Raw genomic sequence first — 144,179 nt, forward strand, 5'->3', positions numbered from 1 at the left:
ACTGAAAAGATTTGGCATGGGTCCCCAGATCCTCAAAAGGTTCTACAGCTTTACCATCGAGAGCATTCTGACCGGTTGCATCTCCGCCTGGTATGGCAACTGCTCGGCCTCTGACCATAAGGCGCTACAGAGGGTACTGCGAACGGCCCAGTACATCACTGGGGCCAAGCTTCCTGCCATCCAGGACCTAGGCGGTGTCAGAGGAAAGCCCATAAAATTGTCAGAGACTCCAGTCCCCCAAGTTATAGACCGTTTTCTCTGCTACCGCACGGCAAGCGGTACTGGAGCACCAAGTCTAGGACAAAAAGGCTCAACAGCTTCTACCCCCAAGCCATTAGACTGCTGAACAATTAATTAAATCGCCACTGAACTATTTACATTGACCCCCCCTCCCTTTTGTACACTGCTGCTACTCGCTGTTTATTATCTATGCATAGTCACTTCACCCCCACCTACATGTACAAATTACCTCAACTAACCTGTACCAGTGCCCCCTGTATATAGCCCCGTTATTGTTATTCCTATTGTGTTACTTTTTATATATTTAATTAACTCTTCTTGAACTGCACTGTTGGTTAAGGTCTTGTAAGTAAGCATTTCACGGTAAAGTCTACACTTGTTGTATTCAGCACGTGACAAATAAAGTTTGATTTGAAGTAAATTGAAGAGTTACCAGTACCACCTATGACTGTGTTTTCTAGTGACAGAGACATGGTTGTTGCATTCAATGGCTTTTAGTCCAGTAGCCTTCACCAAGTGAGTGCCTATTTTATCATTGAAATTAAAAAGTCTTTATGACAATACATTAAATATATCATAAGGCTATACTTTGACAGCCTAGTTTTACCCTAATACAATGGTCTGAAACTCCAGTTTGCAGGCCACATCTGGCAGGTCACATTATACTGGCATGCAAAGTTCTATGTAAATCCTATTTGAATCCAGGCAGAGTTAAGATATCTAAAAATCTGAACTTTTAAATCACCCGCAACCTGCATTTACTATGACTGCCAAGGTAGGAAAAATTGAGACTACCTAAACCATCTAAACGGGAACAAACATCTCCGTAACGAGTCCAATAAGTCCATCTACTAACAGATTGGATTAGTTTAGGAAAATGTATTATTTATCATTGTGTAGCATAAGATCAATCAATGTGCATGTTAAAACACACTGCAACAAAGTAAAATAAATAAATAAAAATCGCCCTGCCATAGGGCATCCTCGAAAATACCATAATGATGGGCATGGTGTGTGATGATTGTACCTTTTTGTATTCAAAATATTGGGTACTAAAATGTACAATTTATACTAGATTATCCACACACTAGATTATACAACAGTACCATGTGCACACCTCTGAACTGAAGGTACATTGGGTATTTTCATATTTTTGTACCCCTTGGGAACAATACTGCACCCTAACCATACTATTTCTTAGTGTAGCCTGGCACACATTTATTCCTCTATGCTTAGATAGGTAGAAAATATTAACCTCAAACAAAAAGTTTAAATATATATGTATATATTTGTTCTGGAAGGGGTACAGACGCTTGTCACTGTACTAATACCCTATAAGGTATCTTATACTGAACAAAAATATAAACGCAACAGGCAACAATTTCAAAGATTTTACTGAGTTACATTTAATGTAAGGAAATCAGTCAATTGAAATAAATTCACAAGGCCCTAAGCTATGGATTTCGCATGACTGGGAATACAGACATGCATCTGTTGGTCACAGATACCAAATGGCATCACCAACATTTGCCTCTCCTTTGCATATAGTTGATCAGGCTGTTGATTGTGGCCTGTGGAATGTTGTCCCACTCTTCAATGGCTGTGCGAAGTTGCTGGTATTGGCAAGTACTGGAACACGCTGTCGTACCCGTCGACCCAGAGCATCCCAAACATGCTCAATGGGTGGCATTTCTGATGAGAATGCAGGCCATGGAAGAACTGGGACATTTTCAGCTTCCAGCAATTGTGTAAAGATCCTTGCGATATGAGGTGATGGCTGTGGAAGAATGGCAGAACAATGGGCATCAGGATCTCGTCACGGTATCGCTGTGCATTCAAATTGCCATCAATAAAATGCAATTGTGTTTGTTGTCCGTAGCTTATATCTGCCCATACCATAACTCTACCACCACCATGGGGCACTCTGTTCACAACGTTGAAATAAGCAAACCACTCGCCCACACGACACAATACATGCTGTCTGCCATCTGCCCGGTACAGTTGAAACCGGGATTCATCCGTGAAGAGCAAACATCTCCAGTTTGTCAGTGGCCATCAAAGGTGAGCATTTGCCCACTAAAGTTGGTTACGATGCCTAACTGCAGTCAGGTCAACACCCTGGTGAGGACGACAAGCACGCAGATGAGACGGTATCTGACAGTTTGTGCAGAAATTCTAAATGGGAAACCCACAGTTTCATCAGCTGTCCAGGTGGCTAGTCTCAGACGATCCCGCAGGTGAAGAAGCCGGATGTGGTGGTCCAAGGCTGGCATGGTAACACGTGGTCTGCGATTGTGGGCCAGTTGGACGTACTGCAAATTCTTTAAAATGACGTAGGCGGCTTATGGTGGAGAAATTCAAATGAAATGATCTGGCAACAGCGCTGGGGCACATTCTTGCAGTCAGCATGCCAATTGCACGCTCACTCAACTTGATGTGGCATTGTGTGACAAAACTGCACATTTTAGAGTGGCCTTTTGTTGTCCTGTGTGATGATCATTCTGTTTAATCAGCTTCTTGATATGCCACACCTGTCAGGTGGATGGATTATCTTGGCAAAGGAGAAATGCTCACTAACAGGGATGTAAACAAATGGTGCACACAATTTTAGAGAAATAAGCTTTCAGTGAATTCGTTTTTTTTTCAGCTCATGAAATGAAACACTTTACATGTTGCTTTAAAATTTTTGTTCTGTGTATATACACACATTCAGTGGCCAGCTTACTAGGTACACCACCCTGTTCACGAAAATGGTTTGCTTCTACAGACAGTGAGTCACATGGCCGTGGCTTGCTATATAAAGCAGGCAGCGTCCAAGAAGTTGACTCAAGTTTCCCAAAAAGCACCTGGATGATCATCAAAACTCTTGGAAGAATGTTCTATGGATAGATGAGTCAAAAGTATAACTTTTTGGATGACATGGGTCCCATTATGCCTGGCGAATTCCAAACACTGCATTTAACAGTAAGAACCTTGGTGGTGGTAGTGGGATGGATTGGGGATGCTTTTCTGCATCAGGACCTGGACGACTTTCCTTAATAAAAGGATCCATGAATTGTGCTCTGTATCAGAGAATTCTACAGGAGAATGGCAAGCCATCCCTCTGTGAGCTGAAGCTGAAGCGCAGCTGGATCATGCAGCAAGACAATGATCCAAAAGACACGATCAAGTCTACATGAATATGGTTAAATTTCCACATATTTAAAGTTTTGGATTGGCCAGACATAATCACAATTGAGATGTTGTGGCAGGACCTGAAGCGAGCAGTTCACAAAGCCCTGACCTCAAGCCTATAGAAAATMTGTGGGCAGAACTGAAAAAGCGTGTGCGAGCAAGGAGGTCTACAAACCTGACTCAGTTACACCAGCTCTGTCAGGAGGAATGGGCCAATATTCACCCAACTTATTGTGGGAAGCTTGTGGAAGGCTACCCGAAACGTTTGAACCAACTTAAACAATTTAAAGGCAATGCTACCAAATACTAATTGAGTGTATGTAAACTTCTGACCCACGGGGAATGTGATGAAAGCTGAAATAAATCATTCTCTCTATTATTCTGACATTTCACATTCTTAAAATAAGGTGGTGTTCCTAACTGACCTAAGACAGGGGATTTTTACTAGGATTAAATGTCAGGAATTGTGAAAAACTGAGTTTAAACGTATTTGACTAAGGTGTATGTAAACTTCCGACTTCAACTGTACACACATACATTGCATTCAGAAAGTATTCAGACCCCTTCCCTTTTTCCACATTTTATGTTACAGCCTTATTCTAAAATGTATTAAATATTTTTTTTCTCATCAATCTACACACAATACCCCATAATAACAAAGCGAAAACAGGTTTTTAGAATTTTTTGATAATTTATTAGAAATAAAAAACATACCTTATTTATATTAGTATTCATACCCTTTGCAATGAGTCTCGAAATTGAGCTCAGGTGCATTCTGTTTCCATTGATCATCCTTGATTTGTTTCTACAACTTGATTTCAATTGATTGGACATTATTTGGAAAGGCACACACCTGTCTATATAATGTCCCCCAGTTGACAGTGCATGTCAGAGCAAAAACCAAGCCATGAGGTCAAAGGAAATGTCCGTAGAGCTCCGAGACAGGATTGTGTCGAGGCACAGGTCTGGGGAAGGGTACTTAAAAATGTCTGCAGCATTGAAGGTTCCCAAGAACCCAGTGGCCTCCATCATTCTTAAATGGAAGGAGTTTGGAACCACCAAGACTCCTAGACCTAGCCGCCCGGCCAAACTGAGCAATCGGGGGAGAAGAGCCTTGGTCAGGGAGGTGACCAAGAACCCAATGGTCACTCTGACAGAGCTCCATAATTCCTCTGTGGAGATGGAAGAACCTTCCAGAAGGACAACCATCTCTGCAGCACTCCACCAATCAGGCCTTTATGGTAGAGTGGCCAGACGGAAGCCGCCACTCAGCAAAGGTACATGACAGCCCACTTGGCATTTGCCAAAAGGCACCTAAAGTACTCTCAGACCATGAGAAACAAGATTCTCTGGTCTGATGAAACCAAGATTGAACTCTTTTAGCCTGAATGCCAAGTGTCGCTTCTGGAGGAAACCTGGCACCATCCCTACGGTGAAGCATGGTCGTGGCAGCATCATGCTGTGGGGATGTTATTCAGCGGCAGGGACTGGGAGACTAAAGATGAACAGAGTAAAGTACAGAGAGATCCTTGATGAAAACCTTCTCCAGAGCGCTCAGAACCTCAGACTGGGGTGGAGGTTCACCTTCCAACGGGACAACAACACTAGGCACACAGCCAAGACAATGCAGGAGTGGCTTCGGGGCAGGTCTGAATGTCCTAGAGTGGCCCAGCCTGAGCCCGGACTTGATCGAACATCTCTGGAGAGACCTGAAAATAGCTGTGTCCCCATCCAACCTAATAGTGCTTGAGAGGATCTGCAGAGAAGAATGGGAGAAGCTCCCCAAATACAGGTGTGCCAAGCTTGTAGTGTCAGACCCCAAAAGACTCGAGGCTGTAGTCGCTTCCAAAGGTGCATCAACAAATTTAATCTATTTTAGAATAAGGCTGTAACCTAACAAAATGTGGAAAAAGTCAAGGGGTCTGAATACTTTCCGAAGGAACTGTATATACTGTGTCTATATCACCGACTTCTATCCTCTGCTCTCCTCGCAGTCTACTATATTGATGACAGACATTATGACCAACATTTCCTTTGGTGATGTTTGGTGGTTGGCAACTGTATTGGAATACTTGTTAAAAACAGAAGAATGTGCTTTAATTTGTCAAGTGGATCTAGGCTGACAATTTTCGTAAAGTCCACTATAACAACCTTCAAAGGCCCCTGACCCAGGGAGGCGGCAACCCTTGACCTTATTTGTGCCCCTTTTAGGACTTTTTTCTGGTTCCGGCCAGATGGTTAAATTATCAGAGTTTTTATGAGAAAAATATGCAGGCAAGAGTAGAGGAGTATATTTTTCTCATTGTGTGGATGCTGACTGGAAGGAGTCACGGAGCCTGCGTAACATCCGACTCGCAGTGGGGAAATGGAATTGAAAACATGGGATGAGTTTGTGTCCACACGTGGACACTACCAAACAGTGATCTATGGCAAATGATTTTCCTCTTTCATAAACCATAATGAATATGGGGGGGGCGGTTGTTCTTACATTGGTTACTTGTTATTATAAATATCGACTTACATACAATGTTATGAGTCTTCAGAACTTTGGCATCATAGTGGCTTACTAAATTCTAAACACAATCACATTTTCTCATCTTTCTCCAGTGGATATTACTTGAGGTAGCCTGTGGAGTATTATGACTCCCTCTGTCCCACGAACACAAGCTGGCGTGTTTTTTATGGGCGGTGGCAGTGCCAGCCAGCAACTGATGTGACAGTGAGTCTTCTGAGATCTGGGGTAGAMTTGTGTGTCCCAAGGTCACAATAACTTGCTCTGCTCACATCACTCACGTGGCATCTTTATGAACAACGGGCCATTAGGCTGGATTAGTTTTGTGTGTGCAACCGCTCATTCCTCGCACAATCTATAAACCTCTCAAAACAGGAATATGTGAAGAAGAAAAGTGTTGTGTGTGCGCGTGCGTCGGCACGCGTGTTGGTGTCTGTGTGCGTTTTATGTTGTAATGACAACTCATCCAGAACGCCGCAGCCCGTCTGGTGTTCAACCTTCCCAAGTTCTCTCACGTCACCCCGCTCCTCCGCTCTCTCCACTGGCTTCCAGTTGAAGGTCGCATCCGCTACAAGACCATGGTGCTTGCCTACGGAGCTGTGAGGGGAACGGCACCTCCGTACCTTCAGGCTCTGATCAGGCCCTACACCCAAACAAGGGCACTGCGTTCATCCACCTCTGGCCTGCTCGCCTCCCTACCTCTGAGGAAGTACAGTTCCCGCTCAGCCCAGTCAAAACTGTTCGCTGCTCTGGCACCCCAATGGTGGAACAAACTCCCTCACGACGCCAGGWCAGCGGAGTCAATCACCACCTTCCGGAGACACCTGAAACCCCACCTCTTTAAGGAATACCTAGGATAGGATAAAGTAATCCTCCTAACCCCCCCCTCCCCCTTAAAAGAGTTAGATGCACTATTGTAAAGTGGTTGTTCCACTGGATATCATAAGGTGAATGCACCAATTTGTAAGTCGCTCTGGATAAGAGCGTCTGCTAAATGACTTAAATGTAAATGTAATGACAATTGAGCTGCTCCCTGTGTTGTGGAGCCATGGTAATGGTCTACTCCCCTCTCAGGAGGAAGTGCATGGCTCTCTCTGTGGTAATGATAGCTGCTGTAAACATTACTAGMTGGCTATCCTTCACCACCCCAATTTCAGCTGCTTCCGCTGAGCATAATCATAATCTTCTTCTTCATAGAACTGAAAAATCAACATGACCATACACTACATGACCAAAAGTATGTGAACACCTGCTTGTCGAACGTCTCATTCCAAAATCATGGGAATTAATATGGAGTTGGTCCCCCCTTTGCTGCTATAACAACCTGCACTAATCTGGGAAACCTTTCCACTAGTTGTTGGAGCATTGCTGCGGTGACTTGCTTCCATTCAGCCATGAGCATTAGTGAGGTCGGGCACAAAGGTGTTCGATGGGGTTGAGGTCAGGGCTCTGTGCAGGCTAGTCAAGTTCTTCCACACCGATCTTGACAAACCATTTCTGTATGGACCTCGCTTTGTGCATGGGGGCATTGCCATGCTAAAACAGGAAAGGGCCTTCCCCAAACTGTTGCCACAAAGTTGGAAGCACAGAATCATCTAGAATGTCATTGTATGCTGAAGCGTTAAGACCAAACAATGAAAACCAGCCCAGACCATTATTCCTCCACCAAACTTTACAATTGGCACTATGCATTCGGGCAGGTAGCGTTCTCCTGGCATCCACCAAACCTAGATTTGTCTGTCGGGCTGCCAGATGGTGAAGCGTGATTCATCACTCCAGAGAATGCGTTTTTACCATCTCAAAGTCCAATGGTGGTGAGCTTTACACGACTCCAGCCGACGGTTGGCATTGCACATGGTGATCCTAGGCTTGTGCGGCTGCTCGGCCACAGAAATCCATTTCATGAAGCGCCCGACGAACAGTTATTGTGCTGACATTGCTTCCAGAGGCATTTTGGAACTCGGTAGTGAGTGTTGCAACCGAGGACAGACTATTTTTATGCGCTACAGCACTCGTCGGTCCCGTTCTGTGAGCTTGTGTGGCCTACCACTTTGCGGCTGAGCCATTGTTGCTCCTAGACGTTTCCACTTCACAATAACAGCACTTACAGTTGACCGGGGCAGCTCTAGCATGGCAGAAATTTGATGAACTGACTTGTTGGAAAGGTGACATCCTATGATGGTGCCACGCTGAAAGTCACTGAGCTCTTCAGTAAGGCCATTCTACTGCCAATGTTTGTCTATGTAGATTGCATGGCTGTGTTCTCGATTTTATACTCCTGTCAGCAACAGGTGTGGCTGAAATAGCTGAATCCATTAATTTGAAGGGGTGTCCACATACTTTTGTATATATAGTGTATTTGTGTGGATGTCAAACAGAAGTAGAAAACGGAATTTGGAATTTGCCCCAATCCCTCTCTTGCAAGTTCTGGGCATACCTAACTATGATATTGATATTTGTTTGTGAAAGTGTTGTGGTGTTTTCAATTAGTTTTAACCCCCTATATCGAATCGATAGACGACCTRGAAGATGAGAGAAGGATTGATTGTGAGGCACATTGCTCAGGCACTTTAGATGGTTATTGCCACCATTTTACCTTGTTTTTTTCCCCTCCAGTCTTCATAACTATGGTAACCTAAGCTGTCCCCAGCCTGAACGTTTAATGTGGCCATTCCTGTTCCTGATTGCACTCTGAGGTTGAGCAGGATCTCAAGCCACTGGAAGCAGTTAAAATAATAGGAGCTGACCACATGTTTGAGGTTATGAGAAGGGGAAGGATGCCCGGGCCCCCAACATGGAAGGACCAAACAAGTGCTATGGTAAATTTTACAGAAGCTCCCAATTTATGAGAATCAAGACAATATTAAAAACCATTCATTATGACAGAGTTTTGTTAATGAAACAGTTGTTATATCAATTGATCTGGTTTGTGATCACTCCTGTCAGAATTAAAAGAGATTGGGTGTGTATTTTTAAATCCCCAGCAAAAAGGTWWAAAAAAAAAAAAGAGGTTACAGGACAGGTAATTTTAGTAGGCCACCTCTGTCCATCAAGGTACAGTTAGATTTTGAGATATCTGCAAACTTGGCTTATGTTAACCCTATAGTCATTACTGATAGAGATTGTAGGTTATCTGCCACATCTACTCACCAGTAGTGACAAGGCAGGCATTGTGTGTGTGCATAGTTAGGTCAGTCTGTTACATCTGGTACTTCCTGTTTACCTTCCCCTGTGGGGCTACCCCTCAGATCCAGCACATAATAAAAATACATTTAATTTGTATAGCACTTTTCATTACAGTGTTATCTTTAAGGTCCACTGCTCTCGTTTATATGTCCAGGACACTAATTAATGTTTAATATTAGATGTTGATGTGTACTCTGTGTATTAGCTGAGCAGTGGAGAACACCTGTTTTCAGTATTTATGTTTTTGTACTCATAATTGCCTATACGTAACATCAATAAATATCCCTTGAAATATTTATACTACACATTCTGTGCCCTCTGAATTAATGTTTTTTCTCTATGTTTGCTCCKTTCCTCCCTGATGATGGCCAATGTTATTTTTTTGTCACTGTTAAATCTCAAGGTTTGGGGACACAAAGACCCCATGGCAGTGCACTGGGCTGGCTGACCCTCCCTGCAGATGGCCAGAGGATCAGAGGCTGTCTGTCTGTCAGCATGCTTAAACGAGCGAAGAGTCAGGGTTCCTTCCCTGCGGGGGAGGAGGGCGTCTGAATAGGGGCATTTCCACCAGCTTCTATAGCCTCCCACAGAGCATTTGTAAAATGATTTGCGGCAAATTTGTTTAATCAATATGGATGCGGGGGTTGGATTCCTCTTTTCCCCTCTTTTAAAAAAAATCTCCCTCTGAGTCATCGGTCACTGGTGTGTGTTTGCATAAGGAGAATACATAGGCTAAGCTAAGGTGAGGAGTCATTGACCACACATAGAAGTGAGAAACAAGCTTGGCAATTATTACAACAAGTCACACCAGTTTGAAGTACTCAATTAAGATGAGGAGCAGAATAATCTTTTTTTTCTCAGGCATTGTGAACTTATTGTCAACTGGAAAGAAGTTTAGCCTACTGTACAAATCCTTCACTGTGATGTCATGTAAAACACTACATCAGCCAGTGTGAGTGCTTTACAGGGTGCGTCCCCTCTCCAAAAGCTTCAGTCCTTGCTCTGTCATGTAGGACAGCAACAGGAGTCCCTCTGTCATTGAATGTGTGATGTCTTGGTGTAGGCTACAGGCAGGTGGTTTCACTCCCATTCTATCTTTCGCCAAGGACAATTGACATCTGTGGTTTCTTTCTCAACTTGTACTTTCTTTCAAGCTCTACAACCCCCCCCCCCCCGAGCTAAGGCTGAGGGACAAAGCTCGGACACTGGCTGATTTAACCATGGCATTATGTTAACTGTTCTTCTCTTTCTTAGAGATTAATGATAATTTCATACAACCTGCGTGTTGATTTACAGGTTAATAGCCACAGGTYGATCACTTGTTTTCTACCTTGTTGTTCAACAGGGAAACAATTCAAACTGATTTATACATATCCAGATGTATTTTAGCACGTGACAGGTTTTGAGTGAATTCCAGGTCACTTTGAATGCCCGTAAAACATGATATGATATGGAAAGGCTATGATAACATGATATGATACAGCATCCTTACCCAGTTACATGGACTTTACAGTTGTAGACCTCTGAGGTAAAACCTCTAGAATACAATAAGAAGTTAACTCTTCACACTCTGCAGGCCTATTCTCTGAATGGAAGCGAACAGCTAACCAGGGGGTGGCTGCTAACACAATTGCTTAGCGCCATAAATGTTTTACACAGAGTCATTTGGAGTGAGGATCATTTAGGCCAAGGTGACGGTAGCGATAATCTACTGCTGCATGTCTCATGGTTGCTAAGCTCTGGTGTCATCTATATACCTTATATGGTAAGGGATGGTCTAGGTTGGGGAACCTTGTCTAGGAAATAACACCACCAAATATCAACACTGTATGTAATTTGCCATGTATAATTTTTATTTTTGAGCAAAAATTATCAAAAATCTAACTGCTAACCTATTTGCACTTCTTCACACAGATGGTGACAGAATTCCTAATTTCATTCAAATTTCTTCAGCCTGTAATTTTTCAAATGGGAAGCAGGATATAAAATAATCAGCAGAACATCCCATAGCTTTGAATGGAGAGCAGCAGATGTGGATGTGAATAACAAGAAAAGGACTATTAGACCTCCCCACGTCTAACCATTGTTCACCTCCGCCAAGGAGGCCATTTATAGGGTTGCTATGACAACAATAAGACACTTTTATCCATTTCCCCATGCAGTGCGCATGCAAATGTCAGATCAGAACATAGCTGGTATTGTTGACAGAGGACGGAAACCAAACACAAACAATGCCAATGTAAGCCTAGTAAAGACGTTTGCATATATCCTACTATGCAATGGCAGAATGGCTAGATATTTATAGATATTAACAATTTATCATAACTATTCTAACATTTCAGAGAATGTAGCCTTTGTACTATTGGATAAAGATTCCATGAAATATTAAACCTAAAAAATAATAATAATAATAAAATGGTTTACTAGCTTCAAAAGAGTGTGCTTTTATAAAATGACACCATGATAAAACAAAGGTTAAATGAATATGCCACACAATACATTTTTTTTTATTGTGTGGCAGTTGCCCACATTTGATTTCTATTGAATCCTTTCAGGAAGTTGTAGCCCTAAATTGTAGCCCTGGTTCGAATCCAGGCTGTATCACATCCGACTGTGATTGGGAGTCCCATAGAACGGCGCACAATTGGCCCAGCGTCGTCTAGGTTTGGCCGGGGTAGGCGTTATTGTAAATAAGAATTTGATCTTAACTTACTTGCCTAGTTAAATAAAGGTTAAATAAATAAAAAGGTTGAGGGGTGTCTGTCTGCTTTTAGGACTGTTCTAAATACTCAGTGAATAGCCCAGAAAAACCCACAGCTCTACTACCAGCTCCTCCCACTCGAGCCCATCCACCAGGGATAGTTCCCCACCAGCTGTCCTGTCCAGACCACCCTACCCTTGCCAGCTCACCATCCCATCCTCTCTCCTGCTAGCCCATCCAGGTCTCTCCGTCACCAGTTTGCTACCACCACTAGTGTCTGAGGCTTTTGAACACAAGGATAATGGACACACATTGTCAAGTGCCTTATGTTGTGCTTTTTGATTCAAGTCGCTTAAACTGCAAAGGCCACCTTGGAGTTTGTAGTCTTACGTCTGTGTGTAAGCTAATTTAAGTGTATTGGAATAAGTAACCGTTAGTTATGACTGAAATTTCATAATTTGTTTGTGTTTATATATGTGTTGATCTTCCATGAATTGTAATTTGTGTTATTCTGGTTTGGCCAGTAACCGAAAGGTTCCTGGTTCAAATACCGGAGCCGACAAGGTGGCAAAATGTTGCTGTCGCTTAACTCTAATTGCTCCAGGGGCGCTGGACAATGGCGACCCTGGCCGTGAGACCACTCCCTGCGGGTGTCTCAGGGGGAGTTGGGATATGCACCAAAAAAGAAAATCTATAATAAGTTTAACAGGACAAATATAAACACCCTCCAAATTATTATTAGAAGTGAGAGGATGGAAACATCACTAAATACAACTACAGTGCCCTCTACTAATATTGGCACCCTTGGTAAATATGAGCAAAACGGGCTGTGAAAAAAAGTCTTTGCTGTTTATCCTCTTGGTCTTTCATTCAAAAGATTCACAAAAATCGAGCCTTTAAGTAAAATGATTGTGAAATGTAAACTCAGCAAAAAAAGATATGTCCTCTCACTGTCAACTGTGTTTATTTTCAGCAAACTTAACATGTGTAAACAACAACTCAACAACTGAGACAAACTGAAGAAGTTCCACAGACATGTGACTAACAGAAATGGAATAATGTGTCCCTGAACAAAGGGAGGGTCAAAATCAAAAGTAACAGTCAGTATCTGGTGTGTCCACCAGCTGCATTAAGTTTCTGCAATGCATCTCCTCCTCATGGACTGCACCAGATTTGCCAGTTCTTGCTGTGAGATGTTACCCCGCTCTTCCACCAAGGCACCTGCAAGTTCCCGGACATTTCTGGGGGGAATGGCCCTAGCCCTCACCCTCCGATCCAACAGGTCCCAGACATGCTCAATGGGATTGAGATCAGGGCTCTTCGCTGGCCATGGCAGAACACTGACATTCCTGTCTTGCAGGAAATCACGCACAGAGCAAGCAGTATGTCTGGTGGCATTGTCATGCTGGAAGGTCATGTCAGGATGAGCCTGCAGGAAGGGTACCACATGAGGGAGGAGGATGTATTCCCTGTAACACACAGCGTTGAGATTGCCTGCAATGACAACAAGCTCAGTCCGATGATGCTGTGACACACCGCCACAGACCATGACGGACCCTCCACCTCCAAATCGATCCCGCTCCAGAGTACAGGCCTTGGTGTAACGCTCATTCCTTCGACGATAAACGCGAATCRGACCATCACCCCTGGTGAGACAAAACCGCGACTCGTCAGTGAAGAGCACTTTTTGCCAGTCCTTTCTGGTCCAGCGACAGTGGGTTTGTGCCCATAGGCGACGTTGTTGCCAGTGATGTCTGGTGGGGACCTGCCTTACAACAGGCCTACAAACCCTCTGTCCGCAATAGGCTGAGAGAGGCTGGACTGTCTGAGCACTGATGGAGGGATTGTGCGTTCCCAGTGTAACTCGGGCAGTTGTTGTTGCCATCCTGTGCCTGTCCCGCAGGTGTGATGTTTGGATGTACCGAGCCTGTGCAGGTGTTGTTACACGTGGTCTGCCACTGCGAGGACGATCAGCTGTCCGTCCTGTCTCCCTGTAGCGTTGTCTTAGGCGTCTCACAGTACGGACATGTCAATTTATTGCCCTGGCCACATCTGCAGTCCTCATGCCTCCTTCACGTTCACGCAGATGAGCAGGGACCCTGAGCTTCTTTCTTTTGGTGTTTTTCAGAGTCAGTAGAGAGGCCTCTTTAGTGTCCTAAGTTTTCATAACTGTGACCTTAATTGCCTACCGTCTATAAGCTGTTAGTGTCTTAACGACCGTTCCACAGGTGCATGTTCATTAATTGTTTATGGTTCATTGAACAAGCATGGGAAACAGTGTTTAAACCCTTTACAATGAAGATCTGTGAAGTTATTTGGATATTTACGAATTATCTTTGAAAGACAGGGTCCTGAAAAAGGGACGTTTGTGAAATAAATATTTTTCTCTGAAACGTGTGCCACAATTATTGGCACCCCTAGAAATTATGAGTAAATTCTAACTGAAGTATATTCCCATCATATTTTACGTTAAGTTCACCTGAGTGATTAAGTGGTAAGCCATGACTTCTTGTTTGACTGGGGTATAAATAAGAGGTGACATACAGGCCAAGTTCCCATAGTCATCCATCACTATGGGAAAGACCTGATAATACAGTAATGATGTGCGACAAAAGGTTGTTGAGCTGCACAAATCAGGAAATATCTATAAGAAAATAGCTCAATAGTTGAAAATGCCCATTTCCACTATCAGGGCAATAATTAAGAAGTTTCAAGCAACTGGAGATGTTAACAATTGGCCTAAAAGAGGACGTGTGTCTATATTGACCCTATGCACAGTGGCCAAAATATCTCCACGGTTCACAGCTGAAGAATTACAGACGATAGTTCGATCTTGGGGTCAGAAAGTCTCCAGCTATGACCAGACGCCACATACATAACCACAAGTTGTTTGGGAGGGTTGCCATAAAAAGCCTTCGCTGTCATCATACAACAAACTCAAGCGCCTACAGTTTGTCAAACATTACTGGAACGGGTTCTATGGTCGGATGAGACCAAAATAGATCAAATTAATAAAGTACAGTATTTCTCACATGTTGGTATTTTGAGTTTGGCTATAATTATATTGTTTATATTTTTTTAAGTATTGTTTGTGCATTGCCAGTCAGGGGTGCCAGTAATTTTGAAGCCCACTGTATGAGAGAAGCACAAGTGGATTTGGGGTTAGTCCCAATCAATTTGGGCAATGGACCATTCCTTTTCACAATGGAATTTGGTGCCTTTTGGTGCTGTAGCATAATGCTGTTAGAATGATTAGTTAGGAATTATAAATGATTATTGTTATAAAGGCCTATCAGTCTGATTCTGAAATTCGCTGGGATACAGTGCCTTCGGAAAAGTATTCAGACCCCTTGAATTTTACAACATTTTGTTATGTTGCAGCATAATTCTAAAATGCAATCTACACACAATGTCCCATAATGAAAAAGTGAAAACAGGTTTAGAAATGTGCTAATTTATTTACATAAGTATTCAGACCCTTTGCTATGAGACTCGAAATTGAGCTCCGGTGCATCCTGTTTCCATTGATCATCCTTGAGATGTTTCTACAACTTGATTGGAGTTCACCGGTGGTAAATTCAATTGATTGGACATGATTTGAAAAGGCACACACCTGTCTATATAAGGTCCCACAGTTGATAGTGCATGTCAGAGCAAAAACCAACCATGAGGTCGAAGGAATTGTCCGCAGAGCTCCGTGACAGGCACAGATCTTGGGACGGGTACCAAAAAAATTCTATAGCATTGAAGATTCCCAAGAAACCAGTGGCCTCCATCATTCTTAAATTAAAAATGTTTGGAACCACCAAGACTCTTCCTAGAGCTGGCCGCCCAGCCAAACTGAGCAAATCAGGGGAGAAGGGCCATGGTCAGGGAGGTGACCAAGAACCTGATGGTCACTCTGACAGAGCTCTAGAGTTTCTCTGTGGAGATGGGAGAACCTTCCAGAATGACAACCATCTCTGCAGCACTCCACCAATCAGGCCTTTATGGTAGAGCGGCCAGACGGAAGCCACTCCTCAGTAAAATGCACATGACAGCCCGCTTGAAGTGTGCCAAAAGGCACTTAAATTCTCAGACCATGAGCATCAAGATTCTCTGGTCTGATGAAACCAAGATTGAACTCCTTAGCCTGAATGCCAAGCGTCATATCTAGAGGAATCCTGGCACAATCCCTACGGTGAAGCATGGTGGTGGCAGCATCATGCTGTGGGGATGTTTTTCAGCGGCAGGGACCGGGAGACTAGTCAGGATCGAGGCAAAGATGAACGGTGCAAAGTACAGAGAGATCCTTGATGAAAACCTTCTCCAGAGTGCTCAGGACCTCAGACTGGGGTGGAGGTTCACCTTTCAACAGGACAATGACCCTAAGCACACAGCCAAAACAACGCAGGAGTGACTTCAGGACAAGTCTCTGAATGTCTTTGAGTGGCCCAGCCAGAGCCCGGACTTGAACCCGATCGAACATCTCTGGAGAGACCTGAAAATAGCTGTGCAGCAACGCTCCCCATCTAACCTGACAGAGCTTGAGAGGATCTGCAGAGACGAATGGGGGAAACTCCACAAATACAGCTGTACCAAGCTTGTAGCATCATACCCAAGAAGACTCGAGGCTGTAATCACTGCCAAACGTGCTTCAACAACGTACTGCGCAAAGGGTCTGAATACTTATTTAAATGTGATATTTCAATTTTGGTTTATAAATTAGCAAACATTTAGGCTTTGTCATTATGGGGTGTTGTGAGTTGATTGAGGGAAAAAAATAAATGTAATACATTTTGGAATAAGGCTGTCAAGGTGTCTGAATACCTTCCAAAGGCACTATGTCTACTAACCTACTAAAATGGTAATTTCAAACCAAACAAGCATGATATTTCCCCTCTATCAGTAACCTTGCAACTGAAAGACACAAACGGAGTCACCGCATGTTGCGTGCTCAAAAGTGAAGTAAAATACATGGAGGTATAATGTAATAACCATATTTATTTACATACTCTATTTTAAAAATGAGAAATGTGCTGCATGGCTGGAAAACAGATGAGAGACGATAGTTTTGTAACTTGTAGCCTGTTTACCTCATAATAATTTTTTGCCACTAAAAAGGAATATTCCCAATTTGTTTGGAAGGACTCTACTGAATAATGTTGACAGGTTGATTGTATTTTTCGGGGATTGTGCATGTAAATCATTGAATCCTGCTATGAATGTGGTCCACAAGTAATGTAGTTCTTCTATGAACAGCTGACATTTAAATAACACTTTAAAAGTCCTATTTTTTATTTGCCTGATGTTAGGAAACCACCAAAGTTGACAGACACCATGTAAATAAGTATGTAAATTTCAGGGGTTGGTTCTGTAGCAACAGATGAAGGAGAGGTTTGCCTGTGCTGTAAACAATATCTGTGGTACCAAACAGTGCATCCATATTTCATCACCACACTTTCCAAAACATTGTGTGTGCGRGCCTTACAATCATTCAATGTTTAGTCAGCATAACACTTTACCATCTGGCTGCAATTTCTACATATTAGCTAATCAATCAATGTGAGTGCATATACCATGTGGGAGCACTTGTGCTCATATGATTCACCTCTTATGCACCTACCAGGAAAGGCATACAAATCCATCCTCTCTAAGAACTAACTAGGAGATGCTTGATATGCTACTTTACTGATAGACTATCATGGCCATCAGACCTGGGTTCAAGTAGTATTTGTTTTCTCTCAAATGCATTGAGCGTTAGATTGAGCCTACCTGGGAGTTACATATGGACGCGGTTTGCACGTTTGGGACTATTCCATTGTGGCAGGCAATCTCAATCTAGCACAGCTCAAGTATTTGAAAGAAAACCAATACTATTTGAACACCATAGGCTAACTAAAGAAGGGACTCATCTCCTGCAGCCCCTCTCCCTACCCAGCAGCACCTCCCACCCAGTAAACGTTTATAGCTCTCAGGCCCCAGATTGCATCTCAGATTTGAAGGATTGGCCCCCTGTTGACTCACAGCTTGATGGTGACTGCCTGGCCCTGTGTGTTTGCTGTGTCTCAATTTCTCTAGCACTTTTTTTTCTCTCAGTATCTGACACCACATCAACCAATGCCAAGGTAGCTACTTAGTGACACAGCAAAGGACACTGGCTGCATTTCAGTGATCACTATATCAGTGATACATTTCCAAGAGCAATTAATATGTACTCTATTCTGTTTTCAAGCCGAATTAAATCAGTATGCTGTTTTCAATTTCTGAATGGAAAAATGGAAAATGGATCCCATGCAGCCAGTCCATTCATGTTTTACTATTGGCTTGCAAATATAGACTCATAAATAATCTCTGTTCAATGATCGACTGGTGGTGAGAAGTGGGCACAGCAGGGTCCCTCCATACATACAGTGACTCCTTGTTCCTTCAACACTTTATTGTTTGTTGATAGAAGCAGTTGTCATAGTCGTGCAATAACAAAAGCCTGACTATTAGTGTGTTTACCTCTGGACAGGAACCCGGTGGGCAATTCTCCATTAAATTACAGCCATGTGTGGGATCCTGAGCTGATCAACCACTAAGAGAATGAATATGTATTGGGTCGTTCCACTAAAAGAGTGCCTTTTGTTCATTCAAATTTTAAAAGCCTGTTTTATTAAAAGAATTGCCTTTTAATATAGACCACATGGAGAATTAAATAAATCTGATTTAAAAAAAATATAAATAAAGACTTTATAATGTTCCTCCGTGCATTCCTTGTGGCTTCAAGGAATATTTTACCCCACTTAACCCAAAATTAAGTTAAGTTTTCACCATCATTGTAAAGCCCTAGTTATTTTGTTGCTTTGACAAAGTCATTTCTGAATATTATTATTTATTTCATGTGATTAGTGATTAAATTTACGTCTGTCCCTCATTTTAAGGTCAACTCTGTTACATGAACTGAACTCTCGTTTTAATATGGTGAAACTAATTCCTTAAAAAAATACAAATCTAAAAAGGAACATTGAACATCTATTAGTGAAAACAGTGTAAAAGCAGGTGAGCTGGTTCTACTCTTTAGCCACTTTCTGGTGTTGTGTGGTGGAAAACTGAGCAGGTCAAGCCTAACACGTCAACCCTGTTAACCCTAGATAGACAGGCTAGAAATATTTCAACAAATGTTTTTGTGAAGCTGGCATTCAACTGCCACTCCCTATTGCACACAACAAGCTTCCATTCCCCATGTCACAAGGGGATTCATGGCTAATTTTAAATGAAATCATCAACCCTGTTATGGTCAACCCTGTTACTTTATTTGGCACTTAATAGGTACTTACTATATTCCTCTTTTTATTTAACCTCTTGAGATGGAAAAACGTGTTTTTATGAAGTGGCAGGCCCTTTGAAGTTGAACATGTGCTCTTTATGAAAGAATGTAAAAAATAGGTGAAATCGAAGTTACACTTCACAAAAGGCACTGAATTGGTGGAGTGACCCTACAGTCAATTATGTCATAAAATGTGTAGTTTTGCACTGTCCACACCTACTTACAATACTCAGACAGACGACTGAAAAGACAGAAGCCCAAGAGGTTACTGCTGAGTTGTTTGTGGAATTCCGTGGCACATAATTTCCTCCTGCAGCCCAACCCCCACCTCCCATTCAGTGGTGTGAGACAAATAAGAAGTAATCTTGTTATCTTTGAAGACTCACATCTCTATCTGAAGGCTTGTGTAAATTCCACTTCCTGTGTGGGACTCAGTTCACGTCATGTTTCACCCAGGTGTTACAACCATTTCTGCATCTATTAAGCACTTAGCTCTCTGAAACTATCCTTCCTGAGAGATGGAATGCACTTCATGTAAATGTAGAACTTATAGAGATTAGTCATCGATAGTTTGAAGAAAAATACTCTTCCACTGAGAAATATTGTGGTTCTATACAACAAATTCAAACTTGAAACAATTTGGAAATAATTGATGGTCACCATTGTGACAAAGCACTGGTTGTTCAAACAATACATCAACTCTGAGCTTCAACTTGTGAAACCCTCTCAAACGCCTTTACGCCTCAATGCTCTCAATCTCTATTCTAGTCCAACAAAAGAAGTTAATACATGTGTTCATGAAAAGGGAAATATTTCAAATGGTGTTTTCCGATCGATATTGAAAACCACCTAACACTATAGATCGGTCGATGAAAGCCTTTGGATTGGCTGGTTGGCACTGCGTGTATAGATGGTTGCACAATCATAGAGAACAAAAGCAAATAACCAAACGGAAATTAAAGCTATGGTGCTTTAGAAAATAACAACGTTGATGTTATAGCCTCCACTACTCAAAGTTCCACACTTCCTGTCATGGTAAAACCTTCATCTGACCACTGTATATAAAATAAAACATAATTTAGAAGACTATCATAAAAGAAGTGCCACCAAACTGTTTTCTTTTTTGCTCTCATTCATTCTTCAACATTGCTCATTTATTTATATTTTTATTTAACCTTTATTTAACTAGGCAAGTCAGTTAAGAACAAATTCTTATTTAAAATGACGGCCAAGGAACAGTGGGTTAACTGCCTTGTTCAGGGGCAGAAAGACCGATTTTTACCTTGTCAGCTCGGGGATTTGATCTAGCAACTTTTCAGTTACTGGCCCAATGCTCTAACCACTAGGCTACCTCATCAGTTTTATTGGAAATCAATTATTGCATGTAAACTGTTGCTCTCCTTTGTGTGGACTTAATGGTGTTATTTATGGTTTCTAGTGGGGATGAAGCATTTCAGAGACAGCCAAAGAAAAGACAAAAAGAGAGGAGAAAATAATACAAATTAGATCTGGGGACACACAGAAAATCTGAAGTCGGTGATTGAGTACCTGAGTAACCGTTAAAAGCTCCCAAGGAAGACTGCCTGTGTAGTTTCCGGCTCAGCTCAAGGAATAAAATAACTCTTGTGAAATGGTCAGAGGACCCTGGTAACTATGGATGTCTTAGTATTTCACACAAGGTCAGTCCTCAAGAGGATGCCCTTTTCTTCATGTTTCTGCACAATAATATGTTGCCATTTGGCTGGTGACTTTCTGCAATCAATCACTCATCAAAGTATGTGATTGGAGTGCAGGAACTATGGACACAAAGAGACAACTCATTTAAAGCAACTCATAAAGCAGGCTCCTAGATGGACATTTTGATTATAAAGTGGGATTTCTGAAATACCACAGATACCACCATTCTTGTTAGAATTCCATGACGTTTAAAAAGTATGGGCATAAGTATTGRGCTTCAAGTAAACACGTTTCATTGCAAAACAAAATGAAGATAAATTCCAAGCCATGCATTGTTTCTTAACATAAGGGAACTTAAGAGGACACATTATTTGCTTGGTTCACTTCTTAATGAAACAGTCATCCTCAATCATCTAGATATGATTCCTCTAGATCAAATATTGAGCTAAAGAGATCATTACTTTTCTCTTATGCTGTTGATTCTTCTGGTGCCTACAGTTGATTGATAAACAATTCAACACTATCATTAGAGAGAAATGTAAATGTCATTCCTCAGTGATGCATTGATATTGACAAGCTCATGCTGGCACAGATAAAATGTTAGATTTCTTTTTTCCCTGCAGCATATGTATTCTTTCCGCTTGGCACATTAACCAGGGTTCAACAAAGCTTTTTACACCTACAGTATGATTACCACTAGGCTTTGAATAAAAAAATRCACCATAACAAAAATATATACATTAAAATGTAAAGTTATGCATCCTGTCTTTCCTTACTTTTCCTATAGGTCTACCCATATGGGAAGCTTGCATTCAATTGCTAACCATCTACCATCTGTTTTAACCAGAACAGCTTTCATCTGTTTTCCTCTTCATGTCTCTTCATCAGTCTATATGAGAGTTTAAGGTTGCCTTCATTAAAATGAAAGCCTACCCATCATCCTGGTTGTGGGAGTATCATGCTGATGTGAAATATCTCAACCGTTCCAGACTGCTCCACCGCCTTTCTTGTTTTACTGAGTCCTAAAAAAGTAATGTTCAATTTACAATTCCTTTCCAAGTGTTAGACTGTTATTGTTTGTCCACTATGAGCCAGTATAGCTGTTGCCATTGTCAATGGTTGCTTAGTTGCTGAATGCCTGGTTGAAAGTACAAGGATATTTTAGAAACCTCACAAATATCTCTCCATCGCTCACATGTAAGCAGAGTAGCATTCAAAGCTTTTGACTAATGTATGATAAAAATAAAAAAACATTTAGATAATGCTACCTGAAGTCAGTGTTATATGTTTTATATGACCCTTAGCAACATGTTTAAATATTAAAATGATCAGGATTTAGAAATGTGATGGAATGGCTACTTTTGCCACTTCACAGATGTTATACAGTGCCAACTCTTGACACTGTCTTTCAGAGTTGCCCTATGTCCAAACATGTACAATTGATAGATATTTGACCAGGTTAAGGTTTTCTATGCCACTGTCATCATGCTACCTTCTACACATTCTTTTAAGAAATAACACTGCTGACATTGGACAATTCAAATTTAACAATACAACAGCAAGCAACAATCTTCTTCTCGCAAAATGCAGGAAACGGCCAAGGGCTAATTTGTTCATGCAATACTGCCTTTTTAACACATGCCAAACCTAGATGTACTTTCTTTTCATTAACATATTGTGTGATAGCTCTTCATAAGGGATACGTTTTGCATTCAGTTAAAAGCTTGTGCGAATAGGCGTATATTGTAATATTCTAACGTAATTATTATATTCAGTTTCCTACTGTTCAGTCGTGTGGTCAGGTGCCACAAAGAGGGACTTGGGAAAATTGCAGTTGGCTCAGAACAGGGCAGCATGTCTGGCCCTTAAAAGTACACGGAGAGCTAACGTTAATGACATGCATGTCAATCTCTCATGGCTCAAAGTGGAAGAGAGATTTACAAAAACAAGTCATGAGGAAGTCAGAGGTGTTGATAAGCTGAAGGTACCGAGCTGTTTGTTTAAAATAGTAGCACACAGCTCAGACACCCATGTATACCCCACAAGACATGCCACCAGAGATCTCTTCACAGTCCCCAAGTCCAGAACAGACTATTCCACATCAGGTAACTGATGCAAGCAGTAGAATCAGATTTAAAAAGCAGGTAAGAAAACACCTTATGGGACAGCGGGGACTGTGAAGTAACACAAACGTAGACACGTGCATACACACACACACGATAACATTCACACTATACACACACATACACATGGATTTTGCGTTGTAGATATGTGGCAGTGGAGTATGGGCCTGAGGGCACACAGTGTGTTGTGAATTCTGTAATTAACGTATTGTAATGCTTTTAAAAGGTATAACCACCTTAATTTTGCCAGACCCCAGGAAGAGTAGCCGCTGCCATGGCAGCAGGTAATGGGGATCCTTAATATATACAAATACAACATTTAATGGTGGAAATTGATAATTACGCTTGAAACGTTTGTCCCAGTTTCATGTACTTTCTAGGGTGTACAGTAGACTATAAAGCGATTTCAATGCTACCATTTGAGTCACCTCATACTAGTCATGACATCTGTCCATTTTCCAAAAGAAGGGACATCCTTTTGGTTCCCACCATTTCAGATTTATGACACACCAGCCTGCAGTTCGAATTGTTAGTTTGAACACAGCAGAAACACTGTGTTCAATTATAGTTTCTTATTGGGGCTATAAAGCGTCTAGACAACCCTCCCCTCTTTTTCACCTTCAGTCAGTCTCTAAGTAAAAAGCATTTGCTTTTCTGGATATATGGACTTTTCTTTGTCTCACAGCTATCAACCATTTTTTTCAACTCCCGTCTATTAGACAGTTGCTGTTAGAGCTGCAACAACACATAATCATATACTGGACGTACTGAATTTCGATGTCCCTCAAATTCCATCTGATTTACACTTTATTTACTGTAATTAAACATTACTATCTTTCAAGGGGAAATGCAGCTTTGAATGTGAAATTAACCTTTTTCTATCTCCTGTGACTTAAGCTTACCTTGGCTAAAATGTGTGTAGCCTTTCAGCTGCTTGATGTGATTGTCATCTCTATACAGAATGGAATGAATTCCACGTCCTCACTGCATGGAAAACTTGAACAGCTTCCACCACGTGCACAGAACAACAGAGAGGCCAATGGGGTGGTCTGTAATCTGGAGTTAGCCATGTCCTTACTTAGTTTTCCATTTTTGTTTTGAATGCCTACCCCCCCCATCCCTTTTTGTGAAGATGGCGGACAGTGGGTTGAGTAGGCAAAATAGATTGGCCTATCTTCTTCTTAGTGCAGTGGGAAATAAATTCTTCCTCACCTAACACATTTACCTAAACTCACATGGTCTAATGACAAATATGGGAGAAGCTTCAAACATATTGCTCTGACAATGTGTTTGAGTTCTTGAGAGAGAATTCTAGATCAAATGTAATCGTTCTTGAATGATTATTTTTTTACAATCTGGATGTCCTCTCATTGTATAGCGGATCTGTATGTTATACATAAAGTATATACAGCTTAAAGACATCCCCCACAAATACAGTATATTATAGCATTTAAATGATTATTACAGTATGGTTCACCACAAAGTTTCTACAGTTTCGGGACAGTAGGGCTCTTGACCCTGACTATTTTGCTGGTAAGTCAGAGTGATTGCACTTATAGGCCAAAGTTGTCTCTCTTGAGGAAGAGTCTTGTCTGTCTGTACTTCTCTTGCATGTGATTTAAACCAACCTTGAAATATACATGTGATATGTATTTTTTTTTAAACAATTTTAATAAGAATAATTATATTTTCAGTTAACAGAAACACCTTRACAGAAGTTATTGGTAACTAAATCAATGACAAAATGGATCATGTACAGTGCCTTCAGAAAGTATTCATACCCCTTGACTTATTCCACATTTTGTTGTGTTACAGCTTGAATTCAATATGGATTAAGATTTTTTTTTTTTATCTACACACAATACCCAATCATGACAAAGTGGAAACATATCTAATTTACAAAAGTATTCACACCCGTAAGTCAATACATGTTAGAATCACCTTTGGTAGCGATTACAGCTGTGAGTCTGTCTGGGTAAGTCTCTAAGAGCTTTGCACACCTGGATTGTACAATATTTGCCCATTATTCTTTAAATTCTTCATGCTCTGTCAAGTTGGTTGTTGATCCTTGCTAGATAGCTATTTTCAGGTTTTGACATAGATGTTCAAGACAATTTAAGTCAAAACTGTGACTAAGCAACATTCAATGTCGTCTTGGTAAGAAATGTCAGTGTATATTTGGCCTTGTGTTTTAGGTTATTGTCCTGCTGAAAGGTGAATTTGTCTCCCAGTGTCTGTTGGAAAGGAGATCGAAACAGGTTTTCTTCTAGGATTTTGCCTGTGATTAGCTCCATTCCATTTCTAGTTATCCTGAAAAACTCCCCAGTCCTTAAGGATTACAAGCATAACCATAACATGATGCAGCTATGCTTGAAAAGCAGTATTACTGTACAGGCTTCCTTTTCTCTCTGTCAATATGTTAGTATTGTGGAGTAACTACAATGTTGTTGATCCATCCTCAGTTTTATCCTCATCACAGCCATTAGACTTACTGTTTTAAAGTTACCATTGGTCTCATGGTGAAATCCCTGAGCGGTTTCCTTCCTCTCCGGCAATTGAGTTAGGAAGGACGCCTGTATCTTTGTAGTGACTGGGTGTATTGATGCAGCCTCCAAAGTGTAATTGATAATGTCACCATGCTCAAAGGGATATTCAATGTCTGCTTTTTAAATTTTTACTCATCTACCAATAGACGGGTTAGTTGTTTAGCAACTATGGTGCAAAACAGACAGGGTTGGCTTAAATTGTTGACAACATGTTAACTATTTAGTCTCCAATGATTATTGAAAACATAAATACATTTGCACAATGAACACGTCTCTCAAATACATTTTTTGCCATATTAGCAATGGCATGAAATCAGTCAAAACACCTCAAAGCAAGACATGGTATCAAGAACAAGATTAAATTAGCTGAAGTGAGTCACATACGATTCCCCATATGGCAGTTTCTTGTCATTGTTGGTAGCTATCTGGCCATCCAGAATCACAACTTTTTCGTGACATTGTCATCTAACCCATCTATTGGTGCCCTTCTTTGCGAGGCATTGAAAATCCTCCCTGGTCTTTGTGGTTGAATCTGTGTTTGAAATTCACTGCTCGACTGAGGGATTTTACAGATAATTGTATGTGTGGGGTACAGAGACGGTAGTCATTCAAAAATCATGTTAAACACTATTATTGCACACAGGCTTGCCATAACAAAGGGGTTGAATACTTATTGACTCGAGACATTTCAGCTTTGAATTTTTAATTAATTAGTAAAAATGTCTAAAAACATACTTCCACATGATGTGGTATTTTGTGTAGGCCAGTGACTCAATTTAATCAATTTTAAATTCAGGCTGTAACACAACAAAATGTGGAAAAAGTCAATGGGTGTGAATACTTTCTGAAGGCACTGTAAATCATTTGATGAATGATCTTAATGATTTTTTTTTTTTACAATTTTACAATACTTTTTCATTCAGCTCACCTAGATCACAATGCAAATGATAGAGTGCAGGGTTTATTGATCATAAACAACATATTTGACTGGACATTGGAAGAAAATGACAGATTAATATGAACTAAAATGTCTGCAAGGGATTATTAATTTCCCAAAGGTATTTCAAAATGTTCTACATGATGAAATACACTTTAATGTGTACCCTCAACAAACTAAGTTGAATGAAATGATTATCGAAGTTACAATATTTCCATATATACAGTATAGCAGATTTTGAAGTTCTGTAACTCCTTCACCTCCCTCCCCATCGTTGCCTATCCACTAGTATCGCATCTCCCGCCCCCTTCGCATTCTGCTTTTCTCATCAATGGGCCCTATTTGAATAAAGTGTAAGCACTTGGAGTGGAGCCAATCAGCTGTCAGAGGACCATGATACATCGCAATGCATTATTGATAATAATAATTCCTTTGACATGCGCATTTCTACTTCAGGGGCTAATTTTACAACCCGAAGAATTTGTAAAGAAGGGACGAAAATTGCGTTACTATTTGCTCCCGATGGTTGCACCATGTCGAGGCGCAAGCAAGCTAAGCCACAGCAAATCAATTCCGATGAGCCCGGTTCGTCAGAAAATGGTGAGTTTTTGGACTGTTAAACTACTTTTGGAAAGAGTCGCGCAGGGTTACAGTTATACAATGTTGCAAGGTAGCATTTGGAAAGTTATACATTGTTTCTCCTCGCACTTTGACCTGGCTGGATCGTGACCCTTGGAACTGACCATGCCTTTTTTTATAAACCTGTGAGTTAGGTTTTACCAAAATACAGTTGACTTTTTGAAATTGTGTAAGCGAGTTTCTTATTTGAAAGCCTTTTGCGTTTATTCGTGAATATTCGTATGAATAAAATACGGTTTAATCTGTTTGAACATCAATTGATCAATCGATTGCGGTTTGTTTGATAGAGCCAGAAAGCCCAAGTTTTTCGAAAATGTTACAACTGGAATATCTGGGTGACTACTAACGTTATTGATGTAGGCTATTTTAGAATGTTAATGATTGGCTGTGTTTTAGAAGATGATTTGTAATTGTAGACAAATCAGTTGGACGTCTTTTGATATTTTCACATAGGCCTAATTGAAGAACTATCCATGTTGCGCATCAGAATTTGATTGCATGTGGTGTTTCTCCTGCTTTGGACTGAATTTTATGTGCTCAAATACATGGCATAACGTTACATTTTTGTCCGTGTTTGATGTAGTGTATTTTGGGGGCAATTTTTATAAAATGTTTCAAACAGTGTGGTATGAAATGTGACTCAGAAGTAAGCTGATTTAAAGGGGGAAGAGGGGGGGTCGGTAGTTGTAGGTTTGTAGGCAAGCAAGGATTGGCGGTGCGGCTTGTTGCCATGCCATAGTAATTCACTTTATGAATGATTCTACTTACATGTAGGCTACGCTGCTTGATTGGGAGCGTGCATATGTTCGATAACTTCTTGTCGGTGTTTCTTTGATCTGAGAATAGTTACGTTCCATTTAGCACAGGCTATCAATGTATTCTCATTAAGTGGCATCCTTGTTTAGTTTCACCTCGTGCCATATTGAATTTTAGGTGATCTGATACAATTTATGCGCCACCAAGTGGTCATATGATTTATTTATTTTACTTGACACAAGTGGGAAAGTCAGTCTTGTTATTTAGAAATGATTTATTTTCTACTTGCTTTCCCTTAATTTTGCGGGTTCTTGATTAGTTTCGTCTCTGAAAATCGCCCACTTTTTTTTGCATAGTGAGTCATAAGGTAACATTCTCCTCCCTCTGCGTTATGCACTGCAACAGCATTGCCAATTTGTTTGACAATGAACGGATTCGGAATACAATGCCATTTGCCATTTTTCCCCCCCGATTCCATTTGCCTGGTGAGCGATTAACAAGGGCAGCAACAGTTTCGTTGGAAGAATGCAGACAGGTGGTCTACCCCACAGAGAGAGTACATTAGCTTTTGACAATGCGACTGGTTGTGAAATGGCCTCGGTCGGCAGACAAATAAAAATCATCGCTTATTTATTCCAGTTCCATTTTGCTAGAATTTACTTTTCACGTAAATGAGAAGTTGATATGCGAGACAATTGCCCCTGATCTTTTCTGGGTTTTAAAGGCAAATCGATGGATATCTTTTATATAAAGCCACTGTTCTGACTGATTATTGTGAGCATAGGCACACAGTCGTTTTGTATTGAAATTGGTGTTATGTTAAATTCAAGTACAGGTCATATAGATCTTTGTTTATAGTTCACACCATAATTCGCAGACTTGAATTATTGTGGCAAATTCAGGCATATTACAGGCCCACGCGATGAATATTGGTTTACATGTGTCCTGATAATAAAGTATGCTTGTTGTCGGGAGTCATTTACGTTTCTAAAATGAAATGAGTGTCAGGAAAGACAGGCAGGTCTTATTTTCTTATCCTACATGAGACAGGAGCGGCAGGTAGCCTAGTGGTTAGAGCGTTGGGCTAGTAACAGAAGTTGCTGTTAATCCCCGAGCTGACAAGGTACAAATGTCGTTCTGCCCCTGAACAAGGCAGTTAACCCACTGTTCCCAGGGCGTCATTGTAAATAAGAATTTGTTCTTAACTGACTTGCCTTTTTAAAGTAAAGGTTAAATGACTAAAATAAATAAATAGTTGCTTGCCCCTGATGTTTTTGTCAGATGTTGCCCTCTGCTGGCAGTTGTGCACTGAGCCCAAATTGCACGAAACCAATGCATTGACTGGAAATGTGATTGAGAAAAGTTTTTCATGAATGTAAATGACTCATTCAAGTTTTGCCCACCAAGCAATATTAATTTCTAATATAGATTAACCTCATTATTTATTGAAGTATTTGAATACCACCTTGAGTGTGTGTATATAGTACCAGTCAAAAGTTTGGACACCACCTCAATCCAGGGTTTTTCTTTATTTTTACTATTTTCTACATTGTCGAATAATAGTGAAGACATCAAAACTATGAAAGAACACATATGGAATCATGTGGTAACCAAAAGTGTTATTTGAGATTCTTCAAAGAAGCCACACTTTGCCTTGATGACAGCTTGGAATTCTCTCAGCCAGCTTCATGAGGTAGTCACCTGGAATGCATTTCAAAAGGTGTGCCTTGTTAATTTTTAATTTGTGGCATTTCTTTCCTTAATGCATTTGAGCCAATCAGTTGTGTTGTGACAAGGTAGTGGTGGTATACAGAAAATAGCACTATTTGGTAAAAGAACAAGTCCATATTATGTCAAGAACAGCTCAAGTAAGCAAAGAGAAAAGACAGTCCATCATTACTTTAAGACATGAAGGTCAGTCAATCTGATATATTTCAAGAACTTTGAGAGGTTCTTCAAGTGCAGTTGCAAAAACCATCAAACACTAAGATCAAACTGGCTCTCATGAGGACCGCCGCAGGAAAGGAAGACCCAGAGTTACCTCTGCTGCAGAGGATAAGTTCATTAGTTACCAGACTCAGAAATTGCAGCCCAAATAAATGCTTCACAGAATTCAAGTAACAGACACATCTCAACATCAACTGTTCAGAGGAGACTGCGTGAATCAGGCCTTCATGGTCGAATTGCTGTAAATAAACCACTACTAAAGGACACCAATAAGAAGACTTGCTTGGGCCAAGAACCACGAGCAATGGGCATTAGACTGGTGGAAATCTGTCCTTTGATCTGAGTCAAAATTTTAGATTTTTGGTTCTAACTACCGTGTATTTGTGAGACGCAGAGTAGGTGAATGGATGATCTCTGCATGTGTGGTTCCCACCGTGAAGCATGGAGGTATGGGGGTGCTTTGCTGGTGACAATGTCAGGGATTTTATTTAGAATTCAAGGCACACTTAACCAGCATTCTGCAGTGATACGCCATCCCATCTGGTTTGCGCTTAGTCCCAATATCATTTGTTTTTCAACAGGACAATGACCCAACACGCATCCAGGCTGTGTAAGGGCTATTTGACCAAGAAGGAGAGTGACGGAGTGCTGCATCAGATGACCTGGCCTTCACAATCACCTGACCGCAACCCAATTTAGATGGTTTGGGATGAGTTGGACCGCAAAGTGAAGGAAAAGCAGCCAACAAGTACTCAGCATATATGGGAACTGCTTCAAGACTGTTGGAGAAGCATTCCAGGTGAAGCTGGTTGAGAGAATGCCAAGTGTGCAAAGCTGTCAAGGCAAAGGGTGGAGAATTTGGAGAATCTCAAATATAAAATATATTAACTTCTACGGGATCAGTATCCCCCACGGGACGTTTAACGTAGGCTAATGTGATTAGCATGAGGTTGTAAGTAACAAGAGAATTTCTCAGGACATAGACATGTTTTATATGGGCAGAAAGCTTAAATTATTGTTAATCTAACTGCACTGTCCAATTTACAGTGAAAGAATACCATGCTATTGTTTGAGTGTGCACAATTGTGAACTTGAAAGTATTAAACCTATTAGGCACATTTGGGCAGTCTTAATACACCATTTTGAACAGATACGCATTGGATCAGTCTAAAACTTTGCACATACACTGCTGCCATTTAGTGGCCAAAATCTAAATTGTGCCTGGGCTGGAATAATACATTATAGCCTTTCTCTTATATTTCAAAGCTGATGGTACAAAAAAACACATGTTTTTTCCCCCTTTGTATTATCTTTTACGAGATATATGTTATATTCTCCTACATTCATTTTACATTTCCACAAACTCCAGAGTGTTTCCTTTCAAATGGTATCAAGAATATGCATATCCTTGCTTCAGGTCCTGAGCTACAAGCAGTTAGATTTGGGTATGTCATTTTAGGCGAAAATTGGGGGGGGGGGGGGGGGTACATGATTCCATATGTGTTATTTCATAGTTTTGATGTCTTCGCTATTTTTCTACAATGTAGAAAATAGTAAAATAAAGAAAAACCCTTGTAGGTGTTTCCAAACTTTTGTGTGTGTAAAAAAAAATATATACACACACACTTCCAATATATTGTTTGATTGAAAAAATAACTCTAAATGATTGAATTTAAATTCAACAGAGATGTACTTATACTGGCTATTTTAATTATATCCAGGCTGTAATTAATTTATGCTTGTTGGTTTATTGTTTTTAACCTGAGATTTCCCTATTATCATTACAGGCGTTCTACAAGACGGTCAAACTGAAGAGAATGGGAATGAGGTGAAGAAGTTTAGAATGGACGAGACGAAGGTCTGCAACAAACGCTGTGCTGAATTCAACGATGAGGCTGAGTTTTTCAAACATCAGAATAATTGCACTAAAAGTCATGAGATGGTAATCATGAAAGATGGAGAGGGGAGAGAAGTACCAGATGACTTCTCACAGAGTGACTTTCAGAAAGACCACAGTGACTGCCAGTCCAGCAGTAATACTCTATCAAAGTCCAATGCAGTGTCTATGGAAAGGATGGAGGAAAAATCAAACAGTGAGGAACAACCATCCAAACAAGACCAGGTGGAGATGTCTGACAGTCCCAGGCCTGAGGTGAGTTGCCATCAGCACCAAGCCTCATCCAAACCCCAAGATTCAAATGTCACCTTGGAGTCCATGCCTGGCACCAAAGTGGCTGTCACTCAGCACTCATCGAACAGTGGTTTGAACAACTGCAAGTCTCCACAGGCCTCCCAGGAGGCCTTGCAAGCCATCCCTGTGATCCTGGAACAGCTAGTGGCCCTCCAGCAGCAGCAGCTCCAGCAGATTCAACTGACTGAGCAGATCCGTATCCAAGTGTCAATGATGGCTCCACAGAGCCTCCACTCGGCCCTAGGGGCAGCAGTCGACCCCCTCAAAGCCCTAGGAGTTCATCTCTCCCAGCAGCTCTCTGCTGCAGCAGCCCTGATCGGCAAGAGGACTGGCAACCAGAGCCTCTCGCTAGAGTCCCTCAAACAGGGTAAACTACCTCTGTCCAATGGCATTCCCACCTCACTGGCTCGAGGCATGGGGCCGATGCCCTCCAAAGCCGATATGTTGAAGGGGCTCCCCGACATGGCCAAACACCTACCAGCGATACTGCCTCATTCACCAGGCTCCATGGTCTACCAAAGTCCCTTCACTAGCCTCTCATCAGGGATAGATCCCTCTAAGAAAGTAAAGAGCAAGATCCCAAATATGCCTGAGTCTAAAAATGGGTCTGGTGGCGACAGCATGTACAAGCACAAGTGTAAGTACTGTGGGAAAACGTTTGGGAATGACAGCGCTCTCCAGATCCATTTGCGCTCGCACACTGGAGAAAGACCATTTAAATGTAACATATGTGGAAACCGTTTCACAACCAAAGGAAACCTCAAAGTGCATTTCCAAAGACACAAGGAGAAGTACCCTTACATCAGGATGAACCCACATCCTGTGCCGGAACACCTTGACAACATTCCCACCAGCAGCGGCATCCCCTACGGCATGTCAATGCCCATTGAAGAATCCAACATGGTGGACATGAAGCCAATGCTCGGCCTCCCATCTCCAGGTTTCCACCCATCAGCACTGCAGGGGTTCAAGCCTTCGTTTGATTGTTTCAGGAGTGACCCGTTCTCCCAAAGAGCATCATCAGGAGGTGACTGCGTGTCAATTTCCTCAAACATGTTCAATCACGAAATGGGCTCTGATCAGGACCACCAGGTATCTAAAGAGCTAATGGGAGCACTGCATCACATGAATGGCAAAGGCCTTCCTGGTGACCACAACAGCTCTGAAACTGCCAAACTACAGCAGATGGTGGATGGACTGGAAAAGAGGACCAATGACCCAAACGAGTGCTACATCTGCCACCGGGTGCTCAGCTGCCAGAGCTCCTTGAAGATGCATTACCGTACGCATACGGGCGAGCGGCCCTACAAGTGTAAGATCTGCGGCCGTGCCTTCTCCACCAATGGCAACCTCAAAGCTCATTACGGTGTTCATCGGGCCAACACGCCCCTCAAGATGCAGCACTCTTGCCCCATCTGCCAGAAGAAGTTCACCAATGCGGTGGTTCTTCAGCAGCACATCCGCATGCACATGGGAGGCCAGATCCCTAACACCCCCATGCCAGAGACCCAGCTCGAGGCCTTGGAAGCAATTGACTCCTCTCTGCCTGACGAGAAGTCCATGGACACCAATGGCTTTGAGTGCATGGTAGACCAAGACGCAGAACTTGACTCTCAAGAAAAGCCAAGCAACACCTCAGATTCTCTTGCACCATATTCCTCTGAGGAACCGCACCAACCTAATCAGGCCCCTCCATCCTCTATGTTCTCCAGCATAGCTGCTCAGGAGAACCACATGAAGAACCTCACCTTGGCTCTCAACCTGCAACGCCAAAGCGGCACTGCCTCGGAGTGTGATGGAGTGCCCCCCAAAGAGTCCCCATCAGCCGCCGAGTGCATCCGGGAGCATGAGTACCGGAACGGCCGCAGCCCTGACATCTCAGACTCTGTCTCCTTCCACTCCTCATCACCAGTCAACGGACTGGCTGCTGCCTACTTGGCTAAGTCCCCCGAGTCAGCCATCCCTGAGGATTACACCCGGAATGGGCCTAGAACAGACTCTGACAGCAGCTCTCAGGATGCCGATGGAGCTCTGGACCTAACGGCACCCAGCTTTACCCCAAAAAACATAAAAGAAGAGCCTGGACTACCCTTCACTAATAGAGAGTATGGTAAGTGTATAAGCCCCTTTGATTAGAATGTGCTTTATTGTAAATCAATCACATTCCCTGTAGGGTTTTAAAAATAGGTTGACGAGGAGTAATCTTGATTATTGTTTATTAACTGGATTTATTTTTCTTCTCTCAACAGCTCCCAGCCATTTGCCTCCTTTTATGAGGGTGCCTCCCAGTCTGGTCAAACTGGAGAGGCAGATTCCCCCAGAGAGCTCCATGGGCATGGGCTCTCTATTTGTCTCCCAGATGCCTCAGGGAGTGGGAGGGCAGCCACGGGATGGCTCCAGTGCTCACCGTAGATCCAGCAAGCAGCATCTGTGTAACTCCTGTGGCAAAAACTTCTCCTCTGCCAGCGCCCTGCAGATCCATGAGAGGACCCACACTGGCGAGAAGCCCTTTGGCTGCACCATCTGTGGCAGGGCCTTCACCACTAAAGGCAACCTCAAGGTAAAGCTTTTTTATAGAAATGAAATGTTATTAAAGCCTTTGTCTTTCATGGACTTTGTGGCCTGGTATGAAACAGCTAACGTTCTGCAATTCTAAACATTTTGCCATGGGGCAAAGAGTAAAATGTGCAGTTTTATAGCTAATCTCATGCTATTTTGCCATGAGGCTGAGATTTTGTTGCTGTGTTGACTGTAACAATTGCACTGGATTATGAGCTGGAGGCCTGATGAGCTGTCTTTGCTAAATAAACAAATTAAGTAGGTGTTGGCATGGTTCATATAGCCGTAGAAGCACAGTGACATATGCCTCAATGCAGTCATATTCATGGATTATTGGGGGTGTGGCTTTCAGTTATTTTTGTCCACCATCCCATCAGAGTGAATGTCATTCCAGTGCACTGCTTGGTATGAATTCTATCTGATGTTGTTTGCATGTTTAGGTAAAAAGACAAATGTCCGGTTTGGAACATGAGTGGAAAGCATCATTTTTGTTGTTGCTTTATCTGATTTGGTTGGCCTGGCTCGCCAGTGGCTGGGTCTTGGCCCACACGTGCCTACGTGGCTGGATTGTCCCAAGTAGATGTTAAGTAATTGTCAACATTTTGATTAACTAGCCCTAACCCTAAACTTAACCCTTACCTCAATCCTGGCCCTAACCTAAAACATTACCCTAACCTTAGCAAGTATTTGTTTATCAACAGATAGTCTAATAGTATGATATAATATATGGGACTATCCAAATAAGTGTGACCTCATTTTCTGTAGTAATATCTATTCCATGCTTGTTTTAGGTGCACGTTGGAACTCACATGTGGAACAGCTCTGCGAGGCGCGGCCAGCGCCTCTCTCTGGACAACCCCATGGCCCTGATGGCGATGAGCTCAGAGTCTGGCAACATGATGCCAGAGATGATGCCACCTCCCAAGGAACTAGGTCCTCCTCCGCCGATGAACTTCGACCAGTCTCTGTGGAACCAGTACACTGCTGCTTTCACCAATGGCTTGTCCATGAAGACTAACGAGATCTCTGTGATCCAAAATGGTGGAATGCCTGGTAGCCTAGCCGGTAGTCCTATGGTCTGCTCTACTGGAGGCCTGATGGAAATGGATGGGTCCCACTCTGGCCTGCCTGCCACCATGGCAGAGATGGAAAGGAATGGCTCAGAGTGTGTGGCTAGATCTCAGTTCCAACATTTCATGGAGGAAGGGAAAATTGCAGTGAACTAGTTGTAAAATGGAAGAACAAGGCAGTTTTATCTGTTTCTGTTTTGCTTATAGTTTTTGTCGATTGTGTATGGATTTTGAATGTTCATAGTAGCAATGTTAGCTAACATTGCCACTTGACTGGTACAATCAACACGTGCTATTCCAAAACTTTCGAGAGATAGTCCATAACCCTTGCTGAACATATTGCTGGTTGGAACTCTCAGTGACTTAAATGATGCAGCTCTTCCCTTTTCATTTGAACAATTCACCCCTTAAGTGTTATTTTTAGTTGAAGTTGCTAAAACTACTGTAGGTGTATTTACGGTTATATTTTTCTCCATAATATATGCGGGTATTTCTGTGACACTTTTTAGTCTTGTATCCTGAAGTTGAATGTATGGCTTACTTGAAACCGCTTTGATTCAGAATGTCTCTCTCTTTGACGGAAGAACCTGTAGGATTTTGTCTAGCATTATGAAAGCTTCAGTGTATGACTGATTGTGGACACCATTGTTTTAGTGCTGATAAACAAGTGGCTGTCCTGATTCCTCTACAGTACATAACTACTTGGCTCTCGACCTATTGTGTGCCATACATTTTATGAAATTTGTCTAGTTTCAAAATGGCCAACCGTCTTGCAACGATATTTCATAGGAAAGTGTTTGATATTTCAAGTTGTCTGGAGATGCTCTGAGGTGGTCTGCTGAGAGTTATCCGTCAGGTGTCATACTTTTGTTTGATCCAGGCAGGCCTACTGATTTGCTCAGTCGTCTGTTTTGGATGTAATTATGTTTCCAGGTAGTTTACACATGCTGAGACAATAGTTTCTTTGCCTTTCTCTCTAAAACTGAAAAACCTCATGCCAAGTGCCTAGCTTGAATTTGAATTGTTGCTATATTGTCTTTTTTTTTTTTTAAGCACCACAAGATTGTAATGACAGTTATATTTGTCTGTGTGTTTTGACTGGTACTATATTTTTCCATATTGCATTGTTTCCGGAAATGTTTTCTTTTCACTAATTTACAAAGATGACTGTTTCCATATTTTTGCTCTCAATATTCCTTTTTGTTGAGCTTCTGCGTCTTTTGGTGGGTTGTGTTCTGAAGGCTATGGTTTGCGTCCCAAATGGTACCATATTCTCTACATACACGGGCCTTGGTCAAAAGTAGTGCACCGTACAGGGAAAATGGTACCATTTGGGACACAACCCATAAAATGCTGAATGCTCTCAATCATGCCTGCACTTTATATTTCTTCAAACTTTTTTGTTAAGCTTGTCATTTTAATGGTTACGTGTCAAAACCCTCATTTACATTTACCTTGATCTTCATATAAGAGTGCACATCAGCGATTGTCATCTTTTCTTAGTTTGTTTGAGGACTTGGAAACATTGACTTCAGAATTTTACTCTATTTAACTCAATTTCCAGCCCTATTAAGTTTGATATACTTCAATAATTCTCTCCATTGACTGGGACTCTACATTATTTTATCAATTATGGAATCTTAAACTTTTTTGTTATTTATATTGTGTACGATGCCAGAGCTTTGGGGGCTACACTCTACCTCATTTAGATATTAGTTTATCCTCCACCTACCCTCAAAGTTAACGCAATGGGTACATTCACTCTCTGATACATTCTGAGTAAGCGATGATATGCAAGAATGAAAGCACAACCTACTGAGTTGTGTAAGTAATGAATGTATCACTGGACTCTTTGCTCAACTCAGAATGCACAGATTAACTCTATAATCCTGCTGTACACCCCCCCCCCCCCCATTGAAATGCATTTACCAAATTGTGCCTTGTTTTAAAAGTAAAACCATGCATCAGAACTGCTTTGAGGTTGTCTATACAATTTAAAGAAATTGAGCCTGTGTAGGCTTGTTTACAATGTAAATGTCCTTTTCCTTATCCTTTTCCTTATCACCTAAATGTAACTTTCTGGTCTTTCTGAAAATAGAAATCAGGGTGACCTTTCCTACTTTGGTTTGCATTCCTTTGTCAGTTCCCAGCATGTCATGAATTACTCTAAAAATTGTGTTTTATTTAATTGTTTGTATGAATTTGATTTATTTAGTTCAGTCTATGGAAGAGTTAGCATTTCAGTTACAGGATTAACTCTGCTCTGTCTCCTCAGAGCATGGACTTTGGATTAATTACCTCATGGGTTTCTTCTTGCTACTTTTCTTTAATTTGCATTGTGCACATCCCTGATTTCCATCTTGTCTCCTTCAGATGACTTTCTTGGAGTTGTTGGTTTGGTTGTTGATCTCACATGTGTCCCAGAAATAAATTTTTCGTCCCAGATTTTGCATCAACTAAATTAATTTGCATCTCCAACTAGCCGTATGTTGTCTGTTCTCATTTTCTTCCCACAATCAAAGCTAACTATCTGTTTTGTAACCTCTAATCAAGGCCGAGAGCAGTCTTCAAATGGATAAGTAGCCTAATTAGTTTATCCAACCATAAAAATAAATCCCCATGGCCATCTGTAGGTGTAGACCTATTCCAATTTGGGTCTCTTGACATGTGCAGGGTCAAAACTCAAGCATTGGGTTCAAGTTATCTGATTCAGTGCAGTTTCTCGACAAGCCTAGGACAATATTTGTGGACCTTGGAATGACAGTCACTTCCGTCCATAGCTGTACTCCATCTAGTCACAACCCGCAGAGACTGCTAGGTGGAGTTTGCCTGGCGTCACCGTCAACTGGGGCTGCAGGAATGACGGACAATATTCCTTTACAACCAGTAAGACACAAAAAAAGACACGACAATAAAAACAGGAATGGGTAAGAACAAAAAAAGACATTTACACTGTAAGTAGAAATGAGAACAACGATATTAGGAGGATGTTAGGCTGTTATTTAGCTCGTTGGCTAATAACAATGAATTGTTTACAAAACCGCGGACGAATATATTCGCTACATTGTAACCGTTCTAAACGTTCAAGATAAATGTCCTTTTTCATAAAAAAATAACACAATGACGGGATTTGCCTTGGTTGGGGAAATGTGTAATCGAAATGAGTCTTTCATTGTAGCGAAAGGGATGACACAACCTTGTTCCGGTTGCTGTATGTTCTGTCGGTGCTAGTAGGCCTACACTATTAATCGTCTATTGTTTGTTTATCTTGACTAGATAGGCCTATAGGACGGCAAAACAACACCCTTATCATTATGCCTAAAACACAAGGTGGGGTAAGGTAGCGTGGCTGACTGGCATTCTTTGTGTCATTGCGTTGAACCAGCCCCAGACAGGGCAGGCCTTATGAGAATTGGGAGACAGCCAGTGATTGACTTGGGCAGGAGCTCACCGGAGTGGATTACCGGAACCTAAGAATATTAGTTAAGTATTGTGGAGCTCCACCTAAATATAAACAGTGTACCTGCACATATTTCAGTCCAAGTAAAGCACCGGGCACAGCAAACCACCATGATTGACTATGGACACAATACGGATGATGATGATGCGACTTCTATGAAGTTTATGATATTTCCTGATATATGCAATGATAATATTGCGTCATAGAGTTGCACCAATTGTAAAGTAAAGCCTAACGTCTCATGTCCACCAGTTGCATCAAACTCTTTGTGTTCCGGCATAAGTTATTCATTGTCAATGGAGCATTCTGCAATGCTACGTTGGGGGTGCCGCACTAGGCTGTGGTGCGTTCTCTATTTTTGTGATGCGGTTCAATATTTTCAACTCGTGCGTTGCTTTACCGTGCGATGGTACAAACGGAAGTACACACAGAATCCAACTAGGTTGCTTTTAGCTACTTGAAAAGCGAAGCACATGTGCTGCAAGTACTGAAAATGCGGGGTAGACACCCGGCAAAATAAAACGCGTATGCATCTGGTGGACATCTGGCAAAATACAGGCCACACAAGACTAGCCTGCACACCTGTCCGTGCATCCCCTTTGCACCTCATGTTCCCATCATCCGATCAGACAGGAAATAAATTGCAAACGAGTAGGTTTAAGATGTTCAACAAAATATATACAGCCAGGTCCCAAATTATTGGCACCCTTAAAAATGAGCAAAAAATACTGTATAAAATAATAAAAATACTGAGCTGTATATTGTATGTTCCAAAAAATGGGAAAATTCTATTTTATACTAATATAATTGCTCAGAGAAAGAGAATTTGTTAAACAAACATTTTTTCTCAAGATAGGGGTCAAAATGATTGGCACCCCTGTTTTCAATACCTAACCTTGCGAGGATAACGGCACTGAGCCTTTGTCTGAAATGTTTTATGAGATTGGAGAACACATTGTGAGGGATCTTAGACCGTTCCTCCATACAAATGCTTGATATCCTTCGTCTGCACTTATAGACTGGCCTCTTCAATTCAAACCACCGGTTTTCAACGGGGTTCAAGTCCGGAGATTGAGATGGCCATTGCAAAATGTTGATTTTGTGGTCAATTAAGCATTTTGATGTGTGCATGGGGTTATTGTCTCGCTGGAAGAAGTTTCAGCATCCTAGCAGAGGCATCCAGGTTTTTGGCTAAAATGTCGTTATACTGGTAAAGTTCCTTGTGACGTTGACTTTAACAACCACCCCAGGACCTGTGGAAGCAAAATAGCCCCATATCTTCAAAGATCCACCACCATATTTTACAGTAGGTATGGGGTTATTTTCTGCTCATGCATCCTTATACCGAAAAACCGGAATAAAACAAATATATTAATATTTTATTTTTTTGCAAAATATTTGTTGTGCACTGGGCCTTTACTAGTCCTCTATTAGTGGACCAATATAGCCATCTGTAGCGCGGGCCAAAAAAAATCATCATTACTCAAACTACTTCCCGCAGCTATGTCCACAGTCAAGGATTCATTATCCAGGTATTCAGTCCCTATGATATGTGTAGAATATGTGATCTGTAAAAATCATAGAACATTATGACACATGGCAGCCATAAGATTAGGTCACGTGCTGACTGCTTGCCTAGATGAAGTGGAATGCTTTGTTTGAGAAAGGTGTATGAAACTAAGACCTTGCTGCCTAACACATGAAGCCAATATTTACTGAGTCGGGGCCCACCTCTGTGGTCCTATTGACTGACTGAAGCCTTGCTCACCACCATAGAAAAGAAAGATATTATTTGCATGTTTTTGTAGTGGCCTTTCAGTGAGAGGGAAACTCTAAAAGGGCCAGTTTCCCAGACACAGATTAGGCCTAGTTCTGGACTAAAAAAATACTGTTATGGCATTTCTTCATTGAGCATGCTTTTTAGTCCAGGGTCTGTGTTCAAAAGCGTCTCTGAGTATGATGGTGATTCAGGATCAGATCCCTCCCCAGTCCATATAATCATTATGATTTTAAATGCAAAACTGATCCTATATCAGCGCTGTTCTGAGACTTTTTGTGAATAGAGGTCCAGGAGCAGGCTTAAAGCTGATATAGGGGGCTGGAATAGGGTGCCATTAGACACACACCAGCTATTTAAATGTTCATGTTGAAAGACAATATCCCCATTACGGMACCAAAAAAGTGCATGTGCATTTAACTTTTTGGGCAACCTGACCAAATTCACATGGAAATGTCAGTTATATAGATCTGTCATTCTCATTGAAAGCCAGTCTAAGAAGCGGTAGATGTGTTCTATGTGCACTATTTCTATGCTTTCCATTCATATGTTTCGTTTTTGCATTTTTTACTTTCGGGTTTGTACACCAGCTGAAAAAATATATATGGTTATGGAAAATATATTTCACAGCGGTTTAGATTGTACAATGATTCTCTACACTACACTATACTTGCTTGTTTTGTCACATAAACAGAAATTAGGGGACTATTAGAATTTGAGCAACCAGGAAATGGTGGAGCGATTTCTGCATAGTGTATCTTTTAAGGGATAATTCGGGATTTTGACAATGAAGCCCTTTATCTGCTTCGCAAAAGTCAGATGAACTCATGGAAACAATTTGTATATCTCTGCATCCGGTATGAAGGAAGTTAGAGGTACTTTTGTGAGCCGATGCTAACTATCGTTAGTGCAATTAGTGGAAGTCTATGGTAACTACTTGCATGTTGAGAGTTACCAAAGACTTCCAATCATTGTGCTAACGCTAGTTAGCAATTGAGCTAACGCTAGTTAACTTCTTTCTAACTGCATGCAGAGACCTATAAATGGTATCCACGAGTTTGTCTGACTCTGGGGAAGTAGATGAAGGGCTTTATTGGGTAAATCCTGATGTATCCCTTTAACCTGGGTCAAGGAAACCAGCACTAATGATGTACTGCACTGGTGTTCCTCAGGTGCTGCCCGTGGTCGAGGTGCTGCGGGATGGGGGACTTCCGGCCGCGGACAGTGTGGCTGGGCCACCCAGAGAAGAGGGAGCAGAGGTACCCCCGGAACGTCATTAACAACCAGAAGTACAACTTCTTCACCTTCCTCCCAGGGGTGAGTGTCAGGGACTCAGGGTCAACCAAGCAACTGTAATTTGCTCCTCATTCACAACACAACAAGCCTAAAAGAGTTTAGTGCAAAGTGGAGTAAGTATTTAGTGAGCAGTAGGGCTGACCCCATAGATTCAGATATAACAAATATTCAAATCAAATGAGCAGTCTTGTTAGCCTGTGTTGTTTAGCCTATGTGCCTCTAGTTCACAGGAGGTTGGTGGTACCTTAATTGGGGAGGACGGGCTCGTGGTAATGGCTGGAGCGGAATAAATGTAATGGTATCGAGCACTTGGTTTCTATGTGTTTGATGCCTTTCCATTCACTTAGTTCCAGCCATTATTATGAGCCGTCCTCCCCTCAGCAGCCTCCACTGCTCTAGTTGCTTAGTCTTTTTTATTGTTTTGTCATTACAAGTGAAGCGAAACCACGGCAAAAATACTAAGGAGTGTTTTTGTTTCCCTTTCAGATTTTTCAAGCCTAATTTTACTATGAATTAGGTTTTCAGACATTTGCTAGTCTTAAAACATAGCCTTTTTTGGATATGAGGTCAGACATTAAAAGTAGTCCAGATTTGTTTGTAAAAACAAAAGCAAAGACCAGTCCTTTTTTGCATTGCAAATTATGATGATTTTTATTTACTTTAGATAATGTCAAGGAATTATTTTCGGGTCAAAGTCTCAAACACATTATTGTTGTTGTATGCTGTCACAGTAGCAATGAGAGAACACAAGATTTCCCTTTGTACTAATCTTGCACATTGGTGGTAATAAAATTCAGACAAGGTGTAGTGTGACTGTTAAATCTATACTTGACTGTGGGTGGCACTGGAATGAGGCTTACACTATTGTTGAGACATACACTATATATACAAAAGTACGTGGACACCCCTTCAAATTTGTGGATTCGGTTATTTCAGCCATAAAATCGAGCACACAGCTATGCAATCTCCATAGACAAACATTGGTAGTAGAATGGCCCGTACTGAAGAGCTCAGTGACATAGGAGGCCACTTTTCCAACAAGTTCATTTTGTCAAATTTCTGCCCTGCTAGAGCTTCCCCGGTCAACTGTAAGTGCTGTTATTGTGAAGTGGAAACATCTAGGAGCAACAACGGCTCAGCCACGAAGTGGTGGGCCACACAAGCTCACAGAATGGGACCACTGAGTGCTGAAGCGTGAAGCGCAGGAAAATCGTCTGTCCTTGGTTGCAACACTCACTACTGAGTTCCAAACGGCCTCTGGAAGCAACGTCAGCACAATAACTGTTTGTCGGGAGCTTCATGAAATGGATTTCCATGACCAAGCAGCCGCGCACAAGCCTAAGATCACCATGCGCAATGACAAGTGTCGGCTGGAGTGGTGTAAAGCTCGCCACCATTGGCCCAATCAGTGGAAACTCGTTCTCTGGAGTGCTGAATCACGCTTCACCATCTGGCAGTCTGACGGACCAATCAGAGTTTGGCGGATGCCAGGAGAACGCTACCTGCCCGAATGTAAAGTTTGGTGGAGGAGGAATAATGGTCTGGGGCTGTTTTTTATGGGTTTTTTTATGGTTTGGCTAGGCCCCTTAGTTCCAGTGAAGGGAAATCTTAATGCTACAGCATACAATGACATTCTAGACGATTCTGTGCTTCCAACTTTGTGGCAACAGTTTGGGGAAGGCACTTTCCTGTTTCAGTATGACAATGCCCCGTGCACAAAGCGAGGTCCATACAGAAATGGTTTGTTGAGATCAGTGTGGAAGAACTTGACTGGCCTGCACAGAGCCCTGACCTCAACCCCATCAAACACCATTGGGATGAATTGGAACACCGACTGCGAGCCAGGCCTAATCACCCAACATCAGTACCCGACCTCACTAATGCTCTTGTGGCTGAATGGAAGCAAGTCCCCACAGCAATGTTCCAACATCTAGTGGAAAGCCTTCACAGAAGAGTGGAGGCTGTTATAGCAGCAAAGGGGGGGACCAACTCCATATTAATGCCCATTATTTTGGCATGAGATGTTCGACAAGCATGTGTCCACATACTGTGGTCATGTAGTGTATCATATAGAATGTATTTGTGTGTGGATTTCTGTGGAACCATATGGCAAGCAACAAAATAACAATTGCAATCTATAAGCTTATTTTCGTCTTCGGGTTTCAGGATGTTTTCTGTTTTTGTGCCTACTGAACATGACCCTGATTAACATCACAGGCATATATTACTATACCCCTATAGTGTAAAGACACATCGATGATTGGTTCATGTGAAATCATATTGTTCTGTTGTGTGTTTTCAGGTGCTGTTTAATCAGTTCAAGTACTTCTTCAACTTGTACTTTCTGCTCCTGGCATGCTCTCAGTTTGTCAATGAGCTCAGGCTAGGTGCTCTGTACACCTACTGGGTTCCTTTGGTAAGCAGCATTTTTTTTAAAGTAATGTAGCATTAAGTGTATACGTGATCCACTACTCACTTGCTAAGAATACAATAATGTTTAACTGTGTTTGTCTTATTTTTGATTTTCAGGGATTTGTTTTGATCATAACCATCGTGAGAGAAGCAGTTGAGGAGATCCGATGTTATTGTCGAGACAAAGAAGTGAATTCACAGATATACAGCAAGCTCTCAACAAGAGGTAAGGATTTATTTTCAGTCATTGCACACAATATGCCGACTGAACAATAACATAAATACCATCAAGAAAACATAACCACTCATACAAATCAAAAACCACCACATTTCCTGATGCAACCATTCAGATGAATATAAATGCCTAGTTGAATTTGAATAGTGGGTGTCTCCAGTTAACTGTATGAAGGTTGGTCGTGTCCTGTTTAAACTGGGAGGGGAGTGATGCCTAATTCAAAGCAGAGATGTAAAAGTGTACACATAAGAGGGCTTGGAATAAAATGCTACCAGCAATAAAATCCTAGAGACCTCTTGTGGTTTCCATCACTTTTCCCCTTTGATCTGGCAGCTTGTTTTACTCATAAACAAAATGAATGGTTGCTTCCATGATAGTGCCCCCAGTGACTTGCTGCATGGGGACTGGGGTATGAGAGCCAATTGCATGAGATCCCTGTAGATTGTTGTTCTGCTCTAACTGAGCAAGTACTTTGTCAAAGGCAAAAACAAACAGTTGTTTACCCAGGATTTTTGTCTAATCCTGTATACTTCGTTTAAAGTAGACCATTCTTAATTTATGTTTATTTCCTTGAAGGATTTTGATTTCAGACTGATTATTACTGAAATGTATTAGGAAGTTTTTTGTTTATTGATAAGCTCCCCTCCATCAGATGTTTGTAAAAAGCAAGCTAGACTACATTTTAATTATCTTTGTGAAACAGATCAGTTTTTAGAGTCCGATAAACCTAAATGCATAGCAATATTAATGTTCTTTAATGTCTTACATATGCAAAAGCCTGAGGTCACAGCAAAGGCCATGGGTCAGTGACCTCCTCTAACAATTTTGGCCTGTTCATTCCAAATGGAATGGAAGAAAAGGCTCAACTCCCCCCGCCCTTCCAACATTCTTTCAGGTTTAGGCCTACATGGAAAATTACTTTCCCCAAATTTAGTGAGAGGAAATCTATAACAACAGTTGTCCACATTTGCTAGGCAACCGGGAGGAGACAGTTGGACATAAACAGTCAAATGTAAAAGTGTTTCTGTATATAGGGCCATGGGAAGAGAAGTATGAAGAGCAGGGTTTTAACTGTGTCTTTGAATGACGTTAATGATACCAGGATGTCTCACTACCATAAATCCTGTTTGAGCTATGTGAATGTTTACATGGTCGTTTTAGATTGTTACTTGTTTGGGTCACTTTTCTCTAGTCTTCCCCTCCTAAGAGGAATGTAATGTACATAAAACAACATACGCTCATATCTGTTCATCCTTTGTTTGGTCTAACCACAATATGATTATGATTATCAAAATGAATTTGGTCACCTCAACTCAACATTCTGCAATCTAAAAATGCTTATTGAATATTAATTTGACATGTGGTTTTGTTTCAGGCACTGTGAAGGTGAAAAGCAGTGGCATTCAAGTTGGAGACCTTATAATTGTGGAAAAGGTTTGTATCACTTCATAGATTTCACCTCAACTGCACCAAAAAATTGGAGGCTAAACTTGTAGGATATGGTCTTACCAGATAGTTGCACTTAAAAATACTTTAAGTTAATGTGTCATATCCATGTAGGAAAGTTAAAACAAGGCAATCAATTGGGGTTAGTATTGTTGTCATTTGTGAGGCTAATTTGAATGTCACAACACTGGTAGCATGCTGTTGCTGTTAAAAGTGTCTTAAGTAATTCTAACAGACTTTCCAATCTGTTTGGCCAGTTGCCTCTTGTCATCTTTTTTGCTAGCTATTGTAGAAAGAGTAGATTCTGGGAGTCTTTGTATGTGAAATATGAGAAGGGAGTCCTCAGTTACCAAATGGCCACTTCTTTCAGAAAGGTTCAGTTAAACACTGCTGAAGGATAGGTCACACATGTTGTTCTCTCTATACATTTGATCTATTTTATCCATGACTGAGAGACATTCAAAGTAAATCAAACTCTGAATTGTTACGATCTTCAGATATGAAATCTGTTAAAATATCTAAATATACAACATTCCAAATTTGTACTGCCACATGGATCTGAAGTGCCACAGTAAATCTTTATTTAAACCATCGACCACTTAAAATAGTCCATGCCCAGCTCAATGTTTTGAAGTCTGTCAACTTAAATAGCGTTGAGAATTAATCTTCCAATAACTCTGACCAGGACTCAGTCACAGTGAAGTCTGGGTCAAACAGAGTGTAAAGCCCAGTCAGGCTCCCAGTTAGGGTAAGTAAGGCTGGATGATTTGCTGCAGGGCTTATTATTATGACTAGCTGAATGCAGGTAATGTACATTAAAGGCAGAAGTCTGAACGTCTACAGTTAGAGGGAGGGGGGTTGTAACAGGATGCAAGTTGAAGTCATGTTTTTCTTCTCTGTCTTTGTAGAACCAGCGAGTTCCTGCTGACATGATCTTCTTAAGGACCTCTGAAAGAAACGGTAAACATCTGCTGGTCATTCATCCAAATCTCCAAAACAAGATAGTTGGGGAAATGGCATGTTTAAAAAGGGTGTTGAGGTGAAGGGATTACTCTAGATCCAGGACAGGAAGTGTAACAATGTCTAAAATTGTAATTCGGTCCATTTAAGTTGAATGTTGATGATGGGTTGTGGTAGAAGAAACATGGGCCATTTATTTTCCCTAAGATCTCGATTGACCATTTTTGTCTTTCAAATTACAAGTTGCATCCTAAGGAAAATCACCAAGATATGCAAAGTGTAGAATAGAAAGAACATATCAAATGCAAAGAGAAGATGGGGGAACCAAGGTACAAAGATGGAGCCTAATCTGAATAAACAAATGTGGAATTGGATGAGATTTGGAAGAGTGATGACAGAAACACAATGAATTACTCCCATGCAAAACAATGCTGTCTCCGACAGGCTTATTGTCTTGTACACAACAAAAACACCATCGCCCCCTCGATAACTAGCAGCGGTTGGGATCCATTGAAAATGTGCAATAAAACACCATAACCTTACACATTTATCATCTTGATTTGGAGTAACACAAACTATATGAAGCATGCTTGGTTGCGGTTGTGCTTTTCTATAGGGGGATGAAAAAAACATGTTTCTTTTACTGGAAAGAGTGTTTGGTTGGTTATCTCTAACACATGGAGGCCATTAACTCAATAATGAAGAGCCTAACTATGCTCAGTGTTCTCTGCTACAGGCAGGCATGGATGCTTCTCCACTTGTTGATCCCCAGATTAATGTGCAGTTGGGCACAATTCATATTTGAACACTATTTTGTAATAAGATGACCTTTGTCATTCGGTAAGATATGTTTATGTTGAAAGATAGAGGGTACAAAGGATGCACCAAATAAAATAACGCCAGAAGTTGAAGCAAGTGACAAAATTAATAGGGTAAGACATATTTTAGTTTTTTAGATATACAGAAATAAGTTATTGGTACCACAGAGACCCTAAACCCTTATACCGTAGAGCCCCCTAGAGGTGTTTGTGACTCCATTCTAAATCATCAGTTCTCCTCCCTTATCCCAGGCTCCTGCTTCTTGCGTACTGACCAGCTGGATGGAGAGACGGACTGGAAACTACGCCTCCCAGTGGCCTGTACTCAGAGACTGCCCACTGCTGCTGTGAGTCACCACACCAAATGGCTGCTCCACTATATCTATAGTAGAGTGCAATGTTGGCACATCACTGACTGCAGACATCTTTAGTAAAGTAATGCCACATGTTTTTTGGGGATGTCCTTAGAATTGTTGTCGGTTATCAAGTGACCATGTTGTGATTGCTCCTCCAGGACCTTCTCCAGATCAGATCCTATGTGTATGCGGAGGAACCAAACATTGACATCCACAACTTTATTGGCACTTTCACCAGGGTGAGTGTTTACCTGGACAATTCTATTTGACTTTTCTTGAATAAGACCTGCTAAAGACTCACAAAGATAATTGCCACCATATCTAGTCTACTTGGAAGAAAGGCTGCCTTCTGTTTTCGTAGAGTAATGCCCCTCACTCTGTGTTTTGTGTCCTATGTGCTGTGCTTTAGGAGGATGGAGACCCTCCAGTCAATGAGAGTCTCAGTATTGAGAATACCCTGTGGGCCAGCACTGTCATCGCCTCTGGTAAATACCAACTCCTCCAGTGGTGTGCTCTCTCTCTCTCTCTCCACTGAAGCAGCCAATAGCACAGAAGTAACTAGTGCCAGCCCGCCCGCCCTCCCGCCCGCCCTACATCTCTCTGTCCCTCCATCCCTAGAGCTGTGATGAGGCGTTACATCCTCCACGATTGATGTGCTGATGATTTGTCCTCCTACACACACACACACACACACACACACACACACACACACACCGGCGCAATCAGACATTTGGTCACTTAGAAACAGTTCAGGGGTAGTTAACTATGAGACAACATTTTCCTAAAAGGGAGAAAACCCTACATAAAGATTCCAGAGTCTAACCTATATAACATATGGTAGTCATTTGGCAAATTGGCAAACTATCATGTACTACTGTCGTTATATATTTCAAAACATGCATTCACATCAAGGGAAGTCTTCTACATGCTTTATTATATTGTATGGTTTATGATTCGAGACTTGTCATTTTCAAAGTTTCAGTCCATTACTTGAATGTTCTGTCTCTGTAGGCACTGTGGTAGGAGTAGTTACTTACACAGGCAAGGAACTCCGGAGTGTGATGAACACCTCAAACCCAAGGCACAAGGTATATTAATGTTAAACACCTTGCACATGACGCTTTCCTTTAGTACATAAAGTCATGCAAATATTCTGGTAGAACTTTATTTTACGGTACTGTTTCCATGGTAATTCATAGTTTATTACTGTGTTGTTACCTTTTTTCAAGGTCTTAAAAAAAGAAAATACCCTGGTCAATTTATGTACTGTAAAATAAACCGCTACCAATACTCAAATAATCATAACATTTCAACAGTTGTTCCATAATATTGTGTTTAGAGTGTTTTGACGTGTACTGCCTGATGTCATTCTCATTTATCATCTCTTGTAGGTTGGCCTATTTGACCTGGAAGTGAACTGTTTGACCAAGATTCTGTTTGGGGCTCTGGTGGTGGTGTCTCTGGTCATGGTGGCCCTCCAACACTTTGCCGGCCGTTGGTATCTGCAGATCTTCCGCTTCCTGCTGCTTTTCTCCAACATCGTCCCCATCAGGTAGAAGTTTTAACACACTTTCTATCTCCATTTCAATTAGATACTTTTAAAGCAATTAAAAGTAATATGTAACAATGTAGTTACACTTGTAATAACTGTGTTATTACACAGGTTTGAGAGCAAAGTAAGTGTTACCAAAAGGTGTTATTTTCAATTGGATCTTCATGTACATCAACATCTATCCTTGCTTATTTGTTTCTACATATGCTTATAAACATGTTTGATGGACAATCTAAAACCATTGATATCCAAAATGTGTATCTGGGAGTCTTGTTTTTAAATAAATAACATGTGAACCTTCTGTCCAGCTTGCGTGTGAACCTGGACATGGGCAAGATGGTGTTCAGCTGGATGATCAGAAGAGACTCTAAGATCCCAGGCACTGTGGTCCGGGCCAGCACTATACCTGAACAACTGGGACGCATCTCCTACCTGCTCACTGACAAAACAGGTGAGTCTGCTACTTTTGTGGTTTATAGACATAAATATGTCATTGCGGGCCGTTGGACTATCACGGCTATGTGGCTGTGGACTCTGTATTGATCTGAAGTGAGAGTGCTTCCATAAACTTCCATCAGCTTAGTCAATGTGTACGATTACATGCACACTAATAGTTCGATATTAAACTGATTATGGCAGAAGGCGGAGTATGGCATTAGTCATGTAAACATCTTACCCTGCTTATCTTAATAAGATCATAATCAAAGTAAGCATATTCCAGTTAAAACAACTGGTTTTCTGAGAAATCTTTCAAATGATTAGGACATGTAAATGGCTTAATCGGCTTTCCAGCGGTGTATTTGATCTACGCATGTGCCAGCGCTGATAGCGCAAGCCTGCCACTTATGCGTGAGTGAAGTGAGTTTGGAAAAACCGAAAGTATGCATCTTAGAAATAGTTTTCACATACAAACTTTATATGTTCAAACTCAGAATCAAATCGTCTTTGCCAGGGTTGGGGAGTAACGGTAAGTAATTACATAAACCTGTAACTCTAATCCGTTACGTTACATGCAAAAAATATTGTAATCAGATTACAAATACTTTTGAAAAACTAGATTTTTTGACATTCAGAAAGGATGTTTGCACAATTTTTTGGGGGAAACCTTTCTGTTTTCTCAATTATGTTCAAATAAACATTAAAAAAAGGCCCAATTTTAAGTTTGTTGTGCCTGAGCGAGTCTGACCACAAGTCAGAGAACACTATGCAGGCACACCAAATGTGTTTGATGGATAGTGGGAAAAGAACAGGAATAGGCTTTTGCAGGCTACAGTCCAACCTATGTCTTCCAATGGTGCGCCTGCTGTTGGCATCCAAAGATTATCTAACTTGTGTTATGAACCAGCTCGTAGCCCATAACAACGAGGAAGGCGACGCGGAGATGACCGCAGGTGTGTCCCATTTTGCTGACGACCCTCCCGGCTCCTCCCACCGACATCCTATTAAGGAAAACAAGAGCAAAGAGAAAGAATTCGGCAGACAGAGTGGGAGGGTTGTCACACTTAATTAAACGCTTGGAGGTAAGGACGACAGCAGTGGTGTAGCCTACGGGCAACACGGATATCTCTTAGGCCTATTATAGGCTACATAGCGCATTGATGTGAATCACACTGCTGCTCTCTCATTTAGCTATTTGTGCCTTATGGATTGTGGTTGTTGTGGATGGCTGTTCACAAATGTATATGTGTATTTTAATCCAATAATGGTTGAATTGAAGAAGTTTAAGCTGCCTATCAATCATTGTTTTTGAGACCAGAGGTGTATTCATTACGGAAACCGTTTACCGTTTAAGAACCAAACGGAAGCAAACAGCAAAGCAAGAGTTTCTATTTGACAAATTCTGGTAGGTCCCTCCCTGTTTTGTTCCATTTGCTTCCGTTTAAGAAACGTTGTGCAACAGAATCGGTGTAGTGAATAGAATTTATCCAATAGAAACTCTGATAATAATTTTTTCCCACAGGCCTAACGGACACATCCACTTTTGATAGACTTAAACAGCTGCAAATTATCCAGATATCAAAGTGCCACCAACAAAAACTTTGACAATAGGCCTATAACAAATGCAGCATATGAAGAAAAGAAAAAATCACATGCAAATAGTACTTTTCGGTAGTGTTCAAAGCATGCCATTCCAAGACCAGCATTTATTTTTCAACTCAAAGCAAGGTTGATGTTTATTGGTCCTTGAGGCAGAACTGAGTGATTTCCGCTAGATGGGCCAGCTTCAAAGTCAAAATGCGCTATATTGTAAAAATGTATGAAAACAAAAATGTCTTAATTTAATATTAGGCATTAGGGTTAGCAGTGTGGTTAAGGTTAGGTTTAAAATCAGATTTTATGACTTTGTGGCTGTGCCAGCTACTAACCCAAAAGTAACTGAAAGTAATCAGATTACATTACTGAGTTTGGGAAATGCAAATGTTATGTTACTGATAATAATTTTGGACGAGCAACTAGTAACTGTAAGGAATTACATTTAGAATCTAAACTTACCCAACCCTGGTCTTCGCAAAAATAACATGGTCACTGTGGTAGAACATGTATTTTGATTGCCGATTTTTAGCATTTAACAAAAGGCCCATCAGTTGCCTGATTTCAGATGTGTCCATGAAAACGGGCTTATTAGGGAAGTCATTGCAAAGCACGTAAATATTTTAAACAAACTATCATATTAATCTGACTATCCACAATAATCATTGTTGTGTGCATGTAACTGCTCAATATCGCATCGGACGTAACTGGTATAAAACATGTAGTATTTAATGTTGGCATAAAACAGCTTAATGTTGTAGTGCACAGGAAGAGTAGAGTGGCTACATAATAAGAATGCATGTATCTTGCTTTAGTGGTCAGGAGAGGAAATCGACACAACGGACTGACATGTTGGATGTGAGATGATAGTGTTGAAGATGTGCTAAGGCTGTGTCCAGTATGACATTGCTAGGGCTGACCCATCCCTAGGGCTTTGGGCTGTGTGCGACTCTCAGAGACATGCTACTTATTGGAGCTTTAAATCAAAACGGGACTGAAGTCTGCTGTCTCTGCACACACACACCCTCAGGAACTGGCCTGTACCCCCTCTTAAATTTACGACCCTGACGGCCAATAAAATTATACTGGATTTTCCCACATAGTGATAAGGGTCAAAGGTCAGTCTAATGTATGTGCTGTAGGGGGCTCTCAGGTCATCCTGAAATACTACATACAGAGAGAGGGGCTTTTAAAGTGAGCGTGAGGACAACCAGGACACTGAAATCATGGAAATGGTTTCAGGAACAGCTACTTGATCATAGTGTGGACTGTTTAAAAATCACTCTTTAAATGATGATCATAATTGTAACACCAACATTACCATGTGGCTTCCAGCACTTCTGACACCAACGAGTGTAACCCCATTTTCAGTAGAAATGTTACAAATAGTATACATTGTGCTTGTGTGTTTGATGCAGGAACTCTCACCCAGAATGAGATGGTATTCCGTCGCCTCCATCTTGGAACGGTGGCCTATGGAATGGACTCCATGGACGAGGTGCAGAGCCACGTGTTCAGTGCCTACACACAGGTAAAACAATAACCATCATCACCAACCATATAGAGTAGGGCTATCCCTGACAACAACAAAAAATTGGGCGACCGAAAGTCATCTGTTCTTTCGATTTGTGGATTTTTTTTAACGTGGATTTTTCAATATATAGACAGCCTATGTTTTAATAAAATCAAGTATATGCATTGAGCTTGTCTGATGCTTTAAGCTCACTGTTTTATGAAATAACACACAAATGACTCAAGAGGGAGCCAGAGATCTAGAGGAAGAAAAAAACTTGACCGACCATCCTCTTCCTACTGGCTTTCACAGATTCTGCCATTACTCTACTGAAGTTGCCAGTAATAGGCTACACGAGGAGTCGACAACCTTTCTCATGTATAATGCCAATTTATCTTAGCGTTTCTACAGATCTGCTTTCCAGTTATGGTTTTCATATGCACATTTTTGTGGAACTGTTTCAATTAAGTTCTAATAACGTCTTCATATCTGAAAATCATTGTCATGTCGTTAATCAAAATTCTATTCAAATGAAAATGATACAAAGCTAAAAAAGTAACTTCTATTGCCATTGCCAACTATGTAAAAATAGCCTAAATAAAGCCAACAAATAAAAACATTGCAGAAAATATCCTGATAAATTAAATAAATAAAACAACTATAAATCACAATGGCTATGCATGGCCTGTCTGCAACAAACTTGAAACACAGTATCAACTATTAACTTGGGTCCAGCCCAAATATTGCCCTAGCGACATTGTATAAAGTATTCTGGGCCAGTGAGCAAGGGACACAGCTGTAGGCTATTTGCGCAAGGGATAAGAAGCAGTGCTTGACTTGAGCAGGAGCTGAGTACCGGCACCTGTTTCTTTTAAAGAATGTTAACCTATTTCAGTCCAAGTCAAGCACTGATAGGAAGCAATAAGGTAGCCCTATTTCAGGATGTTTCCACTAGATCCGAGCATGACATTTTTCCCTTTCATGCTGAGTGGTTATCGAAAGGCAGACAGCTGGTAAGATTTTTCAAATAGCCTACATTGAGTAACTAATGTCATTCTCAATGGATATAAAAACAGACTTAATTTGCTTGCTGTTTTGAGGTGAAAAAAAACACTACTTTGAGAAGCTCCACAGATCATTAGTGGTGGCAGAAGTCAGGGCATTCATACTTGTTGTGCTTTGCGGAGCAGTGCAGAGCTGTTGTGAAGGAAGTTGTCAAGGAAGTGAGTTTGTGTTTATACAGGATGTACCGCCCCCACCTACCATCAACCAATCATGTCAATGCGGAGCTATACAGAGCCCTCCGCATTGTTACAACATTTTGGAGACGCATTGCGATTTGGTACGGAGCTTGATATGGCCTCTGCATGCCTCCGGAGGCTCCGGAATTGCGTCACATCATCCATATGGAGCCTCCGGCCACATTTTCAGATCAAGTATTGGCTTTTAGTCTAGGCCTACGCAATGGATTAGTTAATTGAGATGGGCGCAAATATATACACTACCGTTCAAAAGTTTGGGGACATGTTCTTGTTTTTGAAAGAAAAGCAGATTTATTGTCCATTAAAATAACATCAAATTGATCAGAAATACAGTGTAGACATTGTTCATGTTGTAAATGACTATTGTAGCTGGAAACGGCAGATTTTCTTTTTTTAAATGGAATATCTACATAGGTGTACAGAGGCCCATTATCAGCAACCATCACTCCTGTGTTCCAATGGCACGTTGTGTTAGCTAATCCAGGTTTATCATTTTAAAACACTAGTTGATCATTAGAAAACCCTTTTTCAATTATGTTAGCACAGCTGAAATCTGTTGTGCTGATTAAAGAAGCAATAAAACTGTCCTTCTTTAGACTAATTGAGTATCTGGAGCATCAGCATTTGTGGGTTCGATTACAGGCTCAAAATGGCCAGAAACAAAGAACTTTCTTCTGAAACTCGTCAGTTTATTCTTGTTCTGAGAAATGAAGGCTATTCCATGCGAGAAATTGCCAAGAAACTGAAGATCTTGTACAAAGCTGTGTACTAGTCTCTTCACAGAACAGTGCAAACTGGCTCTAACCAGAATAGAAAGAGGAGTGGGAGGCCCCGGTGCACAACTGAGCAAGAGAACAAGTATATTAGAGTGTCTACTTTGAGAAACAGACGCCTCACAAGTCCTCACTGGCAGCTTCATTAAATAATACCCGCAAAACACCAGTCTCAACGTCAACAGTGAAGAGGCTACTCCGGGATGCTGGCCTTCTAGGCAGAGTTGCAAAGAAAAATACTTATCTCAGACTGGCCAATAAAAATGTAATATTAAGATGGGGGAAAAGAACACAGGCCAGCTGCATCAGATGAGCTGGCCTCTACATCAGATGAGCTGGCCTCTACAATCACTCGACCTCAACCCAATTGAGATGGTTTGGGATGGGTTGGACCGCAGATTGAAGAAAAAGCAGCCAACAAGTGCTCAGCACATGTGGGAACTCCTTCAAGACTGTTGGAAAAGCATTCCAGGTGAAGCTGGTTGAGAGAATGCGAAGAGTGTGCAAAGCTGTCATCAAGGCAAAGGGTGGCTATTTTGAAGAATCTCAAATATAAAATATATTTTGATTTGTTTAGCTCTTTTTTTGTTACTACATGATTCCATATGTGTTATTTCACCGTTTTGATGTCTTCACTATTATTCTACAATGTAGAAAATAGTAAAAGATWAAAAATAAAACTTGAATGAGTAGGTGTGTCCAAACATTTGACTGGTACTGTATATACATTTATATTTGCTGCTGCTCGACTAAAATAATCTTGGTCGACCAACAGCCTATCGACCAAACAATCAACCTGTCGAATAATTGGGGTCAGCCCTATAGAGATAGCTGTGGCGCACATAGAACATCATTGACAGAAACGGCAATGGCCAAACTCTCTATGTAGATCTATGGCTCTGCATCAGTCCATATGGGCTGTGTTCAACAAATGTATCACTAATCGGTGAGACAGTCAATGTTTGAAATTCTGTGTTAAAACAAGTAACAAAAACCTTGTCTTTGGGGCATATTGTTTTAGCAAAATATCAGCTGTGTGATTATTGTTTGGCTTAATGCTTCCCGACCCATAATGACACGTTTTGTCCCTTTGACACCAGAGGTTAGTGGAGCAGGAAACCGGATTAGCCACTAGCCCCAGAGCCCACTAACACTGGCCGGCCCTAGTTTAATGGCGCCATCATTGACCCCTGTGGAAACACAACGCCTGGCCTAAAAATAACCGCAGCAAGATAGTAAAGCTGATTGTTCATTTTTCTTCTTTCTTCACACATCTGGTTGTGTTTACTTGCCGTGGGTCTCTTTGTGGATGGTAAGGAAGGGTTAAGCCTCCCGAGTGGCGCAGCGGTCTAAGGCACTGCATTGCTCTTTTAGAGGCGTCACTACAGACCCTGGTTCGTTCCCAGGCTGGATAAATACATTTGACCGTGATCGGGAGTCCCATAGGGCGGTGCACAATTGGGCCAGCATCGTCCCGGGTTAGGGGAGGGTTTGGCCGGGGGGTAGGCCGTCATTGTAAATAAGAATATGTTCTTAACTGACTTGCCTAGTTAAATAAAGTTTAAATAGTCAAATGGCTTTGTGTGGTAGTCATTTTAGAACTGAGTCAGTTCAGAGAAGTGTTATTTTTTTAGCACTACAAACAAAACACATATTTCATGTACTTTGACTAGGTTACCATAGTGATACGGCAGCTCACAGGTACAAGTAGATCCATGTTTTTCCCACAAATAATGTATTTATCTGATGACTGTATGCAGTGGTGTAAAGTACTTAAGTAAACATACGTTAAAGTTCTGCTTAAGTAGTTTTTTGGGGTTTCTGTACTTTATTATTTATATTTTTGACAACTTGTACTTCATTCCACTACATTCCTAAAGAAAATAATGTACTTTTTACTCCAAACATTTTCCCTGACACCCAAAAGTACTCGTTACATTTCTTATGCTTAGCAGGATAGAAAAATGGTCCAATTCACACACTTATCAAGAGAAAATCCCTGGTCATCGTGCTCAACGTGAGCAAGACAAAGGAGATAATCGTGGATTACAGGAAAAGAAGGGCCAAACACGCCACCATTCACATCGACGAGGCTGTAGTGGAGCGGGTAGAGAGTTTAAAGTTTCTTGGTGTCCACATCACCAACAAACTATCATGTTCCAAACACACCAAGAAAGTTGGACATCCGGACTATTTGCATTGACCCCCCCCTCCCTTTTTGTTTTTACACTGCTGATACTCACTGTTTATTATCTATGCATAGTCACTTTACCCCTACCTACATGTACAAATTACCTCGACTAACCTTTAACCCCACACACTGACTCGGTACCGGTACCCCCTTTATATAGCCTCATTTTTGGTATTGTATTGTGTTTTTTWTTTTATTTTTTACTTCGTAAATATTTTCTTAATTCTATTTTCTTAAAACTACATTGTTGGTTAAGGGCTTGTAAGTAAGCATTTCACTGTAAGGTTTATCTATAACTGTTGTATTCGGTGGATGTGACAAATACAATTTGATTTGATCTCTACTGCCGCTGATCTGGCGCATTTACTAAACACAAAATGCTTTGTTTGTTAGTTATGTCTGTGTTGGAGTATGCCGCTAGCTGTCCGTAAATAAAATTAAAACATAAATCTTGCCATCTGGTTTCCTTAAAATAAGGAATGTGAAATGATTTTTTACTTTTGATACTTAAGTATATTTAAAACCAAATACTTTGAGACTTTTACTCAAGTTGTATTTTACTGGGTGACTTTCACTTTTACTTGAGTCATTTTCTTTTAAGGTACCTTTAACTCAATTGGGTACTTTTTCCACCACTGACTGTTTGTCAATCAATGAATAGCTGAGAAAAAAGTTAGGTTTAAAAACCCGCTCTACCAATCATTGAAAACCTTGCAGGTAGACCGATGCTTATAATCCAACTCAGTGGGCTAACTTTTCTTTTGTACACCTTCCTCCCCACAGCCCTCTCACGACGTCCCAGCATCCAGAGCTCCGGCGGCCACTAAGGTTCGTAAGACCATCAGCAGCCGTGTGCATGAGGCGGTGAAGGCCATCGCCCTGGTGCACTGTGTGACGCCCGTGTACGAGGCCAACGGCGTGACGGACCAGGCCGAGGCAGAGCAGCACTATGAGGACACCTGTAGGGTTTACCAGGCCGCCAGCCCAGACGAGGTACACAATGGCTCACCCTCAATACTAGACATCGCTGTCCATAAACACAGCAACCGGAGGATGTTAGTATTTGCCTCTGCGCAGTTATAATATACTCCTTCGTTAACGATAGACCAACATATACCAAAATAGTCTGTGATAAATGTGAGTTGCCTACTCAACAGCCTCAAAGGTTAAAAGGAATTGTCACTACGCCAGTTACAGTAGGTAGGGTGACCGTAGAAGAATGGAATCCAGATTAAAATATGGAGAGAGTCACTTCAAATGGTTTTGCAGTTTGAACCCTTATCAGTCCCTGCAGTGGACTACCTGCTGCCCTTGAAGGAAACCTTGAGGAGACAAATTACATTCCACATGTACCTAGCTGTGACCTGGATCACTGTGAATCGTTTGAACTCCAGGAAGAATGCTGAGGGGGAATTTAGCTTGATCCATTTCCTGCGGTGTAAATACGGATTTCCTTAATGTGCTCCCCAGTCCATTGGGCTTAGCCWATCCACCCTTTGAGTCTCCTACCTTCATAGTAGATACTTTGATATGGCCCACAGAAGTTTCTTTGTGGTGAGTTGTGGCCTAGTGTATGCTGAACTTCATGCAATACGAGCATTGTTTTCCAGAAAATGTATTGTGGGGTAACATTTCTCACAGATTACAATATCAGTCAATGTGTAGATATTTCCTTTCTTGATTGAATGTTTTTTGCTGTTGTTACTATAGGTATATTTTATCCGCTTGATATGATCTGGGCTCAAATTCAGTTTGCTTTCCAATGGCTTCTCAGGAAGTCCATAGAGAGATATAGTTTTGGCTGCTGGTTGTCGTGGTCACAATGCCAGTGACAGTTGGATGTGTGGTTTTTGGTAGGAATCCATTCACGAGCCATTTATCTAACTTGTTTTGTTCTGTTGGATGTGATACCTGTTTGGCAGACATAACTCGTTTTTGTTGTTAATACAATCTAAATGAAGAGTCCTAGTTGTAGTGTGGAGGAATTTTTCCACAGCTTATGCTTTTACATCTGCTTATTTAGTATATCTTATATATATTATGTCTAAAATATTGAGCAGCATATCTACTCAAGAGAAGTGTGTTCCTATAACAAAAAGCCGGAAGAGTATATCAAGTATTTCTTGACGGTTCCACTTCCAAGCAGGACCATTAAGAACTTTCGCTTATGCCAAGCTGTGGTTTTGACTCCAACCATTTGCCAGTAGCAGACTCAGCTCAATTAAACTCTAGACATTCCCATTAACAAGTGGTGCTGTTGTGGTGGAGGCCGATTCACTGCATGCCTTCACAGTGAATGTAGCCTTACTAATGTTACCATGACTAAGTCAAGTTCTTCATTCTCCCCAACTTGTATGACCAACGCACGAAATAGTCAGAGCTGTGTTGAGCTTCATGGAGTTCAGCTCAGGGCTAACCTTAGCCAAGCATAGCCTCAGACCAAATATTAGCATGGAATAAGTATTATTTGTTAGCTGGGGGAGAGGAGTCATGGTTTGGGACTGGACTTTGGGTGTTTAGGGTCCAACCGATGCCTTCCTAATATTGAGTTGACCCCCCCCCCCCATTTTGCCTTCAGCTCTACAAGGTGCTGAAAGCGTTCCACAGCGACTCCGATGCTTGGCTAGGTGTCTTCTGGGTGGTAGACCATTCTTGATACACACAGGAAACTGTTGAGCGTGAAAAATCCAGCAGCATTGCAGTTCTTGACAGAAACCGGTGTGCATGGCACCTACTACCATACCCTGTTCAAAGGCACTTAAATATTTTGTCTTACCCATTCACCCTTTGAATGGTACACATACACAATCCATGTCTCAATTGTCTCAAGGCTTAAAAATTCTCCCCTTCATCTACACTGATTGGAAGTGGATTTAATAAGTGACATCAATAAGGGAGCATAGCTTTCACCTGGATTTACCTGGTCAGTCTATGTCATTAGAAGGAGCAGGTGTTCTTAATGTTTTGTACACTCAGTGTATATTAGAGAGCGGTTAGTGTAGGCATGAGGGATGAATTGTGTTTTTGATCTTGTGCTAATATCTGGAAGTTTTGGGACATTAATAACTTCTAACCCCCCGGAAATTATTACTTCAATGATTCCAAATGTCATTTGTACCATGTTTTTGTGCTGCTACCATGTTGTTGTCATGTTGTGTTGCTACCATGCTGTGTTGTCATGTGTTGCTGCCTTGTTATGTTGTTGTCTTATAGGTCTCTCTTTATGTAGTGTTGTGTCTCTCCTGTTGTGATGTGTGTTTTGTCCTATATTTATATTGTTTTTTTAATGTTTTATCCCAGGCCCCTGTCCCCGCAGGAGGCCTTTTTCCTTTTGGTAGGCCGTCATTGTAAATAAGAATTTGTTCTTAACTGACTAGTCAAATAAAAATAAAAAATCTGGCTTTATCCTCATGTGCCCTTCAAAAGAAACCAGAAAGAACATGCAGCATGCGTCTTTTAAAAGGATTATCTTCCTAGTTTGTTCAATCAATTTGTCAATCAATTTTCTTTGAGTGCAGAAATGCTTTTATTATTGATTTGCGCTGAAGTAGAACTGTGCTCTTTGTTCAGTTTGATATTTCCTGCTTATTGCTATTTCCTGTGAAAAGGTACATCATGTTAAAATGGTCCATTCTCCATTTACCTCACCAAACGGATCTATTTTGATAACCACCAATCACCAAACTGTCTCCTCTGCCTTGCCTTGCTAGGTGTCGCTGGTGCAGTGGACTGAGAGTGTTGGACTGACCCTGGTCGGACGGGACCACAACTCCATGCAGCTGAGGACTCCTAGTGGACAGATCCTGAACTTCACCATCCTGCAGATATTCCCCTTCACCTATGAGAGCAAGCGGATGGGAATCATAGTTCGAGTAAGTGCTGCTGACTGGGATATGAATCTGGTTTGAAAATGCAAATTCCAGTCATCCATTTACAATTGCCAGCGGTGTTTGCCTTCCGTAGCTGAACTAATGTATTGTGGAAGATGATTTGTATTTTGCTTGATTGCCCGCCAACTGTTAGTGTTTGGATGTAACTGCTCTTTTGAAAGATACATTCTATAGCTGACACCAGTGGGGCCAACTGCTCTTTTGAAATGATACGTTTTCTGGCTTTTGAACCTGGGCATTGGTCCAGTGATCCATCAAGACGAAGACTGATCTGAAAAAGACTTTACCCGGCTATGAACCCTATGACTAAGTCTCTGTGCTGTCTGCATGACTAACTATTGTTGTTGGCTTGGATAGACCTGGTATAACTCTACTTCAGGATGCCTGGGGTTGAACTTGGGTTCCTCAAGAAAATATTTTGAAGCATGTTTGAGACCAAACTTAAGTTTCCCTTTCTACGCAACCAACTGACAATAATAAACTCATATTTTTATGTGCCTCCCTACACAAGTGCTGAGAGTCAGGGGGAAACCCCGGAATGTACCTTATTGATTGATGTGAATGTTTTTCTTCTATTTTGTTTGTCAAGCATGGAGTTTAGGTAGTGACAGTGGTCTGTTTTACAGGATGAGTCTACAGGAGAGATTAGCTTCTACATGAAGGGTGCAGATGTGGTGATGGCTGGCATTGTCCAGTATAACGACTGGCTGGAAGAAGAGGTAGATTTTCCTTCCTCAAGTCTAGAACAAGTCATTTTAGTTTGAATAAAAGACCACCCTGATTTGAATATATCATGTTGAGGTCATCTTTAGAGGTTGATGTCAATTTAACCTTTTTTGGGGGGGGGGGGGTCAGAGTCGTTGTGTATGTTTGAACATTCTGTTCTGATATTAATATTTTAGTGTTACTTTTGCTCTTTCTTCCAGTGTGGAAATATGGCCAGGGAAGGTCTGAGGGTCTTGGTCGTTTCCAAGAAGTCTCTAACAGAGGAACAGTACCAAGACTTTGAGGTTAGTAGTGTTCCCGCTCTGTCTTTGAACGAGCTTAAATGTTTCTGTCATCACGTTGATCCATAGGGTACGGGACTTAGCGGTCGGGACTGTGCCATAACCAAAGCCAACAGGAGGAGGATGTTGTTTAATGGAGAATGAATTGACTGTGCTGAGTAACCAAGCCCGCCGTCGGTGACCTTGACATTTCAGTGTTTCATATCCATTTGGCAAATTCATTAGTGAGACTGAAGCCCAGGGTATCCATCTTGGTTTGAGTTGGCTTCTGCGAGCACATCCACATAGCAGGTCATAAAGACTCAGTAGGTTCATTCCTACATGGTGTTGGTTTTATTATGACTGTGTCGTAAAGAGAATGTGAATTCATTTTGATGTCTGAGAATGAAAGATGATACCGAGTGTGTTATAGCAGTTATAACAACATTAATTGTTCACTTTTACTAGTTGATGCACCTCCCTCTTCTTGTGTTGTTGTGCCCCAGTTAATCATTGTGTTGGTTACCACTCCTCACAATCCCAAGGAGATTTCAGTAAAATAATTTTTTTGTAGGATGACAATATACGAAACATTAGACTGGCCAGGTGAATCCAGATGAAACTATGATCCCTTATTGATGTCACTTGTTAAATCCACTTCAGTCAGTGTAGATGAAGGGGAGGATTTATAAGCCTTGAGACAGTTAAGACATGCCTTGTGTATATGTGCCATTCAGAGGGTGAAGGGGCAAGACAAAATATTTAAGTGCCTTCGAACGGGGTATGGCAGTAGATGCCAGGCGCACTGGTTTGAGTGTGTCAAGAACTGCAACGCTGTTGGGTTTTTCATGCTCAACAGTTTCCCGTGTGTGTCAAGAATGGTCCACCACCCAAAGGACATCCAGCCAGCTTGACACAACTGTGGGAAGCATTGGAGTCAACATGGGCCAGCATCCCTGTGAAACGCTTCAACACCTTGAAGAGTCCATGCCCCAACACATTCAGGCGGTTCTGAGGGCAAAAGGGGGTGCAACTCTATATTATGAAGTTGTTCCTAATGTTTTGTACACTCAATGTATAACTAATCTGCTTATATTCCTCAACATAGCACGCACTGTACAGGTTTTGGTATGTCCTGTATATCAACCTAGTACCTGCCAACAACAACAAATACAAAAACTAAATAGTTTCCACAGATACTTTCACCGTTGTTCTTTAAATGTCAAAGCCTGTTGTTTGATGCTCAGATCACACACACACCCATTCTCAGGGCAAGCGAGGCAGGCAGTGTCTCCCCTGCAGCCCCAGCCCCATTGCTGGAGTGTATAATTTTGTGAGCTGGCTGGTGGGCGGTGGTGACTCACTAGCTTAGTGACTCACTCATAGAGTTTGTGTTCCTGAGTGAGTCACTCAGATAGTTTTTGCTTTATCTCACACTGAAAATTGCCCTCTGAGCTGGAAACTACTGGGTGTTTACTTGCTGATCGATGTTGTTATTCCTCTGACCATCCAGAACGTGTTACATTTGACGAATTTGTATGTCTGACAGTTGATAAATCAATCTAGTTCAACTCCAACATGCTATATTCCGATATTGTAGGCATCCAATTGAAATCTTTTCTTCATATTTTCTCCCCTYCTACTTTCTCCACCCACAGGCCCGATACATCCAGGCCAAGCTGAGTGTGCATGATCGGTCTCTGAAGGTTGCCACGGTGATCGAGAGCCTGGAGATGGAGATGGAGCTGCTGTGTCTGACGGGGGTAGAAGACCAGCTTCAGGCTGATGTACGGCCCACCCTGGAGATCCTACGCAATGCAGGCATCAAGGTCAGGGGAGGTCACCGGGGCAGATGGAGACTGCCGCATAGCAACAACACTTAGCAGTTCACTTCAATACACTTTATTTTTCCCTGGGCTTTGTGCCCTCTGTAACTGTTGTTATGTCATTGTTTGAATGTGGATAAGAAAAGTAAAAAATGTTAATCACACAGAAATGTCATTTAAAACTGTTATTACATGTGTAGGTGTGGATGTTAACTGGAGATAAGCTGGAAACAGCCACGTGCACGGCTAAGAATGCCCATCTGGTGACCCGCAACCAGGACATCCACATCTTTAGATCGGTGAGTGGAGAAGCAGTAGAGGACATTTTTCTGTTTTACCACTGCTATTTCAATATCATATTTATTGTGGATTAGAATAAATAGCTTTAGCATAAGGAGTCATTCCTAGTTCACAGGAGCATCCACAGTTTCCTGTCTGCCCTGACCTTATTGGGACATCCATCCTCTGTGTGGTGAAGGCCCATAGCGGTGGTTATGTAGTCCCCCAGCCCAGCCAAGATCCGCTAGATAGCTGGCAAGCCCAACAATAAATACCTCACACAGGAATTAGCATCCAAGCCTGTGTAAAACAGACCTGAGCTCTCAAAATCTGGTTTCAAATACTTTAGATGTGGTTGAGTGATCTTCCCTGTTGCAATATAAACAATAGATACGTCCCAAAAGTACAAACCCCGCCAACCCGACGCTCCAGGTAGGCTAAAGAAAACGCTCAAAGTATTTGAAAGATTTCAAATAGTTTTTGAACCCAGGTCTGGAAACAGGCTGGTAAGGACCAGCTGAACCACTCCCTTGGGGAACACAGTGACAGAGAACCTAACTTCCTAATTTTTTTTGCAGGCTTAGCTCTCAAACTGCACTACTGCTTTGATAGTCCTTTGAGTTCCCTTTTGGCCGATCTCCAGTTGCAGAAAGGGAGAGCTTGTTTGCCATAGGAATGTTAGGAGTTGTGTACAACAGTTGTTACTGGAAGAGGATAACAATGGCTGGCACAGCATGAAAACAGTCCCCTTGCTTCTCCCAGCGGAGCAGGGCAGGGGCTGTGACTTTAGATTGGACCAATAGCCAGGGCATCTGCTATTGGCTTCCTGGTTCGACACAAATGGCACCTGGGTTGACGACTTGATGTATGAACAGGCAATAGGAGAGGAATATAGCCATACCAGTGCAGAACATTGGTTGACAGATTGATGTCTTGCGGTCATTTCCAGTTCCACATTTTTTTAAATTGAGTCCACATATGAGTTTGATAGAGTTGCAGAAACTATGGGATGTTTACAATCAACCTCCATATTTGGTAATAAATAGTAGTCTATAGAAACCCACAACATTATCCATGGTTGAGCTGGTCCTCCTTATGGTTTTATAACTTACTTTGGCATTTCAAATCACATGTTCTGGTTATGGTTTGCATGCTCCGTTGACAGTTGATCAGTTCACCCTGATGCTAATCTAGAGTGTGGATGACAGTTACAGTAAGGAGAGCAGCTACTCCTGTGGGTTAGATAGCTATCTGTATGTCTGTGACCGTGATGGTTAGCCCTGTACTGTCTGTGGTCCTAGGTGACGACGCGAGGAGAGGCCCACCTGGAGCTCAACGCTTTCCGGAGGAAACACGACTGTGCCCTGGTCATATCAGGGGACTCACTGGAGGTAAGCTGAGCACCGTCCTCCCTCTGAACACTTTACCTTATCTGTGTAAGACGAACCAAAGCACTGTTACTGAAGAGGCCTTTAGTGGTGGCTGTGGTATTGGTAAGAGTCAGTCTAACATGGGAAAAAGTCTAACTGAGACACTTGAGAACCCTCGGCTTGTTTTGAGTTTTATCCTATCACACTGCTGCATTGTTTTGGGTCTCAATTGACAACTTTCTAGATAAATGTAACAGACGTTGAGGAAGGAGTCTACATCATTGATAAAAATACAGACGTAAACCACAGTCGGTCGTTGGCCCCTGGCTTGTTGTTCAAGCCTCGTCTGTCATACTCTGCTTCTCCTGCAGGTGTGTCTGAAGTTCTATGAGTACGAGTTTATGGAGCTGGCATGTCAGTGTCCTGCCGTGGTGTGTTGCCGCTGCGCTCCGACCCAGAAGGCCCAGATAGTCCGGCTGCTGCAGGAGCGCACAGGCAAACTCACCTGCGCTGTAGGTGAGTCTTCCCAGTGTCAGCCCCCAAGCTTTTCTCTATTGGGACATTACAGTGTTAACAATTCAGCTCACTGAAACTCTCCATTGGCAATTCACTGCAGGGTTGCTGATCTGTATGTTAAAGATGTTGAATGGTATTGTTTTCATGATGTGGTCTTGATAAACAGTTTGCAGAGGTCAGATCAAGGGAGTTGCACACACACACACACACACACACACAGCCCTCTCTCTTGTGAGTCACATTAACAGACGTATTTCTCCTGACACTTCCACTGATATCTGTTTGTTTTCTCTTAGGGGACGGAGGAAACGATGTCAGCATGATCCAGGAAGCCGACTGTGGCGTGGGAGTGGAGGGCAAAGTAAGAATCTCTCTGTCCCTGTCGCCTTGACACTCTGCTTTCACACAAACACACACACTCTCCATCGGTATGTGTTGTGTGTTTCCTGAGAGTTGGCTTCCATCTGGCCAGAGTGTCTTTTTAACATACATTTGTCACTTGTTTATGTCATATCATGCACAGATGATTCCTTTTTGACTGCATGTCATGGGTGTAGAGGAAATMAATGTGACAGAGTGGTATTGTCTTTCTGTTCTGATTGGGACTGCTTGAACTGTAGTGCTGACGGGTCAACCATGCAGAGTTCCTACCTCATTGACAGATTGCTCTTTCTGACCCATTCAGCAAATAAGGACAAGAGCTCCACATAAACTCAATAGTTGGTCATTATTGGCAGAAATGGGGAACTATACAGTATTTACTCAGTGGCAGTTTGGCCTTTCCAATTTTCAGTTGATCACTTAGTTTAAACTTTTCCTCTAAACTTTTGGACCTAGTATTCTTTATATACACTCGTAAAAAGTGTTTTTCTGGTTAAAGAAGACCTTTGCTAACCTTTTTGTAAATTTCTCTTATTTTCCACCACCACATTGTTTGTTGACAGGAAGGGAAGCAGGCATCGCTGGCTGCAGACTTCTCTGTGACTCAGTTCAAGCACTTGGGCCGACTCCTCATGGTCCACGGGCGGAACAGCTACAAAAGATCTGCCGGCCTCTCCCAGTTTGTCATCCACCGGAGCCTGTGCATCAGCACCATGCAGGTAGGCAGGACCAGGGTACCAAAGGGTGGAGCGGGGTGTGGAGTGAGTCAGGACAGGGAGTGCCAGAAGCTTCTTTGGGACCCTGCAGAACCAGCCCCAGAGCCCCAGTTCCAGTGGGTAGTGAGGGTACCTAGGGCCAGGCATAGTGAGTTGGAGCAGGGTGGGGAGTGAGTCAGAGCAAGGGACCCCAGGAGCTCTTCTGGGAGACCACAGCTTTCAGTGTCAACCCCAAGCCTCAGCCCTTGTGAGTATCACAGCCCATGCATCCAGCTCTTCAGCCTGCTAGTCTCCCAGACCAAGGAAAAAGGGAAAGCCATGTGAGTCACCAGGCCATAGACTCATTCGATTGGGAGGCCCCCATGTGTCTCGAATTAACGCTGCCCACAGCCACAGCTGTTAACTGTTTGGTATAGGGCATGAGCTGGCCCAGCTCTATGTCTGGCTGCTGCTCAAACCATGTAGAATCATACTAGTAGTCAGTGTTAGTCAGATTTCTAAACTACGTAGTAGAAGTAGTACCTCCCCAGAGTGATAATAATAGGTTTATTATTTATTTTATAATCTATTCTTAGAGCTATTACTTCAATCAATTGACTCATTTTTAGATGAAAGTAATGTGTAGATAGTTTTGGCAAATTGTGTCAATGGTGTTTTGTAGTTGTGTATTACAGTTGTTAATGCAAAGTTAAGCACACAAGTTCTACATACGGTAATGATGACTCATTTGTGATCTCTTCTTCATCACCCAGGCTGTGTTCTCCTCTGTCTTCTACTTTGCCTCTGTCCCCCTCTACCAAGGATTCCTCATTATTGGGTGAGCTGATCTTTTCTGAATAGTGGTGGCTTATCACAATGGCATTTCAGCTATGTGTTAGCTCCATGTTTTGTTGATAGTTAGATTGTGTTGACGTAGTGTTGCTAAGACACTACTATGAGATGACTTGAACCCTACTGACTCATCAAAACCCCCTCTCTCCAGCCTTAGAATGGAGGTCAGATCTGTACTGAAATCTGTGAGAATTAATATTAGTAGCCACATAACCATACGTGAAGCTTCAATCCGAAAGTAAAGTATTTTACATCCTACAGTTAATGTTCTCTGGCAGTTAATGTCTGGTAATGACGTGCCTGAGAAATTACGTGMGTTTTTTTTGTAAATAAAATAATAGTATTCTCTACTATCGTCTGCAATCTGCTAATTATTTTTGTGAATGTTCTTTGTTTTAGCTACTCCACCATCTACACCATGTTCCCTGTGTTCTCCCTTGTGTTGGATAAAGATGTGAAGTCAGAAGTAGCCATGCTCTATCCTGAGTTATATAAGGATCTCCTGAAGGTAATACATGTCTTTATTGGCTGTGTAATTTGCATTGTGTTATGACAGGGAAACACTGTTTTAATACATACTGCATAAACTTCTCTTCACCCTCGATAATACTTTACACACACATATTTGCACATATCTCAGTTTTCATTAAACGTTTAGTACTTATTGTGTGTGGATTCATTGTTAAAATCGTTCTGAATATTCCTCTTTTTCAGGGTCGACCTCTGTCCTTTAAGACGTTTCTGATATGGGTCCTAATAAGTATTTATCAAGGTAAGTCGGTTGTGGAATAATGATACATTCGGTAGCTTGAGTATCTATTGATATGCATTCCTATAGATAGGAATGTTATGTTTTGTTGTTAGAAAACAACTAATCCCTTCGGCCTCTCACACAGATAGTACTTTAGAAACTGCCCTGCCCTGTGGTGTAGGATCCATGATGCTCCCCACCAGCCCACACACTTTATTCTTAATTGCTAGTAGTAGAGTTTATTTATGTCTGTGCTTTGTAAATGTTAAATAACCTAAGGTGGTTTTACCACACGGCCCATTTGTGTTGCAAAGGCGTTGCCAGAAGCATCCAAACTACACCCCTAAACCTTTTGTCTACCGCTCAGTGCTCAACCCTTACCTCCCACCTTTCCCTCTCCAAATAGCTTGTTTAGCAGAATATTCCAGTTGATGGAAGATCCTTAGCCATGATCCTTTTTCCGCCTTCTTTGCTATTGAGTGGGCCTGGTTTCTGTGTTTAAGGCCGTTGGTGGGTTGTTTGGTATTTATTCCGTTACAGTTTTCCACGGAGGCAATGTTTTGTATGCTTTAAAAAAWAATAATAATAATAATGAGAAGGTTACTTTATTGTCAAATGTATACGAATGTCTAACAGGAAAATGACTTCTGTCTGACCCTGACCCTTCCACAATTTTTGCTCAATGTGATGAGAATGCCGCTGTATTCAATACAGAACTATGATACATCCCATGTTAGATCTGTTGGTATTAATTACATTTTCAATCGCAGGAAGTGTGTTTTTACGTCCCTTTTTAGAGGTCACATTAACAATCAGAAAGGTTATGGAAGCGTTAAAAAAAAAAAGATGGAAAGTGAAAAAGTTCCTTTTCCTCTTCCTGACATGGGAAACTGTGAGAAATCTCGACATCGATTCCCTTCTTTTTTTAAATGCAAAATATATAGATCTGGTTGTACTGTGTTGAAAACTTTCTTAGTTGTATTTCAATTGTCCATTTTTCTTCATAATAGCAAAGTGTTGAATAACAGAATAAGCAGAGCCAAGGTTCAGGTTGAGCATTACAGTTACAGGTGTTGTCTTAATTTTGTCACTCTATTGTCACAGAGAGTTTCCCTGTGCCACATGAATTGAAATGACCCTTGTGATTTACAGAGCCAGCCAAAAGTTTGGACACACCTGCTCATTCAAGTTTTTTAACGTTTTTCTACATTGTAGAATAAGAGTGAAGACATCAAAACGATGAAATAACACATATGGAATCATGTTGTAACCAAAAAAGTGTTAAACAAATTATAAAAAAAGTTATAAACATTTTAGATTCTTCAAAGTAGCCACCCTTTGCCTTGATGACAGCTTTGCACACTCTTGGCATTCTCTCAAACCAGCTTCACGAGGCATGCTTTTCCAATAGTCTTGAAGGAGTTCCCACATATGCTGAGCACTTGGCTGCTTTTCCTTCGCTCTGTGGTCCAACTCATCCCAAACGGGTGATTGTGGAGGCCAGGTCATCTGATGCAGCACTCATCACTCTCCTTCATCAAATAACCCTTACACAGCCTGGAGGTGTGTTTTGGGTAATTGTCCTGTTGAAAAACGAATGATAGTCCCATTAAGCGCAAACCAGATGGGATATCGCTGCAGAATGCTGTGGTAGCCATGCTTTTTAATATATATATATATTTCTTTTTTTTTCTTTTTTTTGCCTTTATATAACTAGGCAAGTCAGTTAAGAACAAATGTTTAGTTACAATGACGGCCTACCCCGGCCAAACCCTAACCCGGACGATGCTGGGCCAATTGTATGCTGCCCTATGGGATTCCCAATGACGTCCGGTTGTGATACAGCCTGGAATCGAACCAGGGTCTGTAGTGACGCCTCTAGCACTGAGATGAAGTGCCTTAGACTGCTGCGCCACTCGGGAGCCCAATGTGTGCCTTGAATTTTAAATAAATCATAGACAGTGTCACCAGCAAAGCACCCCCACACCATCACACCTCCATGCTTCACGGTGGGAACCACACATGCGGAGATCATCCGCTCACCTACTCTACGTCTCACAAAGACACGGCGGTTGGAACCAAAAAATCGCAAAGTACAGATTTCCACCTATCTAATGTCTATTGCTCGTGTTTCTTGGCCGAAGCAAGTCTCTTCTTATTATTGGTGTCCTTTAGTAGTGTTTTCTTTGCAGCAATTTGACCATGAAAGCCTGATTCACGCAGTCTCTGAACAGTTGATGTTGAGATGTCTGTTACTTGAACTCTGAAGCTTTTATTTGGGCTGCAGTCTGAGGTGCAGTTAACTCTAATGAACTTATCCTCTGCAGCAGAGGTAACTCTGGGTCTTCCTTTCCTGTGGCGGTCCTCATGAGAGCCAGTTTCATCATAGTGCTTGATGGTTTTTGCGACTGCACTTGAAGAAACTTTCAAAGTTTTGGACATTTTCTGAAATGACTGACCTTCATATCTTAAAGTAATGATGGACTGTCGTTTCTCTTTGCTTATTTGAGCTGTTCTTGCCATAATATGGACTTTTAACAAATAGTGCTATCTTCTGTATACCGCCCCTACCATGTCACAACACAACTGATGTGTCAAATGCATTAAGAAGGAAATAAACTTTTTCCAAGGCACACCCGTCAATTGAAATGCATTCCAAGTGACTACCTCGTGAAGCTGGTTGAGAGAATGCCAAGAGTGTGCAAAGCTGTCAAGGTGAAGTGTGGTTACTTTGGAGAATCTCAAATATAAAATATATTTTGATTTGTTTAACACTTTTTTTGGTTACTACATGATTCCATATGTGTTATTTCATAGTTTTGATGTCTTCACTATTATTCTACAATGTAGAAAATAGTTTTAAAAAATAAAGAAAAACCCTGGAATGAGTAGATGTGTCCAAAATTTTGGCTGGTTCTGTACATATAATTTATTCGCAAAGTATTCAGACCCCTTGACTTTTTCCACATTTTGTTACGTTAATGCCTTATTCTAAAATGTATTCAATAGTTTTTTCCCCTCATCAATCTACACACAATAATACCCCATAATGACAAAGCAAAATGTATTTACAAAAAAAAAAATTGAAATATCACATTTACATAACTATTCAGACCATTTACTCAGTACTTTGTTTAAGCACCTTTGGCAGTGATTACAGCCTTGAGTCTTCTTGGGTAGGACGCTACAAGCTTGGCACACCTATATTTGGGGATCTTCTCCCATTCTTCTCTGCAGATCCTCTCAAGCTCTGTCAGGTTGGATGGGGAGTGTCGCTGCACAGCTATTTTCAGGTGTCTCTAGAGATGTTCGATCGGGCTCAAGTCTAGGCTCTTGCGGGGCCCCTCAAGGACATTCAGAGACTTGTCCCAAAGCCACTCCTGCATTGTTTTGCTGTGTGCTTAGGGTCATTGTCCTGTTGGAAGGTGAACCTTCTCCCAAGTCTGAGGTCCTGAGTGCTCTGGAGCAGGATCTCATCAAGGATCTCTCTGTACTTTGCACCGTTCATCTTTCTCTTGATCCTGACTAGTCTCCCAGTCCCTGCCGCTGAAAACATCCCCACGGCATGATGCTGCCGCCACCATGCTTCACAGTAGGGATGGTGCCAGGTTTCCTCCAAACGTGACGCTTGGCATTCAGGCCAAAGAGTTCAATCTTGGTTTCATCAGACCAGAGAATCTTGTTTCTCATGGTCAGAGTCCTTTAGGTGCCTTTTGACAAACTTCAAGCGGGCTGTCGTGCCTTTTACAGAGGAGTGGCTTCCGTCTGGCCACTCTACCATAAACGTCTGATTGGTGGTTCCAAATTTCTAACATTTAAGACTGATGGAGGCCACTGTGTTCTTGGGGACCTTCAATGCTGCAGAAATGTTTTTGTACCTTTCCCCAGATCTGTGCCTCAGATCTGTCTCGGAGCTCTACAGATAATTCCTTCGACCTCATGGCTTGGTTGCAAAAAATTCAAAAAATCCTGTTTCACTTTGTCATTATGGGGTATTGTGTGTAGATTCATGATTTTTTTAAATCAATTTTAGAATAAGGTTGTAATGTAAGAAAAAGTCAAGGGGTCTGAATACTTTCTGAAGGCACTGTATGTAGCCACTCAATCATGCTTTTAAATGGCACCAAAGTGTCGGCCGGTTGTTTGATTCATTTACTGATTAATTGATTGATTATTTTTTGGGTATAATTAACACAAAAAAACATACACAGCTACACGCCAATGCAATGGCAGTGCTCTTGACGTTGTGCTGCCTGTTTTCTGTGCTCCTTAGGCAGTATCATTATGTATGGGGCGTTGCTGCTGTTTGAGTCAGAGTTTGTCCACATCGTGGCCATCTCCTTCACCTCACTGATCCTCACTGAGCTGCTGATGGTGGCGCTCACCATCCAGACATGGCACTGGCTCATGATCGTAGCCGAGCTGCTCAGTCTGGCCTGCTACATCGCCTCGCTCGTCTTCCTACACGAGTTCATAGGTGCGTAAACATGCATACTGTACTCAAACACACATGCAGACACGCGCTCACACACAGATTTCTCAGCCTAGCCAGTAACATTCATAGGTTCATAGGTGTGTAAACACACATACATACACCCCCACACTTTTAATGGCCAAATAATTCCTGATGAAGCAAAATAATGCAGCTACAATTTTATTTACAAGTACACAGTGATAGATTTGATTGTAATTTCCCATTTTTACTGCCGTTGGATTTGTACGTCAGTATTCAGTGATGACAGGCTCTTATCCATTCATACAGCCTCTGGTGTCCAGTTAGCCCTGGGCTGGCTGAGACCTGGAATGTACTGCCTGTAGGAAGTCCTACTAAAAGGTGAATAAAGTAACAAATAGTACCAGAGGAGTGCAGCCAGCCACCGGCATGCTAGCCTCATGTTAGTTTCCTGCTCCAGCTACCACACACAGAGACACACACTGGCCATGGTCTTTGTGTTAATGACTAAACAGAGGCTGTAACTCAAAAACTACTGTATCACATGTCGAATATCACATTTAATTTTTTTTATAGAAAGTGGTTTGTCACTTAAAAAGCGTAAGGCTTCGTTTACACAGGCAGCTTAATACATTATTATTATTTGATAACTTTCTGATATTTTCCCTAATGTGTGAACAGTGAAAAACCACATGGAATCTGATATTTTGACTTCCTATTTACACCACCTCCATATGTGGATCTGAATTCTGATACAAACTCGATCCTCCATATGTGACCTCTGACGGAACCATCAGATAAGATTTTTTTGCTCAAATGTTTATTTTTTGGGGCATGACCTTTACCATGACAACCGCCCCAAAATGTAAAGGAACAGTGACAGGAAATTTGGGTGCTACTTCAGAGGCTACATCTGTGTGAATGAGCAAATCTGATATGGGTCACATGTAAAATTGTGGACAGTCAGAAAAGATTATTTGTAAATACAGTTGAAGTCGGATGTTTACAAACACCTTAGCCAAATACATTTAAAGTTTTTCACAATTCCTGACATTTAATCCTAGTAAACATTCCCTGTCTTAGGTCAGTTAGGATCACCACTTTATTTTAAGAATGTGAAATGTCAGAATAATAGTATAGAGAATTATTTATTTCAGCTTTTAATTCTTTCATCACATTCCCAGTGGGTCAGAAGTTTACATACTAAATTAGTATTTGGTAGCATTGCCTTTAAATTGTTTAACTTGGGTCAAATGTTTCGGGTAGCCTTCCACAAGCTTCCCACAATAAGTTGGTTGAAGTTTGTCCCATTCCTCCTGACAGAGCTGGTGTAACTGAGTCAGGTTTGTATGCCTCCTTGCTCGCACACAATTCTGCCCACAAATTTTCTATAGGATTGAGGTCAGGGCTTTGTGATGGCCACTCCAATACCTTGACTTTGTTGTCCTTAAGCCATTTTCCCACAACTTTGGAAGTATGCTTGGGGTTATTGACCATTTGGAAGACCCATTTGCAACCAAGCTTTAACTTCCTGACTGATGTCTTGAGATGTTGCTTCAATATATCCTCATAAGTTTCCTTCCTCATGATGCCATCTAGTTGGTGAAGTGCACCAGTCCCTCCTGCAGCAAAGCACCCCCACATCATGATGCTGCCACCCCCATGCTTCACGTTTGAGATGGTGTTCTTCGGCTTGCAAGCATCCCTCTTTTACCTCCAAACATAACGATGGTCATTATGGCCAAACAGTTATATTTTTGTTTCATGAGACCAGAGGACATTTCTCCAAAAAGTACAATCTTTGTTACCATGTGCAGTTGCAAACCGTAGTCTGGCTTTTTTATGGCGGTTTTGGAGCAGTGGCATCTTCCTTGCTGAGCGGCCTTTCAGGTTATGTTGATATAGGACTCGTTTTACTGTGGATATAGATACTTTTGTACCTGTTTCCTCAAGCATCTTCACAAGGTCCTTTGCTGTTGTTCTGGGATTGATTTGCACTTTTCAATTGATTTGCACCAAAGTACGTTCATCTCTAGGAGACAGAACGCGTATGATGGCTGCGTAGTCCCATGGTGATTATACTTGAGTACTATTGTTTGTACAGATGAACATGGTACCTTCAGGAGTTTGGAAATTGCTCCCAAGGATGAACCAGACTTGTGGAGATCTACAATTTCTTTTCTGAGGTCTTGGCTGATTTCTTTTGATTTCCCCATGATGTCAAGCAAAGTTTGAAGGTAGGCCTTGAAATGCATCCACAGGTACACCTCCAATTGACTCAAATGATGTCAATTAGCCTATCAGAAGCTTCTAAAGCCATGACAATTTTCTGGAATTTTCCAAGCTGTTTAAAGGCACAGTCAACTTAGTGTATGTAAACTTCTGACCCACTGGAATTGTGATGCTGTGAATTATAGGTGAAATAATCTGTAAACAATTGTTGGAAAAATTACTTGTCATGCACAAAGTAGATGTCCTAACCGACTTGCCAAAACTATTTTGTTAACAAGAAATTTGTGGAGTGGTTGAAAAATGATTTTTAATGACTCCAACCTAAGCGAATGTAAACTTCCGACTTCAACTGTAGAAAGAAAATCAGATTTCGTTTCTTAGGCTGGCTGTGTACAAATGCAGTAGTTGTATAGATTCTGATCATTTACTCCATAGTATCTATTTGCTTTTTCCAAATGCTACTTTAAGCATTTATGTGGGGTGTGAAGGTCAGTTTTAGACCACTGAGCATTATGACTTGAACATGGTCAAAAGTGCCCTTCTCGTCTTCCTCTTTTGTAAAAGAGAGGCAATTTTAACTTTTTAAAGTCACAAGTGACACCAAAGGTACATCATTTCCCTGAATGGAACAGCTTGAATATACGTCAATTACATGGCAAGCCATTTCCCTCATCTGCCATATATTTAGTTGCTAGGTCTCCCTGCTAGGTCTCCCCCCTAGTCACTAAATTAACTGAGTAGTGGCAACTGAAATACAAACAGTAGTCATACTAACCTGATTACATTAAGTCATACTTACTCAATTCCTCATATATAAAACATATTTGTTTAAATGACCCACCATCCTGCCCTCTGTTTCCTTGGCTGTTTCTAGATGTATATTTCATCGCCACGCTGTCGTTCCTGTGGAAGGTGACGGTCATCACCCTGGTGAGCTGTCTGCCCCTCTACATCCTCAAGTACCTGCGCAGACGCTTCTCACCGCCCAACTACTCAAAGCTCACCTCCTAGAGAGCCCTGCTTCTGTGCATAGGGAGAGATCTCTGCTCGCACATCTCCCTACCTTCATCTAACAGAGCCTGCGCTTTATAAGAACCTAAAGGGTTCCCTTCCCCTTTCATTTATTCTTAAATGTTCATGTGCAATTGGAAGAGATGGTGTGAGAAGAAAAACACGTTTCATTTGAGAAGAGAGAAAGTTGTTGTGTAAGTCTACAATATTTCCCCTGTTTAGATGTAAAGACTGACAAGTATGACTGAGTATGTTTCCAGACTGGATTGGATTGGTGGTTACCGTAACCGGAATTCTGTGTTTTATCATGGTCACAGGTCTAAAATGTGTGAAAACCATCAGGAAGTATGTGCCATAATGAACTAACAGAGGGCTGTGTACTTCTTAATCATGGACTCATTAACAATATAGATCAGGTTTGGTATCTAAACATCGGGCCTAGAGAACTAACAAGGAACACTTGATTGGATTTGACTAACATACAGTACTTGCATAAAAAAACAACACAAGCTTGTCAGTCTGAAATGCATTGAATTGGTAATTATGTTTAAATTGTACATTATAAGAGTAATCATTGTAGTTCCATTGGAAATATAGTGTGAAATACACTGGAATTAAATGTTTTAATATCCACCTTTTTTTTTTACAACAACATATTAGTTGTATTTCAAATTCAAGTGTTTTTTATGGCACATTCTGTTAATGGAGAACACTGGTATTGAAGGAGCGTTTCTCAAGGACTTTTTTTCTCAAGGATTTTATGTTAACAGTTCTGGGGCTTAGAGATGAACCTCTGATCAAATTCTGTTTGTGTATGTGTTTGTGCGTCACCCAACGACTATAACCCAGCCAAATGGAGGTGGCTTGGTTCTTTAATATAGCATGATGACCCACTGTCTCAGATGTCAAAAGCTGTGTCTTTGTCATTTTGTACGTTTGGTAAAATAGATTGTGTCTAAACTGAAGAGCATGGTCAATATTCAGCCACTAACTGGATGCTATTTGTAGCCAAGCCATATGTTCCACATTGGCCGTCAGACTAGCCGTGTGTCCGCTAGGCCAGGGAGTCTGTAGGCTACCCTGTCACGTGGTCACTGCCCACTCCTGACGCCAGTTCTTGCCACACTGTATCATTGCATGATTCACTTTAGTTGTGACATGAAGCCAATTCAAGCCATAGCTGAAAATACTCTGACCACTGTCCGTCTGCCCTCTCCCCTCACCCAGAGCTGAGCCCCCACAATTCCCATTTCTTCTCTTCTCACAGACATGTCTGGAATAGAAGATAACAATTTTCACCTGCACAGAGTGAATGGCCCAGTAGAATGTGTTGATTTTCAATAGGTATTACTGCACATTTTAAAGAAAAATATGTAATGAATTCCTCACATACTATTCCTCGGGAAGAGGAGGAGAGAGGGAAGAGGAGGAGAGAGGAAAGAGGAGGAGAGAGGAAAGAGAGACGACTGGTACAAAAAAGTGTAAATAATTACATTGTGTTGTAGGCTAATGTCCTCATTTTTATATTATTTTCGCTAATGTACTATAAAGATGTAGACTAATACCATGACGGGGTTACTGTTAGGATTAGTGAATCATTTGTGTCAGAGTACATACAGGGTGTCATAACTACTAATTCACTGTTTTTCTTGTTCAGCTGGAATTACAGGCATTTTGTATTTTGTGACCTACTCTTCATCTTTCCTTATTTTAGTTGACGTTTCAAACATTATTCAAACCCTTTGAATTTGTCATGCTTTTTTTGCAAGGAAATTTTGTTAAAACTGACAGCCGTACTTTTTTCTTATGTGGACTTTGGAGGTTTCATACCATCAATTGTGGTAGAATGACACTACATTATTTGACTGTTTTGAAGTTTTGTTTTTTTAAGTATTGTGTCTTGCATAATTGTAAATAACCTGTTTAATTTATTAACCTTGATCATTTTGTGTTGGTACAATTGCACTCTAGTTAGCAGAACAAAAAGGGAGGATCGTGTTGAATTGTGAATATTGGTGGTGATAAAATAAATCTCATGTTTTCCTTTCTAGTTACTGAACTGTTGTCATTTCTCTAAAAAAAAAAATTGTAGTAATTTTTTCTTATATGTTTAGCTTTGTGTGAGTTAATTTAAGTGCTTGGTTTTGGTACAGAAGAACAACAATTCCTCCAGTAAAACTAGGCCTATAGTATACTCAGACTGGACTGAGGCTGTACTGTGTTAGATCGTTGGGCCAGTAACCGAAAGGTTGCTGGATCGAATCCCCGAGCTGACATGGTAAAAATCAGTCGTTCTGCCCCTGAGCAAGGCAGTTAACGCACTGTTCCCCGGGCGCCGAAGACGTGGATGTCGATTATGGCAGCCCCCCGCACCTCTCTGATTCAGAGGGGTTGGGTTAAATGCAGAAGACACATTTCAGTTGAAGGCATTCAGTTGTACAACTGACTAGGTATCCCCCTTTCCCTTTGCTTTCTTTTATTGTAGAGGAAATCAGTGTGTGTCTCATTTTCACCAGAGGAGGGAGTCCCTGGCACTCAATAAAAGCTGCTCTCCTCATACAGTCAGCCACACTTTCTGACAATCACATCCTGTAGCCTTCAGTGTGGAAGGGTGAGTCTATGCCCTGTCTCTTTGACCATCTAATGTCAGAAAGGGATTGTATCATGATGAGTTATATGGGATTTATTAAATCTGATAAAGTACAGTTAGTATAAAATACATTTTTCAGTTGATCTTTTTTACGAAAAATCTATCTTAGCAAATATTACTTGAATCTCACACCAAGTTAGAACATGCACAAGCTAAAATGTATTGAAGCTCCCAAGATTTCAATAAATTGTTTGTTGGAACCAAGCCTCAGTCCAACCAGTAAAACGTGGATTCAAGCCCCACACTACTGTATGTTCATAATAAAATCCTGCTCCTCCGTCCGACTTTTTCTTGTTCCATGGCCCACATGCGTAGGTTATGCCATTTTAAAAAACAATTTAAGTTAACCAGCCACATGAAAACTGAAATTCCACCTCAGAATCAATAGCAATGCTCCCTAGAACTATTTCATCTGAGCTTCAAGCATTCAACAGAGCCCCTCGTTGGAGCATTGCCAAAGCTACAATTTATTCAAAAGAGGAGAGATAGCGAGTCCCCAATATGACTCCTGGTATCAGGGAGTCATCTACAGAGAAAGACAGTTTGTTAGGGTCAGTTGTATTTCAATGTCTTATTAATTACTATATTAAGCTAAGGAACTCCTTTGGCTTAGGTCAATACATGTAAACAATGATGTGAAGCTAGTTGTATAATAAGAATTTTAATAAATAAAACATTTTATTAGAAGGACGACCAAGCTCGTTTGAAATATGTCAAACCCTATTTGCAGTACTGTGGGGATAAATCAAAAGTGGCAGATTCTGACAAACCAGTCAATGCACTTCAATCTACTACATGTTCTATTTCGCCTAGTGTAAACAAATGATTTTGGTGATGACACACCATAGGAAAGTGTGCTGAGCATGCACACACAATTCTCAACAGCTATTTATAGCCTGGGAGGACTGGAATGCTTTGATTGGTCTAAGCACCTACTACTACTGCGAAGGATGGGCTGTTGTATTTTCCCTCCTATTGTAATCTTCTATAACACCTGTTTCAATGGAAGTCAATGAACTTAGCAGACTGCTGTCGCATTGGTGTCTATGGAAGAGCCTGAGGGAACTATCTTCATTTATCCACCATCTTTGTAGAAGTAGTACTGTACTACAAGTAGGAGATGCAGCTATTCTTATAAGGGTCAGAGGTTATTGTTATTCAGGTGCTGGGTGGATAGACAGTTCCAGGTCCCAGGTGTCTCCCGTGGGCCTGAGTGGCACAGGGCACAGCACAGAGGTGACTGAATGGTTGGTTTCTGGCTGCTTATTCTCGATCAAGTACCACTGAATAAAGAAGTCTCACCATTGATCCAAAGAACTCCACACCTGGCTACCGTGGAAACAAACAGAGAAACATGTCATCCCTCTGCATCCCTCTGCATCCCTCTGCATTTCTAATGAATGGGTGATAGAAGGATGTCAGAGTTACAGTATGAGTTAGGATTGGAAACTTGGTACTACGACAGTGAATAGTGTCTTCTGGGGGGATATTGTTTCATGGGATTTCATAACGCTGCCTGTGATCAAGAGGGGAAAAATCCATGGGCTATGTAACTTTATTTTCCAGTGGACTAAAGCAGAGAAATGTGTTAAACAAACAGAGTATCGATCAAACTCCTATTACATAAGTGGATTGTTTCATCTGATGTGGACATGTAGTTTCCATACTGATACGGAATGTATTAGTTCATTGAGTTGGAAAAAGAAGAAAGGAAATGTTTTCCAGAGTTGACAAGCTGTGGCAGAACAAAAACAGGATTCCTTATTACACATGACATAATATACTGCCCGGTTCTACTATCCAAGCATTTTAATTCAGTTCCATTACCTAGTGTTCTGTCAAAGCAGCAACATGAATAACTTGGAATGTTTTTTTATAGAACTTTAGAATGTTTAAGGAATGAAGTTCTAAACACTGGCTGAAACAGGGAACAGGAAGTCCAAACAGAAATCTAAATGAATTAGGAATGTGGATATTTGACAAGAGCCTTCTCTACTGGTTAGTACAACATCTATATAGTGTAACTTGTAATGTGCTACACACTACAACTATGTAAATAATGAAGCTCAAGACAAGACAGCAGTACCACCATAGAGATATTATTAAATTACTAGTAATTATTAGTATTCTAATTCCTAATTCTATAAGTAACACGTTAAAGGTAGACTCAGCAATATGACATCATCATATTTGGGGCGACTCGCTGCTTACAGAAATCAATAACACAATTCTAATCTGCCAATATTGGAGGGGAAGGGGTGCTGGCAGTCTTGGAAGATTGGAATTTTGTTGTTGTTGATGTCCGTAAGCAAGAAGTCTTGTCGATGATGAAGTCATATTGCTGAGTCTACCTTTAATAAGACAATTTCATTATGGATTTCTTAGGGAGAAACTAAAATGGACTCAAATGTCTACACATCCCTTTAGCCGTCTGAATTTCCTTCGAAAGCTTTCCATGAGACATGATTATAATGTGCCATCTCAAAGTTCCACTGCTCCACTAGTTTAAAAACTGAAACACACATGTTGCACTAGGAAAACTAAATGGGGTAATGCTATAACCCAGACAACGCTCCCTAAATTAGCTGGTTTACAGTGATGGAAAATCCTGCATGAACTTGGAAAAAGTGGGTTCTAATGGCAAAAAACGGAAGTGCAAAATCGGCCGTCTGGACAGGCTTAGTCAGTTTTCCCTTCTCAAACGTATGCCTTATTAATTTACTCATTCATAACTTGAGTTACATAAGAGTCACGTAACAGTGGAGGAATTTACATCTGGTAGACAAGGGATTTAACTCGGATGGTCGAAGAGTTAGGCTACTCCCAAAATGTATGCTCTGAATTGTGTGGTTTACAGCACAGTCACTGACTGCAGGCACTTAGTTCACCCGATAGTCTGGGTCTACCACCCAAATCCTTTCAGTCACCCATCTAAACCCATGTCAAAACTCGAACCAGATCCCTGATTATGCCCCTTATAGTACACAGATTTTCCTATGGATAGCTCTGCTGCTCACGTCACTGATGTCAGCACTGAATCAGTAGCTTAATTTTCGACAATGTACAACGCATACCACCATTGGGTGTAAAGATACTTGGAAGTCCCACTTTAACGGAACAAGAACTTTAAAAGCTTTCTGAATGCCTCCATAGGTCATTATAGAGTGTGGAAAAGGAGTTACATTTGGCAATTGAAAGTGTGCCCGAGAGACCATAAATATACTGGTGGAGTTCATGTACAGGAACATGGTGGCAAGTGAGTCCTCCCAGAGCTATACACTACTACATTAGCCTATATATGAACCATATGAGTGAATGGTAATCCATCCACAAGTTCCATATACTCTGGGTGCATCCTGTTACAAGGTACTATTACATCTAGTCAGCTATCTTTGTATCATGTAGCCTAGGAATCAAGCTACAGACGTGTGCAAGAGAGTAAGGGCTGATACAGACCTGCATGTTGTTGTAACTTATGTCCACTAAGCTTACCTTGGCTTCTCTGTATGTCCCATTCCTCAGCTTCCTCCACTGGGCACCACAGTGAACTTGTTAATGCGCTGAATTAGGTTGAAACATTTATTGGTTTGAGTTACCTGGTCTCCATGACTTAAACAGACCTTTCCAAGATAAATGCATCAGTTAGACCTTTATTATGTGATTCATTGGCAGTGTGTGTAACTGTGTATTGAGTGTGAATAGACTTACAGTAGCAAATGTACAGAATAAAAGTCCATAAAAGGACAATGCCCCTGGAGCTGACTGTGTTGCCAAAATCCCATCCAATCCAAACAATGACATGCCATTGTTGACCATTGGCATAGAAGCCAGTATAGGGCCTTGTTCTTAAATGAAATATGCTATCATAGGGGAAATGTATGTAATAAATTTGTCAAGTGCCTGTGAATTGTCTATGTTTTGTAAAAGTTCAATCTTTCTCTTTATATAGCTGTTATAAATAATATTCCGGTTTTTGTAAGATGCTTTCCATTGGGAACTTATGCCACATTTATTTGCAATGGAAATTTTTGCTGAAGTCAATTTAGCTGTCTATGATTTCATACTTCTTTTGCCTTATATTGCCTCATTTGTAATGTCAAGATGCAAGACTACAACTTATACAACTTATTAACAGCAAGTGTCCAATAGAAAACATAGCATGTTCAACAGGGCAAGCAGTCCATTCAACCAGACTGAATTGAAGGCATAACCCACTGGGCACAGACGTCAGTTTAATGTCTTGTTTGGATTTACATTTGGTTGAGTTGTCAACTAATGTGAAATCAACAAAACATTTCACCATGTCATTGGATTTAAGTTGGGTGGAAAAAAAGACAAAATACCCTGATGTTGATTACGTTTTTGCAAATCCAATCAGTTTTCCACGTTGATTCAACTTCATCACATTGATTCATTTGGTTGAAATGACGTGGAAACAACGTTGATTCATCCAGTTTTTGGGAAGCCTCGGACTAGAGGTCTTCACGGGTCCGACCGAACCTGAATACCCGAGACCCGATCTGGGACCAGGTCCAAAATTCAAACTTTCCCCTCTGGTCTGTGTCGGTTTCTGTTTGATTGTCATCAGCTCTCGGGTCTATGATAGGGGCGGGAAGATGGGGCGCTACAGATGGCTAAATCGGTCTGCTAATACAGGACTAGTAAAGGCCCAGTGCACAAATTTTTCAAATTTTAATTATAATTGTTTTATTCTGATTTTTCAGGGGGTGCTGCAGCACCCTCTACACTGCTACTTCCTATGGCAATGGGGTCTATGTAACTACAGCTGATAGACCCGAGTGGACCCGACCACAGCACTGCTTAGAATTTGGAATATTTATTTTATGCTAATACTGTCACGCCCTGGACATAGAGAGGTTTTTATTTTCTATTTTGGTTAGGACAGGGTGTGACTAGGGTGGGCATTCTAGTTTCTTTATTTCTATGTTTTCTATTTCTATGTTTTTGGCCGAGTGTGGTTCCCAATCAGAGGCAGTCTATCGTTGTCTCTAATTGGGAATCATACTTAGGCAGTCCTTTTTCCCTCTTTAATTTGTGGGTAGTTATTTTCTGTTAGTGTCTGTGCCTGCCGGAACTGTTCCCTTTCGATTTGTTATTTTTGTTTGAGTGTTTCTTGATAAATAAAGATCATGAACACTTTCCACGCTGCACTTTGGTCCACTCTTCCTTCCACCAACGAGCGTTACAAATACAGGGAATTTATTGACTTATAGAAGGCTTAGACAATATATAAAGACCTATTCGTTAACCAGAAGAACAACTTGGCTGATAATTTWAAAAAATGTCACTGGGTCCAATCAGGTCTGATCTAGATCGGGTCTAGCTCTGGTTGTAGGGTCGTTCGGGTCCGGGTCTGATTGCCCTCGAGTCTGTTCGGGTCTAGGTCCAACTATTTTGACCTGCGAAGACCTCTACCTAGAACTACTGCTGATTTTTAAAACTCAGTTAAGGCACAGTAACGTGACCAGCAAACATTAAAACTTTGTAGCCTAAAAAAGTTATGTACTACTGTATATAGTATACATAGGCCTACTGTTTTAATTTTTTTAGCCCCTGTCCTGCAGTCGTTTTTTCACATCCCTACAATGAAGTTCTTGTGTGCCACTGTCTGCGAGAAGCCACAGAAATGCCTTGGCGCAGGAGCCGGAGACGTCATGGATTCCTGAGTGTGGGCTTTGCAGGAAAGCCCTGAGTCTCCGAGATGGAGCCGCTCCAGGTTTCCATGGCAAAGCTCATAAACAGGAGGAAACACTGAGGGAATCCCGTTATTTTACAGCATTGGACCATTATAAACACCCAGAGCGGGGAAGGAAGCCGCTCTTGATACTCAAGTAATCCTTAGAGCAAGGAAAAGAAGTTCAAACCATTACCATAGCTTGCTGGAGTCTATTTTAGCTCCATGTTTTTGAATTTATAAAGGAGTATTGGAAGTCTAATATTTCATTTTTATATTGCCTTTGTTTTATGCAAGTGGGTTTCTACTGCTATGATAGGAGAATAGTTTTTTATTTTTATATATATTTTTAACTTTATTTTCAAATGTTTAGAGAATCTTGGAGACTGGCACAGTACCACACCATGAGGTCGATGGATCAAGGTATGGATGCCGCGTGCTGAATTGTGATAATCTGGTAATTTATCAACCCTATTGATTTTCGAGTAGCCTAGTCCTAGACATGTGTTGATATATCATTTTACATTGTATAATCCACAAAATATGGTATATTGACTGTGTAGTTGTATATCGTGTGTGGAATATCTGGACAGTCAGTTAGTGGTTTGGGTATCTAACTGATGCACATGAGTTGATCAGTTTATACCATGGGGATTCCGCTATTTGCCTACATGCCCCGGACAGCGGCGAGGGGAACGCTAGCGCTATGTAAGGTAGGCTACGCTACTGTAGTGGTAGACTTTACGTCATTGTAGTCACATGAAAATTTGCCTTCGGGTTGTAGTAGATTACATTTACATGTATAACTATTAAAATAAAACATTCATGACTGTAATCTATAATGAGCAGTAAGGTATCAAAATGCATACTAACAATATAAGATTTATAATAGGCATTGTTATCCGTTACGTAAAGCCTATGGGATCGGACATGATAAAACATTAGCATTATAAATTGTGACTGACATGTGCACGCGCTCAGTGCGTCCTGGGGAGTTCATCTTCTATGTTGACAATACCAAGGCAAGATGTGTATGGCTATTGAACAGTTTGGTTTGGGAGGGTTAAGGACTTGATTAAACCTGCGTAGCTGATGTTTTGGCGGTGTCGAGAGGTGGAACTGCTTTGGACGGAGCTGTCAAATCGGTGAGCAGCTGCTCGTGTAATAGCTGTCTCGAAGCCATACCCATCCCACTCGCGTTAGAAGTTCACGACGAGAAAGTGTAGGRTATATAGAAATAATGACGATCAAATGGGAAATAATTAAATAAAATGATGTGTAGATTTACATCTCACATCACATCTCAGTGTTCGAACTTGTAAACAAGGCTGCATGGGATTTATCTCAATGCTACTCCGTGCAGACATGGCAGTATAATTCCGGAGCAGTTTGTGGATTTGACAGCTCTACGCAATTCCTCCTCCCACACCGTCAAAAAATCAGCTAAACAGATTTCGGCTGAAGCAGATCTGATTGAATCGGGCCCTTAATGTCATAAATTATAAAAATGTGTAGGCTCGTTAAAAAAAAACTWTTGACACATTTCTGCTATCAAGGCATTGTTAGGGTGCACCTCATTTTAGCATGGTACTCTTGTTCAGGTATTCCTGTTAGGAACAATTAGGACCCCTCCCAGACATATGTCCTACTTTTGCTGTAGGCCTAAACTTTCACAATGTACCTATTGTGGTATGGGGTTATAACAAGATGTTATTATAACGCTATAACTTTACAATGGTTGTTATAGCTGATACAGTAGGGTTTACAAATGTAATAACTACACATGGTCTTAAACTTGTTCCACTTGTTTAGACACGAAGGAGCACAGATTAAGGTTTAAATTATGGTAATCTGTCAATTTTTCTCTAGCCTGATCCTAGCTAGATCTGTCTGTGCTGTTTTACAATCTCATATGTCCATTGTCATGCCAAAGCACAAACTGACCTGGGACCAGCAGGCTAGCTCTCTCAATTCAATGTATATCAGGGCCCATATTCATAAAGCATCTCAGAGAAGAATCGATGTGCTAATCAAGGATCAAATAAAATACAATTTCAGTTCCCCTTGTCCTTGTAAGCGTGTATGGCAACCTGTGCCCGAGCGGTTTGCTGATGTGAACGTTGTGAACAAGGTGCCCCATGGTGGCGGTGGGGTTATGGTATGGGCAGGCATAAGCTACTGACAACGAACACAATTGCATTTTATCAATGGCAATTTGAATAAACAGAGGCGCCGTGAGGAGATCCTGAGGCACATTGTTGTGCCATTCATCCGCCGCCATCACCTCATGTTTCAGCATGATAATGCATGGCCCCATGTTGCAAGGAGCTGTACACAATTCCTGGAAGCTGAAAAAGTCCCAGTTCTTCCATGGCCTGCATACTCACCAGACATGTAACCCATTGAGCATGTTTGGGATGCTCTGGATCAACGTGTGTTTTCCAGTTCCTGCCAATATCCAGCAACTTCACAAAGCCATTGAAGAGGAATGGGACAACATTCCACAGGCCACAATCAACAGCCTGATCTACTCTATGCGAAGGAGATGTGTCGTGCTGCATGAGGCAAATGGTGGTCACACCAGATACTGACTGGTTTTCTGATCCATGCCCTAACTTTTTTAAAGATATCTGTGACCAACAGATGCATATCTGTATTCACAGTCATGTGAAATCCATGATTAGGGCCTAATGAATTTATTTGAATTGACTGATTTCCTTATATGAACTGTAACTCTGTAAAATATTTGAAATTGTTGCATGTTGCGTTTATATTTTTGTTCAGTGTAGTGTAGTATAAAAGTTTAAAAGTAATTAATTAATGTATTCATTAGAACATAGACCATACCAGTAAACCCCCCCCCCCCCCCCCCCAAAAATACAGAAAAAAAGTAATTCATAATTCATTTTATGTATTGACTCATTGATACAGCATGAGTGGGTGAAAATGCTGCAATTACTGTCACTTTTAATTCAAACTGTAAAGATATTGTGCACAATAGTAGCCTACAGTATACTATAGCCTACTTGGACACAATATCTTTACAGTAAGATACCTAGCCTATATATGTCATGCGTAATTGCTTGGTGCCAAACACCCGGGGGCAGCAGCACTTCAACTGTACCACTGATGCAACTCGTCACTATGAAGTTGTGCACCTGCAACTGTTCTGTCAGTGATCATAGAGAGGCGTGATCACTCCGTTTTTGACACCTTGCATCGTATTTATTTACTTTGTGAAATAGACACGCCTTGTCTCACCATGCGGTTAAGTTTGAAACAGGAAGCTTTAGCTACTATTAAGATTCTGATCGTTCTTTTCAAAGCGTTTTACTGATGCATCAGGGTCGCATCATCGCGTCAATCGAGCAAGTAAATAGTCTCTCCACCTCCAACGCCTCTGACATTGCATGGCCTTAGTGGATAAAGACAACAGCCAGCGTAACATCATTGATTCTACAAACGATCTATATTTCCTTTCGTTTTTCTCATAACTAAAGTGAGTAAATAAGACAGATGAACTCGTTTTACGACGGAAAAGACCCTAGTGAGTTAGGGTTGGAAGAGGAACTGAGTCAAGTGAACTGCCAAGATGAGTTGGAGTTTGACTACCTGTTTGAATACGAACCACCTTGCGACAACTTTCCCGTGGAAGATCAAGGTTTGTCCAATGGTTTGTCAAGTCTCCCACGCTCTTTTCAACTTTTATATGCGTTATAGTACATTAACGACAAATTACTTCTTACACTATGTTCAGCTCTCAAAAACGTTTAATTCATTGGCGTCATTGAAAACAAATATACAGGAAGTAATTTTGGCAATGTTATTTTTCTTCCACTTCTAGTTCTAGTAGTCATTACTAAACATAAATAAAAACGTTGACAAAATTGATACGATTGATCCTGTATTTCTTATGCATGTTTGTATACATTGTATAATCGCACTGTAAAATAAGATGTTGATTCATTTGTAAGGCAACCAGCTGCAACAGGATTGTGAGTTGGCTCAACATTTGGGCATATAGCTGAACCAACATACATTCTCAAGTTGAATTGTATGGTCATTCTATTTAGAATTTTAGGTTGAGTGACCATACAATTCAACTTCAGATTTAAAAAAAACATTATTTGCATATTTCCCAGTGTGCCTTGCCTTTTGAGTGAATTGTACTTACCACTCATGAATGTATTTGTCAGCAACAGAGACAATGGTTTTCAGGCCTTTAGCCTTCACCAAGTGAGTGTCAAAGTGAATATGTTATCTTTACAATTAAACTCTATGACAATACATTGCATATGGCCTTTCATTGAGGGCCTAGATACATCCTAACACAGTGGTCTGAAACTCCTGGTTCAAGTTTCCCTACTGGTTTACAGTACTGATGTGCAGTTCGAACTATTCGTTTTTTTAAACTAATCCTTTTACTGACTCTAGATTCATGATTCAACTAATGATACATTTGGATTCAGATCTCCATCTCAACCTAAAATAAAAGTTAAAGAATAGGATTAAGCCAGTAGCTCAGATGGAACTATCCAAGCAATAGATACATCTTCTTTAAATGTTGATATTTGGTTGCGTTGTCAACCAAACACAATTCAATATTACTTTTGTAATACAGTAAATGGCCTAAAGTTAAGGCGATCTTACAGTATTTATTCATCTTTAAAATTAGTAACACATCCCTGGACACATTTTGAGGTTACTGTAACAATACATGTCTTATGTAATAATAGAAAGTGTGCATGTTAAAGATAGCATGGAAATGTCGCAGGTCTGTGGAGATCTTCACAATTGATAGAACAATCTGAGCAGAATCTKAAATGGCATTGACAACTTGCACCATGWACTGAAATAATCAATCCAGGTAATTTGGTTGTGCTAGTAGATGAAGCACAGTGATAACACATTAAGTTGTTGTAAAATAAACAAAATATCTGACATTGTATTCCCATTAAAAAAATGATTGAAAAAACAGTGATTTCACATTTAGGTAACAACTAAACCAAAAATCAGACATTGATTTTCCATTGGAATTTGGTTGTGCTTTTAGATGGTTGAATGCATAGTGATATCTCATTGGGAATTCAACAAACTTTTGACTGTCTTTTTGAGGTTGGAATCTCATTGATCAACCAAATATGACCCAATTCTCCACGTTGAAATTACGTGGTGTGCCCAGTGAGTAGCAATCACAAATGTACATCGTTTGAAGCACACAGTCTCAGCCACGAATGACAGCTCCAATAAGACAATTATGGTGAGCGAGAGGCTTGTAGAATTACTCAGGACCCACCGGTAGTGGGTCCTGCGTGATCTGGGAATTACTGAATCCAATGAACTAAATGTTATTTTGACTAAACGAGTTGAAAAGATCAGAGTCAATAAAAAGAGCCAWACTTCCCATCACTACTTTACAGGCCACATCACATTATGCTGGCTTGCAAAGTGATGTATATTTTTTARTGGAATCAACCAGAGTGAGGATATCCAACCATTCGTCCCACAGGTGCCTGGTGAGGTGAGGACAGCTCACAATAATAGCTGGAATGGAATAAATGGAGTGGTATCAGTTATCAATGTTGATTCAACATCACAAATAATRTTTTGGTTGAAATGACATGGAAACAACATTGTTTCTGCCCAGTGGGTTTGATAACAWTCCATTCAAGCCATTACTTTGAACCCATCCTCCCCAATTACATAGCCACCATGTGTTTGGAACTATCAATCACTCACAACAGGCATTGAGAATGACCAGCCGGGTAGGAATGATCAGTTTGAGGCTACATAAATCATATTAACTGGAACGGCTATCTCAGCAACGGGTGCAATAGGTCAAACCATTAACAGATTGGATTGGTTTAGAAAAATGTATGTTATTTATGTTTGTGTAGCATAATATTAATCAACCAATCAATGTACATGCAAAAACACAGGTATTGAAACAAACATTTCTGAAAATCAACCTGCAATAGAGCATGCTGGGAAATATGATAATGATGGTTGTGGTTTTGAGTGGTTTTGATCAAACATGAAGTTGTAATTTTACTCAACAAGTTTGTTCAAATTCAGCTCACTTCGAGCAGTTTTTTGACTAAACAAACTTTAACACATTAGCTCAAATTCTTGTCCTTCTGAAGTTCACTCAACTCAAAAAATAAAGCAATTGGTTAAGTTGATTACAGTGCATTGGTAGAGCTTGTTTGAACACACTTTCCAACCACAAAACATCATGACATTTTGTTTTATTTACATAATGGGTTAATGGTTACAAAAGGAGGACCCTTTTGATGTGATTTGTGAATACTTTCCAAATCTAAGCCTTTTGTTTTATATGATTGTTAATCAAACTGATCAAAGGGATTGAATAAAAATTATTAACAATATGGTTATTTGAAATGGTTATTTGATTAATTCAATAAACACAGAATTTCAATTCAATGTGGCACTCAACATGTGTATTGAAAACATGTACGTTTCGTAAGATATGAGATTTCAGGGGAAAGTGAATATCTTTAGTGAGAAATTATTTTACAGACTATGGGCAATCCCTTTTCTAAATAATATATTTTGTTGTACTTTCATGTGTTTTCCTAATGATTTCTCTTCCTTGTTTCCTATCTCCTTCTGTAGATGAGCCAAATCTCTCCTCACAGAGAGTCAGCCCTCCATCTGGTCTGGCCTACATCCAGGAGGAGGCTTCCCACTACAGCATTAAGTGTAGTGAGCACAACCCAGAGAGCCTCTCTGGCTATGAGCACCTGGAAGCCAAAAACTACCTGGACCACTCCAGGCTTGGGGGCATTGCCCTGAGCCCCAGGATCGAGATCACACCGTCACGTGAGCACTACAGCGATGGACGAGATTCCCTGCAGAACCACACTCTGAACATCAGCCCCCGTCCCACCCTGACCGTCCCGGGCCACGAAAGCCTGGCCTACCGCGAGCCCCAGTGCTTGAGCCCAGCCTCCAGCAACTCCTCCACCAGCTGGCACTCGGAGAGCTACTCCCCCTGGGCKTCTCCCTGCGTGTCCCCTAGTAGTGGCCAGACCGGGGCCGGGGACCTCTGCCCCCGCTTCCAGAACATCCACACCGGCTCCCCCCGCACCTCCCCGGGCACCTCCCCCCGCACCGAGGAGGGCTGCCTCGGCCCCCGCTCGCCCTCCCCATCCCTCAGGCCAGGATCCCGCTCCGCTTCCCCACAGGGCAAACGTACCTACGACATGTACAGGAACCCCAACCTGATCACCGGGATCTATTCCCGCAGTCTCTCCCCCCATAGGGGCCACGAGGAGCATCCCCAACAGAACGCAGGGGCCCACTATGGGACCTCCAACAGTCTGGCTGAGGCCATGAACGGCTACGGCACTGTCCAGCCTGGTCTGGTCCCCACCAAGATAGTGAAGACGGCCAACCAGGCGTATGCCTTCTACCCAGAGAACCACAGGGAGGTCAACTACCTGGTGTCCTGTGAGCAGGATGTTAAGAATAAAACTGGGGCCGAATCCTTCTTTGTGATCCCTCCCATCTGGACCAAGCAGATGGTCCCCAACCTCTGCAGGTGAATGGTGTAGGAAGCCTGTACTGTATAGGTGCATCGTGCAGTTTTATTATGAATCTGATTTAGTTGTTAATTTGTATGTTTGTATGACCAAGCTTTCATAGCCCATTAGGAACCACAATTTAGCTAGCCTAATCATTGCACAAGACAAATTCATACTTTTTCCCCATCTCTTATTTCCTTTAGCATCCCAGTGTCTTCTCTGCCCCCTCTGGAATGGCCTGTCCCCAGCCGTACAGAGCAGTACAAGCTCCACGTTGACGTGCAGCCCAAGCCCCACCACCGAGCCCACTATGAGACAGAGGGGAGCAGAGGCGCGGTCAAAGCCCCCACTGGTGGTCATCCTGTTGTCCAGGTACGCTGCATCCCACTGGGCACAGACTTCAATTCAACGTAATTTCATTGAAATGACATGCAAACAACGTTGATTTAATCAGTGTGTCCCCAGTGGAATGGCTCTGTATCACTGTTAGAAAATAAGTTGATTTATGGAAGTCTTTTTTGGTTCTTGGTAGAATCTTTTCACCCAATGAAGAACCCTCAAATAACCTTTTTAAGAACCCTTTGGTGAAAGGAATCTACCTTGAACCAAAAAGGATAATACATTTCCTGGAACCAAAAGAGTTCTCCTACAGGTGAAGAACCCTTTATGGTTCTAGGTAGCCCCTTTTAGTGTAGGACAGCCCTAATAGGAAGGCCTGTTGTGTGTAATTGTATTTTCTAGTCAGTACACAGCTATGCTACTACTGTTCCAGGGCCTGGCTTAGGAAAATTACTACTGTGTGTTACTGTGTACGTTCTACCGTATATGTTATTTACCTCATCCTTTCTCTATCTCTCCCTTTCTCTCTATATATCTCCCTTTCTCTATCTTCCCCTTTCTCTGTCTATCTCTTTCTCTTCTTCCTAGCAGCCTGCCACACTCACTTAAATGAGTTATAATATGCACTGATATCTTACGCATGTCAGCTACTGTTTCGTCAAGTCAACTCCCAGACTTGAATTCCAGCCAATATTACAGTAAACCCCTTGCAGATGATTGTTTTTGTCTTCATTTACTCTGAGCAACAGCTTTTGTGTTAATTGTTTCAAATCAAGTGTCATGAGAACACTTGTCTTCTTGCAAGAAATACACTGCTGCTTTGCCACTCACAGCCCAATGTTTTAACCACAAGCAGTTTTTTTTTGGCCCATTTACACACAGGTCACATTACCCCAGTGTACCCTGGAGACAGGAGTGGTGAACTTTAGTTCAGGCATACTCATATGAAAAAATAAAGAAATGTTAAGTTTTGCTGTATAGAGCTAGTATCACTTTATTTTTTACATGTTTATTCTAAGCTGAACATAATAGAAGGCATTTCCACGTCGTCCATATATTTAGGAAACAAGTAGGAAATAGAACTTTCAGTTCGCATTCTAATGTTTCCAAGGCAACCTCTTGAAAGCTTACTTGTTGTTGTTGATTGTCAGAACCTGGCCGGGTGGAAATTAAGCATTTCTCACTTTCCATTTTCTGGCTCTCTTTGAGGTCAGTGAGCTGTGCCTGGTGTCGTCCGATCACGTGGCTGGCTAGGCGCGGCCAAACTACTCCCTCTCAGTCCCAGACTCTGAACTCCCTCCACTTTAATTTTCCTAGTCCCACTCGCTCTGACTCACTCACTGCAACCATAGCAACCAGCTTCTCAGATGGCCTGTTCTCAGATAGAATTCCTCTATTTTACTCATTGTGTCAGACTCAACTACCTGTGTTCAAGACCACTCATGTCACTATAGTTTTTGCCTACATTGAACAGTTGTAAGGAGTTTCACCAGTGAAAAAGCTCTGTTCTACAACAGTGAATGTGAATATTGTAATTCTCACTTGATTTTAAAGAGGACAATATGCTGTAGGCTACTCAGCTTCCTAGGATCTGCCTGTTTCTCTGCTGTCTGTCTGTCTGTCTCTGTCTGTCTGTCTGTCTGAGCAACAAGGAAATTAGATGAGATGTGATCTCTGCCATGCCTCTTTCAGCCAAACTCTGCCCCCTCACTATACTCTTCTCACCTATCGTAAAATACACATACACACACACCCACTCACACACACACACAGAGATTAGTGGAGAGACCAGAGACTACCTCGGAAGGAAGCATGCAAAAACCACAATGCGTGAACTTGCAACTAAAATTATCTGTCTGAAAAGTCATGAGCTTGAAAATGTTGTGTGTGTGTGCGAGAGAGAGAGAGAGCGAGACAGACAGGGGGTTTTAGTGGTGAGTTAAGAGAACTATGTAAAGTGTAGACGTCTGACAAGGTTGCAAGCATATTTAGATTATTTATCTGAATATTGGCTACAACTAGGCCTACAGCTACTTTGCAATTGTATGCAATGATTTTGATAAATATTTGTGATTAGGAGTTTTACATCATGTTATAAACATGTATTTACTATGTGGCCACCTCTAATTCTCCAAACCATTCCACTGTAGAAGTACTGGAATTAATGTAGACCTAGTCTTTCTTTTGTCTTGAAAGTATCCGTGGCACATGTGGCTAAACTAAGGCAGTCATATTCTAATAAGCATGCCAATGAATGATAGTGATTCCTATGGAGCTCCTTTGAATTCCAAAGACAGCTACTTTAGAACAAACAGCTGCTAGCTGATATTCAAGGTTGAGGATACTAATGTTTCCAGCAGTGAGTGTTTCTGCTGAGCCAACATCTAAGTAATTTAGCAGACACTTATCCAGAACAACTTAGAGTAGTGAGTGCATACATTTTCATATATTTTTTGTACTGGTCCCACATGGTAATCGAACCAACAACCCTGGCATTAGCGCCAAACTCTACCAACTGAGCCACATGTGACCCCACCAGGCTACACCAGGCTAAGGTAACCTACCAGCGGGTTAGCTTTATGTTCAGCCAAAACTGTTAGCAGAAAACTGTCAAAGAAGACGTAATTATAGAGTCATTCACCCTCAAAAAGCACAAGAAAGAGGATTTCGACACCCACCATCTCAGATTGTTCTGAAATGGTTTTGGTTTCTGTAGTTAGAAACAAATAATATGAGCATGCCTGCAACATTATTTTGGTGAAAAATGATTTGAACTCTAATTGATTGCCCCCAAATTGTAAATTTAAATGTATAGGATTCATATAATATTTTAATAAATATAGTACCCAACATCCAATTTTGACCAAACCTCTTCTTAACAATGATTGAGCAATCCAAATAAATGGTCAAAAGCCGCCCATGGACCCCCCAAATCCCACACCAAGTAGTATGAAGCTGCGGCTTGGAGTACAGTTTAATCATACTATGTTATCTATTCTCAATGAATTTGGTGGGGATTTTTCCCCTGTTCAGAGAAATTAGCCATTGAAGTAGCTTGCATTTCCCCCCATAAATTAGTGTGAAAGTTCCAAATTTTGCTGCTATTCCTGCAACTACGACCCTATTATCCCTTTTGCTGATCTCTTGTGTTTATTAAATGGATCACAACAATGGTTTGTAGAAAACCAATAGCTTTTACTCAAGATGAAAATGAATTGTGTTCTCACAAGTCAAGCCAGTCAATCAATCAATCAAGTTTATTTTATATAGCCCTTCGTACATCAGCTAATATCTCGAAGTGCTGTACAGAAACCCAGCCTAAAACCCCAAACAGCAAGCAATGCAGGTGTAGAAGCACGGTCCTCCATGAAAGCAATTAAATGTGTCCTTCTCTTAGCAACGAATGCCTCATCCAACTCTCCTTGAATAGTCCAACAAATAGCAGCTCTCTGAGAGGGCTATCCCTATGTTGGAATTCTCAAATTAAGACTTTTCCTACAATCCCAAACATTTTATGGAGAAATGGGCTGGTGACTGTTGTGACATTCCTATTAAAATAACACAATTATAAACCATTGCATGGCAGTCTTTTGTTATTGTTTTTTCCCATTAAATCCAACCCAATTCCATTACCATTGCAAAACACCATACAGTGTATGTTTGGGAATTTTAACATTGAATACCCTTAGCACTGCTGTAGCCTTATCGTTTGCTTGTTCAACAAGAATCTTGTTGCTTGTTCAAAAAGAATCTTGTTGCTTGTTCAACAAGAATCCAGACTTTTTGGGATGGGAATAAACCACACACACAGGTTTCCTGGACACAGATTAAGTCTAAGAGAAGGAACAACTGAATTGCTTTCATGGAGGTCTGGTATAAATTGTGAGGATGACCACACCATTTATTTTCATCATGAGCAAAAGCTATTGGTTTTCTACTCAAAGTTGCAACATAAATGTTGTGACCCATTTAGTAAACACAAGAAACCAGCAACATTTGATAAAATGGTGTGGCAGTAGAAGGAACATCATCATCTATTGGACAAAATCTGGCATTTGTACTCATTTATCGGGAAATATGRGAGCTATTTCAATGGCTAATTTCTCTGAACAGGGGGGGAAAAATCCACAAATTCACTGAGAATACATTACATAGTATGAATAAACAATACTCCAAGCCACGGCTTCGTACTACTTGCCAAAAACATAAGGAACTGATACTGGACATTTGACTGGGCTTAGTGTGTTTAGGGGCAGGGGGGTCCGTGGGTGACTTGACCATTTATTTGGATTCCTCAGGTCTTAATCACTGTTAAGAAGAGGTTTGGTTCAAATCGGATGTTGCGTGTTATATTTATTGAATAGTATTTGAATCCTATAAATTCAAATGGGCAATTTGGATGCAAATTGTCTTTCAACAAAATAATGTTGCAGGAATGCTTATGTTATTTATTTTTTAACTACAGAAACCCTTTCAGGACAATCTGAGATGGTGGGTGTCATAGCTTGCTGAAATTAAATTGAATGACCATATAGGCAAAATAATGAGAAATACCAATCATTATATAAATTCAACTATGCAATTAAACACTGGTTACCTACCAATGGGTGGGCATATATTATAAGGGGGGGGGGGGGAAGGCAGAATAGGAACTTGAAAAATTACACATTATGAAAAGTGTGAACATCTTGACTTCATGTAAAAAAAAATATTTATTAGAGTTTCTTCCAGTTGCATGGCTACAGGGGAAAGGAGCCACTGGGCCTGCAGATCTTCATCGGGACCGCAGACGAGAGGATCCTGAAGCCCCACGCTTTCTACCAGGTTCACCGCATCACGGGCAAGACGGTTACCACCACCAGCTACGAGAAGATCATCAACTCCACCAAAGTCCTGGAGATCCCTCTGGAGCCCAAGAACGACATGAAAGCAATGTGAGAGAAGTTAGAGTAGTGATTTTATGCCAAACACCACCCATACAAAGCAGTGTCCTTTGCAGACTTTGGTTCAAACGGTATTTGTTTTCTTTCAAACTCGTTAAGCCTGTTTACTGAGCCTGTCTCCAATGCCACCAGATAAGCAGGAAGAATTTMAACTGATGGGAATATTCCATTGGTTCCAGGCATGCTCTTTTTTTCTCCCCAATTTCGTGGTATCCAATTGGTAGTTAAAGTCTTGTCTCATCGCCGCAACTCCCGTACGGACTCAGAAGAGGCGAAGGTCGAGAGCCGTGCGTCCTCCGAAACACAACCAAGCCYCACTGCTTTTTGACACAATGCCCTCTTAACCCGGAAGCCAGCAGCACCAATGTTTCGGAGGAAACACCGTACACCTGGCTCACACTTTGTAAGCGTGCACTGCTCCCAGTCTYCCACCGGAGTCGCTAGTGCACGATGGGACAAGGACATCCCTGCCGGCCAAACCCTCCCATAACCCGGACGACGCTGGGTCAATTGTGCGCCGCACCATGGGTCTCCCGGTCGCGGCCGGCTGCGACAGAGCCTGGACTCTAGTTGCACAGCTAGCACTGCGTTGTAGTGCCTTAGACCACTGTGTCACTTGGGAGGCTGTGCCAGGCATGCTCAATCAAGTTTTTGAAATAAAACTCATACTAATTGAACCCAGGTCTGATCTCATTAACCATATCAGATGTGATCATAATGCAACTCATGGGTATCTGTACAGGGTTTACAGTAGTTAATCCTCCTATCTCACAGAATCGACTGTGCTGGGATCCTGAAGCTCAGGAATGCTGATATTGAGCTGAGGAAGGGCGAGACAGACATCGGACGAAAGAACACTCGTGTGCGTCTAGTGTTCCGTGTGCATATACCCCAACCTAATGGGCAACACATCTCACTGCAAACCGCCTCCCATCCTATTGAGTGCTGTAAGTACATTCAACACTATAATAGTTATTTATTTAAAATGTATTTAACCAGGTCCCATTGAGGCCAAAATACCTATTTTCAAAGGCAGACATATTACCTGTGCTCTTTAGCGTGATAAACATAGAATCACAGACTGTGGTCTTTCCCTTCTATAGCCTTCTATAGATGTGCTGTAATTAATTCAATAAGACCTGGGGGGGGCTGTGGTATATTGGCCATACCACAAACCCACGTGGTGCCTTATTGCTATTATAAACTGGATACCAATCTAAATAGATCAGTAAACAAGTTTTTTAGCATCATACCTGTAATATATTGTCTGATATACACATGACTGAAATGCTGTTTCAGGCAATCAGCATCCAGGACCCAAAGTACCTGATTTATAATGTGGTTTAGGTTTAACATGTGGTTATACTGTATTTTGATGTTACACAATGCAGTACTTTTCCATGTATGTTTCCTCTTCCCTGTTTTCATTGCACTAATGTTAACCAGAGGTAACACATAGAATGAATAAACATGGCTAAAACTCAGAGTAGAGCTGATAGTTCAGGCACACGGACATACAAAGAGCTGCCAGCCTATAATTAGGCTGGCAGCTCTCAAACCTCAACTCTTTTAGAAGGTGTGTGTTTGTTGTATGTGTGTTTGTGTGTGTTTATGCGAGCGTGTGTGCTTGTGTGTGTGTCTGAATCCTAGTTAAAAGCAAAACATTACTTACGTGTAGGCTAACATGTCCAGGGAACATGAAGTCCGTGTACCAGTGTATGCTATGCCAGTGACGTAGAGGTTGGTGGCTTTGTAGGCACTGGCTATCAAAGCCAGATTTACTCGCAAATAAACAATGAAGTCCAAGTTCACCATACAACAGATAGCTTCAACAACCAGAGTGACATAGGCTATTAACCGAAATTGACAAAAAAAATTCATCAAATGTAAATACCAATGTAGCCAAGCGATAGCCTCCAATGGCAGGATATTTAATATCTGACAAAATAACACACGGCTCAACTCAGCTCAGCCATAAACCAATGTAGCATCCACAGTTACGACTAAAAGGTGGCACTAAAATACCAATATATGGACACATTTACTAATTTCATAMCTTTTCACAATGGATTTACAATTATTCCAATGCACGGTGTYTAAAAACACACACACATAATCATTTTATGATGTGAAACATAATTACACACACGTACAGTGCATTCGGAAAGTATTCAGACCCCTTGACTTTTTCACATTTTGTTACGTTACATTCTTCTTTTTTTTTTATTGAATAAATATTTTTCCCCCTCATGAATCTGCACACTAGACCCCATAATGACAAAGCAAAAACAGGTTTTTAGACATTTTTATTACAAAATAACTGAAAATATCACATTTACATAAGTATTCAGACCCTTTACTCAGTATGTTYTTGAAGCACCTTTGGCAGTGATTACAGCCTCAAGTCTTCTTGGGTATGATGCTACAAGCTTGTCACACATGTATTTGGGAAGTTTCGCCCATTCTTCCCTGCAGATCCTCTCAAGCTCTGTCAGGTTGGATGGGGAGCATTGCTGCACAGCTATTTTCAGGTCTCTCCAGAGATGTTCGATTGGGTTCATGTCCGGGCTCTGGCTGAACCACTCAAGGACATTCAGAGACTTGTCCCGAAGCCACTCCTGCATTGTTTTGGTTGTGTGCTTGGGGTTGTTGTCCTGTTGGAAGGTGAACCTTCTCCCCAGTCTGACATCCTGAGTGCTCTGGAGCGGGTTTTCATCAAGGATCCCTCTGTACTTATCTCTGTTCATCTTMCCCTCAATCCTGACAAGTCTCCCAGTCCCTGCTGCTGAAAAACATCCCCAAAGCATGATGCTGCCACCACCATGCTTCACCGTAAGGATGGTATTGGCCAGGTGATGAGTGGTGCCTGGTTTCCTCCAGACGTGATGCTTGGCATTCAGGCCAAAGAGTTCAATCTTGGTTTCATCAGACCAGAGAATCTTGTTTCTCATGGTCTGAGAGTCCTTTAGATGCCCTTTGGCAAACTCCAAGCAGGCTGTCATGTTCCTTTTACTGAGGAGTGGCTTCCGTRTGGAAGCTCTCTACTATAAAGGCCTGATTGGTGGAGTGCTGCAGAGATGGCTGTCCGTCTGGAAGGTTCTACCATCTCCACATAGGAACTCTGGAGCTCTGTCAGAATGACCATCAGGGTTCWTGGTCACATCCCTGACCAAGGCCCTTCTCCCCCGATTGCTCAATTTGGCCGGGCGYCTAGCTCTAGGAAGAGTCTTGGTGGTTACAAAGTTCTTCCATTTAAGGATGATGTAGGCCACTGTATTCTTGGGGGATCTTCAAGCCTTCCCCGGATCTGTGCCTCGACACAATCCTGTCTCGGGGCTCTACAGACAATTCCTTCGTCCTCATGTCTTGGTTTTTGCACTGACATGCACTGTCAACTGTGGGACCTTATACAGACAGGTGTGTGCCTTTTTGAAATCATGTCCAATCAATTGAATTTACCCCAGGTGGACTCCAATCAAGTTGTAGAAACATCCCAAGGATGTTCAATGGAAACAGGATGGGCCTGAACTCAATTTCGAGTCTCATAGCAAATGGTCTGAATACTTATGTAAGTTAGGTATTTCAGATTTGTATTTTTTATACATTTACAAAAATCTATAAAACCTGTTTTTGTTATGTCATTATATGGTATTGTGTGGAGATTAATGAGAAAATMTCATTAATTTTAGAATAAGGCTGTAACATAACAAAATGTGGAAAAAGTCAAGGGGTCTGAATACTTTCCCGGATGCACTGTATATAATAAATAACCCAGCAAACTAACATTGGTTCTGTGAATGAATTTTTTTTACCAAGGAGGCCAGTTGAGAACAAGTTCTCATTTACAACTGCGACCTGGCGGCCAAGATAAAGCAAAGCAGTGCGACAAAAACAACAACACAGAGTTACACATGGGATAAACAAACGTACAGTCAATAACACAATAGAAAYATCTATGTACAGTGTGTACAGATGTAGTAAGGTTAGGGAGGTAAGGCAATAAATAGGCCAAAGTGGAGAAATAATTACAATTTAGCATTAGCACTGGAGTGATAGATGTGCAAGTAGAGGTACTGGGGTGCAAAAGAGCAAAAAAAAAAAAATAACAGTATGGGGATGAGGTAGTTGGGTGTGCTATTTACAGATGGGCTGTGTACAGGTACAGTGATCGGTAAGCTACTCTGACAGCTGATGCTTTGTAACGATCGTCCTGGGAAAGAAGGTGACCAAAACGCAGCGTGGTAAGTGTTCATGTTATAATTTAATTGAAACTGAACACTAAACAAAATAACAACGAGGAAGAACGAGAACAAAACAGTTCTGTCAGGTATACACACAAACAGAAAACAACTACCCACCGCATAACACAGGTGGGAACAGGGTACCTAAGTATGGTTCTCAATCAGAGACAACGATTGACAGCTGCCTCTGATTGGGAACCATACCAGGCCAAACACATAGAAAAGGACAACATAGAACAAAACATAGAATGCCCACCCCAACTCATGCCCTGACCAAACCAAAATAGAGACATGAAAAGGATCTCTAAGGTCAGGGTGTGACATGCTTAAAGTTCGTGAGGGAGATATAGGTCTCCAGCTTCAGTAATTTTTGCCATTAGTTCGAGTCATTGGCAGCAGAGAACTGGAAGGAAAGGGGCCAAAGGAGGTGTTGGCTTTGGGATGACCAGTGAGATATACCTGCTGGAGCGCATGCTACGGGTGGGTGTTGCTATGGTGACCAGTGAGCTGAGATAGGTGGGGCTTTACCTAGCAAAGACTTATAGATGACCTGGAGCCAGTGGGTTTGGAGACGATATGTAGCGAGGGCCAGCCAATGAGAGCATACAGGTCGCGGTGGTGGGTAGTATATGGGGCTTTGGTGACAAAACGATGGCACCGTGATCGACTACATCCAATTTGCTGAGTAGAGCGGGGAGGCTATTTTGTAATGACATCACCAAAGTCAAGGATCGGTAGGATAGTCGTTTTACGAGGGTATGTTTGGCGCATGAGTGAAGGAGGCTTTGTTGCGAATAGGACGCCAATTCTAGATTTAATTTTGGATTGGAGATGCTTAAAAGTGTGAGTCTGGAAGGAGAGTTTACAGTCTAACAAGACACCTAGGTATTTGTAGTTGTCCACATATTCTAAATCAGAACCGTCCAGAGTAGTGATGCTAGGCGGGCGGGCAGGTGCGGSCAGCAATCGGTTGAAGAGCATGCCTTTAGTTTTACTAGCATTTAAGAGCAGTTGGAGACCACGGAAGGAGTGTTGTATGGCGTTGAAGCTCGTTTTGAGGTTTGTTAACACAGTGTCCAAGGAAGGGCCAGATGTATACAGAATGGTGTCGTCTGCGTAGAGGTGGATCAGAGAATCACCAGCAGCAAGAGCGATATCATTGATATATACAGAAAAAAGAGTCGCCCCAAGAATTTAACCCTGTGGCACACCCATAGAGACTGCCAGAGGTCCGAACAACAGGCCCTTCGATTTGACACACTGAACTCTATCTGAGTAGTTGGTGAACCAGGCGAGGCAGTCATTTGAGAAACCAAGGCTATTGAGTCTGCCGATAAGAATGCGGTGATTGACGGAGTCGAAAGCGTTGGCCAGGTTGATGAAAACGGCTGCACAGTACTGTCTTTTATCTATGGCGGTTATGATATCYTTTAGAACCWTGAGCGTGGCTAAGGTGCATCCATGACCAGCTCGGAAACCAGATTGTATAGTGGAGAAGGTATGGTGGGATTCGAAATGTTTGGTGATCTGTTTGTTAACTTGGCTTTCGAAGACTTTAGAAAGGCATGTCCGGCTGGATATAGGTCTGTAACKGTTTGTTACAGAAGAGGGGGAGGACCGCGGCAGCTTTCCAATCTTTAGGGATCTCAGACGYTACGAACGAGAGGTTGAACAGGCTGGTAATAGGGGTTGCAACAATTTTGGCAGATCATTTTAGAAAAASAGGGTCCAGATTGTCTAGCCCAGCTGATTTGTAGGGATCAAGATTTTGCACCTCTTTCAGAACATCAGCTATCTGGATTTGGGTGAAGGAGAAGCAGGGGGGGCTTGGGCAAGTTGCTGCAGCCGGGGTAGGCGTAGCCAGGTGGAAAGCATGGCTAGCCGTAGAAAAATGCTTATTGAAATTCGCGAGTATTGTAGATTTATCGGTGGTGACAGTGTTTCCTAGCCTCAGTGCAGTGAGCAGCTGGTAGGAGGTGCTCTTATTCTCCATGGACTTTATGGTGTCCCAAAACCTTTTGGAATTAGTGCTACAGGGCTTCCCTGAAAAGTTGCATATCGCAGGGGCTATTCGATGCTATTGCAGTATGCCACAGGATGTTTTTGTGCTSGTCAAGGGCAGTCAGGTCTGCCAAGGGCTATATCTGTTCTTAGTTCTACATTTTTTGAATYGGGCATGCTTGTTTAAGATGGTGYYGAAAACACTTTTAAAGAACAACCAGGCGCATCCTCTACTGAACGGGATGAGGTCAATATCCTTCCATGATACCCAGGGCCAGGTCGATTAGAAAGGCCTGCTCGCTGAAGTGTTTTAGGGAGTGTTTGACAGTGATGAGGGGTGGTCGTTTGAATCGCAGGCCCATTGCGGATGCAGGCAATGAGACAGTGATCACTGAGATCCTGGTTGAAGACAGAAGAGGTGTATTTAGTGGGCAAGTTYGTCAGGATGATACCTATAAGGGTGCCCATGTTTACGGATTTAGGGTTGTACCTGGTAGGTTCCTTGATAGTTTGTGTGAGATTGAGGGCATCTAGCTTAGATTGTAGGATGGCTGGGGTGCTAAACATATCCCAGTTTAGGTCACCTAACAGTATGAACTCTGAAGATAGATGGGGGGCAATCAATTCACATATGGTGTCCAGGGCACAGCTGGGGCTGAGGGTGGTCTATAACAAGCAGCAACAGTGAGAGACTTATTTCTGGAAAGGTGGATTTTTAAAAGGAGAAGCTTGAACTGTTTGTGCACAGACCTGGATAGTATGACAGAACTCTGCAGGCTATCTCTGCAGTAGATTGCAACTCCGCCCCCTTTGGCAGTTCTATCTTGATGGAAAATGTTGTAGTTGGGGATGAAAATGTCAGAATTTTTGGTGGCCTTCCTAAACCAGGATTCAGACACGGCTAGGACATCAGGGTTGGCGGAGTGTGCTAAAGCAGTGAATAAAACACACTTAGGGAGGAGGCTTCTGATGTTAACGTGCATGAAACCAAGGCTTTTATGGTTACAGAAGTCAACAAATGAGAGCGCCTGGGGAATAGGTGTGAATCTGGGGGCTACAGGGCCTGGATTAACCTCTACATCACCAGAGGAACAGAGGAGGAGTYGGATAATGGTATGGCTGAAGGCTATAAGAACTGRTCGTCTAGTGTGTTGGGAACAGAGAATAAAAGGGGCAGATTTCTGGGCATGGTAGAATAGATTCAGGGGATAATGTACAGACAAGGGTATGGTAGGATGTGAGTACAGTGGGGGTAAACCTATGCATTGAGTGACGATGAGAGAGCTTGCATCTCTGGAGACACCAGCTAAGCCAGGTGAGGTCTCCCCATGTGTGGGGTGTTTGACAAAAGAGCAATCTAAGGCATGTTGAGCAGGACTAAGGGCTCTACAGTGAAATAAAACAATAACTAACCGAAACAGCYGAAGACAAGACATATTGACATAAGAGAGAGGCATGTGTAGCCGAGTGATCATAGGGTCCAATGAGCAGCAATAGGTGAGTCCGGGAGCCGTTCGGTAGTCGCTACTATGCTAGGCGAGCGGAGGCACAGCGTTCAMAAAGCTAGCGGGCCGTGGCTAGCAGATGGGTCTAAGGCAACATRGCAACGGAAAAGCCTCTTGAAACCACATCGGACGATTACGTCGGCAGACCAGTCGTGATGGATTGGCGGGGCTCCGTGTCGGKAATAAAGGGTCCAGGCCAATTGGCAAAAGAGGTATTGTAGRTCACGAATTAGCGGGTATACCTCTTCGGCTAGCCGGGAGATGGTTCTAGCTRGAGGCTAGCTCAAGGCTAACCGGTGCTTGCTTTGGGACAGAGGCGTTAGCCAGCAGTAGCCACTCGGTTGTAGCTAGCTAGCTGCGATGATTCGGTGTAATGGCCCAGAGCTTGCGGCAGGAATCCGGAGATGTGGTGGAAAAAAGCAGTCCGATATGCTCTGGGTTGATATTGGACTGCGCAGACTGACAGGTATTGACCGAGCTAAAGCTGGCTGGTGTCCGGGCTTAAGGTGAAGACCGCTAGCTGTGGCTAACAGTGACTACTAGCTAGTAGCTAGTTAGCTGGCTAGCTTCTGATGGAGGTTCCAGTTATTCTCGTACAAAAATAGCAGATCCGTACCACATTGGGTGAGGCGGGTTGCAGGAAAGTATATTTAGGTCATAGGTAGAAAGTGAAAAAAAACGATGAACTCCATTTTTACATGGGACAAGACTAACACACGTCCGACTGCTACGCCATCTTGGATACAAAGTTACCAGAACATTCGTTTGGTGGCGGAAAATGTTCACAAACACAATTTTTTTCAAACACAAACACTGTCCAGTTGTGCTGATGATTATACAATGTTTATATAAAACATTTGCSTCYCATTYCAAGAACATTACCAGTAGGGATGACTATTTTCCCCAAAATCTACCAAGTTTCAATCAGAAGTTCCCATTTAAAGCATTTAAAACCAAGATATGGTCACTATGCCAGGTTTCTCCCAAAATAAGATTGTCGCTGCACCACATTGCCGGCTTGACTGCACTATGTAAAYATTTCACAGCAAGTGAAACTGWTATTTAGTAACGATAGAGTWACTTTGATCGCCAATGACATTGTTGTGAAATGCGAAACAGGTCGTTCATCAATTCAGAGTGTTATGTTTCTCAATTAATTCAGCGCATTTKATCTCGACACAGAGCGCGCTCAGGACACACAGAGCTCACCCTGTGTAGGCTGAAGTGTTGTCGAATCATCCAACCTTTGTAACAGCAGTCAAACAAAAGTCAAATGACCAAAGTTGCTAAGCTTGCTAGATAACTGTCAAATGACAGAATATCTCAGATTTGGCAAAATCGAGTTGATGACTATACAGATAACAGATCAACTCATGAATAGCGTGGAGATAAAAAGAGGAAATGTTTTGAATATCTAGGCCTAAACGCTGTTTCCTCGTCTCCTCACTCCGCTGCCGKCTTCCCCCACCGCGTTGTTCTCAACAGCAGTTTAAATCAATATTGCCTACTGTTTTCTAGAAATTTTGCTTTTTTTGAGGTTCGAGCTCATTTCATTTCTGTGATATCAGACTAGGCCTYGGCTCAGGCTTCAGCTCACCAGGCTTGGGTCGAACCAGGATCGAATTTTCAGTTCTGATGAGAACTCTGAACTGCATTCAGTACTCTGTGTACAGTCTGGCAGTGTCAATTTTGCATGTGCTTTGATTTTATGGCGACTTTGTTTGAAGTAAATACACTAGGCTAAAGGGTTCCATCCGACAACCTGTTTGAATAATGTGCTATTTTGGTGTGTCCACCAGCTGCATTAAGTACTGCAGTGCATCTCCTCCTCATGGACTGCACCAGATTTGCCAGTTCTTGCTGTAAGATGTTACCCCACTCTTCCACCAAGGCACCTGAAAATTCCTGGACATTTCTGGGGGGAATGGCCCTAGCCATCACCCTCCGATCCAACATGTTCCAGACGTGCTCAATGGGATTGAGATCCGGGCTCTTCGTTGGCCATGGCAGAACACTGACATTCCTGTCTTGCAGGAAATCATGCACAGAACGAGCAGTATGGCTGGTGGCATTGTCATGCTGGAGGGTCATGTCAGGATGAGCCTGCAGGAAGGGTACCACATGAGGGAGGAGGATGTCTTCCCTGTAACGCAAAGCGTTGAGATCGCCTGCAATGACAACAACCTCAGTCCGATGATGCTGTTACACACCGCCCCAGACCATGACGGACCCTCCACCTCCAAATCGAACCCGCTCCAGAGTGCAGGCCTCGGTGTAACACTCATTCCTTCGARGATAAACGCAAATCCGACCATCACCCCTGGTGAGACAAATCTTCGACTCGTCAGTGAAGAGCACTTTTTGCCAGTCCTGTCTGATCCAGCAACGGTGGGTTTGTGCCCATAGGCAACGTTGTTCCCGGTGATGTCTGGTGAGYACCTGCCTTACAACAGGCCTACAAGCCCTCAGTCCAGCCTCTCTCAGCCTATTGCGGACAGTCTGAGCACTGATGGAGGAATTGTGCGTTCCTGGTGTAACTCACGCAGGTGTGATGTTTGGATGTACCGATCCTGTGCAGGTGTTGTTACACGTGGTCTGCCACTGCGAGGACGATCAGCTGTCCGTCCTGTCTCCCTGTAGCGCTGTCTTAGGCATCTCACAGTACGGACATTGCAATGTATTGCCCTGGCCACATCTGCAGTCCTCATACCTCCTTGCAACATGCCTAAGGCACGTTCACGCAGATGAGCAGGGACCCTGGGCATCTTTCTTTTGGTGTCAGTAGAAAGGCCTCTTTAGTGTCCTAAGTTTTCATAACGTCTATAAGCTGTTAGTGTCTTAACGACCGTTCCACAGGTGCATGTTCATTAATTGTTTATTGTTCATTGAACAAGCATTGGAAACCGTGTTTAAACCCTTTACAATGAAGATCTGTGAAGTTATTTGGATTTTTACAAATATTTATTTGAAAGACAGGGTCCTGAAAAAGGGAAGTTTTCTTTTTTTGCTGAGTTTAGATGTGCATGTGTATGTACAGGGCGGCAGGTAGCCTAGCAGTTAATCAAAAGGTTGCTGGTTTGAATCTCCAAGCCGACTAGGTGAAAAATAGGTTGATGTACCCTTGAGCTCATCGAGTACACCAACCCTGTTTTGCTCCTGTAAGTCGCTCAGGATAACAACGTCTGCTAAAAGACTCAAATAAAAATYTACCAAGACATATAGCCYTAGTTTGGATCATAATCTAAGGATTTTAGTACAAAGGGAAATCTACTAGAAACATTAGGATCCTGTTGGCGCAGCAGACCAAGTAGCCTACAAGGCTTGAAGATGGCAGTTTGTACATTCAAAAGTACTTAATTACCATTCTTTAAAATAGCTATAGCTATGTTAGGACAATACCCTAATAAAATATAATGATGTAAGAAGATTGAAATGCCGTTTGTTTAAACGTTTGGCGATTTCATATAATAATGTTACCTTACACATCAATATTAGCAGAACATTATTATGCATTATCACAGAAGTATGTTTTTAGAAAAATGATGGATCATCATGTCATAWCCTTACAGAATATCTTCATGAGACCATTGTAGGAATATTCCCTGCTAGTTGTTATGGGTGTTTTGAATAACATATCCATCAACATTAGCAGAACATTTAGTTGTGCCAGTATGTTCTAAGAACATTACCCGAACATTGTGTTATTACATTACCTGGAACCTAATGAGAACATTTGGGGAATGTTCTGTGGTGGTTGTCACAGATGTTGTGCACAACATTTTAGTGAACGTTAGGAGAACATTCCAAGGATATTTGACTTAAAACATGTCCTTTGTTAGATAAAACCCTAACTAGAACTTAATAGGAATCTACATAATATTCTGGGAATGTTCCCGGTTTGCTGGGAAGGTTCTAACGAAATTTCCATATCAACAATCGAAATGACTGAAAATGTGTCTTGTCAAAATGAAATTCTAGCTTGATAAATCAAATGCATTGAAAGGAATGCTGTATATTCTCATAATTCAACAGTACAACCCGCAGTGACAGCGATGTAGAAGTCACAGCAGAACCCCATGTCATTTACACTATTCTGCATGTACACAGCAGGCCAACAGACATGTGGGAGACGCATCCCTTGGTTCCACTTTCACACTGACACAAAATGTCATTCCCATTACGTCGACAAAGTAAATGTCCAAGATGTGTAAAAGTCTGGGTAAAAAGTATTAATTGGTAATGACGTTTCAGACAAGTGGACAGTCCTGTACTCACTGTTCGCCTGCCCGACAGTTAGCAGTAAGGGATATGGTGGTTGCCTGTCATGTCTTCTAGAGGTATGCTGCCTCTGTCTGGTCTAAACTTTCATTATGGTTGGCGTTCCTCTCTTCGAACCCTCCAAACAGAGCCTTACATTATTCCAACTTGGAATATTATTTGAGGTGCAGTATAGTCCATTTGTCAGGTTGTTTTTGCTAGCTAGCTTCGAGTTTGATCAGTTCAAGGGACGTGAGCMCCAAATTATGTAGCTTACCCCAGGCAATACCCACACAACATGTTTAGGCAATACTTATGCGCAAAATTTGAAATCGGCTCAATGCAATAAATGATGCTACTTCAAGCTAGGCAAAGCAGCGACGCATATACTGACCCTGTCCATTAACAGTGACTGGAGTCAGGAATGGCCGCAGCGTCAACTATTTGAATGGATTTGAATGGCTAGAAAGGAAGGCAAGAACACCCTGGTGCAGTTCCTGAGGTTTTGATGCAGTTTCAGCACATTTTTCAATTTTGAGCATAAAAGCACCATAATCATTAAGAAAAAACATTAGATACAAWTATATATATATATAAAAAAAATTGTTGTCTTTTAATTGGCTTTTCATAACATTTTTTGTTTTCTAAATTAGATTATCATAGGGTAAGCACTGCCTACCCTGATTGCACGTCACTGTGCTACGCAAAATGATGTAGTGGGTGCTGTCCAACAATCGGATGCAATCTCACTCCGGAGTGTCAGAACATTGATGTCTGATGAGCGAAAGTAAAATATGCAGTCATGCTCCTCGGCAAACCTGGCATCACTGAAAACCAGTCAAGTAAAAAATGGTTTGCACAGTCGTACTAGAACACCCCCAACACATCTGTTAAAATGGCCAATAAGCAAACTAAACTGTCAGTGGTGTGTGTGTTTGAAGAGACTAGCTTCCAGGTATTATCCTCTGTGTTGACTCACAGTATAGTAGGCTGTCCGAAGGTCACAACTGTTTGTCTACACTTCACACGCCTCACTGGAGATAGGTTTTCAGTCTTTCAGGCAGGATGTGATGATAAGCTTGAGGAAGTAACTTCCATTCATTTGGTCTCAATCTCATCATGTGTACAAAATGTTTTTAGATTTAATTGCCACACACTCTCTAGTAGTAAACCTGATCCGGCTAAAAGGAAGGCAACTGCCGTCCATTCCCCAAGTGATTAATTTAGCCTTCATGTAACCCCTTATGCTGGCATTGCTGACAGTTGATCCCCAATAATAAGGTCAGTCACTAAAAGATAAGAGCAGAGAGTCAAGCCTTGATTTGCTGTAGTCGGGTATTGGTTCCCTAAACATGGCTGCCTCCATAGAAATAGAATTACTAGAATGGAAATTGCCTTTCAAGTCACTGGGTCTGTAATGGGTGAACTGGTGGCCATATTGAGTGCACCCATAGGTGTTCCAGTTGAATTGCCATGGTCTGTGGAGCTTTCCCATTCTAGCAAATTATATTTCTATGGCTGCCACTGTCTCTGTGGCTGCAACTTCAGTGCCACTGCTTGATTAAGCTATCAGTGCTGGAAATCTACAGTACCGGGAGAGAATACAGTACAGCAGCCAATCAGTGTCTACATCATGGACAGGTCACAGGGTTTGTTGAACATACTCCAACATACGCTCCATTGCGTAATGATGATGGTGTTGGAGAGGTCCACCCTTCATGTTCCTTCCCCCTCCTCCCTCAACCCCTTTCTGTACTGTAGGCTACCACACGCTGTCATATGTTTCCACTGGACAGAGTCCCACTTCCATGATGTGCTCTGTTTGTCCAGGTCTGTAGCGTGTAGCCGCAATTGACACTACAACCTCAAATTCAAACAAAATCTCTTCATATGTACCAAGTAATTGCCCCATATTAATGTCTACACAAATCAAATATTCAGACAAATATTTAAAGTGCACAATGAGGAAATATGTTTTTTTTTTAATTAGCCGGTACTAGTCTCATTGTAATCAGTCAACAATTACCTTGTGACTTCAAAGCAAACATCAACCAGAGATCAAACAGACTACCCCAAAATGACCTACCACAGAGTGCGTAACATTATGTCATAATAATGCCATGCTCTGTCTCCTGTCCTACAGCCAGTCCTCTACCCACTACGCCAACACGACCTGTCAGTACCACAGTGTGTAACGTCATGTTCTCTCTTCCATCTCACAGCCCAGCGTTCTGCCCATGAGTTGCCCATGGTGGATAAACAAGACATGGACAGCTGTTCTGTCCTGGGAGGTCAGCAGATGATTCTGACGGGACAGAACTTCAGCTCCGACTCCAAGGTCATCTTTATGGAGAAAACCCATGGTGAGTATTACTCAATATGAGTCAACACCTCTGGGGGTGGAAGTGGATGATGGTGGCATGGACCATATTCTATATAATGTCCCACCTCATCTATTAAAAATGTTACGTTTATTTTACTAGAGTGAAATGTTTGCCGGTATTCTTCTGACCGTTGTTAGATTCTGTTGAGAAAAAAAACACTCATACAATACGTGCCAGTAGCATTGAAAACGTTTTGGGAATTTTCCATTGGAAAACTGTGGGAATGTGGAAAACTTTACATAGGAATATATGGGTATTTATTCACTTTTTACCTTTTTGCAAGTATTTACCCTCATAAACCAGCCATGATAATCAGATGTAGACAGTTATTACCCATGCCGATTTAGAGGCAATTTACTTTACAGCCCTATATTATTATTATTACTCTGGTTGATCATGCCTCCACAAATTTCGCTCACTAGTGCCACAGCACCACCATGTTGCGTTTTAGCTATGAATAATTTGCATGATCCATCAGATAAGACAGCAGCCTCACTCTCCTGTGCCCTCTCCTTCCTCGCCTGTTATCCATGCGTTATGTTATCATTATGCTGTTTCTTTTGTTGTGCGTGGAATAGGACCTCTGTTAAGGAATAGGACCTAGCGGAATATGACCTAGCGGTTAAGAGCGTTAGGCCAGTAACCGAAAGATCGCTGGTTCAAATCCCCGAGCCGGCAAGGTGAGCAAGGCAGTTAACCAATCCAAGATGGCGTAGKAGTGTAGACGTGTATTTTTTAGTGCTCTCGTGCACATTGTATTTTTTCGTACTTCTTGTATATATATATATWTTTTTTTTCTATCTCTTTTCGATTTTCAATTCGATTATACCTTCCGGTAACCTACCTCACCCAATGTGGTACGGAATCGCTATCATTTTTTATCTTTGGAACACATCCACGAACCCCCAGTAGCTAACCAGCTACAAGCTACCAGCTACAAGCTACTTAGCCATTTTTAACCGATGCTAGCAGCTTTTACCGTTGGAACTGTGGAACACATTCAAGAACCCCCAGTAGCTAACCAGCTACAAGCTACCAGCTACAAGCTACTTAGCCATTTTTAACCGATGCTAGCAGCTTTTACTTTCGGCACAGACACCAGCCGTGTTATTAGCCTGGATATTACTCACCAATTTAACAGCATCGGACTGTCTCTCGACAACAACGCCGGATCCCTGCCGTAATCCCTGAGCCACTACTTCTGATCCTCACAGCTAGCCTGCAGCTAACGCAGCTAGCACAMCTAGTGCCACTGCTACGAAGCTAGCATCAGTTAGCAAACACAATTCTACAATCACAACCTCTCTCTCGCCATCCGGCCTGGATTCTCTGTCGACACGTCCACATCTGGTCTGCAGACGAATACCCCATCCGCTGTACCCTCAACCGGCCTCCGTCTGAGCAGACCCCCTTCGTCTGAGCAGACTCACCCCCCCGGGCTACTAACTTTAAACACCGCGTGCTAGCTTAGCGGCGACTTCCCTGCTCCATCTACGGCTGCCCCCTGGACACTATGATCACCTGGCTACATAGCTGATGCCTGCTAGCGTCAAGATATATTCGCATCACATTTCTGATTTACATTGTGTTTTATCTGTCGGCCTCTGCCTGTTACCTCAAGGCTCTGTTTAGTTTATATCCGACCCTCTGCTCTGCCTGTCGTCGCCATTTTTCTTACCGCTGTTGCTGTGTTAGCTGACTAGCTGCTGTTATCTCAACCCCTTGTTGTTTAGCTAGCTCTCCAATCGAAGATCCTCTAGCACAATCCAACACTTATACATGCTCTTTTACTGTATGTCGTCTGCGCAAAAGATAGTATCGTATTGTAATATGTTGTTCAGGCCTAGTTATTCATTAGTTATCATTGATTTGGATTTTGCAACATGCAGACACCCGTCAAGTTCACTCTCCCACCTCATAGATACCCCACTTCGCTCCCACACTTCCCCACATGCGGTGACCTCACCCTATGAGACCAGCATCATCCAGATCGATACTAACCTCTACTTATCATCATCTCAGTGCCTCGGCTTGCCTCGCTTGTAGTTCTTTCCGTCCCACCATACACCCTGTCTGCACATATGCCCAAGGATCTAAATTCATACCACGGACCAATAAATCTGCCTCTCTTTTATTGCCCTCTTGTCTCCAACGCCTGCGTAAGCTGCACGACCATGTTAATTGAATAAGCCTTTAAGGCCGCACACCTCATCCTACTACTCCTCCTGTCTCTACTCGCGAAGTATTAGTGGAGAGTTAACCTTAGCCCTGCCATAGTCCCCAGGCACCCCTCAGTATCTGCTTGACTCTTTAGTGTATCGAAAAAGCCTTGGCCTCATTTGCATGTCAACATCAGGAAGCTCCTCCTCGCCTATAGTTTGTCTTACTCACTCCGCTGATTAGCACACTCTGCCAACCCTGATGTCTTGCCGTGTCCTGAATTCCTGGCCTTGGGGCGCACCAAAAATTCATGCAGTTTCCACAACCCAACCTAATAAACACTTTCCGTCAAGAAAGTATATCTCTCTATATATAGGAGGAGTTTGCAATCCTAACTGCCAGAGCATAGACCTGCAAAAATGATATCTTTGCTCCAACTTTCCAAGTCATGCCCAAACAGCGAATCATTTTAGAAATACTAAATTGTAAAGAAATTATCTCTCACTAATATGGTCTACTCCATTGCTACCTGGTGTACCCCCCTCAGCTGAGCCCCACGGACTGAGCCTTCTGGACACCATTAGAGTGAATATGATCCGCCCCCATCTAGCTTCAGAAGTTTGTTCATGTTAGGTGACATACTGGTAGGATATGTCTTTAACACCCCGCTCCGTAACTCTAACATAGATGCCCTAATCAGACTTCAATTCACAAATCATTCAAGGACCTCCGAGGTACAACCTAAATCCAGATCAGGCAATGGGCCACCCTTAATAAGACCATCTGATGCCTGAAGGACCTGCGCCTACCAAATACACCGCTGCTGTCTTCAATTAAAATCTCAAGCGGATCACAAATACTGCCTACATCATGTCTCTGTATTGCGACTACGCTGCGGTAAGTCCCCGGTCAAACGACCACCCCCTATCATCACTATCAAACGCTCCTAAAAACACTTCGCGAGCAGGCCTTTCTAATCGACCTCGGCCCCGTGGTAACCTGGAGCAGGATATTGACCTCATCCCGTTCAGTTGAGGATGCCTGGTTCATTCTTTAAAAAGTTTCTTCCTCACCATATTAGAACAGCATGCCCGCTATCAAAAAATGCAGAACTTTATAGACTGTTATTTAGGCCCTTGGTTTCACTTCCAGAACCTATTTTGCCTTCATTTCGAACCTAGCGCACAAAAACATCCCTGCTGAACTGCTTATAATTAAGCAGTCGGAAGAGTCCTCATTCGCGATATTCTGCAAATTGTCAGAAGCGCAGGAACCAATACACGCATCTAGTCAGGAAAGCCAAAGGCAGCTTTTCTCAAGCAGAAATTTTGCATCCTGCGGTAGCTCTAACTCCAAAAAGTTCCTGGGGATACTGTAAAGTCCACATGTTTTGAGAACAACGAGGCACCTGGCCTCGCCGGCTGCCACTGCACTGAGTAGGTTAACCGACGGTGACCACCGCGGGCGATAAATCACGTTTTATGGATTCGAATGACGTTCAACAGCAGTTGCTCAAATGGCTGGCCCATGTCTTCCTGCCCTAGCGCGACTCCACTACCTTTGAGCCAACAGCCCCCCCCCCCCCCCCCCCCCCCCCCCCGCTGCTACTCGCCCAAGCCTCCCCAGCTTCTCCTTACCCAAGATCCAAGGGATAGCAGCAGTTCTGAAAAAGAGCTGGAAAACCGTGGACCCATAACAAATCAGCTGGGCTTGACAATCTGGACCCCCTATTTACTGCAAGACTGTCGCCGCCATATGTCAGCACACCACCTGATCTATACAGCCCCTGTCTCAACCTCTCCATTGTATCATGCTGAGATGCCCCAAGATTGGAAAAGCTTGCCGCCAGGTTCATGCCCCCCTCTTCAAGGGGGAGACACCCTGGACCCAAACTGCTGGTGACAGACCTATAATCCATTCCTTGCCCTGCCTATTCTGAAGGAGATCATTTTCGGATAAAGCTCAATGTTCAACAAATCAGGATTCGCCTGAGCATCTCAAAATCTCCACCAGTTTCAACGCTGTTCTCCGTCTGGTGCAATGGGCGGCCGGGTTGGTTCCGAGGCGGGTCACCCGTAGTGTTAGCATCCTCATTCTATCGGGGGCTCTTCAATCGTTCTTCCCATTGTCATCTAAATTATTATCGCATTAACCTTACACAACTCTGTCTCCGAGTGATGTGGATGGGTTGGGGCAAATTCTGATAATAGAAGACGGAGTAACTGCTTTGCCTGCGCTAGTCATAATTTTCTATCGACCTGGCATAAGAGCCTTTCGACTCTCGTCCCTTATCGTACCATATTTCTTATTGGGCAGAACTCTCAGTAGCCTCCGGTTTTTCTAATGCTGTCCCTTCGCCGCTATTCACCAAAAACCTCACAACTTTGCAGACAATGTAATGTTCCTGTGCGTTCACCATCTGTGAAGGCAATAAGGCTGTCTCACCCTGGTCCTGCGTAATTCTATAGGGTAACCAACAAGGATTCCAAATTCTCGGCCGGACTCTTTTCTCTGTATAATATCAATGATAGCTCCTTCTCTGTGCTGTTCTTTGCTGCGGTGCTGACCTTTCCTGGCTGATCCGTGCCTCTCGCCAGGAGCACCATTCTTGTATACTTCTGGCCGTGTTGCGCTTTGGAGGCACCTTAAATGTGTTTAATCTCTACCCTGCCAAACAGCTTCAGATTGGACCCCATTCAAAAACACTCTTCCGTGGGCCTCCAACTCTCTTAACGATGTGTTCATGGTAAAACCCAAATGGGCCTATGCGTTGTCATTGAGCAGCCCTTATAGGTGTGGGGCTGCCGACCGCCTAGGAGCGGCGGGGGAGGAAGCCCCTAAAGGGCTTGCTCATTTTGGCTAGTTCCTGACAATCAGCACTCACCACCACTGGACGGGGGTTCATCGCAACCGTGACATATAGTGGATCTATTATATATCGCGGGTCGTAGAGGGGATCGTCCGCGGCCGGAACTGCAAACTCTCCTTCCAGACTCATATCACACAATCTCCAATCCAAAATCAGATCTAGAGTCGGCTTTCTATTTCGCAACAGAGCCTCCTTCACTCACGCCGCCAAACTCACACCTAGTGAACTGACTATCCACCGATCCTCGACTTCGGCGATGTTCTCTACAAAATGGCTTCCTACTTACTCAGCAAACTGGATGCAGTTTATCACAGTGCCATCCGTTTTGTGTACTAAAGCACCTTATTCGACCCACCACTGCGACCTGTATGCCCTTGTCGGCTGGCCCTCGCTACATGTTCGCCGTATCGACCCACTGGCTCCAGGTCATCTACAAGGCTATGCTAGGTCCTGGTCAGTCCCTGGATGGGAGACCAGATGCTGCTGGAAGTGGTGTTGGAGGGCCATTAGGAGGCACTCTTTCCTCTGGTCTAAACAAAGATCCCAATTCCCCAGGGCAGTGATTGGGGACACTGCTCTGTGTAGGGTGCCGTCTTCGGATGGGACGTTAAACGGGTGTCCTGACTCTCTGAGGTCATTAAAAGATCCCATGGCACTTATTGTAAGAGTAGGGGTGTTAACCCGGTGTCCTGGCTAAATTCCCAATCTGGCCCTCAACCATCACGCGTCAACTAATAATCCCAGTTTACAATTGGCTCATTCATCCCCCTCCTCTCTCCCCTGTAACTATTCCCAAGTCGTTGCTGCAAATGAGAACGTGTTTCTCAGTCAACTTACCTGGTAAATAACGGATAAATAAGGTAAAGTGCCGCCTTATCTCAGTACTGGTCACGATGGCTACACCCACCCGTAGCACGCGCTCTAGCAGGTGTACTCACTGATCATCCCTAAAGCCAAAACCTAATTTGGACGCCTTTCCTTCCAGTTCTCTGCTGCCTGCGACTGGACGAATTGCAAAAATCTCTGAAGTTGAGACTTTTATCTCCCTCAACAACTTTAAACATCTGCTATCCGAGCAGCTAACCGATCGCTGCAGCTGTACATAGTCCCCGGTATATAGCCCACCCAATTTCCTACCTCACCCTCCCACTACTGCTTTTATTCCTTTTCTGCTTTTTTTGCACAGCACCTATCTCTACTTGCACATGATCATCTGCATGATTTACCACTCCAGTGTGAAATCTTGCTGAAATTTGATTTATCTGATTTATTGCCTACCTCCTCATGCCTTTTGCACACATTGTATATAGATTCTCTTTTTTTCTTTTTTTCTACCATGTTATTGACTTGTTTATTGTTTACTCCATGTGTAACTCTGTGTTGTTGTCTGTTCACACTGCTATGCTTTATCTTGGCCAGGTCGCAGTTGCAAATGAGAACTTGTTCTCAACTAGCCTACCTGGTTAAATAAAGGTGAAATAAAAAAATAAAAAAATAAATAACCCCCAACAACAACTGCTCCCTGGGCGCCGATGACGTGGGCGTCGATTAAGGCAGCCCCCCGTACATCTCTGATTCAGAGGGGTTGGGTTAAATGCGGAAGACACATTTCGGTTGAATGCGTTCAGTTGTGCAACTGACTACGTATTCCCTTTCCCTACACAAAACTGTAGACGAGCTTCAAATACCTCAGTACGTTAGGGGGATTTTTTTTTTTACTAGTGTGTGTACTACTGCATTCTTATTGGTCTGCTCTATCCAGTCATACTTAGGCCTTGTGACACAATTATTTAACTTGTACATTGGAATGGCAGAATCACCATTACAAGATAGTCTCAGATATTGCTGTATTAATCATTGTGATTGAGTAATAGTGACAAAGGCCACCATACTTTCTATCTGTCATTTGAATCCTGACCTTTCCTTCTCACCCACCGCTCAGGTATTTGCATAACATTCCAATTCCTTCTGATACTAAACAGTGCCAACCCTTTTAGGATAAGAAGCTTATCACAGCAAGATAGGTTTTATTGTAGGTTTATTTTTGAACTTCACACAATTATTTAACAAGCTTACTAAAGTATTAGTATATTGTGAAGATTGTTAATCTGCTTCATTGACAGCTTACAGGATTGTATGCTGAGGAGATGTACTTTGTTATAGTTGTCAGTCACAGTTTTCAGTACAGTCTTTGTTGTCCTGCTCTCTGTCGCAACTRCTAAATACAGACTGTCTGTGTAGTGAGGGATATATAATTTTGGWCACCTCATTGCACCTCAATATCCTCAATACTGAGTCCAGAGAGAAGAGTGGTCCTCATTGATCCATCTACAGCACTTACGGCAGCTACTTGGTTTACCTTGGCATTCGTCACCCAAACACTAACCATAACACCAGCTCTTATAAAGCCAGATGCACAACCTAGGGACTATTCTAATGTAACTATTTATTCCTGGTTAGCTGTTATGTTATGTTTATGTTATATATAGCTAGGCCATCCAGGCTTTGTTTATAACCTTCCATAAATCAGATCTAGGTTTTTATTTATGGTCCTTTAGTTGTTGTTGTTAATAGCCCGCAGAAGTCTCTGGACTGCATGGGACGGCAGAAGAGTAACCTAGTGTTTAGATGCTTTATCTGTTACTAGTCTGTTAGCATAATGGTTGTGACTCATTACATCCATGGCCTGTCTGAGGGCTGAGTATGGGGAGCTTTGAGACATGGGCTTTCCGGGGGCTGAGTGTGGGGAGCTATGATACGTGGGCTCTCTAGGGGGCTGCTTCAGCTAGAACTTGGACCTTGTCTGTCCAGGTTTTTTTTTTCATCAAGGCTTTCCTGCTGTCGGGTTATGACACACTGCACTAATGGCTAGTATTGGAGACGGACATAAAAAAGTAGATCTACGTAGAAGAGGGATTGCCTTTGTTTTGGAGAGGTTCTCTATGTGACCCAGAGTTCTGGAACAGTAAGACTGTGAAATCCCTTTGAATGGGACACAACTGGCTCTGGCCTTCTCTGGCTCTAGGAGACACGCGCATGCATGCACACACACACACACGTGCACACAGCACCCAGGTACACCACACACACACACACACACACACACACACACACACACACAGCTGTGGCTCCTCTGGCTCCATCTCATGGACGTGGCTCCACGAGGGGAGGAGAGGGTTCCATAAGACATTATTTGAAGGTCCGGAATAAACCATTTATAAGGCATTAATAAATTGTTACTCATGAACCATTTACTAATCATTCGTAAAGTATTTTTGCAGTCCCTAATCTAAAGTGAGTGCTATTTATACTATAAATGTTTTGAGTGACTAGTGTCAATTCTCACAAAAATGAGGGTGTAATGATTAATAAATGGTGAGCAAACGGTTTGTAAATGTCTTATAAATGGTTTATTATGGACCCTTAACATAAAGTGTTACCGAGGATTCCCACAGTCAAGCCAAGCTGGGCCTCTTCAACTCTTTCTGGCTGCCTCCATTCCTAATTACCAGAGAAAAAAGAAAGGACAAGGGGTATCCCGTAGAGTAGTTTTGGAACAAAACGCAAACAAATGTAAAACGCCAAGAAAGCAACAGTCATCACCTGTCGTTACTCTGTACTGAAACGGAGCGAGTTGATCATAAAACAAAAGAAAAATAAAATAAAGAAAACTTGGCAAGATGTATGGAATCCCCCTTTCTCCTTCTGACTCATTTCAGACATATGCGTTTAATTTGCAGTCTGACATAAAGGTTTCCCACATAGCATTAAACAGATATCCGGCTGCTAAATACTGGACTTCTTTCCTTTTGAGAAAATGCTTAAGCTGTTTAATTTTAATAGAGAGCAAATCTAGTTGAAATGTCTAAAATGTTGATAACAAAAAAAAAATGGGGTTATTTGTGTGTTTCGGTTGACATTTTGTCAGTTTGTTATCTTGCTTTTGAAAGTTTATGATCATCAATGACAAGAAGTCATCAGCAGCGTAATTTCTAACACCTGAGTTGTTGATCTATACTCTTTTTCCAGTTAACTGTAAATGACTGCAATATGATGTAATAACATTAAATGATACAGCTAAATGCAGATAGCAGCAACAATACCTGTGTTGTGATTTACCCAGCACATCAAAAATGTTCAACACATTAATGTTACGTTATTGAGCAAGACCTAATCTTGAGGTATCAAGTAATGCCCTACAGCGCATCTTCAAGACCCGGAATTATAATCTTATACTCTGCAAAAATTCAATCTGAGTTCATGATTTATTTTTCTATCTTGGGAAAGGGCCATAGAAAATCTTTACAAGGTAAAGAAGAAAATAACATCTCTGAACTTTCCCATATTTTGGTATTTGTTTCATTATTCCATTGTTAACACAGTCTCAAAAGATATGTAACTTTCAAAACACAGAAATCATCCCTGTATGATGCATTTTGCATCATATGATTCTGCGTTTTGCATCATATAATGTTACATTTATCATACGGGGATGCTTTCTGTATTTTGAAAGTTACGTATCTTGAAAACTTGATAGTCCCGCCCTGGCCATAGAGAGGCTTTTATTCTCTGTTATGGTTAGGCCAGGGTGTGACTAGGGTGGGCATTCTCGTTTCTTTATTTCTAGGTTTTTCTGTTTCTATGTTTTGGCCGGGTATGGTTCTCAATCAGGTACAGCTGTCTATCGTTGTCTCTGATTGGGAATCATACTTAGGTAGCCTTTTTCCCTTTTGATATTGTGGATAGTTGACTTTGTTAGTGGCACTATAGCCCTCGTAAGCTTCACGGTTGTTTCTTTGATTCTTGTTTTGTTGGCGACATTCTAAATAAAAGAAAATGTACGCTCACCACGCTGTACCTTGGTCCGGTCATTTCCACCTAGACGACGGCCGTGACAGAACTACCCACCACCAAAGGACCAAGCAGCGTGGCCAGGAGAGGCAGCCCCCAATGTTTTTTATTTTGGGGGGGGACACATGAGACGGTCGGCGGAGCCGAGGTTGGAAGCAGAGACAGTTAAGGAGTTGATGGAGAGATTGGAGGAGAGAGTTAGGAGAGAGCTGCTGTGTTGGTGCAGGAGGCATGACATTTGCCCTACGGAGCATGTCCTCAGGTTAATGTCACCTGAGTCAGCTCTCCATACTTGTCCTGAGGTGCGTGCTAGCCGTCTGGTGAAGACTGTGCCAGCCCCACGCACCGGGCCTCCTGTGCGCCTCCCCAGCCCTGTACGTCTTGTGCCAGCTCTACGCTCCAGACCTCCAGGGCGCCTCCACAGCCCGGTGAGTCTTGCGCCGGCTCTGCGCACTGTGTCTCCTGTGCTTTGTGACAGCCCGGTTCCAGGCTCCGTACGTGCCGGGCTAAAGTGGGCATTCAGCCTGGAAGAGTGGTGCCAGGGATACGCACCAGATCTCCAGTGCTCCCCCACAGCCCGGTTCATCCTGTGCCTCCTCCAAGGACCAGGCCTCCAGTAGGTCTCCCCAGCCTGGTGAGTCCTATGCCTGCGCCACAGGCCAGTCCGGGGCCCGCAGCGAGGGTCCCCAGTCCGGGGCCCGCAGCGAGGGTCCGGGGCCCGCAACGAGGGTCCCCAGTCCGGGGCCCGCAACGAGGGTCCCCAGTCCGGGGTCGGCGGCGAGGGTCCCCGCACCAGAGGCGCCGCCAAGTGGGGGGAACCAGAGGCGGAGGGGGGTCTACGTCCTGCACCAGAGCCGCCGCCGTTTTATTCTCTGTTTTGGTTAGGCCAGGGTGTGACTAGGGTGGGCATTCTAGTTTCTTTATTTCTAGGTTTTTCTGTTTCTATGTTTTGGTTCTCAATCAGGGACAGCTGTCTATTGTTGTCTCTGATTGTGAATCATACTTAGGTAGCCTTTTTCCCTTATGTTATTGTGGGTAGTTGACTTTGTTAGTGGCACTATAGCTCTCGTAAGCTTCACGGTCGTTTCTTTGTTTCTTGTTTTGTTGGCGACTTTCTAAATACAAGAAAATGTATGTTCACCACGCTGCACCTTGGTCCTGTCATTTCCACCTAGARGACGGCCGTGACAGAAAATCGATAGAAATCTGAATTAAATAACCTTCTTAGACTCAATAACCCTGAAGCAACTATCAGCAGACAAAAAAGAATCACAAAAAATAGAAATCCCCCAAATGAAATATTAAACATTGGTAAAACATTTGCGCAGAGAAAATCTCCAGGTATGGATGGCTTTCCCATAGAATTGTATTTGACATTCTGGGAAAAAGTAGCACCCCTATTTACTCAAATGACAACACACGTCACTCAATTAAGTGCTTCCGAGTTCCATGTATCAAAGAGTTATTTCAGTTGTATTAAAACCAGGAAAATCTGTGGAGTCCCCTGTAGATTACAAGACCCATATGTTTAATAATACATTTAGACAATTACACAATAACAAAACTCATAAGTAACAGAATGGCAAAAGTCTTACCAGACTTGATACAAACAGGGTTTATTAAAATGTATTCCCTATAATACAATACGCAAAAAAACAAGATGTAGATTTTTCACTTATGGCTGTTGATGCCTAAAAGGCTTTAGACCGTCTTGTATGGCCTTTTCTATTACAATCTTTGGAAGCATTCAACTTTCCAACTGAAATAATACATTTCATAAAAAATATTATATAAATATCCTAAAGCAAAAATAAATAAATAATAATACATCATCTGCTGAAATTGCTTTAGAAAGGGGCACGAGACAGGGATGTCCTTTCTCCCTCCTCCTGTTTGTAAAGGACCCAAACATAACAGGTATCAGTATTGGTAAACACAATGACTAATTTTGAAAGTCATTTTGAAAATAACTTGTTAAAAATATTTTCAGAATACTCAAATATTAGGATATAAAATGAACGTGAAAAAAATGAAATAATGGCAATAGGAAAAATAATAACTCATGATCTACAGCAATCCTTTAAGTGGACCACAAAAAATATGAAATACTTAGGATGCTTAATAAGTGACAACAAATATATAAAGATAATTAAATGGAGCAATCTTCCCAGAAACCTGAATAAAACTCTTTAGAATGGCATGCGTAACAAAGTATTTATTTGGTAATACCAATTACCCCACCAAATACATTCTTTTAAAAAGTATACTTGGCCATAAGACTTTATATGGGCAAATAAAACGCATAGAATAAATAGGAACGTTTTACATGTCCCTAAGTCTGAGGATGGTTTAAACCTTCCAGACTTGGAATTGAATCAACTCACCACCCAAAAGTTTTACTTGAATGTTATTGTTAAATGCAGTAAAGAGGAACAATGGAGAGGACCTATTGGAGATGTGCATGCTCCTCCCCAGAATCTTTTCACATGTCTGTTTTGAAAGGATGGAGTTAAGAACATGAACAACTTCATAGTTAAGAATCCCTTCATACCCAGACAGGTTTGGCCTATTTTTGATCACCAGTGCGTCAACCATCAACCATTGGACCAAAGCTCTCCGGCAGTGTGCCTTTTTAGAATAGACTTTTCTTAACCTCTAAAATAATTCCAATATTGCTTGACACAGAGTAAATATGTGATTTTATGTATGATTTCTTACAATATATTCTGGGAAATATAGGTTCAGGTAATGGTTTTACTTCATGATAAATCTGTAGCTGTCTCTGGCTGTAGGTGAGCAGAGTGGTGAAAGAGGAAGTGGTGAGAGTAGATAGGAGAATCTTTGTGTCACATAGAGTATATAACTCCTCTTGCGTGTTAATCATATGGCCTATGAGTTAGTGGCAGGCAGACAGTGATGTGAAGGTTGAAACCAGGCATTGTGTTCTGAGTCAAAGGGGAGAATCCTCTCCCACGCTGGCTTAACCTGCCAAAGAGACAATAGAGCTCATGAATTCACTATAAACACACGGAAACATCTGAGATATACATTTTTGCTGGMTAGAATTCATTTTAATTGGTTTTCAACTTAGCATGTTTGCAATTAATCAAAAGCAGAGTAGCAATTGCACACATTTTCTGGTTTTAGATAACCTCTCCCTGTACTGTGTTCCTGTTTTTGCTATGTCCAACAGGGTGTTGTAATTCACCCTGAAATATGTATATGACCTGAAACAACCCTTCCCTTCTGTCTCTGCAGATGGACAGCAGATTTGGGAGATGGAGGCAACTGTAGACAAAGATAAATGTCAGCCTGTAAGTATCAGTACTTTCACAGATGGCCCACTTCTCGATGTCTGAAAAAGTGGTCAAAACAAGCCACTGATTATAATGTGTGGATTGTTTGTTCGCTTTTTTAAATAACATTTTTAAAATAATAATGTCATACTTTGTCACCAATTTCATTGTTTTCACATCTACAGTGGTTATACTCTGAATACAATTTATAATAATAATGTGACAGATTAATATGAAATGAAAATTATGTCATTTTACAGAGTCTGCTGTTTGTTGAGATCCCCTCCTATCGCGACCTGTCCATCTGCCATTCCGCCAAAGTGAACTTCTATGTCATCAACGGAAAGAGGAAGCGCAGCCAGCCTCAGCACTTCACATTCACTCCACTGGCAGGTATGGAACCGTAAGCATCAGCAATAAGGAGGCAATACCCATCATGTGACTGTGATGGTCTGAGAGAACTGTGTGCTTATTTTGGGGTGCTTCTGTGAAAGAGTAATACAATTATGTAGGAATGATATCAAGTCACATGTTATTCCATGTCATTAATATGTCACTAAGATATATGATTGGTGTAGTAGATTATAGTTACTTTAAGCAGTATGACTTAACCCCCACTCATATCTCTGTTGTCTTCCGTCTCTCCCACAGTCCCGTCCATTAAAACAGAGCCTGTGGATGACTATCCTTTCTCCATGACCCAGATTATGGGTGTGTCCCCCCAGTCCTACTACCACCACAGCCCTGGGTCCCGTGGGATCATCCAACCAGACAACGGCCTGGTCTCCAGCATGGCCTCCTGCCAGCAGGTCCGCTCCGGGCTCCCCACCCCCGTCCCAGACACCTGCTTCCAGCAGCAGAGCCCAGCCATTGTGTACTCCCGTGGGGGCAAGAGTCTGAGCGGCAGTCCCGGGGGGCTCTACCAGCAAACTGGGGGGATGCGGGTGATGCCCGACACACACCGTTCCGTCCTGGTCCACACGGGCTCCCCAGCCCAGTCGTCCCCGCTGGGGGCCCAGCAGCATGGAGGGGGCCAGGGCCAGCACCCCTCCATCATCCAGTTCTCCCCCAACAACCAACACCTGCTCCGGGGAAGCGACCCTCCACCTCTCCAGCCTGACAACCATCAGCACATCATCTACTGTGATGGCTACCCTCAGCAGTCTGGAGCCCAAGCTCACTCCCCTATCTCGGCCCACTCCCCCCAACATTACCCCACCACAGTGATCCAGCAGCAGCCCTATGTGCCCAAGGCGGTGCCCAAGGGCAGGTCTTCCCCTGGTGGGATGGAGGCCCAGAGATGCCCCCCTGGAGAGGAMCAGAGAGCCAGCCTCCCTGGAGGACGGGTCACAGTCAAGGAGGAGAACCTGGATCAAATGTACCTTGATGACGGTGAGTGTAAGTTAGTGCCAGGCTTTTATACATCAATATAATTAATGCTCTTGAATGATGCATGGTGGTGTAACATCCATGCGATTTTGTTATTTGCCTTCTCTGCAAAGTTCCTCTGTCTAGGGTCTGTGTTCTTTTCCCCATCTTAATCTTTTCTTTTTATTGACCAGTCTGAGAGATGGCTTTTTCTTTGGAACTCTGCCTAGAAGGCCAGCATCCCAGAGTCGCCTCTTCACTGTTAACGTTGAGACTGGTATTTTGCGGGTACTATTTAATGAAGCTGCCAGTTGAGGACTTGTGAGGTGTCTGTTTCTCAAACTAGACACTCTAATGTACTTGTTCTCTTGCTCAGTTGTGCACCGGCGCCTCCCACTCCTCTTTCTATTCTGGTTAGAGCCAGTCTGTGCTGTTCTGTGATGGGAGTAGTACACAGCGTTGTACGTGATCTTCAGTTTCTTAGCAATTTCTCGCATGGAATAGCCTTTATTTCTCAGAACAAGAATAGACTGATGAGATTCATAAGAAAGGTCTTTGTTTCTGGCCATTTTGAGCCTGTAATCGAACCCACAAATGCTGATGCTCCAGATAGAAGTAGTCTAAAGAAGGACAGTTTTATTGCTTCTTTAATCAGAACAACAGTTTTCAGCTGTGCTAGCATATTTGCAAAAAGGTTTTCTAATAATCAATCAATTAGCCAAACTTGGATAAGCTAATACAACGTGCCATTGGAACACAGGAGTGATGGTTGCTGATAATGGGTCTCTGTGCGCCTATGTAGATATTCCATAACAAATCTGCCGTTTCCAGCTACAATAGTCATTTACAACATTAACAATGTCCACACTGTATTTCTGATCAATTTGATGTTTTGTTAATGGACAAAATGTGCTTTTCTTTCAAAAACAAGGACATTTCTAAGTGACCCCAAACTTTTGAACTGTAGTGTATATATTTATTTTGCAGGCTGTACCATATGATATGAAGTGGATGACGTTGTACACAATTGTGCACATTTTTCTGAGACGCGCTTTGGCTCGTGACCTCTACTTTTAAAACTACTGGCTGAAATGATACAAAACCTCTGTAGCGTACATTTTTTTTAAATAAAAAGACTATAGAATGGGCCAGAAACAGGGTTGACTGTAACAGGGTTGAATGGAAGCTTGTTGTGTGCAACAGGGAGGTTCACACAAAAAAAATTGTTAAAACATTTCTAGTCTACAGTACCAGTCAAAAGATTGGACACACCTACTCATTCCAGGGTTTTTCTTAATTTTTTACTAGTTTCTACATTGTAGAATAATAGTGAAGACATCAAAACTATGAAATAACACATATGTGACCGACTGCCTTGATTCGGTCTTATGTAGCAATATTTGAAATGGTATCTTTTACATTGGATAAAAGCAGATACACAGAGCTACAAAATGGTATATAATACACTGCATTTGAGGAACAATGGGAAAGTAATTCTGATTTGAAAGTTGATAAACTTGTAACTTCACTTTAGAGAAAATAGCCTTTGAATGTTTTGGTACCTACTGGAGAGCGCTTCTTTGTCTACACCCGTTCAGCATTGTTCACACCCTCTTAAGCTTTAGCCCCAACCATCTCTTTAAGGGTTGATCTGAGCATTCTATCATAACAARAACAGTCAAGCACCCAAGCTAACTGGCTAACATTAGCTACATTGCTTGCTACTTCCAAACACAAATGAGAGAACAGCTCACTGACCATTTTACTCACCCAAGCAGAGCTGGATGTTTTTATGTATAACCAGAATGTTGGTGAGTGTAACTGTGCTGCTGGCAACAATTTACGCTTTTTTCCAACATTTACCGACACCGGCCATATTCAACGGGTGTTGAGCGTTCGTAAATTTGTCAGTTATTTTGCACTCTGGCATACTCAGACGAGAGTGCTCTGAAATCGGAGTAGATAGCCAGTGCGAATTTACCAGCTACGTCTATCAACAGTTGTTGCAGTGACATTCTATTGAAATGGTTACTTGCATAGTGGAGTCTTTTGTTAAGACATGTAGCTAGCCAGCTAGGTAAACAATGAACCATAATCCCAACTCATGACGTTACTACCCTGCATGAATCTGCAGGTAGCTAACCAACCAGGTTCAATGTTAGCTAGCTAACATTAGGCTATAACTAGCAAAGCAAATGGCTCTTAGATACAAATAATAAGATCATACATGTAACGTTAGCTAGCGACCCAGCCAGCTGACGTTAGCTAACAGTACACTTTAACTTGAAATGAAAACGACTTTCTGTCAAAATTAGAAACGTCTACCCGTATACATCATATATGCATGCTTCTCCCTTTCATGGATGCCATGGTTGCCCTTAGATTGAAGATGTAATCCGGAGACAGGTGTTTTCTCCTTCTCCTTAGCTATCATACTCTAATTCCAATGATTTCAAAACGCGGTCCTCAAGAAAGTGGAGAGCAACACTTATTACACGTACTACATAATACATTTTGTTTTACGCCACGTCAGACAGGATTACCTACACATACTGACCAGCTCAAATAGACAGAAGCATGCTATATGGCAGACCAATCCGAACTCATCTCTCGGCATGTCCATCCCACTCATTAGCCCAGCCAATCATGGCTAGCGGGAAGGTTGCCCACTTTTTCTGTGGCTAAACCAAATAGGCTCGTAATTTAACAATTTTATTCGTATTTACAGATGGCATACACGTCTGTTATTAAGATACATGAAAGTTCACATGTTCCAGAAGGCATTTCTGCCTAAACACATTTTGATTTTAAAAAGTTTACATTAAAATGGCTCTCCTGTGAAGTAGTGACCCGCGACATACGCCTAGTTTCCTGAAACGAGTCACATATGGAATCATGTAGTAACCAAAAAATTGTTAAACAAAGATTCTTCAAAGTAGCCACCCTTTGCCTTGATGACAGCTTTGCACACTTGTCATTCCCTCAACCAGCTTCATGAGGTAGTCACCTGGAATGCATTTCAATTAACAGTTGTGCCTTGTTAAATGTGAATTTGTGGAATTTATTTATTTCTTAATGTGTTTGAGCCAATCAATTGTGTTGTGACAAGGTACGGGTGGTATTCAGAAGATAGCCCTATTTGGTAAAAGACCATGTCCATATTATGGCAAGAACAGCTCAAATAAGTAAAGAGAAATGACAGTGCATCATTACTTTAAGAAATGAAGGTCAGTTAATCCGGAACATTTCAAGAACTTTCAAAGGTTCTTCAAGTGCAGTCGCAAAAACCATCAAGTGCTATGATGAAACTGGCTCTCATGTGGACCACCACATGAAAGGAAGACCCAGAGTTACCTCTGCTGCAGAGGATAAGTTRATTAGAGTTACCTGCCTCAGAAATTGCAGCCCAAATAAATGCTTCACAGAGTTACAGATACATTACAGATAAGTAACAGATACATCTCAACATCAACTGTTCAGAGGAGACGGCGTYAATCAGACCTTCATGGTCAAATTGCTGCAAAGAAACCACTACTGAAGGACACCAATAATAAMAAGAGACTTGATTGTGCCAAGAAACACGAACAATGGACATTAGACTGGTGGAAATCTGTCCTTTGGTCTGATGAGTCCAAATTTGAGATTTTGGGTTCCAACCGCCGTGTCTTTGTAAGACGCATAGCAGATGAACTGATGATCTCCGCATGTGTGGTTCCCACTGTGAAGCATGGAGGAGGAGGTGTGATGTTAGGGGGGTGCTTTGCTGGTGACACTGTCTGTGATTTATTTAGAATTCAAGGCACACTTAACCAGCATGGCTACCACAGCATTCTGCAGCGATATGCCATCCCATCTGGTTTGTGCTTAGTGGGACTATAATTTGTTTTTCATCAGTACAATGACACAACACACCCCCAGCCTGTGTAAGGGCTATTTGACCAAGAAGGAGAGTGATGGAGTGCTGCATCAGATGACCTGGCCTCCACAATCACCTGACCTCAACCCAATAGAGATGGTTTGGGATGAGTTGTGCATGAGTGAAGGAAAAGCAGCCAACAAGTGCTCAGCAAATGTGGGAACTCCTAGACTGTTGGAAAAGTATTCCAGGTGAAGCTGGTTGAGAGAATGCCAAGAGTGTGCAAAGCTGTCGTCAAGGGTGGCTACTTTGAAGAATATAAAATATATTTAGATTTGTTTAACGCTTTTTTGGTTACTACATGATTTCATATGTGTGATTTCATAGTTTTGATGTCTTCACAATTTTTCTACAATGTAGAAAATAGTAAAAATAAGAAAAACCCTTGAATGAGTAGGTGTGTCCAAACTTTTTACTGGTACTGTATCTATCTATGGGTAGCAGGGTTGACATGTTATGCTTGACGAGCTCAGTTTTCTACCACAAAACAACAGAAAATGGCCAAAAATATTAGAAGCAGCTGACCTGCATTTACATTATGATTTGACTATTAGATGTCAGTGTTTCTTTAAAAAATAGTTTAAACCAAAACGATAGATTGGTTCACGTAACTGATCAATCCTGTTCAAATGATGGACAAACATAAATTATTCCCTAATCACATGTGCACTTTAACAACAATCCTTCCCAGTTGCCAGGCCAGGAGATGTAGTTACATATGTTCAACTTAGTTTTCCACTCAATGTGGAAATAACATGGATTATGAATCATATATTTATACTTACCCATGTCAGCCCCATTATCCCCCTGTGAGATCAGAAAAACAGACCACATCCAAACTACATGTTGTTGCAGTGTGATCACCAGACCTGATAATGATGTTGTGCCTTTAAACCTCTCTTTGGTTGGGGAGGTAGCTAGTCCTCGTCAGTGACAGGTCATGTCCTAGACCATGTGGAAGTGTTGTAACCCTGGTGATCTGTGGTTTGAAGGATCACCATGTTGTTCAGTTCAGCACAACCCAGTAAGAAATAGAGAGAGAGAGGGATTTCTCTGGCATCACTACAGACCAGGAAATGAGACTTCTCTTTTTTCTCTTTCTTTCAATTTTTTTTATAAAACAACAGAAAAAAAGGAAAAAATTAAGCAGCCAGCTCTCCTGACTGACCGCCTGGATGTGTTGACACTGTTATGAATCTGAAAAACAAGTTCCATGGTAACCATTGTCAAACAGTGGAATGGGCTGTTTCAGAGAGCCCGGGAAAGCCTCTTTGTTTGTTATACTTGGCTGGGGTTTCCTTTGGCCCCACACCCCTCAATTCTGTGGGGAACACACTAGAGGATTTGCTTTTTTCCATCCCTGGCCCAAGATTCTGCCAATCTGGCACAAGAAAATCCTATTTGCAGCTGCTCTCCTCCAGAAAATCCGGTCTGATCTCCATAAGATAGCGCTTAGGGTGGGAGTCGGGAGGCAACAGCAGCAGGAAAAAGGAAAGGGCTGAGTTCGGATGGAAAAAATGAAACTGAGAAATGGGTCCAGCAGTGGACGAGTGGAATTTTGTTTTAGATGGCCTAACAGGGTTTCCCTCAGTAAACAGCAACAGCGTTTACTGTTTCTGATTTAACACAGAGTATCTGGGAGAGTCATACTGGGTGGACTGTGTTTGCTCCTCCCTATTACAAGGTGTTGATCTGAGAGCTCCCTACCAATATCTCTCTCTCTCTAATGTCTTCCCTCTGTTCTGGACTTTTATTCTGGTAGCTACTAGAACAATATCCCTAAAAATCTCATTAAACATACAAACTGGTTAAATCAACATTGTTTCAACGTAATTTGTCTTTGTATTGGGATGTGGAATCTATGTGGAAAATACAATGGATTTGAAAAAGTCTGCGTAAACTGTTGTTTTGAGTGTGGTATTTCAACCACTATATGCTATTCAGAGAATCAAAAAACGTAGGATCATATGAATTTGTAGCATACACATTAATAGAGGCAATTTTCTTTCCATTATGGATACATTTCAGGAAAGGGATTCTGCCTTCTTGGACTTTTTGAAATGTTTAATTTATTATGTATCGTTATGATTACACCTTTAGTGTTGTTTGGGGTTGATGAAAAAGCAGCCAGTTTGTACATATGTACCGGCTCGATTCAGTCTTATGTAGCAGTGTTTTTTTTACTTTGGATAAAAGTAGAGACTCGGAGCTAGAAAATGGTATATCAAACATTACAGTTGAGTTACAATGGGAAAGAAATTCTGCTTTGAAAGTTGATCAACTTTTTTTTTCTCCAGAAAATGACCCTAGAATATTTTGGTACACCTACTGGAGAGCTCTTCTCTGCCTACACCCATTCTGCATCGTTCACACCCTCTTAAGCCTTATCCCCACTCATCTCTTTACGGATTCACATGTGAGGCCATGGGCTAAACAGTGACTACGGTAGTGTACAACCAAGACTTACGGCTGATTTATACTATGTCTATTGACATGTCTGTTTACAGTTGTCGCAGTGACATCATGCACATTCTATTGTCGTCCGACATCAAACTTGTCATTGTCGTTATGAAAAAGTATAAACACAAAAACGTCAGGCTGGTTTGGTTTGTTTCTAGCTTGTAATATTCTAGCTAATAATGAACATATCATATACAGTTGAAGTCGGAGGTTTACATACACCTTAGCCAAATGCATTTAAACTCAGTTTTTCACAATTCCTGACATTTAATCCTAGTAAAAATTCCCTGTCTTAGGTCAGTTAGGATCACCACTTTATTTTAACAATGTGAAATGTCAGAATAATAGTGTAGAGAGAATGATTTATTTCAGCTTTTATTTTTTTCATTACCTTCCCAGTGAGTCAGAATTTTACATACACTCAATTAGTATTTGGTAGCATTGCCTTAAAATTGTTTAACTTGGGTCAAACGTTTCGGGTAGCCTTCCACAAGCTTCCCACAATAAGTTGGGTGAATTTTGGCCCATTCCTCCTGACAGAGCTGGTGTAACTGAGTCAGGTTTGTAGGCCTCCTTGCTCGCACACGCTTTTTCAGTTCTGCCCACAAATTGTCTATAGGATTGAGGTCAGGGCTTTGTGATGGCCACTCCAATACCTTGACTTTGTTGTCCTTAAGCCATTTTGACACAACTTTGGAAGTATGCTTGGGGTCATTGTCCATTTGGAAGACCCATTTGCGACCAAGCATTAACTTCCTGACTGATGTCTTGAGATGTTGCTTCAATATATCCATATAATTGTCCTGCCTCATGATACCATCTATTTTGTGAAGTGCACCAGTCCCTCCTGCAGCAAAGCACCCCCACAACATGATGCATCCACCCCCGTGCTTCACGGTTGTGATGGTGTTCTTCGGCTTGCAAGCTTTCCCCCTTTTTCCTCCAAACATAATGGTGGTCATTACGGCCAAACAGTTCTATTTTTGTTTCATCAGACCAGAGGATGAAACAAAAAGTACGATCTTTGTCCCCATGTGTAGTTGCAACCCGCAGTCTGGCTTTTTTATGGCGGTTTTGGAGCAGTTGCTGTTGTTCTGGGATTGATTTGCACTTTTCGCACCAAAGTACGTTCATCTCTAGGAGACAGAACAATTCTCCTTCCTGAGCGGTATGACGGCTGCGTGGTTCCATGGTGTTTATACTTGTGTACTATTGTTTGTACAGATCAACGTGGTACCATCAGGCGTTTGGAAATTGCTCCCAAGGCTGAACCAGACTTGTGGAGGTCTACAATTATTTTTCTGAGGTCTTGGCTAATTTATTTTGATTTACCCATGATGTCAAGCAAAGAGGCAGTGAGTTTGAAGGTAGGCCTTGAAAWACATCCACAGGTACACCTCCAATTGACTCAAATGATGTCAATTAGCCTATCAGAAGCTTCTAAAGCCATGGCATCATTTTCTGGAATTTTCCAAGCAGTTTAAAGGCACAGTAAACTTAGTGTATGTAAACTTCTGAACTGCTGGAATTGTGATGCAGTGAATTATAAGTGAAATAATCTGCCTGTAAACAATTGTTGGAAAAATTACTTGTGTCATGCACAAAGTAGATGTCCTAACCGACTTGCCAAAACTATAGTTTGTTAACAAGAAATTTGTGGAGTGGTTGAAAAACGAGTTTAATGACTCCAACATAAGTGTATGTAATCTTCCGACTTCAATTGTAGCTGACAGCGTCTAAACTTGACCTAATTTGTATTCATGATTACAGGAAAAGAAACTCACAACAATGTTATTATTTACAAGTCAATGGCGAGCTAATTACAGAAAATAGTTTACGGTTGTGAGTGTGAGTGTCGAAATAAAAGCAGGCTATTCTATAGGAGAATTTTAGAACCTGTCTCGTTGGCCTTATGTTATATCCTAATTTGACTTTGACTAATTTGGTCCAGGTCATGTTGTTCTTCACATTACTGTGTCTGGTAAACACACACTATATCAAATAAAATCAAAGTTTATTTGTCACATGCACAGGATACAGAAGGTGTAAACGGTACAGTGAAATGGTTACTTGCATATTGGAGTCTTTTCTTAAGACATGTTAAGACTCCATGAACCATAATCCCAAATCATAGTGTAACATTACTACCCTGCATGAATCTACAGGTTGCTGAAGCTAACCAACTAGCTAGCTAGCTAACATTATAACAAAAATATGCAAATGGCTCTGAGATAGAAAATAATATTACTTCACAGATCATAAAAAAGGCGTTAGCTAGCGAGTCAGCCAGCCAAATAACGTTAGCTAGCTAGCTAACAGTAAGCTTTAACTTMCAATGAAAATGACTGACTAAATTAGAAATGTATAATATCTGAAAAATGTAGCTAGCTAGACTCTCTTACCCGTGTATACATGGATGAACGCTTCTCCCTCTCTGTCACGGATGCCATGGTTGCCCTTAGTTTGAAGATGTAATCCAGAGATTTTTATTAAACAGCTTATACAACAGCCTTCTGTGTTCTCTTTTCGACTCCCTCCGCATTTGCCAACAAATGCCAGAATTTTCTCCATCTCCTTAGCTATCATATTCTTCTTCCACCGCATTCCATTGATTTCAAAATGCAGTCATCCAGACAGTGGAGAGCCTTATCAACACTTTTGCAGTTCTTTGTGATAGCTTTCAAAAAAGCCGCTTTAGAAAGGATTACCTACACATACTAAGCAGCTCATGTTATAGACAGAAGTGCTATATGGCAGACCAATCCGAACTCATCTCTCGGCATGTCCAGCCCATCCATTATCTCAGCCATTCATGGCTAGCGGGAAGGTTCCTGACTTTTTCTGTGGCTAAACCATCTAGGCTCGTAATTTTACAATTTTATTCATATTTGCACATGACATACACATTTGTTATTAGGGCACATGAAAGTTCACATGTTCCAGAAGGCATTTCAGACAAAAAAAAACACATTTTAAAAATAAATAAAAATGTTCAAATGCCTCTCCTGTGAAGAAGTGACACGGGACATATGCCTAGTTTCGTGAAACGAGTCACAAATGGTTCTCTTTTCTGTGTGTCCTTTTGGAGCAGGTGTGTTTCTTTTGAACATTGCTATATCAATATGGTTTCTTCTTAGGATATCAAGACAGCTGGAACGTTTAATATGTGAGTTTAGGCCTTTCAAATTTCAAGAGAGAATAGCTAGCGTTGCCATTGTTAAAAAAAGTAGTATTAATGTTGTAATTATTATCTTTAGTGTTAAAAAGCCCATGGATGTGAAACAAAAAGCAGGACCCACAGGGAAACCCACCCAGTGAACCATTCCCCCCCTTCCCTCCCCTTATCTATAACATGTCTTAAACAGCATATATGTTGGGGGGTCTTAAGGTATTGCGAAACATAATTAAAGTAAAACATAAAGTAACTAATAATTAACCCCTTCAGACCTTTACATTTAAGTTTGCAGATTTTTTTTTTATCGAAATATTGCAACTGAAATACAAGCCTAAACAGTCACATCCTCACTATTATTAGCAATATACTCTAAATGACCTTAAACATAGGAGGAAGAATAAAACACAAGCAAAAAGGAATTGTGTGGAAGCCCATATGGGACTGACAATCTATCTTGAACAGTTTAGCCCATAGGGGTGTAATGTGCTGTAGCCCCGTAAGGAAGCAATCCCAGTCTGTATGGCTCTTCAATATATTGTACATTTTTCATTAATTGGCGCGGAGTCATCAATGTCGAAATGTCCTGGAACATAGGCAATCTAATAATAACGAAGTCCAATGTTCAGAAATAATAATAGTGTTCCTTTTACCCAATTGAGAGGGGTTTCTCATCATTGACTTATGCTGAGGGCAGCACCACAGCCATAGGCTAGGCTGCATGATTGTGCGTGGATAGCATACCTGAATATTGTGTCAGCCAAAAGCCTAGATCTGTCAGCTCTTCCCATTGTGTGTTGGACATTTTGTGTGCTTATCGCAGAAGTCTTGAGCCTCCTTGGCAGTAGAAAACGTGTGTGTTGTATTCTGGATGGTCAAGATGAGATTTGCCAGGTGGATGAATGTATATCTCAGGTTTATCTTATTTCTACTTTTTAACTACTTAGCTAACATTTTACCTAACCCTAACCTTAACCTTAACGCCTAACTCTAACCTTAACCCCTAACCTTAATTCCTAACCCTTAACCCCTAGCCTAGGTAAGGTTAGCCCCTTCGCTAACCTAGCTAACTTTAGCCACCAAATATTTTTAATTCGTTATGAAGAAAATCACAAATGCGTTATGAAGCAGAAAATCATGTGGTCGACACAAAAACATAATATTTAGAAAATTGTGTGGTGGACACAATTTTGTGTGTGCCTGTCAAGAATTTTTAATAAGTCATTTGTGTCTACTGTATTTCACGATAATCTGTGATAGTGTGTTGGCTATAGGTGCAGTTTGAGAGAGCAGTTTAAACACAGCCTTCAGTTGTAGGGTGTGAATCCACCCCCCCAGTGCCACTTGTAGTTACGCACCCCCGCTCCACCTTAAAACCCTCTCTTCAAACAAAGCACAGGAAGATGGGGAATGCAGAAAGTCCCATTGTCTTTCACTACTTAGATGTCAAGGTGTGGTTTATGCCATAAACATTAATTTATTTGAACTTCACAAAGATGTTTTCAGAGAAATAAGATTCTCAAATTAGTCACTCAGATGTCTTTCACACCTTGCTCATTTCGAAAAGGTTTTAACTCTGGAGCGTCATGATTCTGTGGTTTCGATTATAGAACTGTGTCATCTTGGTAGTGCTGCTCTCTGTGGTGTGACCGAGATAAAGGGCAATAGAAGAAAGCAATGTATTTAACTGAGTAAAACTAAAACATGGAATGGGCTTCACATACTGTACTCTAAAGGCCTCTTCTAGAAGCTAGTGTCTTTGCTCATATATAGGCTTACACTGTCTTGTACTGTGAAGGTGCTGTCTACAACTTAGAAAGTGAGTCACGATACACTCTTGTATCTGCATCTTTCCATGCCCACTTATGCTACAGTTGTAGTGAAACTGACTGGAATTAACCCCAGAGGCAGTGGCACAGGTGAAAATAGTCCAGCAGGTGAAAGGAGAGAGAGCTACTATTCAGAGATAAAGCACACAATAACAGCATGCCGAGCCCAGATTAGTTTCAGGTCCCTTACGTCCCACTTATGAGCGAGCAGATCAACGACAACAATAGCAACATGCCCATGGTCACACAGAGAACCAGAGTTAAAAAACTAAACTGGGTTAAAGAGTACTGTATTCTGAGAAGTTTACTCACTCACTCACTCACTCACTCACTCACTCACTCACTCACTCACTCACTCACTCACTCACTCACTCACTCACTCACTCACACTCCACCACCACCTCATAGGAGGCAGTGTGAAGTGACTGAGTCAGCTACTGTACTGTGTGTGTGTCTCTCTCCCACCCCTGGTTGGTAAACAAACATGTTTATTGGTGCAGGACTCTAAAGCCAGACACTCATCTATTGTATGGTCAAGTCTGAGTGTTCCCTGGGCCAGCCTCAAATGGCCAGGCCGTGCCAACCCTTCATGAGGCTCAGTTAAAGCTCTCTACTGTATAACTTCCCAGCCTGCCTTGCTCTGGAGCACCACTCGCCTCTCTAAGCCCTCTTTTTTATACTCAGGAGAATCCTGTGGCACCGTTGAGTAGTTGAAAGTTTCTTTAAGGCATTAGGTGTCAAAGGGAATTCCACTAGATATATAAAATAAACATGGACGTTGAGCAGAGAGAGCTGGAGCAACCGGGCCGGTTTGGCCGCTCTAGTTGGTTTGCCCTCCCTGTTTCAGATTCAGCTCTGCTCTGCTCTGCTCCATAAAGTGTGCTTAGTGTTGAGCTGCTGTAAACAGCCATGATTTATTTATTTTCTCTTTCAGATGATCAGAGACCGAAGGAAACGAGAGGACTGGGAGGAGGATAGTCTAGCAGCTACTCTTAATCATAGAAGTGGGCCTACAGTTTGCTCTGCTGGCAGGCTGTTTTTGATCAGCTTCTGAATTGTTTGTCAGGCAAAAAATGCATATCTGATAGATAACTCAGTGACTTGCAATAACAAGAAAAGGTTATTGAAAGCTACAGAATCATGTTTTATCTTAACTGTACCTGTTTTATCTCAATTGTAACTACAACCCTACAAACAGGGTTCCAGTATTAGTACATACTTTGCAACCAGTTTCACTGAGTATTAGTTAGGGTAACACCATGCCCAGACCGGACCCGCGCGTGCGCAAATTGATTTTGTCCCCCCACACCAAACACGATCACAACACGCAGGTTGAAATATTAAAACAAACTCTGAACCAATTATATTAATTTGTGGACAGGTCGAAAAGCATTAAACATTTATGGCAAATTAGCTAGCTAGCTTGCAGTTGCTAGCTAATTTGTCCTATTTATCTAGCTTGCATTTGCTAGCTAATTTGTCCTGGGATATAAATGTTGAGTTGTTTTACCTGAAATGCACAAGGTCCTCTACTCCGACAATTAATCCACACGTAAAACGGTCAACCGAATCGTTTCTAGTCATCTCTCATCCTTCCAGGCTTTTTCTTCTTTGGACTTTATATGGCGATTGGCATCTAACTTTCATAGTATTACCACAACGCGAGAGGTGTGGTCAGCATGTAAGGGCTGTTGTGTGTGAGGGAGTTACATTGGTACACACCACTGCTCAGCCAGGGATGAGTGTGTCTGTGTGGGTTGGTTGACGGTGTCTGTTTTCGCTTAACTTGCTGTTTAATGGCAGCACCCTTGTCCCACTATATAGGTCAATGCTTTAAAAAGGCCTCCTATAAGCCTGTTGGATATTGAGTTCCCCTAAACCCTGAGTGGTATTGCTTACTAACTTACCCCATTTATCCCTTTTAAGTGAAAAGGTTTCCTCTTAAAAAAGATTGAGCATATTTTCATATATTTTAGGATGCTTCATATCAGTGACACTACTGTATTAACTGAGACCCAACCTCCCTGTGAATGTTCAAAACATGTTGTTATAGTATACCACGCATAAACATGAATGTGGTTAGCTTTTAAAATCACAGATGTACTAGAATTAAAGGCATTTTGGCTCAATTGACGTCACTGTCAACCAATTTCACACTATTATTCCTCCATTTTGGGCATGCCTTAAAATGTTCCCTAAGTCACAACAAGAAGCCATGGCGCCAGGCTCTTATGTGATAGTGCCAGTATACACAGTGTGCTTCCAGAGCTGTTGGAGTTGTTAGTTACTGATAAAGACAGATAGACTGCAGTACAGAGGATGTGGGCTATCTGGACACACTACATGCTCACCATACTGGACATTCCTCTGAGCTTACTACAGGTTTTCCCTATTGTCAATGTGAATCAAAGTGTGATTACATACTGTTGTAGTGTAAGCTACGGCTACAGTAGCAATCTTATAGGTTTCATGAAGTCATACAATCACTCTTCATTTTCATTTAACCATCTGGCTGTGGTTTATGAATACAATACAGTATTCAGTTTGACAACTTGCAGTATAGGTATAATTTTTTATATTTCACGATAGGCCTATAAATATGTTGTAATGGTCCCCATACAAACTGATCATCTAAAGCTAAATGAGAAAGCTTACAATCATTGTTTGTAGACTTTTTCAAATGGTAATATATCTGAATTACTTAAAAGTCCAACGCAGACGTTTTTATCTTAATATCAGATAATTTATGGGTAACAATTAAGTACCTTACTGTGTTTTCAATTAAAATGGTCAAAAATATACAAAAATAGCTTCTTAGCAAAGAGCGATTTCTCGAGCAAGAATTGTTCTAGAATTGTCTGGGAGTGGTCTGTGTGGGGAGGGGAAAACTGAAAACTACAGTAGCTGTTATTGGCAGAGAGGTTTGTAACTCCTACTTATTGGTCAATTAAGTCATTTACCACCTAGTGACAAAACTCCATCAAACCAAAACAGGTTGAAATTTCAGGTGGTCTTTTCAAACAGCTCCTACACTAAAAGGGCATTATCATTATTTTCACAATTGCACAGTATAATTCCAAATTGTGTTAAATCACATTTTTTACTGCACTGGGCCTTTAATGATGGTGATCTGTTTTTAATACATCTTTATTTAACCTCATCACAGAGCTCTTAGACATGAACTTTAGACAGGTTTCATCACATCACAATGTGTTTCCCCCACCTTACACACGGCATGGTGTGTGTGTAAGAACTCTACACACCTTGACTGAGTCTATTTTTAGAACGCTGAAGCTGTGAAAGTTTCCATTTATTCCCCCCATGCTGTGTGTCACCTGGCTGTCAGCAGAACAACAGGAAGTAATGGGGAATTGAAAGAGCGGTAGAATCGAAAACTGAGGCCSTCCTCCTAGTGGACACTCTGTGCCAATGCAGCTCATGAACTGTTGCGGCATCTTCTGTTATCGCTACTACAGCCAACCTGGACACAGAGTAATCAGCGGTTCTTGGTGTTGTGTCCCTTGATGTTTTACTGTCGGATCAGTATGTTTTTGTCAAGATGTTATGCCATTTTCTACGATGTAATGTACCTTTTTATGAGCATTTGTTGTAAGAGAAAGGAAAATATGAAAAGGCCAGAAGTGAAAATTGCCCTCTCTGGAGCTGCGAAATGCTGCCTGGGAAGAACAGATGACAGTACAGTATTACATCAAACACGTTTTATGCTCCGACTAACTAACGCCCAGTACTTGTTTCTCTTCTCCTCCCTGTAGTAAACGAGATCATAAGGAAGGATCTGACCGGAGTGCAGGCCAGAGGTCAGACATAGACGACAGCAAACAGGAAGTGGACAGCTGCAGCTCGCTCTGCGTCGCCACGGGAACTTCTTCTTCTTCCCTGTGTGCCCAACTGTCCATCTCCATAACAACTATCAACTATCAGCTACCAGCATTTTGGCTGTTCAGTCCTTTTCCTTCAAATAACTGTTTCTCAGCTAAAGATTCAGTGCCTTTTACCCAATGCCAAAGAACGTTCTACCAAAGAAAGTCTTAATTTTTAGGGTCATCGTAAACTAGATTGTGCCTTGTTTTTTTGTATATTGTAGAATAGAGGGTGAAAATTCATAAGCAAGTCACAATCATGGCAGTAGTTGTGGCAATACTCGGTGTTAAAACCTTATGCAAACCTTTCAAGGAACTTTCACCCTCTAACCCATCTTGTTGACACTTCTACTAATGACACCATGCATAAAATATGCCAACATGTCAGCATTGCACTGTGATATGTGTATTGTGTTATGAAATGTAATGACCAAAATTCTTCTTGAGCTTACTTTGATCATCTCATCTTTCTACTCTAAAGGAGACGCACACTGCCATCCTAATAACCCCAAAAATATTTGATAGAATGTTCATTTCCCCATATTCTTGCTTTTCAAAGTTATATGCACTGTTTAGTAGGGGAATCGTTGTGTATATGTATTCTTACATGGTGTGTTGTCTTTATTTCAATGTTTAATGTTTTTTTTCGTCATTATGTTTGAGTCATGTGATGAACTTAATGTATAAGCAGTTGATTTGCCAAAGAGGCCTTATCTGGGCCAGTGTTTTCAATACAGGTTATTATTTTGAACTGCTTAGAGAAAAAGTATTGTACATTTCTCTATGAATGATTGAATATTGAATTAGCCTCAAAAGGCTTATATTGAAATAGTTACATGTGAATCCTTACACAGGAAAGAATTAGTGGGAAATGTAATGGCGTATTGTTCTAGTCTTTCAGTGGCTTCAGAAAGAATTCATAACCCTTGACTTATTCCACAATATGCTGTTACGTTACAGCCGGAATTCAAAATGGATTCAAAAAAAATCTCGCCCATCTACACACAATACCCCATAATGACAAAGTGAAAACATGTTATTAGAAATGTTTGCAAATGTATTGAAAATTAAATGCAGAAATATTTGATTGACAAGTATTCACACCTCCGAGTCAATACTTTGTAGAGGCACCATTTGGCAGCGATTACAGCTGTGAATCTTTCTAGGTAAGTCTTTCACACCTGGATTGTGCAACATTTGCCTGCTGAAAGGTGAATTCATCTCCCAGTATCTGGTGGAAAGCAGTCTGAACCAGGTTTTTTTCTAGGATTTTGCCTGTGCTTAGCTCCATTCCCTTAATTTTTTATCCTGAAAAACTCCCCAGTCCTTAACGATTACAAGCATACCTATAACATAATGCAGCCACCACTATGCTTGAAAATATGGAGAATAGTGCTCAGTAATGTGTTGCATTGGATTTGCACCAAACATAACACTTTGTATTCATGACATAAAGTGAATTGCTTTGCCACATTTGTTACAGTATTACTGTAGTGCCGTGTTGCAAACAGGATGCATGTTTTGGAATATTTTTTATTCTGCACAGACTTCCTTCTTTTCACTCTGTCAATTAGGTTAGTATTGTGGAGTAACTACAATGTCGTTGATTTCTCAGTTTTCACAGCTGTTTTAAAGTCACCATTGGCCTCATGGTGAAATCCCTGAGTGGTTTCCTTCCTCTCCGGGCAACTGAGTTAGGAAGGACTCCTGTATCTTTGTAGTGACTGGGTGTATTGATACACCATCCAAAGTGTAATTAATAACTTCACCATTCTCAAAGGGTTATGTAATGTCTGCTTTTCAAATGTTTACCCCTCTACCAATAGCTGCCCTTTGCGAGGCATTGGAAAACCTCCCAGGTCTTTGTAGTTGAATCTGTGTTTGAAAAAACAGCTTGACTGAGGGACCTTACAGATGTGTGTGTGAGGTAGCCATTCAAAAA

General features: G+C 41.7%; 3 protein-coding genes across 5 annotated transcripts in view; all 3 read left to right on the top strand.

Annotated features, from left to right (window-relative positions):
- Positions 1–26,713: 26,713 nt before the first annotated feature.
- On the top strand, positions 26,714–37,994 carry LOC111977199 (sal-like protein 4). Of its 2 annotated transcripts, XM_070448030.1 has the most exons (5): positions 26,906–26,987; positions 30,311–30,528; positions 31,517–34,030; positions 34,170–34,480; positions 35,271–37,994. In XM_070448030.1, the coding sequence occupies exons 2-5, from the start codon at positions 30,429–30,431 to the stop codon at positions 35,703–35,705; spliced, it is 3,360 nt and encodes a 1,119-aa protein (XP_070304131.1). In that variant the 5' UTR covers positions 26,906–26,987; positions 30,311–30,428; the 3' UTR covers positions 35,706–37,994. The 2 variants fall into 2 exon arrangements, with proteins under 2 accessions (XP_023862324.1, XP_070304131.1); XM_024006556.2 differs by lacking the exon at positions 30,311–30,528 and having other exon boundaries at positions 26,714–26,987.
- A 311-nt stretch (positions 37,995–38,305) lies between these two features.
- On the top strand, positions 38,306–78,923 carry LOC111977200 (probable phospholipid-transporting ATPase IIA). 2 transcript variants are annotated; one of them, XM_024006557.2, is made up of 28 exons: positions 38,306–38,476; positions 41,959–42,103; positions 44,385–44,498; positions 44,612–44,720; positions 46,105–46,163; positions 47,084–47,135; positions 48,206–48,300; positions 48,468–48,548; positions 48,719–48,794; positions 49,321–49,397; positions 49,701–49,861; positions 50,170–50,312; positions 53,311–53,423; positions 58,415–58,624; positions 61,342–61,503; positions 62,148–62,240; positions 62,448–62,531; positions 64,166–64,336; positions 64,534–64,632; positions 65,914–66,003; positions 66,354–66,498; positions 66,795–66,859; positions 67,443–67,598; positions 68,348–68,412; positions 68,826–68,934; positions 69,141–69,198; positions 73,451–73,654; positions 76,737–78,923. In XM_024006557.2, exons 1-28 carry the CDS (start codon positions 38,307–38,309, stop codon positions 76,871–76,873), a joined length of 3,243 nt encoding a protein of 1,080 aa, XP_023862325.2. In that variant the 5' UTR covers position 38,306; the 3' UTR covers positions 76,874–78,923. The 2 variants fall into 2 exon arrangements, with proteins under 2 accessions (XP_023862325.2, XP_023862326.1); XM_024006558.2 differs by having other exon boundaries at positions 38,414–38,503.
- A 9,492-nt stretch (positions 78,924–88,415) lies between these two features.
- The window catches only part of LOC111976218 (nuclear factor of activated T-cells, cytoplasmic 2-like), a 59,343-nt gene continuing 3,579 nt past the window's right edge, over positions 88,416–144,179 (top strand). Inside the window, exons 1-10 of the mRNA XM_024004965.3 lie at positions 88,416–88,879; positions 91,855–92,782; positions 92,969–93,137; positions 97,836–98,038; positions 98,822–98,994; positions 112,274–112,414; positions 125,574–125,629; positions 125,872–126,004; positions 126,263–127,003; positions 142,130–144,179. The exon at positions 142,130–144,179 is cut by the window's right edge and continues 3,579 nt beyond it. Of these exons, the coding sequence (XP_023860733.1) occupies positions 88,735–88,879; positions 91,855–92,782; positions 92,969–93,137; positions 97,836–98,038; positions 98,822–98,994; positions 112,274–112,414; positions 125,574–125,629; positions 125,872–126,004; positions 126,263–127,003; positions 142,130–142,185 (2,745 nt within the window). The 5' untranslated portion in view covers positions 88,416–88,734 and the 3' untranslated portion in view covers positions 142,186–144,179. The remainder of the gene's footprint in view (positions 88,880–91,854; positions 92,783–92,968; positions 93,138–97,835; positions 98,039–98,821; positions 98,995–112,273; positions 112,415–125,573; positions 125,630–125,871; positions 126,005–126,262; positions 127,004–142,129) is intronic.

The sequence above is a fragment of the Salvelinus sp. IW2-2015 genome, linkage group LG17 (assembly GCF_002910315.2).
Source record: "Salvelinus sp. IW2-2015 linkage group LG17, ASM291031v2, whole genome shotgun sequence".
Classification (NCBI taxonomy): domain Eukaryota; kingdom Metazoa; phylum Chordata; class Actinopteri; order Salmoniformes; family Salmonidae; genus Salvelinus; species Salvelinus sp. IW2-2015.

Bases quoted from the DNA above. Each gene is read 5' to 3' on its own strand.
- LOC111977199 (XM_024006556.2), top strand. From the start codon at position 26,825: ATGCGCATTTCTACTTCAGGGGCTAATTTTACAACCCGAAGAATTTGT. The intron at 26,988-31,516 runs GTGAGTTTTTGG...TTATCATTACAG, and splicing joins GCCCGGTTCGTCAGAAAATG to GCGTTCTACAAGACGGTCAA. The intron at 34,031-34,169 runs GTAAGTGTATAA...TTCTCTCAACAG, and splicing joins CTTCACTAATAGAGAGTATG to CTCCCAGCCATTTGCCTCCT.
- LOC111977200 (XM_024006557.2), top strand. From the start codon at position 38,307: ATGACAGTCACTTCCGTCCATAGCTGTACTCCATCTAGTCACAACCCG. The intron at 48,549-48,718 runs GTGAGTGTTTAC...GCTGTGCTTTAG, and splicing joins TTATTGGCACTTTCACCAGG to GAGGATGGAGACCCTCCAGT. The intron at 73,655-76,736 runs GTGCGTAAACAT...GGCTGTTTCTAG, and splicing joins CTTCCTACACGAGTTCATAG to ATGTATATTTCATCGCCACG.